Here is a 137,763-nt window from a genome sequence, read left to right as displayed (position 1 = left end):
ATATCTTTCTCTATCATCCTCCACTGTCTTTTGCTCCCCCTCTCCCACTGTAATTTTCCACAGTAGTGTGACTTGCCTGACATATCCAGTAAAACAGCTTTGAAGTCAAACAAATTGCTTCATACTTTTTAAACATGAATAAAGACAAATGAATGTTAATTTTTACTCTTTACTCTAATTTTCCCTTCTAGCTTTGTGTATATTCTCACTGTGTGACACTGACACATTCCACCACATGGAATGTATTTCCCAATACTTAGTCAATGGTAGAGGTTTGGTATAAGAAGAGTCATACAATATGAATGTTCCATGGATCCATGAAGGAATGGATAAAGGGCGGCAGGTAGCCTAGTGGTTAAGAGTGTCCCCGAGCCGAACTAAATGAAAAATGTGCCGATATGCCTTTGAGCAAGGCACTTAACCCTAATTGCTCCCGTAGGTCACTCTGCATAAGAGCACCTGCTAAATGACTAAAATGTAAATTAACAGATGTAGTGTTGACTGCTGGACTGACCATGAAAGAGATGAGCCAATAAACACTAAAACATGAACACTCAGCCTCTCTCTCAGTGAGCCACTCACAGGAAAACAACCTGAGATGCAAAATGTGCTAATTTCTCTAATTTGGGTTAATTTCTCTTTGAGCAGAATGTGTCCCTGGGTACATTCTGGTAAACAAGGTACACTAATCTCAGCCATAAGTGTGTCGTGATCATGGTTTCTGGCTGAGTTGATCGTAATAAACAATGGGTCAACATCATTTCAAACCTTGCTTACATTTGTAGACGATCACGTGTCTCTCTATTATGCGTGGGAATACTTGGGAACAGATTTCTTAAATTAAAATCACTTGGAGCTGATTTCCTCATGTTTTTAAAGTATTTTATGTCCAACAATGGAAAATAAATAAAACATGTTTTATTTATTTTTGCTCAGATAACTTGGGGGGCCAAATTAAACCTCAGACGAGCCAAATTCGGGGAACCCTAGTGTAGTGTTTCAGGCCTATTTAATTTCTTATGAATCCAAGCAGGAAATGTGGAATGGGACAATACACATGAACACTGCCTCGCTAATTAATGTAATGCTCCAGTGGTTCTGAAAGAGGACAGGTGAAAACATTTAACAGGAGCTCACTCAGTATCCCCATGTTGTTGTTAATAACCAAACCAAGCCACAACCTCATTTATGGCCTGTTCACATGGCAAACATGTTTTACAAATGGATGTGTGATACTCCTACAAGTCTCTATTTAGCTGTCCATGCATCAGCACTTCTGCTGTTGATAGTCTCAGTTAGACTAGTGAATGCCTGTAATTGGTTGACCAAAGCTGCCTGTTTCCTCTGAGTGTACAGTGAGGGAAAAAAGTATTTGATCCCCTGCTGATTTTGTACGTTTGCCCACTGACAAAGACATGATCAGTCTATAATTTTAATGGTAGGTTTATTTGAACAGTGAGAGACAGAATAACAAAAAAAAAATCCAGAAAAACAAATGTCAAAAAAGTTATAAATTGATTTGCATTTGAATGAGATAAGTATTTGACCCCTCTGCAAAACATGTCTTAGTACTTGGTGGCAAAACCCTTGTTGGCAATCACAGAGGTCAGACGTTTCTTGTAGTTGGCCACCAGGTTTGCACACATCTCAGGAGGGATTTTGTTCCACTCCTCTTTGCAGATCTTCTCCAAGTCATTAAGGTTTCGAGGCTGACGTTTGGCAACTCGAACCTTCAGCTCCCTCCACAGATTTTCTATGGGATTAAGGTTTTATAGATTAAGGCTACTCCAGGACCGTAATGTGCTTCTTCTTGAGCCACTCCTTTGTTGCCTTGGCCGTGTGTTTTGGGTGATTGTCATGCTGGAATACCCATCCACGACCCATTTTCAATGCCCTGAATGAGGGAAGGAGGTTCTCACCCAAGATTTGACGGTACATGGCCCCGTCCATCGTCCCTTTGATGCGGTGAAGTTGTCCTGTCCCCTTAGCAGAAAAACACCCCCAAAGCATAATGTTTCCACCTCCATGTTTGACGATGGGGATGGTGTTCTTGGGGTCATAAGCAGCATTCCTCCTCCTCCAAACACAGCGAGTTGAGTTGATGCCAAAGAGCTACATTTTGGTCTCATCTGACCACAACACTTTCACCCAGTTCTCCTCTGAATCATTCAGATGTTCATTGGCAAACTTCAGACGGGCCTGTACAGTAGGGAAAAAAAGTATTTAGTCAGCCACCAATTGTGCAAGTTCTCCCACTTAAAAAGATAAGAGATGCCTGTAATTTTCATCATAGGTACACGTCAACTATGACAGACAAATTGAGAAAAAAAATCCAGAAAATCACATTGTAGGATTTTTAATGAATTTATTTGCAAATTATGGTGGAAAATAAGTATTTGGTCACCTACAAACAAGCAAGATTTCTGGCTCTCACAGACCTGCAACTTCTTCTTTAAGAGGCTCCTCTGTCCTCCCCTCGTTTCCTGTATTAATGGCACCTGTTTGAACTTGTTATCAGTATAAAATACACCTGTCCACAACCTCAAACAGTCACACTCCAAACTCCACTATGGCCAAGACCAAAGAGCTGTCAAAGGACACCAGAAACAAAATTGTAGACCTGCACCAGGCTGGGAAGACTGAATCTGCAATAGGTAAGCAGCTTGGTTTGAAGAAATCGACTGTGGGAGCAATTATTAGGAAATGGAAGACATACAACACCACTGATAATCTCCCTCGATCTGGGGCTCCACGCAAGATCTCACCCCGTGGGGTCAAAATGATCACAAGCAAAAATCCCAGAACCACACGGGGGGACCTAGTGAATGACCTGCAGAGAGCTGGGACCAAAGTAACAAAGCCTACCATCAGTAACACACTACGCCGCCAGGGACTCAAATCCTGCTGTGTCCCCCTGCTTAAGCCAGTACATGTCCAGGCCCGTCTGAAGTTTGCTAGAGTGCATTTGGATGATCCAGAAGAGGATTGGGAGAATGTCATATGGTCAGATGAAACCAAAATATAACTTTTTGGTAAAAACTCAACTCGTCGTGTTTGGAGTACAAAGAATGCTGAGTTGCATCCAAAGAACACCATACCTACTGTGAAGCATGGGGGTGGAAACATCATGCTTTGGGGCTGTTTTTCTGCAAAGGGACCAGGACGACTGATCCGTGTAAAGGAAAGAATGAATGGGGCCATGTATCGTGAGATTTTGAGTGAAAACCTCCTTCCATCAGCAAGGGCATTGAAGATGAAACGTGGCTGGGTCTTTCAGCATGACAATGATCCCAAACACACCGCCCGGGCAACGAAGGAGTGGCTTCGTAAGAAGCATTTCAAGGTCCTGGAGTGGCCTAGCCAGTCTCCAGATCTCAACCCCATAGAAAATCTTTGGAGGGAGTTGAAAATCCGTGTTGCCCAGCGACAGCCCCAAAACATCACTGCTCTAGAGGAGATCTGCATGGAGGAATGGGCCAAAATACCAGCAACAGTGTGTGAAAACCTTGTGAAGACTTACAGAAAACGTTTGACCTGTGTCATTGCCAACAAAGGGTATATAACAAAGTATTGAGAAACTTTTTTGTTATTGACCAAATACTTATTTTCCACCATAATTTGCAAATAAATGCATTAAAAATCCTACAATGTGATTTTCTGGAATTTCTTTTCTCATTTTGTCTGTCATAGTTGATGTGTACCTATGATGAAAATTACAGGCCTCTCTCATCTTTTTAAGTGAGAGAACTTGCACAATTGGTGGCTGACTAAATACTTTTTTCCCCCACTGTATATGTGCTTTCTTGAGCAGGGGGACCTTGCGGGCGCTGCAGGATTTCAGTCCTTCACGGCGTAGTGTGTTACCAATAGTTCTTGGTGACTATGGTCCCAGCTGCCTTGAGATCATTGACAAGATCCTCCCATGTAGTTCTGGGCTGATTCCTCACCGTTCTCATGATCATTGCAACTCCACGAGGTAAGATCTTGCATGGAGCCCCAGGCCGAGGGAGATTGACAGTTCTTTTGTGTTTCTTCCATTTGCGAATAATCGCACCAACAGTTGTCACCTTCTCACCAAGCTGCTTGGCGATGGTCTTGTAGCCCATTCCAGCCTTGTGTAGGTCTACAATCTTGTCCGTGACATCCTTGGGAGCTCTTTGGTCTTGGCCATGGTGGAGAGTTTGGAATCTGATTGATTGATTGCTTCTGTGGACAGGTGTCTTTTATACAGGTAACAAACTGAGATTAGGAGCACTCCCTTTAAGAGTGTGCTCCTAATCTCAGCTCGTTACCTGTATAAGAGACACCTGGGAGCCAGAAATCTTTCTGATTGAGAGGGGGTCAAATACTTATTTCCCTCATTAAAATGCAAATCAATTTATAACATTTTTGACATGCGTTTTTCTGGATTTCTTTGTTGTTATTCTGTCTTTCACTGTTCAAATAAACCTACCATTACAATTATAGACTGATAATTTCTTTGTCAGTGGGCAAACGTACAAAATCAGCAGGGGATCAAATACTTTTTTTCCCTCACTGTACATATGCTGCCTGCAGGGTGGTATTTGACCCTCTGCTGCTGCTGTTGGGTCAATGGTGTCTCAGGCTCTCAGTCTCACATCCTCAAAGAGAGTGAAATCCACAGGGATCTAACAGTTCATCTCACTGGTTAGGATCAGTCATCTGCCACTCCACATCCCCAGCCGAAACCAATGATATCAACCTCCTCGGTGGAAAATTACAGGCAGTCAGACCACTCTTTGTTTATTGTTGTTTTGGGCCAAGATAATAAGAGCAACAGGACAAAGAACAAATACTATTGTAATAAAGTAGCCAATGTGTTATGATGAGTTCTCTGGTATCAAGGAATTCAGGATGCAAGAAGATAATTAAACAATTGCAGTGGAGAGTTGATACAATGTACAGTGAGGGAAAAAAGTATTTGATCCCCTGCTGATTTTGTACGTTTGCCCACTGACAAAGACATGATCAGACTATAATTTTAATGGTAGGTTTATTTGAACAGTGAGAGACAGAATAACAACAAAAAAATCCAGAAAGAACGCATGTCAAAAATGTTATAAATTGATTTGCATTTTAATGAGGGAAATAAGTATTTGACCCCTCTGCAAAACATGACTTAGTACTTGGTGGCAAAACCCTTGTTGGCAATCACAGAGGTCAGATGTTTCTTGTAGTTGGCCACAAGGTTTGCACACATCTCAGGAGGGATTTTGTCCCACTCCTCTTTGCAGATCTTCTCCAAGTCATTAAGGTTTTGAGGCTGACGTTTGGCAACTCGAACCTTCAGCTCCCTCCACAGATTTTCTATGGGATTAAGGTCTGGAGACTGGCTAGGCCACTCCAGGACTTTAATGTGCTTCTTCTTGAGCCACTCCTTTGTTGCCTTGGCCATGTGTTTTGGTCATTGTCATGCTGGAATTCCCATCCACGACCCATTTTCAATGCCCTGGCAGAGGGAAGGAGGTTCTCACCCAAGATTTGACGGTACATGGCCCCGTCCATCGTCCCTTTGATGCAGTGAAGTTGTCCTGTCCCCTTAGCAGAAAAACACCCCAAAAGCATAATGTTTCCACCTCCATGTTTGACGGTGGGGATGGTGTTCTTGGGTCATAGGCAGCATTCCTCCTCCTCCAAACACAGCGGGTTGAGTTGATGGCAAAGAGCTCCATTTTGGTCTCATCTGACCACAACACTTTCACCCAATTCTCCTCTGAATCATTCAGATGTTCATTGGCAAACTTCAGACGGGCCTGTATATGTGCTTTCTTGAGCAGGGGGACCTTGTGGGCGCTGCAGGATTTCAGTCCTTCACGGCGTAGTGTGCTACCAATTGTTTTCTTGGTGACTATGGTCCCAACTGCCTTGAGATCATTGACAAGATCCTCCCGTGTAGTTCTGGGCTGATTCCTCACCGTTCTCATGATCATTGCAACTCCACGAGGTGAGATCTTGCATGGAGCCCCAGGCCGAGGGAGATTGACAGTTATTTTGTATTTCTTCCATTTGCGAATAATCGCACCAACTGTTGTCACCTTCTCACCAAGCTGTTTGGCGATGGTCTTGTAGCCCATTCCAGCCTTGTGTAGGTCTACAATCTTGTCCCTGACATCCTTGGAGAGCTCTTTGGTCTTGGCCATGGTGGAGAGTTTGGAATCTGATTGATTGATTGCTTCTGTGGACAGGTGTCTTTTATACAGGTAACAAGCTGAGATTAGGAGCACTCCCTTTAAGAGTGTGCTCCTAATCTCAGCTTGTTACCAGTATAAAAGACACCTGGGAGCCAGAAATCTTTCTGATTGAGAGGGGGTCAAATACTTATTTCCCTCATTAAAATGCAAATCAATTTATAACATTTTTGACATGCGTTTTTCTGGATTTCTTTGTTGTTATTCTGTCTTTCACTGTTCAAATAAACCTACCATTAAAATTATAGACTGATCATTTCTTTGTCAGTGGGCAAACGTACAAAATCAGCAGGGGATCAAATACTTTTTTCCCCTCACTGTACATATGCTGCCTGCAGGGTGGTATTTGACCCTCTCTGCTGCTGTTGGGTCAATGGTGTCTCAGGCTCTCAGTCTCACATCCTCAAAGAGAGTGAAATCCACAGGGATCTAACAGTTCATCTCACTGGCTAGGATCAGTCATCTGCCACTCCACATCCCCAGCCGAAACCAATGATATCATCCTCCTCGGTGGAAAATTACAGGCAGTCAGACCACTCTCTGTTTATTGTTGTTTTGGGCCAAGATAACAAGAGCAACAGGACAAAGAACAAATACTATTGTAATAAAGTAGCCAATGTGTTATGATGAGTTCTCTGGTATCAAGGAATTCAGGATGCAAGAAGATAATTAAACAATTGCAGTGGAGAGTTGATACAATGTACAGTGAGGGAAAAAAGTATTTGATCCCCTGCTGATTTTGTACGTTTGCCCACTGACAAAGACATGATCAGACTATAATTTTAATGGTAGGTTTATTTGAACAGTGAGAGACAGAATAACAACAAAAAAATCCAGAAAGAACGCATGTCAAAAATGTTATAAATTGATTTGCATTTTAATGAGGGAAATAAGTATTTGACCCCTCTGCAAAACATGATTTAGTACTTGGTGGCAAAACCCTTGTGGGCAATCACAGAGGTCAGACGTTTCTTGTAGTTGGCCACCAGGTTTGCACACATCTCAGGAGGGATTTTGTCCCACTCCTCTTTGCAGATCTCCTCCAAGTCATTAAGGTTTTGAGGCTGACGTTTGGCATCTCGAACCTTCAGCTCCCTCCACAGATTTTCTATGGGATTAAGGTCTGGAGACTGGCTAGGCCACTCCAGGACTTTAATGTGCTTCTTCTTGAGCCACTCCTTTGTTGCCTTGGCCGTGTGTTTTGGTCATTGTCATGCTGGAAATCCCATCCACGACCCATTTTCAATGCCCTGGCAGAGGGAAGGAGGTTCTCACCCAAGATTTGACGGTACATGGCCCCGTCCATCGTCCCTTTGATGCAGTGAAGTTGTCCTGTCCCCTTAGCAGAAAAACACCCCAAAAGCATAATGTTTCCACCTCCATATTTGACGGTGGGGATGGTGTTCTTGGGGTCATAGGCAGCATTCCTCCTCCTCCAAACACAGCGAGTTGAGTTGATGGCAAAGAGCTCCATTTTGGTCTCATCTGACCACAACACTTTCACCCAATTCTCCTCTGAATCATTCAGATGTTCATTGGCAAACTTCAGACGGGCCTGTATATGTGCTTTCTTGAGCAGGGGGACCTTGTGGGCGCTGCAGGATTTCAGTCCTTCACGGCGTAGTGTGCTACCAATTGTTTTCTTGGTGACTATGGTCCCAGCTGCCTTGAGATCATTGACAAGATCCTCCCGTGTAGTTCTGGGCTGATTCCTCACCGTTCTCATGATCATTGCAACTTGCATGGAGCCCCAGGCCGAGGGAGATTGACAGTTCTTTTGTATTTCTTCCATTTGCGAATAATCGCACCAACTGTTGTCACCTTCTCACCAAGCTGTTTGGCGATGGTCTTGTAGCCCATTCCAGCCTTGTGTAGGTCTACAATCTTGTCCCTGACATCCTTGGAGAGCTCTTTGGTCTTGGCCATGGTGGAGAGTTTGGAATCTGATTGATTGATTGCTTCTGTGGACAGGTGTCTTTTATACAGGTAACAAACTGAGATTAGGAGCACTCCCTTTAAGAGTGTGCTCCTAATCTCAGCTCGTTACCTGTATAAAAGACACCTGGGAGCCAGAAATCTTTCTGATTGAGAGGGGGTCAAATACTTATTTCCCTCATTAAAATGCAAATCAATTTATAACATTTTTGACATGCGTTTTTCTGGATTTCTTTGTTGTTATTCTGTCTTTCACTGTTCAAATAAACCTACCATTAAAATTATAGACTGATCATTTCTTTGTCAGTGGGCAAATGTACAAAATCAGCAGGGGATCAAATACTTTTTTCCCTCACTGTATTTAATAATACGGTACCAGATTCAACATAACAAGCTGCACGTGAGTGGCCTCTTGCTATCTGAATGATAGACAAAGAAAATAGTCTATGTTACACAAGTCTTCAACAACATCTGATAACCATCAGTGGACACTCCCCACCCTGATGGTATCAGCTTGTACCCCAGGCAGAATATTCCATCTATCAATCATTCTAAGATAAACATCAGTGGGCTCCCTAGACCTCCTAGCATCCAGACTCTGTGGCACCAAGAGTGACCTATATTAATGGATTGACCTCATTCCTAAAACCCTGTAGAAACACGTAATATCACTATATTACAAATATATTACATATACAGTACACTGAGTACACGAAACATGAACACCTGCTCTTTCCATGACAGACTGAACAGGTGAATCCAGGTGAAAGCTATGATCCCTTATTGATGTCACTTGTTAAATCTACTTAAATCAGTGTAGATGAAGGGGAGGAGACAGGCTAAAGAAGGATTTTTAAGCCTTGAGACAATTGAGACATGGATTGTGTATGTGTGCCATTCAGAGGGTGAGTGGGCAAGACAAAAAATGTGCCTTTGAACAGGGTATGGTAGTAGGTGCCAGGCGCACTGGTCTGTGTCAAGAACTGCAACCTTGCTGGGTTTTTCACTCTCAACAGTTTCCTGTGTGTATCAAGAATGTTCCACCACCCAAAGGACATCCAGCCAAGTTGACACAACTGTGGGAAGCATTGGAGTCAACATGGGGGGGTGAAACTCAATATTAGGAAGGTGTTCCTAATGTTTGGTATACTCAGTGTATATTGAATATAAATACACTTTAAAATGTGTTTGATGTTTTTAACAAATTATTATGGTGTAATGAAGTCAATTAAGTTCTGTTCTGTCTCCAGGGAGATGCCCTTGAGAGAGTTGAGAAGAATCTCAATACACCAATCACGTCTCAGCAGGGCCAGACAGGGTTAAGAAAGCTCCTCTGAACTAGTCTAAATATCTTGTGTGAAGGTTAAGATAACTGAGGTTGTGCAGCTAGAACATTATGCTCGACAGGTTCTTACTAGATATCATTGTGTATCTAAGTTTCAAAGTGTGTTTGGAACCCCATGCCGGTTAATGGGGTAGAGTTTCAAACAGCCAACCTCCTCAATCTTCACTCACGTGTAAATTCACCTGTATTTACAATACCTGCAGGAGAGGGGGGAGGTGAAGGAAACGTTTTCAACCCCAGAGCCCATCAGAGCCCACTCTGGGAACATCACGCCAGCATCCTCACATCACACGTGGGAGTATGAATGTTTGCATCAGAGCCCATCAGAGTCAAATTCCCAATGAGAAGGAATTTCACTGGAACCATCACACCAGCATGCTCACATCACTTTGTTTGTGTGAGTGTGTGAAAATATGAAAAGTTATCATACATATTCAACACAAATGATAACAATCAACTGAATTTTTTAATGAATTATATATGCAGGACTCTGTACAGTCAATTGCCTTGTGTGGTTGAGAATATCCTACACAAGTGAGTGAGTCATTGACCAATGGTTTGTGAACGTAAACACTTAATTCCAAGGTATTCCTGCTCATGGGGGGTGACGGTCCGGAATCAAACATGGTGGGAATGTGGTCTGAGCATTAACTAACGCTGTGTAATATACCACAAACACAAACCAGACGCATTCCACTCATACCATATACTCCTGACCAAACTATGGGCGGCGTGTCTGGGATTCAGAAGATTACAGAATTAATCCACAGAAAAAAAGACCTCAATGGCAAAATGAAATATGTACCTCTCTTTGGAATCACAGTGTCAGATGAGCAGGCTATTTGGGGACATGGGAATCAGTGGACAGTCAATGAGGCTTATCATAAGCTCAGCTCACTTAGCTAGTAATTTTCCTCTCAATGTATTGTTAGGTTTAACATTCCACAGCCAATGACGTGTTAGCAATGCACATAGTTCCTCCTATATGTGCAACTTAATTGGTGGTTGTGAAATAGGTAGTCACGGGACAGAGACATAGGAGAACACACACACATCCACTGACATATGTACACAGATACAGGACACGCATAATTCCATGTGGGATTGTACAGTATAATCGTGACCTCTGACTCTCACAGACACTCACCCCCTATTCAACCCTCAAAGCTGTTGACTGTTTATGTATCATAATAATATAATCCAGGCATGACTTCACACACACAAACCCCACACATGCACATACACACACACACCAAGCACATTTAAAAAGGTTGACCCTATGCTTAATCACTACAGCACCCAAGTTGTTAATTGTGTGTGTTTGTGTACATGGGTCTTTGCATCCGTTTCAATGTCTGATTATGTAACATGAGTCTCTAACAGGAGGTCCATGACACATTGGTTCCTGTGATGCTGCTCTCATAAAGAAGTCCTTCCTCCAGGTCATTGTTATTCCGGTCAACTTCTGACCCTGCCTGTGCGTGTTCTGTTTTAAAATGTCCCTCAAGTCATCCTGCGGCGAGACATCAAATGACCTTCCAGTCATGTCTGGGTGTTGTTATGCCTCTAAATTCCCCCACCAATAGAGAGTGTTAGTTTCCAGTAACACCTCCCGTCTCCAATCTGCATGTTACATGTTGCAACATGCCCTCTTTTCAATAAATTAACTTTTGGGTGGTGGTTTCTTCACAAAACAAATACATAACAATATCTTACTTAGAAACAACTTGCTGCTAGTATTCATGGTTGAGTCCTGAATGACTGATAAACAAAAAACTATATCACTACATTTTGAGTGTTTTGTTTCTGCTGAGGACTCTTAAAATGAAAGGATTAGTTTGCAAACATCATCTGGATGAATGTTGACCTGAAAAAGAGAGGTGTACCACTGCAGATTATTGTTTTGTTGGACACACCGATATTAGACACCTGACCCTTTGATATGAAAAAATAACAAAAAAATTACAATATAAATTAAATAATAGAAAAAATAGAAAAAACATAACAAAAAAGGAATGGTTGTCCCACTGGCTATAAGGTGAATGCACCCATTTGTAAGTCGCTCTGGATAAGAGCGTCTGCTAAATGACTTAAATGTAAATGTAAAACCCAGAGAATAGAACACAATGTGAATGCACTTATTGTACTTTACATTAGCATATCTGTAGATATACATGCACATTTCATTTGCACATGGAAGATAGTGGTGGTGGTGAATGGTGAGAGAGCGCTAACTCTTCCATAAGTATTGTTATCAATCAATAATGACTGTCACGAATTCCGCCGAGACTGCTCCTCCTCCTTGTTCGGGCAGGCTTCGGCGTTCGTCGTCCCCGGAGTACTAGCTGCTACCGTTTGATGTTCTCTATGTTTGTTTGGTTTTGTCTGTTTGGTGCACCTGTGTCTTATCACTTATTGATTATGTCACCTATAAGTTTCCTTTGGTTTTGTTTGTAGTTGTGTGTTGTTGTCCGCCTGTCCGTTGGGGTTTTGGATTTTGCTCTGGTGTATTTAAGTGTATTGACGCACTGTTTGCGCATCGCTTATATTTCGTGTTTTACGCACTGTTTGCGTATCGCTCGCCTCCGTTGCTTGAGGCCCGTTCTTTTTGTATTGTCATATTTCTGACTAGTAAAGTCTGTTGGACTAAGCTTCTGTGTCCTGCGCCTGACTCCAACACCACATCCACTTCAAACACTGACAGAACAACACACCATCAATGGAGTCAGCAGGAGCAGCGGCGGCGACCGAGTCGCTGGAGGATCGGGTCAGCTGTCAGGACGCCAGGATCCAGCAACTCGGCTCCGCCATGCAGGAGGTCATGAACACCCTGCGCCGATGGGAAAGGGGAGGCGTGCCCACACCTCCTCCTACAGTACCACCACCATCGGCCAGTCCCACCAGACCGGTTCCGGAATCCAGTGGGATTCGGCTCTCGCTCCCGAGGGCGTATGATGGTACAGCAGCCGGGTGTCAGGGGTTCCTCCTTCAGGTGGAACTCTACCTTGTCACCATACACCCGGCGCCCTCGGGATACGAGAGCGTGTCCGCCCTCATCTCCTGTCTCTCCGGCAAGGCGTTGGAGTGGGCCAACGCCGAATGGAGGGGAATAGATGCCGCCACCATCAGCTACGCGGAGTTCTCCCGCCGCTTCAGGGCTGTTTTCGATCACCCTCCTGAGGGTAAAGCGGCGGGGGAGCGTCAGTTCCACCTCCGACAGGGGAAGAGGAGCGCACAGGATTTCGCCCTGGATTTCCGGACTCTAGCGGCGGCTGCGGGGTGGAATGAGAGGGCCCTCATCGACCATTATAGGTGTAGCCTGCGAGAGGACGTTCGTCGAGAGCTGGCCTGCAGGGACACCAATCTGTCCTTTGACCAGCTAGTGGACATGTCCATCCGTTTGGATACCCTGCTGGCCACCCGCGGACGTCCCGAGATGGGGCCGTCCATTCCATTCCCCAGCACCTCCGAGCCGAGCCCAATGGAGCTCGGGGGTGCTGGCGCTAGAGGGAGAAGGAGAGAGAATCCGAGGGGGGCCGTCCCCTGCACCAGCTGTGGCCGTGGAGGACACACTGCGGCTAGGTGCTGGGGAGGGTCTCCAGGGAATCGGGACAACAGGTCGCGCACTGGAGAGTCATTTCAGGTGAGTAGGCGCCCCACTCACCCAGAGCTCTCTGTTGTTCACTTTTGTATACCTGTAGTATTTCCTCAGGTTGCATCTCATTCCCAGCATAAGGCGCTAATCGATTCAGGCGCAGCTGGGAATTTTATTGATCGGAAATTTTGTTCTAGGTTAGGGATTCCCCTCCTGCCCGTTGATGCACCCTTTCCTGTCCATGCCCTAGATAGCCGCCCGTTGGGGTCTGGGTTGATTAGGGAAGTCACAGCGCCACTAAAGATGAAGACGCAGGGGGGTCATGAGGAGATTATTCAGTTGTACCTAATTGACTCTCCTGCGTATCCCGTGGTGCTGGGGCTTCCTTGGTTAGTCACCCATGACCCCACCATTTCGTGGCAACAGAGGGCTCTCAAGGAATGGTCTGGCCAGTGTGTTGGGCGATGTCTAGGTGTTTCCGTGGGGGCGACCACGGTGGAGAGTCCGAACCAAGTGCCCGCAATGCACATTCCCCCTGAGTATGAGGATTTGGCACTCGTGTTCAGCAAGACGAGGGCGACACGATTGCCACCTCATAGGCAGGGAGATTGTGCGATAAACCTCCAGACAGGTGCGGCACTTCCGCGGAGCCATGTGTATCCTCTGTCTCAAGAGGAGACGGCGGCTATGGAGACATACATAGCTGAGTCCCTGAAACAGGGATACATACGGCCCTCCACTTCCCCTGCGTCCTCGAGTTTCTTTTTTGTGAAGAAGAAAGATGGAGGTTTGCGCCCGTGTATTGATTATCGTAGTCTCAATCAGATCACTGTGAAATACAGTTACCCTCTTCCTCTGATTGCGAGTATGACTGAATCATTACGCGGGGCGTGGTTCTTCACAAAACTGGATCTCAGGAGCGCTTATAACGGTGCACCCGGAACCCGCTTTAGCGTTCCAGGTAGAGGTGGACGCGTCAGAGGCCGGTATTGGGGCAGTACTGTCGCAACGCTCAGGCACGCCACCTAAGCTCCGTCCCTGCGCTTTTTATTCTAAGAAGCTCAGCCCGGCGGAGCGTAATTATGACGTAGGGGACAGGGAGCTGTTAGCCGTGGTTCAAGCCCTAAAGGTGTGGAGGCATTGGCTTGAGGGGGCTCAACACCCTTTTCTCATTCTGACCGACCATCGTAACCTGGAGTACATCCGGGCAGCTAGGAGATTAAACCCTCGTCAGGCTAGGTGGAACATGTTCCTGACCTGGTTCGTTTTTAAGATCACGTACATCCCAGGGTCCCAGAACGGTAAGGCAGACGCCCTGTCCCGGCGGTATGACACAGAGGAGAGGTCCATTGAGCCCACTCCCATACTGCCGGAGTCTTGTCTGGTGGCACCGGTGGTATGGGAGGTCGATGCGGAAATTGAGCAGGCGTTACGCACCGACCCTACTCCCCCAGAGTGTCCAGTGGGTCGGACGTACGTGCCGCTCGAGGTCCGTGATCGGCTCATTTATTGGGCTCATATGTCACCCTCCTCTGGACATCCAGGTATTGGCCGGACAGTGCACTGCCTTTGTGTTAAATACTGGTGGCCAACATTGGCTAAGGACGTGAGGGTTTATGTCTCCTCCTGCTCGGTGTGCGCTCAGTGTAAGGCGCCTAGACACCTGCCCAGGGGGAAGTTACAACCCCTGCCCGTTCCACAATGGCCGTGGTCTCACCTCTCGGTGGACTTTGTCACGGACCTTCCCCCCTCCCAGGGGAATACCACTATTCTGGTCGTTGTGGATCGGTTCTCTAAGGCCTGTCGTCTCATTCCTATGCCGGGTCTCCCCACTGCCCTACAGACCGCTGAGGCTTTGTTCACCCACGGGGTTCCCGAGGATATAGTGTCTGATCGGGGTCCCCAGTTCACCTCTAGAGTCTGGAGGGCATTCATGGAACGCTTGGGGGTCTCGGTTAGCCTTACCTCGGGTTACCACCCGGAGAGTAATGGGCAGGTGGAGAGAGTAAACCAGGATGTGAGTAGGTTTCTGAGATCCTATTGCCAGGGCCGGCCGGAGGAGTGGTCGGGGTATATCCCCTGGGCAGAGATGGCTCAGAACTCTCTCCGCCACTCCTCAACTAACCTGACCCCTTTTCAGTGTGTGTTAGGTTATCAGCCGGTTCTGGCACCATGGCATCAGAGCCAGATCGAGGCTCCTGCGGTGGATGAGTGGTTTCGGCGCTCGGAGGAGACGTGGAACGCTGCCCACGTCCATCTGCAGCGGGCCATCCGCAGGCAGAAGGCGAGCGCCGACCTCCACCGCAGTGAGGGTCCAGTCTACGCCCCTGGAGATCGAGTCTGGCTCTCGACTCGAAACCTGCCCCTTCGTTTGTGGGGCCATTTAAAGTCCTGAGGAGATTGAATGAGGTGTGTTACAGGTTGCAACTGCCCAATGACTATCACATTAACCCCTCATTCCATGTGTCTCTCCGCAGGCCGGTGGTAGCTGGTCCACTCCAGGAGAGTGAGATAAGGGAGACCCCTCCGCCCCCACTGGACATCGAGGGGGCTCCGGTGTACTCAGTCCGGTCCATCGTGGATTTGAGACGTCGGATGGGGGGTCTACAATATCTCGTGGAGTGGGAGGGGTACGGTCCGGAGGAACGGTGCTGGTTGCCTCGGAGGGACATTTTAGTTCCATCCCTCCTGACTGAGTTCCATCGTAGTCATCCTACGCGCCCTGCTCCACGTCCTCCTGGCCGTCCCCGAGGCCGGGGTCGGCGCACGGCTGGAGCCGCACGTCAAGGGGGGGGTACTGTCACGAAATCCGCTGAGACTGCTCCTCCTCCTTGTTCGGGCAGGCTTTGGCGTTCGTTGTCCCCGGAGTACTAGCTGCTACCGTTTGATGTTCTCTATGTTTGTTTGGTTTTGTCTGTTTGGTGCACCTGTGTCTTATCACTTATTGATTATGTCACCTATAAGTTTCCTTTGGTTTTGTTTGTAGTTGTGTGTTGTTGTCCGCCTGTCCGTTGGGGTTTTGGATTTTGCTCTGGTGTATTTAAGTGTATTGACGCACTGTTTGCGCATCGCTTATATTTCGTGTTTTACGCACTGTTTGCGTATCGCTCGCCTCCGTTGCTTGAGGCCCGTTCTTTTTGTATTGTCATATTTCTGACTAGTAAAGTCTGTTGGACTAAGCTTCTGTGTCCTGCGCCTGACTCCAACACCACATCCACTTCAAACACTGACAATGACAAACCTCCTGGCATTGACAATTTAAATGGAAAGCAACTGAGGATGGCAGCTGACTCTATAGCCTCTCCTATCTGTCATATCTTTAATCTAAGCCTAGAGGAAAGTCTTTGTCCTCGGGCCTGGAGGGAAGCCAAAATCATTCCGCTACCCAAGAGTGGTAAGGCCACCTTTTGTCACGTCTCCTCCCGTTGCTCTTCTCCGGCACTCTGTGTCGCCGGTCTACTGAGCCACCGGTCTGAGCGCACCACCTTGGCAACACCGGAATGGAAACCCAACACACCCTAATCACCTCCAGCGCACCTGCACCTCATCATCTCATCACCACCCCTATTTAGCCCTGGACTGTTCTGTATGATGTTGTGTGTGATTGTTAAGCTTCGTGTTGTTTACTCTATCTTTGTTATTTCTCTTTCGCATAGATAAGTAAACCTTGACCTTGTTAATTCCTGCGTCTGCGTCCTGCCTCTTTGTAAACTCAGTACTTGTCACTCCTTTACTGGTTCTAACAGCCGACCTATCAGCTTGCTGCCAGCTCTTAGCAAACTGTTGACGTTTTTTGGGGACCAAATACAATAATATTTTTCTGTAAACAAATTAACAACAGACTTTCAGCATGCTTATAGAGAAGGGCAGTCAACATGTATTGCACTGACACAAATGACTGATGATTGGTTGAAAGAAATTGATAATAAGAACATTATGGGAGCTGTACTGTTAGACTTCAGTGCAGCCTTTGATATTATTGACTATGACCTGTTGTGAAAACGTATGTGTTATGGCTTTTCAACCTCTGCCATATCGTGGATTCAAAGCTATCTATCTAATAGAACTGAGGGTTTTCTTTAATGGAAGCTTCTCTGATGTTAAACTTGTAAAGTGTGGTGTAGCGCAGGGCAGCTCTCTAGGCCCTCTACTCTTTTCTATTTTTTACTAATGACCTACCACTGGCATTAAACAAAGCATGTGTGTCCATGTATGCTGATGATTCAACCATATACGCATCAGCAACCACAGCAAATGAAGTCACTGAAACCCTTAACAAAGAGTTGCAGTCTGTTTTGGAATGGGTGGCCAGTAATTAACTGGTCTCTAAAACTAAGACCATTGTATTTGGTACAAATCATTCCGTAAGTTCTAGACCTCAGTTGAATCTGGTAATGAATGGTGTGGCTGTTGAACAAGTTGAGGAGACAAACGTGTGTGTTCGCGTGTGTGTGTCTGTATGTGTTTGCTGGCTCTCAGCCACATTAAACAGTTAGTATATCAGGTTTATGTACCTGTCCTGTTCCAGGTCCTCCATCCAAGGGGAGTGGCAGCGGTGTGACCATGGAAAAGGTTCAGCAACTTTACTCAACGGTTTCACTTGGAGCCCTGTCTGATTATGTAATACAGTATAACTATCCTCAGGTGAACAACTTAATGCCTAACACAAATATGTGAGGAAAACCAGTGATTCAATTGAGCTGGAGCTACCCAGAGCCGGGCTCCTGCACCTTGGATCAAAGAGAGACCCAGGTAGAGCTAAGCTCCAGCACCTTAAGGGTCCAAAGAGGAGTAGAATAGAAAGTAGGATCAAATTCCTAACCCTAACCCTAGTTTAATGTCCACACCCCCATTCAATCCAAACACTAGTAATAACCCTAACCCTTACCCTAGCTTCATGTCGACACCCCGGTCCAACCCTAACCCTGGCCTTAACCTTAACCCTAATCCTTACCCTAACTTCATGTCCACACCCCAGTTCAACCCTAACACTAGCCCTAGCTTCATGTTCAACCGTAACCCATGCTTTGTCCCGCAACGAGACATTATTTACAGATGGCTTGTTGCGGAAGCTTCCTTAGCCTGGCATCCTTGATCAACCAAACCTAAAATATTTGGTTTACTAAACCCTAACCCCTCCAAATAGGGCTCCCTCACCTCCGAATTCCCAATTTAACCTGAGGTACACATGGTGACATTACACCAGAATAAGTTGTCTGTTATCTAGTGGCAAATGTGGGTACTGCTATGGAATTTCACAAGCGGGAACAATGTCAGTACTACAGACAATAATTGGCAGAGGGCAAGACAGTGGGGTAGGCTAAAGAAGAGCTCCACCAATAGCGTCAAATTATATATATACACTTTTGCAAAGACTATTACACTTAACACTATTGTCTTGAATGCTAGCATGTTTGTTGTGTCCTATTGCTCAGGGATAAGATTGTATCTAATTTTTGAGATCATGAACCTTGATACTGTGCATCGTGGTACTGCCTGCCCCCATGTGGACTTCTCAAGTATTAGAACACATTCCACAAATGATAGTAGTGCTGCTGTTTAAAATTAAAATGTAGGCTACAGTGTGTGTTTGCGAGTGGCAGGGTGAGAGTGACCCTCACCACTACTCCCCTTTCCATATCAGCTGAGCTTGATGCTTTTCTCAAGGTCATCAGGAACACACACGCATACTCTCTCTCTCTCACACACGCACGCACGCACGCACGCACGCACGCACGCACGCACGCACGCACGCACGCACGCACGCACGCACGCACGCACGCACGCACGCACGCACGCACGCACGCACGCACGCACGCACGCACGCACGCACGCACACACACACACACACACACACACACACACACACACACACACACACACACACACACACACACACACACACACCACAGGCAAACACTGTAAATAAAATATGAGTAGTGTTTCTTTTTGTAACTGGCTCTGTCCTAGGCTGAGGTTGACTGGTTAGTTGGTCGGTTGTGTGGTAGGATATTTGTCTCTTTCTCATCCTACTTCCCTCCTCCAGGACCCTGCCTCTATCTCGACGCCTGTGAATGTAACATCTCTTCAACCACCCTAGACTGATACTGGAAACCCTGAACAGGTCAGATTTTTTTTCTCACAACTGGACGGGATGAAGGTTCACCATTTGTCTGATTCTTTATATAATGTAATGTCTGTGTATGTGCTTGTTTTTGTTCTTATATGAAGATTCAATGCACAGATCATAGAAAGACAGTACAATGTCAATGTCTTCTCTTCTGCCATTGATCCAATTCGATCTCTGCTTACCCTGCCCACCAGGTGATCATGCTGCCTAATTGGTCAAATATGACCCTCCACATGGAGGACTCTCTAACCCGTGCCCTGGGCCGTTATCTTGACAACTGGAGCCGTAACTCCTCAAAGGCAGAACAGGCTCTGGACAACACTCTGGCAGAGGAGAACTTCAGGAACGTCGTTTGGTACCTGATAGTAATGATTGGAATGTTTGCCTTCATTGTCGTGGCGATCCTGGTGAGCACGGTGAAGTCAAAGCGGTGCGAGCATTCTGACGACCCCTACCACAAATACATCAAGGAGGACTGGACTGCCCAGCTCCAACAGCAGAGAGTCGTCATAAACAACCCCACAGCCAACTAATCTAATTTATATGCACACACTCCATGTACAAACACACACATATACCATGTACAAACACATAGGCACACACACACGCACGTACAGACACACAATGCTACTAAAGTCAAATAATCTTATAGTATTAGTAACAAAAGTGTTGTAGTGACTGTATAACTGATATGTTGATCATGGATAGTAATCAAAATAAAGAAGTGGTTCATTACTGATCTGGCCTCATTACTAGGAGTCTAATTGTCTGCATTAAAGAAGTAGGGACAAGTAATGGGGCTGTCAAACCACGAGTGCTCAGTAGAGGGCAGCACACACACACACTCCTACCAAAAATAGATTAGATAAGAGTCTAAACCATGTCTAAGCCGGGGGAGGGGGGCGGGGGTTTACTAAGATATATGGAATTATTTTAATATATATGGAATTGTTTTAAGAAGGTCATACCATGATCATTTTGCTATTTGATTTAGAATTTTAAGACCCTTGAAGTACTAAATATACAGTACCAGTCAAAATGTGGTGAGTGTGGTGAAAGGAGTCAGGCACAGGAGGGTAATTACATTTACATTTTAGTCAATCAGCAGACGCTCTTATCCAGAGCGACTTACAGTTAGTGAGTGCATAAATTTTTTCATACTGAATACAGAGTTTATTCCTTCGTTGACACATAAATGCGCTCCAATAGCGATCAATGAAACAGGCACAGGGGAAACCAACATCCCTGGCAATTACACTGTAACAGAATCCAATAATACATAGGCACAGGGGGGAAATCTACCCTGGTAACACAATGTTATGAGTAGCTCACCCGAGCTACATTACTCTCACAATTAACAATCACCCACAAGGACAAGGGGGCAGAGGGAACACTTATGCACAGACTAATTAGGGGATAGGAACCAGGTGTGTGTGATCGACAAGACAATTGTGATGATGATTGGGGCGGCAGTGGTTAGTACTCCGGTAATGACGAACGCCGAAGCCTGCCCGAATAAGGAGGGGAGGCAGCCTCGGCGCAGCTCCAGCAGCGTGCCGACCCCGGCCTCGGGGACGGCCAGGAGGACGCGGAGCAGGGCAAGCCGGATGGCGACGGTGGAAATCCTGCAACAGGGAGGGATAGAGGATATCCCTCACCGGGACCCAGCACCGTTCCTCCGGACCATACCCCTCCCACTCCACGAGGTACTGAAGGCCCCCCACCCGACGCCTCGAATCCAGGATGGCACGGACAGAGTACGCCGGGGCCCCCTCGATGTCCAGAGGAGGTGGAGGAACCTCCCGCACCTCAGACTCCTGGAGCGGACCAACCAGCACCGGCCTGAGGAGAGACACATGAAACGAGGGGTTAATATGGTAATCAGGGGGGAGTAACAACTTCTACGTAACCTTGTTGATTCTCCTCAGGACTTTGAACAGCCCCACAAACCGCGGGCTCAGCTTCCGGCAGGGCAGGCAGAGGGGCAGATTCCGTGTCGAGAGCCAGACCCTATCCCCCGGTACGAGGACCGGGGCCTCACTGTGGTGACGGTCAGCGTTGGCCTTCTGACGATGCACGGCGCGCTGGAGGTGAACGTGGGCAGTGTCCCATGTCTCCTCCGCACACCGAAACCAGTCATCCACCGCAGGCGCCTCGGTCTGGCTCTGGTGCCACGGTGCCAGAACCGGTTGGTAACCTAAAACACATTGAAATGGTGTTAGGTTAGTAGAGGAGTGGCGGAGAGAGTTCTGGGCATATTCTGCCCATGACAAGAACACCGACCACTCCCCCGGCCGGTCCTGGCAGTAGGACCGCAGGAACCTACCCACATCCTGATGTACTCGTTCCACCTGCCCATTTGACTCGGGGTGGAACCCAGAGGTCAGGCTGACCGAGACCCCAGACGTTCCATGAACGCCCTCCAAACCTTGGACGTGAACTGGGGACCTCGGTCGGACACTATATCCTCTCGCACCCCGTATTGCCAGAAGACGTGAGTGAACAGGGCCTCCGCAATCTGTAGGGCCGTGGGGAGACCGGGCAGAGGAAGGAGGCGGCAGGACTTGGAGAAACGGTCCACAACGACCAGGATGGTGGTGTTACCTTGGGAGAGGGGAAGATCAGTCAGAAAATCAATGCTAAGGTGAGACCATGGTCATTGTGGAACTGGTAACGGTTGTAGCTTACCCGCTGGGAGGTGCCTAGGTGCCTTACTCTGGGCGCACACTGAGCAGGAGGAGACGTACACCCTCACATCCTTAGCTAAGGTAGGCCACCAGTACTTTCCGCTCAAGCAGCACACTGTACGACCGATACCTGGGTGACCAGAGGAGGGTGACGTGTGTGCCCAGAAGATCAGACGATCACGGATAAGAGCTGGCACGTACCGCAGCCCAGCTGGACACTGCGGTGGAGATGGATCTGTGCGTAATGCTCTATATCCGCGTCCATCGCCCATACTACTGGCGCCACAATGCAGGAGTCCGGGAGTATGGGGGTATTGTCTCTGGGTATGTGTCATACAGCCGGGACAGTGCGTCTGCCTTCACGTTCTTCGTACCCGGAATGTATGATAGTGTAAAATCAAACCGGGTGAAGAATAGGGCCCAACTGGCCTGGCGAGGATTCAGTCTCCTCGCTGCCCGGATGTACTCCAGGTTACGGTGGTCCGTCCAGACGAGGAAAGGGTGTTTCGCCCCTTCGAGCCAATGCCTCCACATGGTCAAAGCTCGGACAACAGCCAACAGCTCCCGATCACCAACGTCGTAGTTCTGCTCCGCCGGGCTGAGCTTCTTCGAGAAGAAGGCACAGGGGCGGAGCTTGGATGGCGTCTCCGAGTGTTGGGACAGGACAGCGCCTATCCCTACCTCGGACGCATCCACCTCCACTACGAACGGTAGTGATGGATCGGGGTGGGCCAGTACCGGAGCTGAGGTAAACAGACCCCGCAGTCTCCTGAAGGCCAGATCCGCCTCAGCAGCCGGGACGGCCCACCCTTCAACAGGGATATGATGGGAGCTGCGACTTTGCCAAAGCCCCGGATAAACCTTCGGTAGTAGTTGGCAAAGCCAAGGAATCGCTGCACCTCCTTTACCGTGGTTGGAGTCGGCCAATTACGCACGGCTGAAATGCGATCTCCCTCCATCTCCACACCTGAGGTGGTAATGCGATATCCGAGGAAGGAGACGGACTGCTGGAAAATACACTTCTCTGCCTTGGCATAAAGGTCATTCTCCAACAGTCTGGCCAGCACTTTGCGAACCAGGGACACATGCTCAGCGCGAGTAACGGAATATACCAGGATGTCATCGATGTAGACCACTACACCGCGACCAAGCATGTCCCGAAACACCTCGTTCACAAAGGACTGGAAGACGGATGGAGCATTCATCAAACCGTAGGGCATCACCAGGTATTCATAATGCCCCGTGGTTGTGCTGAATGCTGTCTTCCACTCATCCCCCTCCCGAACACGCACCAGGTTGTACGCACTCCTGAGATCTAGCTTTGTGAAGAAGCACGCCCCATTCATTGACTCGATCACTGAAGAAATGAGGGGGAGAGGATAACTAAATCTAATCGTCTCCTTGTTCAGTGATCGATAATCAATGCACGGGCGCAGACCGCCGTCTTTCTTCTTCACAAAGAAGCAACTCGAGGAGGCGGGTGAAGTGGAGGGACATATGTACCCCTGGCCCAGGGACTCTGAGACGTATGTTTCCATAGCCTCCGTTTCAGCCTGCGACAGGGGATACACAAGACTCCTGGGAGGTACAGCGCCTACCCGAAGGTCTATCGCGCAATCCCTTGCCCGATGAGGTGGTAATTTAGTAGCACGCATCTTGGAAAACGCGTGCGCCAAATTGAGGTATTCGGGGGGAATGCGCATGGTGGAGGTACCGTCTGGACTTTCCACCGTGGTTGCACCAACGGAAACATCAAGACACCTACCCTGACATTCATGCGACCACCCCGTGAGAGCCCTCTGCGGCCATGAGAATGTGGGGTTGTGGAGTGCTAGCCAAGGGATACCTAATACCACAGGGAAAGCAGGAGATTCACTAATCGAAAAAATTACTTGCTCACAATGAGTCTCCTGGGTGATCATGGTGACCGGTATAGTGACTTCCGTAACAAACCCGGACCCTAATGGTCGACTATCGAGTGCTCTGATGGGGAGTGGAATGGAGAGGGGAACCAATGAAATGCCTTGACGGCGTGCGAATGCCCTGTCCATAAAGTTCCCAGCTGCGCCTGAATCGACTAGCGCCTTACACTGGGGAACTACCATGTGTTCGGGAAAGTGGATAGGTAGGGTACAGTGCACAACAGAGGGCTCTGAACAAGTGTGGGTGTTTGATACCTGGGGTGATGCGTGCTCCATTGGCTAGGGATCCGAGTAGTCTGGGGTGGAAACGGACAGACCCCTACCAGGACGTCCTCTGGCTGCCAGCAGGTTGTCCAAACTAATGGCCATGTCCACCAGTTTATCGAAGGACAACATGGTGTCCCGGCAGGCTAGCTCCCGTCGGACGTCCTCCCGCAGATGGCACTGGAAATGGTCGATCAAGGCCCGCTCGTTCCACCCGGACCCCGCTGCCAGCGTCCAAAACTCCAACGCGAAGTCCTGCACGGTCCTCGTCCCCTACCTCAGGTGGTCCAGCCGCTCACCTGCCTCTCGACCCTCGGGCGGGTGATCGAAGACTGCCCGAAAGAGGCGAACAAACTCCCTGTAGTCCTCCAATGTGGCTCCTCCCTCGTCCTACACCGCGTTGGCCCACTCCAGGGCAGAGGGAACACTTATACACAGACTAATTAGGGGATATGAACCAGGTGTGTGTGATTGACAAGACAATTGTGATGATGATTGGGTCGGCAGTGGTTTGGGTCGGCAGTGGTTAGTACTCTGGTGACGACGAACGCCGAAGCCTGCCCAAATAAGGAGGGGATGCAGCCTCGGCCGAAGCCGTGACACAAAAGTTCGGACACACCGACTCATTCCAGGGTTTTTCTTTATTTTTACTATTTTCTACATTGTAGAATAATAGTGAAGACAACAAAACTATGAAATAACACATATGGAATCATGTAGTAACCAAAAAAGTGTTAAACAAATCAAAATATATTTTATATTTGAGATTCTTCAAAGTAGCCACCCTTTGACTTGATGACAACTTTGCACACTCTTGGTTCACTCAACCAGCTTCATGAGGTAGTCACCTGGAATGCATTTCAATTAACAGGTGTGCCTTCTTAAAAGTTAATTTGTGGAATTTCTTTCCTTCTTAATGTGTTTGAGCCAATCAGTTGTGTTGTGACAAGGTAGGGGTGGTATACAGACGATAGCCCTATTTGGTAAAAGACCAAGTCCATATTATGGCAAGAACAGCTCAAATAACAAAGAGAAACGACAGTCCATCATTACTTTAAGACACCAGACCAGGGCGGGTGATATTGTGGGGGCCAGTGCAGGCTGTGAAGAGGGGAGCCAACAAGATGCTGTGGTAGATCCGGTGACGGCTGCCCCCTCTGCCTCAGGAGTACCTCAACGCTGAGGGCTTGTAAGACCACCAGGGGAGGAGCAGGAGTCATATTGACCCCTGGCATGGTGTCAGCTGAGGACACCAGGATGGAAGACCGCAGGGCCACAGCGGCAGAGCTCGATGAGGACCCTGGGACTGGATACTTAGGCAGCTGGAGCCACGAAGCAGCAATGGGAGGTGGCCACCAGACAGGCCGGACCCAGGCAGAGGGACCTGGTGAGGGCCCCAAATCAGGACGTTGGGCCTCAGCAGCAGAGCTCGATGATGGTCTCAGCAAGACAGGCGGTGGAGGTTCAGCCGCAGGTCTCGACGATGCTCTCAGGACTTGAGACCACAGATCTGCAGCAGCAGAGCTCGATGAGGGTCTCTGGGTTGCAGATGGCGAGGCCGCCCCATCGACAACAGGAGAGGTCACAGGGACAGGAGTTGGGGTCGGCTAGATCTCCACAGCAGCGATTGGCGGAGATCTCAGGACAATAGAAGGCCGGACCACCACGTCAGCGAAAGCAGAGGGCTCTGGGACCGGAGCTGAGATCAGCTGGATCCCCACAGCAGCAACAGGCGAAGATCTCAGGAGAGGAGACAGCTGCACAACTGAAAGAGAGAGAGAAAAAGACCCAAAGGCGGGCGAGCGCTGGACCCTGGTTCCAAGAGAAACTAAGTGAGTGCCCAGAGCTGTTGACTTGGGACCTGACAGAGCTAGTGACTTGGGGCTTGACTGGGCTGCAGACTGTGAGCTAGGGGATGTTAGATCTATCAGGACAGAAAGCTCGGAGTCTACTGGGATAGGAAACTGGGAACCCAGCTTAGCAGGAAACTGTGAAGCCACTAGGTGATCAGGGAACTGAGGGCTAAGATACTCTGGACCTACTGGGCTATAGATTGAGGACCTAGTAGGGCAGAAGGTGAGGTGTCTCCTACGACAGGACACTGAACACCTCGGTCAGGAGGGTCCCCCACGGGGACATCAGGAGGGTCTCCCAAGGCTGGAACTAGCGGGAAATAGTTTGGAGGGGCTAGCAAGAACCCCAGGGCTGAGACCGGCAGGTTCCACCAGGCAGGGACTGACAGGGCCTCGACAGCAGACATGGACCGAGACACTGCAGCAGAGACTGGAGGGGGCTCCCAGGGAGGAGCAGGGAGCCGTCTTTGGACAGCAGTAGGCTGGACATCGAAGGTAGGACTAGGCAGATCCCACCAGACAGGGACCGGAGAGGTCTGAGTGGCAAGCTGGACATGGCGCCTTCAGCAGCTACAGATAGGACTCCCGCATTATGGACCAACTGACATCCAGAGGTGTCAGCTGGAGTAGGAGTAGGGTTCTCCCTCAGGGTGAACTCTGGTATCTCCTCCATCCCTGAAAAAGGCTGTAGGTCTTCCTGCTCGCGAACAGGCAGGGAGGTAAGGATTAATCTTGGGTCCAGAACAGGGGTCGGCAGAACCTCTGTCACTGGAGATGGCACAACTGTGGGAACCAGTTTAGACTCTGTGACAGGAGCTGGTTGAAGTACAGCTGTGGGAGTGGTGAGCTGAAGCTCAATGGCAGGAGCCGGTGTAGTAGGCCCCACTACTAACTTGAGCTCCATTGTCGGAACAGCCTGGATCTGCACGGCTGGGGTTGGCTGGAGCACAGTGGAAGGGTGCTCTGGCAGGGTGAGCTCTGGTAGCTCCTCTGGCCCTGGAGAAAGCTGTGGGCACCGCTGTGAGGGACTCCACAGCAGGGGTCGGATCCGAGACCTGGACTAATGGTGAAGCTGATGTGAAATGGCGCTGTGTCTAGAGCATCTTCTGACATCTGGCGTCAATTAGCTGGTCGGGCTGGCGCCGCAGAACCTCATTCTGGCGCTTCTGGTGTAGTATCTGTCGCATGACAATCTCTGAGATGATGTCATCAACTTCTTGGGCAGCTTGGTGGCACAGGTCCCTGTTCTCCCCCTCTAATATGTTTTCCAGTTTTAAGAGGAAAGAACTGTTGAAGGACTGGCTGAGACGGTCAGGTGACAGCTGGCAGTGTCCATCAGGTAAGCACTGGCGACGGTGATCGGGTGGACTGTAGGAACCTTCCATCTTCCGGACTAATTCAATGAGCTCATCAAATCTCGTCACACTGGCTGTGTAAACGCAGCGAGACCTCTCCGGTTGTCACTGGCGATCCACGCTCAGGTCGACGCTGATCCCGGTAATCTCTAGTCGAGATTCGACGCTGATCCTGAGGATCTCTGGTCGAGGTTCGACGCTGATCTTGGCGATCTCTGGTCGAAGTTAGCATGAGGTGGGAACCTGGTGAATTTGCAACCAATGAAAAGGCTGAGGCTCTGTCCTCTATTCTGCTGATCAGCCTCAGTGGTGACTTGGACCGGTGATGAGTTGTTGAAGGGGAAGAAGGCCACTTTGACTGCAGTATATACCGTCTCAAGTGCTCAAGAAAACCCTCTAGCTGCTCTCCCTTGTAAGAGTGGTATGTGGATGTGTGTGGTAGTCTGTGCCTTGACTCATAGCCATCGCCGTAATTGTCGAGATATTGTGGCAGGTGAGCTGGTCGGCGTGGACGGACCACATCTTGTGGAGTATATTCTCTGTTAACTGGCATCCTTGGGCTGGATCCGGCTCGTAAGGACCATGAAACATAGGGGTAGGGTTGTAGAGAATCAAAGGACCATGAATATAATAAGAAACCTTAGGTGCTGGCTTAAGGCCGATAGCAACCACTACAGAATGTACGGTCAGAACAAGGATGAGGCGGATGTCCAGGTTAAGGGGAGTTTACTGGAAGATGTCCACACTCACTCACACACACATCACACACACATCTGACCGCTCATGGTTCAGATAACTGAGAATCATGTCCAGTGAGAACTGACATTAACTATGTGGTCCTGAAAGGAAAGAGGAGAAAGACAACTTAGGCTATAGCACTGCTATAATATGAATGACATGGCTTCCCGAGTGGTGCAGCAGTCTAAGGCCCTGCATTGCAGCGCTAGAGGAGTCACTACAGACCCGCCCGGGCTGTATCACAACCGTCCGTGAACGGGAGTCCCATAGGGTGGCGCACAATTAGCCCAGCATCGTCCTGGTTAGGAGAGGGTTTGGCCGGAGGGGCTTAACAGGTAGGCCGTCATTGTAAATAAGAATTTGTTCTTAACTAACTTGCCTAGTTAAATAAACGTTAAATAAATATAAGCTAGCACAGGTAAGTATATAACAGTTAGGGCTATACACTACAGCAGGCATAAGGCCTAGTCACATGGCAATAGACTAAACAGCCTATTGGACTTGTACACATGAAACTCAGGCAAATGTGCTCAAATAAACATTACATTAATGTTGAAATGTATACATAAAATAATTACAATGAGCATGAGTGATATACACTACCGTTCAAAAGTTTAGGTTCACTTTTTTTGTCCATTAAAAAAACATCAAATTGATCCGAATAAAGAGGCGTGAAGAGGCGACTCCGGGATGCTGACCTAGGCAGAGTTGCAAAGAAAAAGTCCAGTGTCTGTGTTCTTTTGCCCATCTTAATCTTTTATTTTTATTGGCCAGTCTGAGATATGGCTTTTTCTTTGCAACTCTGCCTAGAAGCTGCCAGTTGAGGACCTGTGAGGCGTCTGTTTCTCAAACTAGACACTCTAATGTATTTGTCCTCTTGCTCAGTTGTGCACTGGGGCCTCCCACTCCTCTTTCTATTCTGGTTAGAGCCAGTTTGCGCTGTTCTGTGAAGGGAGTAGTACATTTAAGTCATTTAGCAGACGCTCTTATCCAGAGCGACTTACAGGAGCAATTAGGGTTAAGTGCATTGCTTAAGGGCACATCGACAGATTTTTCACCTAGTCGGCTCGGGGATTAGAACCAGCGACCTTTCGGTTACTGGCACAACGCTCTTACCCACTAAGCTACCTAGTACACAGCGTTGTACGAGATCTTCAGTTTCTTGGCAATTTCTCGCATGGAATAGCCTTCATTTCTCAGAACAAGAATAGACTGATGAGTTTCAGAAGAAAGTTATTTGTTTCTGGCCATTTTGTAATGTAATCGAATCCACAATTGCTGATGCTCCAGATACTCAACTAGTCTCAAGAAGGCCAGTTTTATTGCTTCTTTAATTAGCACAACAGTTTTCAGCTATGCTAACATAATTGCAAAAGGGTTTTCTAATGATCAATTAGCCTTTTAAAATGATAAACTTGGATTAGCAAACACAATGTGCCATTGGAACACAGGACTGATGGCTGCTGATAATGGGCCTCTGTACGCCTATGTAGATATTCCATAAAAAATCTGCCGTTTCCAGCTACAATAGCCATATACAACATTAACAGTCTACACTGTATTTCTGATCAATTTGATGTTATTTTAATGTACAAAAAAATTGCTTTTCTTTCGAAAACAAGGACATTTCTAAGTGACCCCAAACGTTTGAATGGTAGTGTATATAGAATAGAAAATAGCCTAGCACCATAAATGAGCAATGCTAACAAACGGCTAATCGTTAACAGTCATGCTAAATGCTCATGCATTCCAATGCAAAATGCTAACGGTAGTGCTAACAAGCTCAACACACGGTAATTGTACACAATAAATGACACAGATCTAAGCTGCCCAACTAGAACTAACCAGAAGGGATGGCTAGTATCAGCTAACTGAAGCTGGCCGTTTTAACAGTTATTTTATTGTGTTATTTTTATTTTAAAAATATATTTAGTTTATTTAGTAAATATTTTCTGAACTCTAGTTCTTACATTTTAGTCATTTAGCAGACGCTCTTATCCAGAGCGACTTACAGGAGCAATTAGGGTTAAGTGCCTCGCTCAAGGGCACATCGACAGATTTTTCACCTAGTCGGCTCGGGGATTAGAACCAGCGACCTTTCGGTTACTGGCACAACGCTCTTCACCACTAAGTTACCTGCCGCCCATGCAGTTCTTGAACTGCATTGTTGGTTAAGGGCTTGTAAGTAAGCATTTCACGGTAAGGTCTACACCCGTTGTATTCGGCGCATGTGACAAATACAATTTGATTATGGGGTATTGATTAAGAAAAAAATGAATTTTATAAATTTTTGACTAAGGCTGTAACGTAACAAAATGTGGAAAAAGTCAAGGGGTCTGAATACTTTCCGAATGCACTATAAACAGGTTATTTGACATTTTTGCAAATGTATTACAAATAAAAAACTGAAATATCACATTTAAATATCTATTCAGACCCTTTACTCAGTACATTGTTGAAGCACCTTTGACAGCGATTACAGCCTTGAGTCTTCTTGGGTATGACGCTACAAGCTTGGCACACCTGTATTTGGGGAGTTTCTCCCATTCTTCTCTGCAGATGCTCTCAAGCTCTGTCAGGTTGGATGGGGAGCGTCACTGCATCTCCAGAGATGTACGATCGGGTTCAAGTCCGGGCTCTGGCTGGGCCACTCAAGGACATTTAGAGACATGTCCTGAAGCCACTGCTGCATTGTCTTGGCTGTGTGCTTAGGGTCGTTGTCCTGTTGGTAGGTGAACCTTCGCCCCCAGTCGGAGGTCCTGAGCAGTCTGGAGCAGGTTTTCATCAAGGATCTCTCTGTACTTTGCTCCGTTCATCTTTCCCTCGATCCTGACTAGTCTCCCATCCCCACAGCATGATGCTGCCACAACCATGCTTCACTGTAGGGATTGTACCAGGTTTCCTCTAGACGTGACGCTTGGCATTCAGGCCAAGGAATTCAATCTTGGTTTCTTCAGACCAGAGAATCTTGTTTCTCATGATCTGAGAGTCCTTTAGGTGTCTTTTGGCAAACTCCAAGCGGGCTGTCATGTGCCTTTTACCGAGGAGTAGCTTCAGTCTGGCCACTACCTTAAAGGCCTGATTGGTGGAGTGCTGCAGAGATGTTTGTCCTTCTGGAAGGTTCTCCCATCTCCACAGAGGAACTCTGGAGCTCTGTCAGAGTGACCATTGGGTTCTTGGTCACCTTCCTGACCAAGGCCCTTCTCCTCCGATTGCTCAGTTTGGCCAGGCGGCCAGCTCTAGAAAGAGTCTTGGTGGTTCCAAACTTCTTCCATTTAAGAATGATGGAGGCTACTGTGTTCTTGGGGACCTTCAATGCTGCAGAAATATTTTGGTACCCTTCCCCAGATCTGTGCCTCGACATAATCCTGTCTCTGAGCTCTACGGACAATTCCTTCGACCTCATTGCTTGGTTTTTGCTCTGACATGCACTGTCAACTGTGGGACCTTACATAGACAGGTTTGTGCCTTTCCAAATCATGTCCAATCAACTGAATTTACCACAGGTGGACTCCAATAAAGTTGTAGAAACATCTCAAGGATGATCAATGGAAACAGGATGCACCTGAGCTCAATTTCTAGTCTCACAGCAAAGGGTCTGAATACTTATGTAAATAAGGTATTTCGATTTTTTTTAATTTTTATAAAATTGCTAAAAAAAAATGTGTCATTGGGGTATTGTGTGTAGATTGATGAGGAACATTTTTAATTTAATCTATTTTAGAATAAGCCTGTAACTTAACAAAATGTGGAAAAAGTAAAGGGGTCTGAATACTTTCCGAATGCACTGCAGCTCTGTCTTCATGCATGGATAGCGTGACGCACACACAGAAAATAATGATATACAGTATTTGACTTTCACCTAATGTAACTCCAGTCCAACCCCAAAGCAAATTTAGAACCAACCACAGCTAAGTCTCTATTAGTGTAAAAGCCAAACAAAACTTGTAATGTAACAAAATGTGGGAAAAGTAAAGGGGTCTGAATACTTTCCGAATGCACTGTACTTCCATTAACTTTTTCATCTGGTACCGGGGGACCTTCAGATGAGTTTTGTGAGGCCTGTGGGCGTCCTAGAGCAAAACATGTAGGTGTTCGTGAGAGTCTCAACTTTCCACAGAGGGGTCACATTAGTGTATAGCCCAAACTGTTCGGACGCTACAGACAGAAGTTGGCAGATCGGCTGTACAGACTTCAGTCGTAGAGCAAAACGGAGAACAGCATCGTGTTCGTGAGAGTCTCATCTTTCCATAGAGGGGTCATAATAGTTCCTAAGCAAACTGTTCGGACACTACATATGATTTTTTGAGAAGACCGATTTTCGAATGTGGTGGATGAAGATGCTCCCAATGCAACCCCCCCCCCCCCCCCCCCCCAGATATCTCTGGCTTAAACTGACTGATTTGTATGGAGATTTTTGTATTATGCTAATTACATTTCCTCAGACATCGACCTCAGTGGGTTTTAAGGCCTATAAAAGACAAACTGAAAGCAGAGAGACAGCAAAGGGGTGACAGACAGAGGAAGAGAGAGAGAGAAAGAGAGCGAGAGAGAGAGAGAGATGAAGAGGACTTATAAGAGCAGCAAAAATAGAGGTGCAGCTGCTACTCCATGACACTTTTCCTGCTCTGACTGCCCTCATGAGACTGCATGGATGTGTGTGTGTGTGTGAGAGAGAGAGAGAGAGAGAGAGAGAGAGAGAGAGAGAGAGAGAGAGAGAGAGAGAGAGAGAGAGAGAGAGAGAGAGAGAGAGAGAGAGAGAGAGAGAGAGAGAGAGAGAGAGAGAGAGAGAGAGAGAGAGAGAGAGAGGGAGAGGGAGAGGGAGAGGGAGAGGGAGAGGGAGAGGGAGAGCGAGAGAGAGAGAGAGAGAGCATGGATGGTGAAGTCTGGAGTTGGCTCCGTGACAATCCCTGCAAGTGAACTCAACAAACACACAACCTTTCTTCTTTGCCAGTATAAACCTTAGCAATAGTAGGCCTAATCACTAATCACAGTGCATTGCAGTTGTCATAACACCAAGCACGGCTTGCTAGCAGGTTACTACTTCAACTGAGACTCTGAGAAATACAATGTACTATACACGCAGGCTGATCCATTTCAGCCCCAGTGACATTGATATCAGGTTACTTCCTCTGTCGGGCTAAAAACAAACCTAGACAGAAACGCCTCAGTGTAGAGGTCTAAGAGGGACTGATTTATTGATCCCACAGCTTGTCAACCCCCACCCGCCCACACCAGCTGGCTTTTTGTCCGACTCCTATCGGCTACCACAAGAACTGGACCGAACCCATCCCAGACCAGGCGCCAGAACGAATCAGTTGGACAGGCATTTGATTTCCATAGGCGGGCCCGTTTTTTCACCGGACCTATGTGTACACGCGCTTGCATGCATTTTTTAAATGGGTGTTATAGTAAAGACCATAGGCAGCTCGTGAGTTTCAAGTTTGGGGAAGCTTACAATTTGTCCTAACATTTTGACCGATCTGCGTGCCAGTTTTCGTGGAACAGTTTCATTTCAATAATAATGTTTTCATTTCTCAAAATCATTGTCACATGGTTAATCATAAAAATATGAAGTAAAATGATAAAAATCTAAAATCTAAAATTCAACTATGGCAAGAGCACTAGCCTCTGCCATATGGACACAATGATACACTGTGATCCATTGGAAATGAGAGCATATAACTCAGAGATAGCCAATGCAGCAGTAGGTCTATAACTTCCATCATGAACTAAGTCAAATACATAGGCCTAAAGCCGACAAATAAAAACAGTAGAACATATCCTGATGAAAAATCTGGTTCTTTCATCTCTCTTCTCCACCTGTCTGCCTCCCTTTCTATCTGTCTCAGTGCCGATTTTAGCATGTAAATCTTGGTGGAGCAAACTCCCTAAAACTTTTTTAGATGCATGCCAGCAAAGCCACAACACATCACTAAACAATACATTAATTGCACTATAATGGTGACAAACTGTTCCCAAAAACTGTTAGGGCCTACATAAAGCTGTCCCAACAGCAGAGCTTTCTTTTCAGCACCATGGAGTGAATCCTTACCACATCTACACCTGGCTATCAGCGGAGCCTTGTCTGGCAGCGAAACAGTTCATTCAGCCTCATTTACTTCCTTTTTAAAAAACATAGCTGATAAGGCTGACTTGCTTAAACAAATGTGGTTTCTACTGACAATTGAGATGTACAAACTATGGCATAAGGGAACGATGAGCAGATAAGAGGCAATCCGTAATTTCAATTAAGACATTAATTAACGTGCTAAAACGGATGTAGTTGTCACGGTTTCGGCCGAGGCTGCCTCTCTCCCTTGTTCGGGCAGGTTTCGGCGTTCGTCGTCTCCGGAATTCTAGCTGCCACCGCTATATGTTTCATGTTCGTTTGCTTTTGTCTGTTTGTTTCCACACCTGTTTCTGTTTTGGCGTAATTAGTGTCCTATAAGTTTCTCGTTGTGTTTGTCTAGTGTTGTGTGTAATTATTTCCGTCAGTATTGTGTTTTGCTCGGTTGAGCTTATTCTCCACTGTGCTGGAGCATTTTTGCACCTGTGTGTGCACAGTTACATTTTGTCGCACCTGTTTGTGCGCAATTACCTTTCGCCTTCGTGCGTGTTTTTTCGCTTTCGGGCTTAGTTGTCCTGTTGCCTTAGTTTGGCCAGTAATACAGCCTTTGGAACATTCAGTCTGAGTCCTGCGTTTGATTCCTACATTACACCTACAACACGCCCTGACAGTAGTCATAACTATTTGTTCAGCACTTTTGAAATGTACAGCGACAGAATTCAGAACATGGGCCGTTCTTAAAGTATTCTCCCTGTACACCAAGTCAGTTCTTACAGTATTCTCCCTGTACACCAAGTCAGAACCGTAGGATGAATAAAGGGGTCATATAAACAGACAATGAAAGCTCTTCCAATATTCGATGATGATCAGTACTTAATTTGAGCCGGAACAGGATCCGGCACCTCTCCGATTTGACTTTGTTTTTTTCCGGCACCTATTTGCCCAGATCCGGTACCTCTCGCGGAATGATATATTAATGATTTAATTATTAGCACTGTAGACATTCTAATAAAAGCGATCAGCATAAAATCAAGTTGCCTCCTCGTTATTTCTCCCTCCCCCCAGAAAGACCATCATGTAAAAGCGCTTTGATCCTTCTATGTAATCATCCTGCCACACTGATTCCAGACCTGCTCTCTTATTTGTACATAGAGGTTATGGGGAGGGCCACTGGGTAAGTAACTGATCTTGACACAGGTCTTGGTAGTGGTGGTCAGCTAGTGAAGAGGTCCCTACGTAATCACGTCACGTAGTCTAGTCTAGTCGTCTCCCTACTGAATTTGAATCGTGGGAAAGCCAAATAAAATATTGGTAAGAAAAGGCAATCGAGTTAAACAATTTTCAAGATAAAAAATCCAGAGAAAGGGGGTAAGAAGTGCTCGGAGAAGGTGCGATTTTCAGTTGAAGAACAAGCAAATGTATAACCCCTGGATTGTCATGCAGAATTCAAAGTTAGCTGTACTGTGGGGATCTAGATGTGATGCCTAGCTTAGAAAGAATGCATTAATGATTAAACATAATAGGTTTGTACTGTACAGATATAAATTGTTTCACATAACAAGCTGTGATTCATGTGAGGAATGTTAGGGAGTAGGGTGAGACAGACTTGTATTTCTCACAGACACATACACACTGCCTCTTTGTTAAACCGCGCTCAAGGACGTGTACTGCAAAAAGGTGCTGACTCTACAAGTTGTGATGATAACAACTTATGCCTGGCAACAGTGTGCAACAGTGAAGCGCCAAGGGACTGGGACCAGCCTGTGCGCCAACGATTGGCTGAGTAAGTCTAAACCACGCTCAGTCTCTACCCTGATAGGCCCAGCAAGGAGCGGGAACTATCTCTGTCAGAGTATTTGAAGAAGAACTTAGAACAATGGATCAGTTCTCTGAGTGCCCTGCGTGGTATTTCAGTGGACCCGTATATACGAACATCATATTTACCATTGAAGTGGTTTGCATTAATTAAAATACTAGTCTATTTTAGAAGACGTGTATTGACCTCTTTAACAATTGGTGACCCCGACGTGATCTGGTAGAAGGGACTTCGCTGGGTATTGTCCGGCCCATTGGACATCTCTGTCATTGAACGGTGTGTTTCACAAAGAGTCCGGACTACTAAAAACAGGTAAGCAGACCCTATTGTTATATAACTAAAGTTCTGCACATTGGCTTTATCCAAATTAATTTTGTGAAACACCTGTTTGATGTAAGTGAACTAAATTATGAAACTATTATGAGTAGATAAGCACCATATTGTGACATGCAAACTTGTGGTGAATGTGATGTTAAACCTTGGTACCATAGAGTATTGTTTCACCGGCACGTACCAGAAGGCTAGGTACAGCTAGGATCGGGGAAAAATACTGAAATCCCCAGGCTAGGACCACCAGGGGTGGGAACTGGGGGTACAGGGAATTATTGGCTTAAAAGTGTTGCGCTATTGACACGTATCAGAAGGCTAGATACGGCTAGGATCATAGGGGCACTTAAGTTTTAGTCGACTCCAGGCTAGGATCACAAGTGGTGAGAACTAGAGGCGTAGGGAATTATTGGCTTAAAAGTGTTGCGCTATTGACACGTATCAGAAGGCTAGATACGGCTAGGATCATAGGGGCACTTACATTTTAGTCGACTCCAGGCTAGGATCACAAGTGGTGAGAACTGGAGGCGTAAGGAATGATTGGTTAAAAGTGTTGCACTATTGACACGTATCAGAAGGCTAGATACGGCTAGGATCATAGGGACACTTACATTTTAGATAGTGTTGCACTACTGACACGTATCAGAGGGCTAGATACGGCTAGGATCAGAGGGGCACTTTAAAGTATAGGGTGTCGTATGCATGAGCGTCTGAATGATCCCAGTGTAATAAAATAGTGTTTGCAGACGAAATAAAAGAGGGAATGCGGGTTATTAAAATTAATAAACCTGTATACCTTGATAGAAAAATTAGGAATTAAAGACGTCTGTGGCTGTCCAAACTGTATAATTTGTGAATAACTGTTGGGTTTGTGGTTGCTTAAACCGTATAACCCGTTAATAACAATTGGGAACATAAAGGTAAAATAATGAATAACTAGTATGACTAAACTGAAACGTTTGAACTGATATAACTGAACTGTAACGTTTGATGTTTGACATAGCATAATACTGGTTTTAAATAATTATGTTGAAGCAATTTGGTTTAGTATTTGATTTAACGTTTAATGTTTAACATAGCATAATACTGGTTTTAAATAATTATGTTGAGGCAATTTGGTTTATTATTTGATTTAACGTTTGATGTTTGACCCTGCAAAATATTGGTTAAATAATTAGACTGAAATAATTTGGTTTATCGTTGAAATATAAATATGCACCGACTTTAACTATTAAGGTGGGAATAATTTGATTTAAATAAATAGACTAACGTACTTTAAATAATGGCAGAACATTGGAAACGCTAAAACGAAAAGCAGACAATGCCTGTTCCGACTGGACACAGGAGGGGAGGGGCTGGAGACAGCGAGAGTGTGGCTTTTGGAGAAGTCAGGAGAGACTGGGGGGCGCCACCACGGGGCGATTGTTTGAGAGGTACCTATACATTTCTAACGATATATACATATGAACTTGCTCACCCGAACGTAGACCTACATCATGGGTGAGAAAGTAGAGAATATTTACATTTGCATTTTTGGTCATTTGGCACATTGAGTGCCTTGCTCAGGGGCACATCGGCAGATTTTTCGCCTGGTCGGCTCGGGGATTGGAACCGGCGACCTCTCGGTTGTTGGCGCGGCGCTATTGGTCACTAAGCTGCCTGCCGCCCCATATGAGTTTAAGGTTGTGCCGTTGTTTGATCATGTGATAAGGTTTAATGAGTAATCGGACCATAACTAATGTGGGTATGGAAGTAATGTATAAACAGTGGAGAGCCAATAGGGGGCTCCATTGAACTATTATGTTTTGCTGGGCATTTCGGTGGCATGAGGTGAAATCTGTATGTATGAGGGGAATTCGATTATGTATTATTATAGTATTATGGACATTCCGTAATAAATAAACTGAACCAAACAAGACATTACTACAGCAATAGAGGATGGTTAATGTTGTTACGTTCGTTTTTAAACCCGATGATAGAGGTAAATGCAGAACGCTGTTAGAGAGTGTGTTTTATTTTTGCTACTAGGGTGTTTGAGATGAAAGGGCTGGCTAGTCGGGAGTGATGACGTGGCTGGTTGTGCGACATGGAAGTGGTTGTTTGGCGTACTTTGAAAGCATCGCGGAATGTGTGGGGTGACTGGCAATGTATGGAGAGGGTCCCTGGTTCGAACACAGGTAGGGATAGTGGGTAAAGCTTTCGCATTGGGGCTATAGACCTAGATTACTATGTGGATTGAGAAATGTGAAAGGTTGAATTAGATAGCTTAAGTAGAAGTATTCTAGAAAGGTCTATGAAAATATGTTACAAGGTCCCCGCGCCTTCCCCGTAGTTAAAAAATGATAGGGATATGAATTAAATGTGTGCTGGTAAATTATAGCAAGTATTTGTTTTATTAATTAGGGCCTAATCAGAGAGAACAGTTAAAGAAATTGAATAGCGAACTGAAATGGCGATAGAGCTGTGAAAATTGAGTTGAGGACAAAGGAGAGTAATTTATGGCTCTGGTTAGCGGCAGAAAATAAAAATAAAAATAATAGAGACAGTCAAGCGAGTTGGGTTGAGCTGTGGGATTTCAAGTGGAGGTCTGAATGCTTGACTGGAAGGCAGTGCTTTGATAAATTCTAATTGTTATTACTTTATTCGATAGGTTGCTTAACACCAGTGGTGTATACAAATAAGTTGGTAAATTGTAGAACGATAATTTATTTTCATTACGGGGACCAGGGGATGCAAGTGGCTTTGGCTCTTGTGCTGGGGGAATAGCGCCAGCCTGTGGTGGGTTCTGGATTTGTTAAATAAACAAACATATATTTTAAACTATAGTAATGCAATAGGCTACAATTATAACATTATCAGAAAAAGGTACCATTTAATGTGAAATAGTTATTACAATTATTATTAATAGTTATTACAGTTATTATCATTGATCCACTAATGATAGAAGGATAGTAGAGGAAAGGCAAGGGATTACATCTCATTTAGGGAAAAGAAGAAGAGTATGAAGATATATTAGGGAGAAAATACCATTAACTGAGGGATATAAAACGTTTAGCTGTAAAGAAAACAGGAATAATTTACCTTACACCCTAATATAGACATTGCATTACATTTGATGTAACCGTGATTGTATTGGCTAAAAAAATGAAGTGACATTTACAGGGGGGACAGGAACAATAGAAGGGGAGACAGATTTTCCTAGGGGGTTGAACAAATAATTGATAATGGATCATTTGAGATGAGATCACATGTGAATTTTGAGTGGTTTTATGGATTAGTTATGAGGAATTAGATTGATACAAACAATTATTGATGGGTTAGGACTGGGGATATCTGTATCATGTTTTGTGTGTACTACCATCTTTAGATTATAACCAGGAGAAAGAGAATTAGCTCATCTCATTGGAATGTTGCCCAGGGCTAGGGGGAGCAGTAGTGAAGTTAGGCAGTATTTAGGTCATAAAAGTGAGCTACCAAATCAAGTGAGGCCTGGCTATTTGTGGTTGTTGTTTTTCAAATTGGGTTTTTCAAACAAAAAACAACACACCTAGTATGATGTTTATAAAGCCTTGTTGTTTAAATTTTGGGGCGTTTTCAGCAGGTCAAGGGTGATAGGTCTTGGAGGAGCACGCACAGTGAATTTTATGGAGTTTTTCGGTTTTGGCTGAGTTTGGGGTATATATGATTTCTTATGAGAATGAATGTCATGAGGACTTAATGAACACTTGGGATAAGTAACATTTATGAAATATTTAGAATAATGGTAATGTTTGGTATACTATGGGATGGAACAGTTCGTTGAATAATTTCAATTGCCTCTGAACTCTGTTTTAACCTTCTGGTGTTAATTAATCATCCACACTAGTAAATTCTAAAGACATGAGAGGAGGAATTTAAGATAGTTTATTTTACTAAATTGAGGGTAATTTACAATACTGTGAAAAGTGTGAAGAAGATTATAATTTGGTAATAATATATATGATTTGAACCATAAAATAACAGAAGAGAGAGAGAGAGCTTTCCCTGAATGAGGGATACCTGTTGCTAGTCAATTGTACTAATATTGGATTACTTTTACGGGATAGAAGTAAATTGAGGTATTATCAAATGTTGTCATTTAAATTTCATTATTAGTTTGCTTTAATAAACAACAAGTTGGTATTTGAAACTACATTTTAATGCAATGAGCTGCAGTAATCAGAGGAAGGCACAATCTAATGCGAAACAGCTATAACCTAGATCATTTATTTAGTAATGAGATCAGGAAGGGAGGTGTCACGAATGTCAGTGAAATGCGGTGGAAGAAGTCAGGCGCAGGACACAGAACTCTCGGAAACGTACTTTACTCAGAATGCAAAGAACACGAAACAGAATACCTCCACACAGGGAGGAACTAACTCGCTCACCAACGACACACGTCACAAAGAAACAATCACACACAAAATCCAAATGAGAGACAGGGGTAAATATATGGCATACAATCAAACATAATGGGGAACAGGTGTAAACAATACAGACTAAACTAGACAAACACTGAAACATCGATCGGCAGCAGCTAGTACTCCGGGGACGACGAACGCCGAAGCCTGCCCGAGCAAGGAGGAGGAGCAGCCTCGGCAGAATCCTTGACAGTACCCCCCCCTTGACGCGCGGCCCCAGCCGTGCGCCGACCCCGGCCTCGGGGACGGCCAGGAGGACGCGGAGCAGGGCTACTCGGTATACTCAGGTGGAAATCCCTCAACAGTGAGGGATCTAGGATGTCCCTCCTAGGGACCCAGCACCGTTCCTCCGGACCGTACCCCTCCCACTCCACGAGATACTGCAGACCCCCCATCCGACGCCTCGAATCCACGATGGAACGGACTGAGTACGCCAGAGCCCCCTCGATGTCTAGTGGGAGCGGAGGAGCCTCTCGTATCTCATTCTCCTGGAGTGGACCAGCTACCACCGGCCTGAGGAGAGACACATGGAACGAGGGGTTAATGCGGTAATTAATGGGAAGTTGTAACCTATAACATACCTCGTTCAATCTCCTCAGGACTTTAAATGGCCCCACAAACCGCCGACCCAGCTTCCGGCAGGGCAGGTGAAAGGGCAGGTTTCGGGTCGAGAGCCAGACCCGATCTCCCGGTGCATAAACCGGACCCTCACTGCGGTGGCGATCGGCGCTCGCCTTTTGCCGTCTGATGGCCCGCTGCAGATGGACATGCGCAGCGTTCCATGTCTCCTCCGAGCGCCGAAACCACTCATCCACCGCAGGAGCTTCGATCTGGCTCTGATGCCAGGGTGCCAGAACCGGCTGATAACCCAACACACACTGAAAAGGCGTAAGATTAGTGGAGGAGTGTCGGAGTGAGTTTTGGGCTATCTCTGCGCAGGGGATATACCCCGACCACTCCTCCTGCCGGTCCTGGCAATAGGACCTCAGAAACCTACCCACATCCTGGTTTACTCTCTCCACCTGCCCATTACTCTCAGGGTGAAAACCCGAGGTAAGGCTAATCGAGACCCCAAATGTTCCATAAATGCCCTCCAAACTCTAGAGGTGAACTGGGGACCCCGATCAGACACTATATCCTCAGGCACCCCGTAGTGCCGGAAAACGTGAGTAAACAGGGCGTTGGCCGTTTGTAGGGCTGTAGGCAGACCTGGCATAGGAATGAGACGGCAGGCCTTAGAAAACCGATCCACAACAACCAAGATCGTGGTATTCCCCTGGGAGGGGGGAAGGTCCGTGACAAAATCCACCGACAGGTGAGACCACGGTCGTTGTGGAACGGGTAGAGGTTGTAACTTCCCTCTGGGCAGGTGTCTAGGTGCCTTACACTGGGCGCACACCGAGCAGGAAGAAACGTAAACCCTCACGTCCCTAGCTAAGGTGGGGCCACCAGTACTTCCCGCTAAGGCAGTGCACCGTCCGACCAATACCAGGATGACCAGAGGAGGGTGACGTGTGAGCCCAATATATCAGTCGATCACGTACCTCGAGCGGCACGTACCCCCGCCCCTCTGGACACTCTGGGGGAGTAGGGTCGGTACGTAACGCCCGCTCGATTTCCGCGTCGACCTCCCACACCACCGTGCCACTAGACAAGACTCCAGAAGTATGGGAGTGGGCTCAATGGACCTCTCCTCTGTGTCATATCGTCGGGACAGGGCGTCTGCCTTAACGTTCTGTGACCCTGGGATATAAGTGAGCTTAAATACAAACCGGGCAAGAAACATGGCCCACCTAGCCTGACGAGGGTTCAGTCTCCTCGCTGCCCGGATGTACTCCAGGTTACGATGGTCAGTCAGAATGAGAAAAGGGAGTTTAGCCCCCTTAAGCCAATGTCTCCACACCTTCAGGGCTTGAACCACCGCTAGCAGCTCCCTGTCCCCCACGTCATAATTGCGTTCCACCGGACTGAGCTTCTTAGAATAGAAAGCACAGGGGCAGAGTTTTGGAGGCGTGCCCGAGCGCTGAGACAGTATAGCACCGATCCCCGCCTCGGACGCATCCACCTCAACTTGGAACGCCAAAGAGGGATCCGGATGTGCCAGCACCGGAACCGAGGTGAACAGGTCCTTCAAATGTCTAAACGCCCTGTCCGCCTCAGCCGACCACTGCAAACGCACCGGGCCCCCCTTTAGCAGGGAGGTGATGGGAGCTGCTACCTGTCCAAAGCCCCGGATAAACCTCCGGTAGTAATTGGCAAAACCCAAAAAACGCTGCACCTCCTTAACCGTAGTGGGAGTCTGCCAATTACGCACGGCTGAAACGTGGTCAATCTCCATCTCCACCCCTGACACGGACAACCGATGTCCCAGGAAGGAGATGGACTCCTGGAAAAACAGACATTTCTCCGCCTTCACATACAGGTCATGCTCCAACAGTCTACCCAGCACCCGACGTACCAGGGAAACATGCTCGGTTCGTGTAGCGGAGTATATTAGAATGTCATCAATATACACCACTACCCCCTGTCCATGCAAATCCCGGAAAATCTTGTCCACAAATGATTGGAAGACTGAAGGAGCATTCATTAAACCGTATGGCATGACGAGGTACTCATAGTGACCCGAGGTGGTACTGAATGCTGTCTTCCACTCATCTCCCTCCCTAATGCGCACCAGGTTGTAAGCGCTCCTGAGATCCAATTTTGTGAAGAATCGCGCCCCGTGTAATGACTCCGTCATACTAGCAATCAGAGGGAGAGGATAGCTGTATTTAATTGTAATCTGATTGAGACCACGGTAATCAATACACGGGCGTAAACCCCCATCCTTCTTCTTCACAAAAAAGAAACTTGAGAACGCAGGGGAAGTGGACGGCCGTATGTATCCCTGTCTCAAGGATTTGGTGACGTATGTCTCCATATCTGCCGTCTCCTCCTGAGACAGAGGATACACATGACTATGAGGGAGCGCAGCGCCAACCTGGAGGTCTATCGCACAATCCCCCTGTCGATGAGGTGGTAATTGAGTCGCCTTATTCTTACAGAAGGCGAGTGCCAAATCGGCATACTCAGGAGGAATGTGCATTGTGGGCATTTGGTTCGGACTTTCCACCGTCGTTGCCCCTACGGAAACACCTACACACCGCCCCACACACTGATCAGACCATCCCTTGAGAGCCCTCTGTTGCCATGAAATGTTGGGGTCATGAGATGTTAACCAGGGAAGCCCCAACACCACAGGAAACGCAGGAGAGTCAATTAAATACAACTGTATAATCTCCTCATGGCCCTTCTGCGTCTTCATCTTAAGTGGCACTGTGACCTCCCTAATCAATCCCGACCCCAAAGGACGGCTATCTAGGGCATGGATGGGGAAGGGCACATCGACTGGTACAATAGGGATCCCTAACTTATATGTGAAATGGCGATCGATAAAATTCCCAGCTGCGCCTGAATCTACTAGCGCCTTATGCTGGGAGTGAGAAGAAACCTCTGGAAACACAACTTTAATACACATATGTACAACAGAGAGCTCTGGGTGAGTTGGGTGCTTACTCACCTGGAATGACTCATCAGTGCGTTGCCTACTGCCTCGATTCCTAGGAGACCCTCCCTAGCACCGAACCGCAGTGTGTCCTCTGCGGCCACAGTTGGTGCAGGGGACGGCCTCTCTCCTGGTCTCCCTCCTAGTCTCCCTAGCACCAGCACCCCCGAGCTCCATAGGGCTTGGCTCGGAAGTGCTGGGGGATGGAATGGACGGCCCCAGCTCCGGACGTCCGCGGGTAGCCAACAGGGTATCTAGGCGAATCGACATGTCCACCAGCTGATCGTAGCTTAGGTTGGTGTCCCTGCAGGCCAACTCTCGACGAACGTCCTCCCTTAAGCTGCACCTGTAGTGGTTGATGAGGGCCCTCTCATTCCATCCCGCATTGGCAGCCAGAGTCCGGAAGTCCAGTGCGAACTCCTGAGCGCTCCTCTTCCCCTGTCTGAGGTGGAACAGACTCTCACCCGCCGCCTTCCCCTCTGGGGGATGATCGAACACCGCCCTGAAGCGGCGGGTGAACTCCGCATAGTTCACTGTAGCGGCGTCTATTCCCCCCCACTCGGCGTTGGCCCACTCCAGTGCCTTGCCGGACAGACAGGAGATTAGGGCGGACACGCTCTCGTATCCCGAGGGCGCCGGGTGGATGGTTGCCAGGTAGAGTTCCACTTGGAGTAGGAAACCCTGACACCCGGCTGCGGTGCCATCATAAGCCCTCCGGAGCGAGCGCCGAATCCCACTGGACTCCTGATGTGAAACGATGGGTATGGCTGATGGTGGTGGTATCGTTGGAGGAGGTGTGGGCAAACCTCCTCTTTCCCATCGCCTCAAGGTGTTAATCACCCCTTCCATGGCGGTACCAAGATCCTGGAGCATAGCCGCCTGTTGTAAAATGCGCTCTTCCAGTGATCCCGTTGGCACCGCCGCTCCTGCTGACTCCATGTCGTGGTGTGTGATTCTGTCACGAATGTCAGTGAAATGCGGTGGAAGAAGTCAGGCGCAGGACACAGAACTCTCGGAAACGTACTTTACTCAGAATGCAAAGAACACGAAACAGAATACCTCCACACAGGGAGGAACTAACTCGCTCACCAACGACACACGTCACAAAGAAACAATCACACACAAAATCCAAATGAGAGACAGGGGTAAATATATGGCATACAATCAAACATAATGGGGAACAGGTGTAAACAATACAGACTAAACTAGACAATACAGACTAAACTAGACAAACACCGAAACATCGATCGGCAGCAGCTAATACTCCGGGGACGACGAACGCCGAAGCCTGCCCGAGCAAGGAGGAGGAGCAGCCTCGGCAGAATCTGTGACAGGAGGAGCAATAAAGAAGCAAGGGACAGTCTAAAAAAAAAAAATAAAAAAAAATAAGGGATGGCAATTGGATAATGAATTACCAATATTACCTAAGTGATTGTTTAAGTAGGTGGTAATATTGACACATGAGCAGAACATGTGTCAAAAGGGGGATGGTAGGATTAAATAATAAATATATACGAAGGAGAGGACAAAATACAAAAAAAAAAAAAAAAAAAGAATAGAAATTGAGAGCTGAACATGTATGTGTGAAGATAGTTTATTAACCACACCCGTATGTTAGAGGTTTTGTGCCCCACAGGTGAACTAAAGGAGAAGGTGACCCACTCTATCTAACCAGGTGACTGGTGAGCATCTAGTCCCTAAAGAAGAAAAACTGGAAGCAAGCCTGTTGGGAAGGGCCCTACCAAGTCCTATTGGTCACTGCCTTTGCCAGTAGAATAGCTGAGAGATCCACCTGGGTGCATGTCACACACTGCAAAAACGTAAACCCAGCTACACCTGATGAACAAACACAGAGTTAGGAGAAAGAACCGATCACCACTAGGCCTCGGGGGTTGGCTCCTTAACGAAGATTCCCTTACCCTGTCTGATCATCCCTGTGTGAGTTCGATAGAAGGTAAAATAATGGGTTGGCCTCCGGTGTCTGACATGTTCTCAGGGCGAGGGTGGGGATTCACAGGTCTCCTGATGGTAGGTAGCTGTCTGATTGTGGCGGCCATATTCCTAACACACTCAAACCCTCCTGATCCGCCAGAAGTAGTAGTTAACCTAACACAAGTTGATAAAATAATACCTGAGCACAGTCTACGAAGGCATAGGAGACAGCTAGACGTAGGGAAAGGGGAAGTACTAGGGACTGTAGGGAAGGACATCACCTTTTGAGGTCTTTGCGGACCAGTTGGGGAGTTGGGGACTACTGGCTGGTAGTATCGTAAAGGATGGGAGATATATATGTATGTCACCATGTACATCCTGGGACTATGTAGTTGCTCATACCGGGATATGTAAATCTCCATACACAGTTTAAGGACAGGTGTAGAATTGTGAAAGTAGGGAATTACCAGAAATGGCAGTGCGACCCATATAAGGGTAGGTACTGTCTGAAAGTCTGAATTACGCTAAAACAGGTTACAGACCTGACAAGTGAGATATCCTCTTCAACTGGGGCACCCTATAGAGTAAACCTCTCTGAGGGAGGTAGTGAGACCGGGGCTGTGGTGAAGATAGTGCAAACTATAGACCTGAAGGAAGTAGTACAGGTGGAGACGGGGTATAGAGATCCTAACCTGTGGTTGGAATGGATTCAGTATACGGCAAGAACTATGTCTAAAGAGGACTGTTATGCCTGTGGGACAGCCAAACCAAGGTTAACAACTACTCCGTTCCCCTTGACAGGCTTTAACTCTCCATCAGGTTTATCCTCCATGATTAAATTGTTCAAGCCACCTGGGAATGTGGTGAAGGAGTCTTGTAGTAACTTGCACTATCTGTATCCCCCGATAACAAAGTCACCCCGACCTAGGTTGCCTCCGTTTGAAGTCTCAGGGGATTCTTATTATTGTTTTTCTAGGACTAATAAGATAGGATACAGGGTAGGGCATCTTAGCTCCTGCTCCCACACAGAGAATGTCACAACTAAAGAGACCATGACTAATCTCTCCTCTTTGTTGCAGCCAGAGGATTTTAGGAGCCAAAACCAGGCCCGTGCTGACATCTGATGGTTGTGTGGTGATAACAGATTGTGAACTCACCTACATACGCAAACAATCAAACGTGTCAGAGATTGGTGAGTTGTCACGTAGAAAGTGGGACCTCCTCCCGGGATCCTTTGATGAAAGGATATATATTGATGGGATAGGAGTACCTCGAGGGGTTCCAGAAGAATTCAAAGCTAGGAATCAGATCGCAGCTGGGTTTGAATCAAGTCTTTTCTGGTGGTCAACAATTAATAAAAACGTAGATTGGATCAATTATATTTACTATAACCAGCAAAGATTTATAAACCACACTCGTGATGCAATAAAGGGATTGGCTGAGCAGACAGCGGCAACTAGCTTAATGGCATGGCAGAATAGAATAGCTTTAGATATGCTTTTGGCTGAGCGGGGCGGAGTTTGTGTTCTGTTTGGATCTATGTGCTGTACTTTCATCCCCAACAATACAGCACCGGACGGGTCCATGACCAAAGCGCTTCAGGGACTCACCACGCTGGCGAACGAACTGGCTGAGAACTCTGGTATTGATAGCTCCCTAAACGGTTGGTTTGATAACATATTTGGTAAATGGAAAACTATTGTTGTAACTATTCTGGGTGAAGTTATAGCTTCTATGGGTATACTTGTTCTTTGTGGATGTTGTCTTATTCCCTGTGTCCGAGGGTTGGTGAGAAAGGCGATGGAGAAGGCGGTTTCCCAACAGATGGTGAGATACGGCCCAATCCCGGACTCCGACCTAAGGAATGAAGGATATGACCTACCAGGCTTGGTGGAGTGACACCCTAGAGGGTGTCTAAAGGGGGCCAAAATGTACTTCCCTGTTTGTGTTTTATGTTTTAATAATCTTGTGTTTTGTGTTCTATTAATCCTGTGTTTTCTGCTTTATTAATCAAGTTAACCATTGTGAATGTTTGTCTTTCCTTATGTGAAGGTTTGAAGTTCCTGGGTGGCTGGTAGCCAACCTAGTACAAGTTAGGTGTAGATGGAAGGACCGAAGGCATTTTTATTATCATTATTGCCTATTAATAAAAGTGTGATTCTTTTTGTTTGTATTGTATTTTAATGAGTGACACCCTAGAGGGTGTCAATAGGGGGATTCCTGAATTTCCCTGAAATTTCTTATTTTGGGTTTTCTTGTTTTAGGTTCACACCCAGTGGGTGTGAAAAGGGGGATTGTGGGGATCTAGATGTGATGCCTAGCTTAGAAATAATGCATTAATGATTAAACATAATAGGTTTGTACTGTACTGATATAAATTGTTTCACATAACAAGCTGTGATTCATGTGAGGAATGTTAGGGAGTAGGGTGAGACAGACTTGTATTTCTCACAGACACATACACACTGCCTCTTTGTTAAACCGCGCTCAAGGACGTGTACTGCAAAAAGGTGCTGACTCTACAAGTTGTGATGATAACAACTTATGCCTGGCAACAGTGTGCAACAGTGAAGCGCCAAGGGGCTGGGACCAGCCTGTGCGCCAACGATTGGCTGAGTAAGTCTAAACCACGCTCAGTCTCTACCCTGATAGGCCCAGCAAGGAGCGGGAACTATCTCTGTCAGAGTATTTGAAGAAGAACTTAGAACAATGGATCAGTTCTCTGAGTGCCCTGCGTGGTATTTCAGTGGACCCGTATATACGAACATCATATTTACCATTGAAGTGGTTTGCATTAATTAAAATACTAGTCTATTTTAGAAGACGTGTATTGACCTCTTTTGGTCCTAATACCAGATTTGAATTGACACAACATAACAGTACAAAATGCAAAAAGGTAGAAAAAAGGTAAAATTGTTGCTGTACATTGATGTCTAAAAAATGAGGCTATAATAAATTCGGACTTGTGTAAGCCCCGCAGCTATATTCAAGTATACCACAGTGACGTCTAAAATGCTTTGAATTAATTAGCACCTTGGAGAGTGCTGACCGTTTCACCACCATTGATAGTAGGCTACTTGGCTGCTACGTTGTGTTTGACACTTATTTTCTCAATGTGTTTCGGTACCTCAGAGCCCCCAGGATACTTTGTCATCACTATGTGTTCCGGGACCTCCCGATTTACAAATTAAGCACTGATGATGACATTTCTCTAAAACAGGTTATAAGCTACATGTGCATGTCCAAGCCAGAACAGTATGCTAAGTTATGAGGGAGAAAGGGACCAAATGATTAGGGTGAAGCACATGGGCTACTAACATCTTACTACACAACATACACTTAGTATTACTTATTTAGCTACAGTATACATATCTCCCTGGCATATTACATCATTAATGCAGCAGCATACAATACGTTTTTTGGACTCACCTTGTTGTGCTGTGCTCACCTGAACAGGAAGGTGGCGCGGCGGTCCTTCTGTGGACACATTTTGTCATCAAACTTTGTCATCAAAGTCGGGCATTCTCTGGATTTATTGTGCTTTCAAGACAACTGGGAACTCGGAAAAAAAACAAGGTTGAATCGTGGCATCAGTGATCCTCAGGTCGGAGCTCTAGAAAGAGTTCCAAGTTCCCGACTTGGAATTCCGAGTTGGATGACCGTTCAAAACGTATTTTCCCAGTCAAAGCTAGATTGTCTTGAACTCACTGAAATCTGAGATTTCCCAGTTCCGAGTTTCCAGTTGTTTTGAACACGGCAGAAGTCATACTGGATTGACACCAATGTATTCAACATGGAAATCATACTTTCAAAATCCTAGCTAGCAAGCTAGACAAGCAGTCATCATCAATCGGTGCTCATCGGCCATTGGACATAAACATTACACAACAAGTTGGAAATCGCAAATTCAACAATGAGTGTTTTTTAAGAAATCAGTGGCTAATTGCAAGGGTTGCAAAGCAATCAATATTTTGCTTCCCCTGCCTGCTATTCGGTGGAGAGGGTGTGTGGTCCAAGTCTGGGTTTAAGGGTCTCATTTCCAAGATTAAAAGGATAAACATTCACACGCAACACCATGGTCCAGAAAAGGTTGAATACATTGGCCATACTGTCAATCCAGCATGACTTCAATGAGTTCAAGACAACTGGAAACAATGAAAAAAACTAGCTCCGACAGGGAAAATACGTTTTGAACTTCGAACTAGGAATTCCAAGTAGGGAACTCGGGCCTCTTTCTAGAGCTCCGACCTGAAGATCACTGACGTCATGATTCGACCTTGTTTTTTTCATTCTGAATTCCCAGTTGTCTTGAAAGCACCATAAATACAGAGAATGCCAGACTTTGATGAAAAAGTTTCATGACAAAATTTGCCCACAAGAAGGACCACCGCGCCAACTTCCTGTTCAAGTGAGAACAGCACAACGGTGAGTCCCAAAATGTATTGTATGCTACTGCATAAATGATGTAATATGCCAGGGAGATATGTATACTGTAGCTAAGAAAGTAATACTAAGTGTATGTTGTGTAGTAAGCTGTTAGTAGCCTATGTGCCTCACCCTAATAATTTGGTCCCTTTCCCCCTTATAACTTAGCCTACTGTTCTGACTTGGTGGTGCACTTAGCCTGTTTTAGAGAAATGTCATGATCGAATATTGTAAGAGCTTTCATTGTCTGCTTATATGCCCCCTTTATTTATCCTATGGTTCTGACTTGGTGTACAGGTAGAACACTGTAAGAACGGCCCATATTCTGAATTCTGTCGCAGTACATTTCAAAAGTGCTGAACAAATAGTTATATTGACTATGTCAATCTTAGCTCGCTCATTAATGTGTTAATCGAAATTAAGAGTTGCCTCTTATCCTCTCATCGTTTCCTTATGCCATAGTTTGTACATCTCAATTGTCAGTAGAAACTACATTTGTTTAAGCAAGTCAGCCATATCAGCTGTTTTTTAAAAAGGCAGTAAATGAGGCTGAATGACCTGTTTCGCTGCCAGATAAGGCTCCGCTGATAGCCAGGTGTAGATGTGGTAAGGATTCCCTCCATGATGCTGAAAAGAAAGCTCTGCTGTTGGGACAGCTTTATGTAGGCCCTAACAGTTTGTGGGCACCGTTTGCCACTGTTATAGTGCAATTAATGTATTGTTTAGTGTTATATTGTGTAGTGGCTTTGCTGGCATGCATAAAAAATGTTTTTTGGGAGCTTACCCCACCAAGATTTACATGCTAAAATCGCCACTGGCTAACACACATGCTTACACACACTTGTATACACAGCTGTTTCAGTGATTGTCAGCAAATGCACTATGACAGTGGTTCCCAAACTGTGGGTCGGGACCAACTTGTGGGTCACAGCAGGGGTCCAGGTGGGTGACATTGCCCTTAAAAATATACAACAACAAAAACATTTGGGATAGAAAAATGCTTTCAGTGTAGACTTAAACAACTCAAACCAAATAGAAAGTATGTAGAAAAGATCATGGACTTATAGATTTTTTAAATAATAGCCTATAATCTTTGAGAATTTACAATCAACAAAATAAAAGCAGTCAGGCCCCCATTGATATTGTTATAATAATTTAGCTAGCATAAGAACACATTAGCCATGTCAAAATGCGTAGAATTGTAGGAAATTAGTTTAAAGATGGCAACATTTTCTTTTAGCTCCATGGCAAAATACATAGAATTGCAGGAAATTGGCTTTAAAATTGCAACGTTTTCTTTCAGCTCCATAGCAGGATGTGTGGAATTGCAGGAGATTAGCTTGAAACTGCAGAGACAATATTTTTTACTTATTCTTTGGTCTGTGTATGTTTTTTCACCGCTCAACTCTTATGGTGGGTCACGACTCAAAAGACACCTCAATTGGTGGGTCACAAAGCAACATTTTGGGAACCCCTGCACTATGAGACCCCCCGGGGTCAAGGGTCAAGGGAAGAGTTTCAGTGTCATCACTTTTGGGGGTATCACCAGACACACAAACACATGTGTACACACACGTACACTACCAGTCAAAAGTTTGGACACACCTACTCATTCAAGGCTTTTTCTTTATCTTTACTATTTTCTACATTGTAGAATAATAGTGAACACATCAAAACTATGAAATAACACATATGGAATCATGTAGTAACCAAAAAAGTGTTAAACAAATCAAAATATATTTTATATTTGAGATTCTTCAAATAGCCACCCTTTGCCTTAATGACAGCTTTGCACACTCTTGGCATTCTCTCAACCAGCTTCATGAGGTAGTCACCTGGAATGCATTTCAATTAACAGGTGTGCCTTGTTAAAAGTTAATTTGTGGAATTTATTTCCTTCTTAATGCATTTGAGCCAGTCAGTTGTGTTGTGACAAGGTAGGGGGGGTATACAGAAGATAGCCCTATTTGGTAAAGACCAAGTCCATATTATGGCAAGAACAGCTTAAATAAGCAAAGAGAAACGACAGTACTTTAAGACATGAAGGTCAGTCAATACGGAACATTTCAAGAACTTTGAACGTTTCTTCAAGTGCAGTCGCAAAAACCATCAAGCACTATGATGAAACTGCCAGTCATGAGGACCGCCACAGGAATGGAAGACCCAGAGTTACCTCTGCTGCAGAGGATAAGTTCATTAGAGTTACCAGGCTCAGAAATTGCAGCCCAAATAAATGCTTCACAGAGTTCACGTCACAGACACATCTCAACATCAACTGTTCAGAGGGGACTGTGTGAATCAGGCCTTCATGGTCAAATTGCTGCAAAGAAACCAATACTAAAAGACACCAATAAGAAGAAGAGACCTGCTTGGGCCAAGAAACATGAGCAATGGACATCAGACCGGTGGAAATCTGTCCTTTGGTCTGGAGTCCAAATTGGAGATTTTTGGTTCCAACCGCTGTGTCTTTGTGAGACGCGGTGTGGGTGAACGGATGATCGCTGCATGTGTAGTTCCCACCGTAAAGTATAGAGGAGGAGGTGTTATGGTGTGGGGGTGCTTTGCTGGTGACACTGTCTGTGATTTATTTAGAATTCAAGGCACACTTAACCAGCATGGCTACCACAGCATTCTGCAGCAATACGCCATCCCATCTGGTTTGGGCTTAGTGGGACTATCATTTGCTTTTCAACAGGACAATGACCCAACACACCTCCAGGCTGTGTAAGGGCTATTTTACCAAGAAGGAGAGTGATGGAGTGCTGCATCAGATGACCTGGCCTCCACAATCCCCCGACCTCAACCCAATTGAGATGGTTTGGGATGATTCGGATGGCAGAGTGAAGGAAAAGCAGCCAACAAGTGCTCAGCATATGTGGGAACTCCTTCAAGACTGTTGGAAAAGCATTCCAGGTGAAGCTGGTTGAGAGAATGCCAAGAGTGTGCAAAGCTGTCATCAAGGCAAAGGGTGGCTACGTTGAAGAATCTCAAATATAAAATATATTTTGATTTGTTTAACACTTTTTTGGTTACTACATGTAGAAAATAGTAAAAATAAAGAAAAACCCTTGAATGAGTAGGTGTGTCCAAACTTTTGACTGGTACTGTACATGCACACACATACTCACACACATAATATCCCACTTACGTCTCTACACTATGACAATTAGAACTTTAGACATGCAGACCCCAGATTGCTATCACCCCCAAATCTCCTCAGCATATCTCTCTCTCATTCCTTCCAACATGCCAAACAGAGACATCATGGTGTGAGAGTGTGAGCAGAGAGCTGAGGCCCAGTGTAAAAACCCACTATCTCCCGTTGTCCTTTCTCTCTCTTTCGCTCTCTCACCTATTTATTTTTAGCACTTAAACAACTGGTCTCCTAAAAATGGGCATGTGTGTGGTGGGCAGGGGGAGAGGGGCGCTGCTATGTACGGTATCCAGCCACCCAGCGCGCTCCAGGCCTGTCAGGGCTGTTCTTTCCTTTTGTCTCGGCAGGAGAGAGGGAGCAAGGGAGCGAAACGGGGAGAGAGGGTCGCTGGCTCCTGAACAAACGTTAGACGTTGGACTATAGAGGACGGCTTGGAAGGAGTCTCAAGGAGATTTATACAATAACTGAAGGGCAACCTGTTATTCTACATCTGTCTTTCTATTGTTGTTTTAAAAATTATTTTTCAATTTTGGAGAGTTTGTTTTCTTTCCTAAGCCTATGCACTCTTGTGGAGGCCGTAACTAGTGATTAAAGGTTATTCTGTGATTCTCTGGGTGCCTGGTCGTTCCTAACTCGGACCATGCGTTCCCTTTGGCTGCTCCTGATCCCATGCCTGTCCCTGGCACCCCTCGTCCAGGCTGAGAAGGGCCTGGAGTTCCCTCGCTATGACGGAAACGACAGGGTCATCGACATCAATGACAAGAACTACAAGAAGGCCATGAAGAAGTACACCATTCTCTGTCTGCTGTACCACCAACCCATCCCTGATGGCAAGGAGCTGCAGAAACAACACCAGATGACTGAGATGGTGCTGGAGGTAAGCCTGAGGAGGAGGAGGAGGAGGAGGGGAGGAAAAGGGAGATGGTGGGGGAGGAGGGAGGTGGGGGAGGAGGAAGGAGTGGGGGGAGTAGGAATAGAAATAGGAGGAGGAGGTGGGGATAAAGGAGTAGGAGCGAGATGGTGAAGAGGAGATGATGAAGATACACTGGAGGAGGAAAGAGAGATGAGGAGGAGGAGGAGGAGGAGGAGGGGGAACACCTGGGCTGGACTGAGATGATTTAACAGTCAGCTAGACCTACAGTATTACTCCATAAATCATTTACAGTACCAAGACATTACAGTGTTCCATGGAGCCCAGAACTTACTGAGGGGGTTGCTGACTGGGGTTAAAAGAAAAATAAAGAGGTGTAATGGGGTTGCACTAAAAAATATGTTGCACAAAGCTTACTTCATTACACGCTAACTGTGAATGAAAAATGTAAAACATTGAATAAAGAAGTAAGCTTTATGCGACCTATTTTGGAGTGCGATGATGTTGGACTTTCAAGAAGCAAAGTGTCACTTGCCACATCATCATAATGATGCGTTTTGCATCATCCTGATGATGTGGCAAGTGACACTATTGCCGCGTTCACGTGCTAGTTGGAAGTAGGAAACTTTGAAATGTCTGACTTTCTAATTCGTTGAATGCGGCACGTGATTAACTACAACCAGTTAGCAAGTCGGACATTTCCTAGTTTCCTAGTTCTGACTAGCACATGAACGCGGCATTTTACTTCTTGAAAGTCCAATATCTTGAAAACTTAACTGCTGACATGCAAAACATTTTAGGACTCTATCAACAGTGGACTAATGGAAAAAAATCCCAAAAGATAGTTTTTGAGTGGAGTTTTCCTTTAATGTGTACACTGAGTATACAAAACATTATGAACACCTGCTCTTTCCATGACATAGACTGACCAGGTGAACCCAGGTGAAAGCTATGATCCCTTATTAGTGTCACTTGTTAAATCCACTTCAATCAGTGTAGAATGATTTTTAAGCCTTGAGACAATTAAGACACGGATTGTGTATGTGTGCCATTCAGAGGGTGAATGGGCAAGACAAAAGTGCCTTTGAACGGGGTATGGTAGTAGGTGCCAGTCACAACTCTGCTGGGTTTTTCACGCTCAACAGTTTCCCGTGTGTATCAAGAATGGTCCAGCACCCAAAGGACAACCCTGTGGGGAGGTGTTTTTAATGTTTTGTACACTCACTCAATGTACAGTGATGAAAAAAAGTATTTGATCCCCTGCTGATTTTGTACGTTTGCCCACTGACAAAGACATGATCAGTCTATAATTTTAATGGTAGGTTTATTTGAACAGTGAGAGACAGAATAACAACAAAAAAATCCAGAAAAACGCATGTCAAAAATGTTATAAATTGATTTGCATTTTAATGAGGGAAATAAGTATTTGACCCCTCTGCAAAACATGACTTAGTATTTGGTGGCAAAACCCTTGTTGGCAATCACAGAGGTCAGACGTTTCTTGTAGTTGGCCACCAGGTTTGCACACATCTCAGGAGGGATTTTGTCCCACTCATCTTTGGAGATCTTCTCCAAGTCATTAAGGTTTCGAGGCTGACGTTTGGCAACTCAAACCTTCAGCTCCCTCCACAGGTTGTCTATGGGATTAAGGTCTGGAGACTGGCTAGGCCACTCCAGGACCTTAATGTGCTTCTTCTTGAGCCACTCCTTTGTTGCCTTGGCCGTGTGTTTTGGGTCATTGTCATGCTGGAATACCCATCCACGACCCATTTTCAATGCCCTGGCTGAGGGAAGGAGGTTCTCACCCAAGATTTGACGGTACATGGCCCCGTCCATCGTGCCCTTTGATGCGGTGAAGTTGTCCTGTCCCCTTAGCAGAAAAACACCCCCAAAGCATAATGTTTCCAACTCCATGTTTGACGGTGGGGATGGTGTTCTTGGGGTCACAGGCAGCATTCCTCCTCCTCCAAACACGGCGGGTTGAGTTGATGTCAAACAGCTCAATTTTGGTCTCATCTGACCACAACACTTTCACCCAGTTCTCCTCTGAATGATTCAGATGTTCAAACTTCAGACGGCCCCGTATATGTGCTTTCTTCAGCAGGGGGACCTTGTGGCGCTGCAGGATTTCAGTCCTTCACGGCATAGTGTGTTACCAATTTTTTTCTTGGTGGCTATGGTCCCAGCTGCTTTGAGATCATTGACAAGATCCTCCCGTGTAGTTCTGGGCTGATTCCTCACCGTTCTCATGATCATTGCAACTCCACGAGGTGAGATCTTGCATGGAGCCCCAGGCCGAGGGAGAATGACAGTTATTTTGTGTTTCTTCCAATTGTGAATAATCGCACCAACTGTTGTCACCTTCTCACCAAGCTGCTTGGCGATGGACTTTTAGCCCATTCCAGCCTTGTGTAGGTCTATAATCTTGTCCCTGACATCCTTGGAGAGCTCTTTGGTCTTGGCCATGGTGGAGAGTTTGTAATCTGATTGATTGATTGCTTCTGTGGACAGGTGTCTTTTATACAGGTAACAAGCTGAGATTGGGAACACTCCTTTTAAGAATGTGCTCCTAATCTCAGTTCGTTACCTGTATAAAAGACACATGGGAGCCAGAAATCTTTCTCATTGAGAGGGGGTTAAATACTTATTTCCCTCATTAAAATGCAAATCAATTTATAACATTTTTGACATGCGTTTTTCTGGATTTTTTTGTTGTTATTCTGTCTCTCACTGTTCAAATAAACCTACCATTAAAATTATAGACTGATCCTTTCTTTGTCAGTGGGCAAACGTACAAAATCAGCAGGGGATCAAATACTTTTTTCCCTCACTGTATGTGCAGTGTGTGTTGCTCTCAAGGTCAGTGTGTGTGTGTGTGTGTGTGTGTGTGTGAGGCTTCACAGTTCTGTCCAGCGCTGTCAGTTAAGGTTATTTCTGTTAATTCATTCGCCACTTCACTCTCGTGGTAATGTATGTCATTCACCCCAGCTCTCTGCCACAGGCAGAAATAGGACCGGCACTCATGCTCTGTATGTTATTGAGCTATACATGTGAAGGGCATTGCAGTGTTTGTCTCTCTCCCTGTTTTGCTTTTAAATTTAAGATACTCAAGATACTATATCAATTACATTTGTATTGAATAGCTAGAGGGTTAGCTAATTGATTATAGAATTTCATAATGCCCTATGACTGCATCTACAGTCTAATGTGCTATGAATATGTTTATAATGTATCAGCACTTCATAAGAAGCTACTTCAAGTAAAGTGTCAGTGTAGTATCCTACTGTAACAGTGTGATATCTGAGCTGTGACAGTGGGCTACAGTGAGCTACTTTGGCCTAAGCTCCTCTCCATAGCTGCCCTGTGCTCCTCATGGCTTGTGTTTAGTTAGAGTGTGATGTGCCGCAGGTAATCTGAGACAAGTCTCCCACTCCTGATAATAGCCCCAGATATTTAACTCACCACAGGTGGGTAAAGTCAACTTACACACAGCATAGTCAACTTACACACAGCATTGACACACACACTTACCCCACAGACATGCCACAAGGGGTATTTTCACAGTCCCCAAATCCAGAACAAATTCAAGAAAACATACAGTATTATATAGAGCCATGATTGCATGGAACTCACTTCCAACTCAGATTGCTCAAATGAACAGCAAACCTGTTTTAAACCCCCCCCAGATAAAGCAATATCTCACCGCACAACGCATCTCCCTGATTTGACCTAGATATTTTGTGTGTATGTACTGATATGTAGGCTATGTGTGACATTTTACATGTATGCAGTTCTGACCTTGAGATGTTCTTGTCTATTAATGTTCTGTATTATTTAATGTTTCATGTTTTGTGTGGACCCCAGGAAGAGTAGCTGCTGCTAATGCAACAGCTAATGGGGATCCTAATAAAATACCCCAAAATACTGCACTAGGGTTAGGGTCCAGGGTAATCATAATTAACTGTACTTGCTCTTTTTCTTCACTAAAGGATATCTGTATAAGATTACCATATCTGGGTTCAAAACTATTTCAAGTATTCTGTTGTTGAAAACACAAATAGTTGAATATTGGCATGTATTTGAAAATACTCAAATACACAGTATTTATACAAATATTAAAATACTCCCATGCATTTGAACCAGGTCTGTTTGCTATTTGAAAATAATGCATTTGGAAATAAGTATTTGCAAATACTTTTAAAAAGTAGTCTATGTATAGAAAGTTATTTGAAAATACTTTCAAATACTTCCAATATACAGTGGGGGAAAAAAGTATTTAGTCAGCCACCAATTGTGCAAGTTCTCCCACTTAAAAAGATGAGCGAGGCCTGTAATTTTCATCATAGGTACACGTCAACCATGACAGACAAAATGAGAAAAAAAAATCCAGAAAATCACATTGTAGGATTTTTTATGAATTTATTTGCAAACTATGGTGGAAAATAAGTATTTGGTCAATAACAAAAGTTTCTCAATACTTTGTTATATACCCTTTGTTGGCAATGACACAGGACAAACATTTTCTGTAAGTCTTCACAAGGTTTTCACACACTGTTGCTGGTATTTTGGCCCATTCCTCCATGCAGATCTCCTCTAGAGCAGTGATGTTTTGGGGCTGTCGCTGGGCAACACAGACTTTCAACTCCCTCCAAAGATTTTCTATGGGGTTGAGATCTGGAGACTGGCTAGGCCACTCCAGGACCTTGAAATCCTTCTTACGAAGCCACTCCTTCGTTGCCCGGGCGGTGTGTTTGGGATCATTGTCATGCTGAAAGACCCAGCCACGTTTCATCTTCAATGCCCTTGCTGATGGAAGGAGATTTTCACTCAAAATCTCACGATACATGGCTCCATTCATTCTTTCCTTTACACGGATCAGTCGTCCTGGTCCCTTTGCAGAAAAACAGCCCCAAAGCATGATGTTTCCACCCCCATGCTTCACAGTAGGTATGGTGTTCTTTGGATGCAACTCAGCATTCTTTGTCCTCCAAACACGAAGAGTTGAGTTTTTACCAAAAAGTTCTATTTTGGTTTCATCTGACCATATGACATTCTCCCAATCCTCTTCTGGATCATCCAAATGCACTCTAGCAAACTTCAGACGGGCCTGGACATGTACTGGCTTAAGCAGGGGGACACGTCTGGCACTGCAGGATTTGAGTCCCTGGCGGCGTAGTGTGTTACTGATGGTAGGCTTTGTTACTTTGGTCCCAGCTCTCTGCAGGTCATTCACTAGGTCCCCCCGTGTGGTTCTGGGATTTTTGCTCACCGTTCTTGTGATCATTTTGACCCCACGGGGTGAGATCTTGCGTGGAGCCCCAGATCGAGGGAGATTATCAGTGGTCTTGTAGGTCTTCCATTTCCTAATAATTGCTCCCACAGTTGATTTCTTCAAACCAAGCTGCGTACCTATTGCAGATTCAGTCTTCCCAGCCTGGTGCAGGTCTACAATTTTGTTTCTGGTGTCCTTTGACAGCTCTTTGGTCTTGGCCATAGTGGAGTTTGGAGTGTGACTGTTTGAGGTTGTGGACATGTGTCTTTTATACTGATAACAAGTTCAAACAGGTGCCATTAATACAGGTAACGAGTGGAGGACAGAGGAGCCTCTTAAAGAAGAAGTTACATGTCTGTGAGAGCCAGAAATCTTGCTTGTTTGTAGGTGACCAAATATTTATTTTCCACCATAATTTGCAAATAAATTCATTAAAAATCCTACAATGTGATTTTCTGGATTTTTTTCCCTCAATTTGTCTGTCATAGTTGACGTGTACATATGATGAAAATTGCAGGCCTCTCTCATCTTTTTAAGTGGGAGAACTTGCACAATTGGTGGCTGACTAAATACTTTTTTTCCCCCACTGTAAGTAGTTGATTTGGGCCCCATTATTTCAAAATACTGAAATACATGGAAAATATCTACATAATAAATAATCAAGTACACATGTATTTGAACCCAGGTCTGAAGATTACATCCATGTTGCATTATTTAATAAGGAGCTTACAGAGTGAGATTTGTTTGAAGAGTCCACAGCCTATCTGATATTCCTTCATCACTCTGTCAATGTGTCATTGACATAATATATCTCATGCTTGGACAAAGGCTACTTGTTTCATGTTGCATTTACTCTACATTGTAGTTTTCTGTCTTTGTTCGTTGGTTTTGGTTTGCTATAGGTTGAGAGATGTACACTGTACAGCAAATCCCTTTTAAGGTGTGTACAGTTTTGCTGAGCTGGAAAAAACACAGCCCCAATTTGACCTAGGATCTGCCAGAGCTCAAGGCCTTGGCTGGCAGAGCCTCACCTAATTGAGACCACAATGGCTGCAGCATTCTGGCCTGCATGTACATGTAGAGCAGTGCAGTTTTAGTCATTCTATAACTGTCTCCCTCTGTGTGTGTGTGTGTGTGTGTCGCCTTGAGGCGTTTGATGTAGGATCTTAATTTGAACCAGTTTGCTACAGCAGGAAAATAATCATGCAGCAACAGGAAATGTGAATTATTATGTGGATTATAATTAATGGATATTTTTGGTAGGGGTTGATACATTTGAAAGTGGATATTATAAACTTTAGAAGCCTTTTTAAACCTTGAATACACTACAAGTTTGCATTGCCTGCTGTATAGGACATTTCTCAGCAACAAAAGAGTGATCAAATGAAGATCTTACATCTGTACCAATAAGGGCTCTATTTGACACTGTTCCAATTTTAGTGTTATGATGATGTTGAAATAACGTCACTAACTGTCTTGTCATCTCCAGCTGGCTGCCCAGGTTATGGAGGAAAAGGAGATTGGATTTGGAATGGTCGACTCCCACAAAGACGCCAAGGTTGCCAAGAAGCTGGGTAAGAAAACACATTAACACTTCAGCCTGCACTATAGTTGCCAAATAGTATGATACTGCATGACTATGAAGCACCAAAAGGCTTTTGTACAGCCTTTAGTGAATGGCTGTAAATAATGGTCTGTATTTGACCCCCTGAACCCTAAACTATGACCCCAGGCCTGGTGGAAGAGGGAAGTGTGTACATGTTCAAGGGAGACCGTGTGATTGAGTTTGATGGCCTGCTCTCTGCTGACACCCTGGTGGAGTTCCTACTAGACGTGAGTGGACTGGGAGTGCCTCATTGATACTAGGCACAGATCTAGGATCAGCTTACTGTTGTGTCCCTTTCCCTGTACAACAATCTCTCTCTACTCTCTCTAGCTGTTGGGGGAGCCCGTGGAGGTGATAGGAAATGCTCTGGAGCTGAGGGCCTTCGACAGGATGGAGGAAGACATCCGCCTTATTGGATACTTCAAGAACGAGGAATCAGAACGTGAGTGTGTGTTTCTGCCAGTCTGTGTGTTTCTGTATGATGGCAGTGGTTGGACTGCTATTGGATGATCCCCTGGGCTTGATAATAACCAGATGATTTTTAAACGCCCCATCACCATGGATATCATTTCTTTCAGTCATTTAGCAGACACTCTTATCCAGAGTGACTTACAGTAGTGAGTGCATACATTAAAATAATTTTTTCGTACTGGTTCGCCATGGGAATCGAACCCACAACCCTGCCATGCTCTACCAACTGACCTACACAAGCTACATGACCGCTGTGAGGGTCAAATGTTTTCCCATTTACCCTAAGACACAGTACATTTACATTACATTTACGTCATTTAGCAGACGCTCTTATCCAGAGCGACTTACAAAGCACCTCACTCATGATGAGCACAATGACGGCTGTCTCGCCCCTGACCAACTGTGGGAGCCTAGAACTAGGGGTCAACAGGGTTCAGTTATTTCAGTGCCTGAATGTGTCAACGGCATCTCCCTAAAGGCCAATGCTAGCCTAGCTAGCACACACAAGCTAACAGATGCTCTGTATCCGGCTATGCTAATTGATAGCACCAGTCGGGAATTAGACTTTAATGCTGAAGGTCTACCTCTCTTCACAATGGATAAGAAATGGTGTAGCAGGTGGTTATACAGTAGTACAGCAACTTCAAAATAAGTTAAGTGTCCTCTCTTCCATCCCTCACTCCTCCAATGCACTCCTTTCTCTTCTTCATAAATCTCTCGTCTCCTCCAGACTACCATGCATTCAAGGAGGCTGCAGAGCAGTTCCAACCCTACATCAGATTCTTCGCCACCTTTGAGAAATCTGTGAGTATACTGACATCCATAACTTGAAATCCTGTTGCCTTGGTCTGTGAGTAGGGGTCCTGTCAGGGCAGGGCATGGGGTCCTGATTGGTCTGTGAGTAGGGATCCTGTCAGGGCAGGGCATGGGGTCCTGATTGGTCTGTGAGTAGGGGTCCTGTCAGGGCAGGGCATGGGGTCCTGATTGGTCTGTGAGTAGGGGTCCTGTCAGGGCAGGGTATGGGGTCCTGATTGGTCTGTGAGTAGGGATCTTGTCAGGGCAGGGCATAGGGTCCTGATTGGTCTGTGAGTAGGGATCCTGTCAGGGCAGAGTATGGGGTCCTGATTGGTCTGTGAGTAGGGATCCTGTCAGAGCAGGGCATAGGGTCCTGATTGGTCTGTGAGTAGGGGTCCTGTCAGGGCAGGGCATGGGGTCCTGATTGGTCTGTGAGTAGGGATCCTGTCAGGGCAGGGCATGGGGTCCTGATTGGTCTGTGAGTAGGGATCCTGTCAGGGCAGGGCATAGGGTCCTGATTGGTCTGTGAGTAGGGATCATGTCAGGGCAGAGTATGGGGTCCTGATTGGTCTGTGAGTAGGGATCCTGTCAGGGCAGGGCATAGGGTCCTGATTGGTCTGTGAGTAGGGGTCCTGTCAGGGCAGGGCATGGGGTCCTGATTGGTCTGTGAGTAGGGGTCCTGTCAGGGCAGGGTATGGGGTCCTGATTGTCTGTGAGTAGGGATCTTGTCAGGGCAGGGCATAGGGTCCTGATTGGTCTGTGAGTAGGGATCCTGTCAGGGCAGAGTATGGGGTCCTGATTGGTCTGTGAGTAGGGATCCTGTCAGAGCAGGGCATAGGGTCCTGATTGGTCTGTGAGTAGGGGTCCTGTCAGGGCAGGGCATGGGGTCCTGATTGGTCTGTGAGTAGGGATCCTGTCAGGGCAGGGCATGGGGTCCTGATTGGTCTGTGAGTAGGGATCCTGTCAGGGCAGGGCATAGGGTCCTGATTGGTCTGTGAGTAGGGATCCTGTCAGGGCAGAGTATGGGGTCCTGATTGGTCTGTGAGTAGGGATCCTGTCAGGGCAGGGCATAGGGTCCTGATTGGTCTGTGAGTAGGGGTCCTGTCAGGGCAGGGCATGGGGTCCTGATTGGTCTGTGAGTAGGGGTCCTGTCAGGGCAGGGGGTCCTGATTGGTCTGTGAGTAGGGATCTTGTCAGGGCAGGGCATAGGGTCCTGATTGGTCTGTGAGTAGGGATCCTGTCAGGGCAGAGTATGGGGTCCTGATTGGTCTGTGAGTAGGGATCCTGTCAGAGCAGGGCATAGGGTCCTGATTGGTCTGTGAGCAGGGGTCCTGTCAGGGCAGGGCATGGGGTCCTGATTGGTCTGTGAGTAGGGATCCTGTCAGGGCAGGGCATGGGGTCCTGATTGGTCTGTGAGTAGGGATCCTGTCAGGGCAGGGCATAGGGTCCTGATTGGTCTGTGAGTAGGGATCCTGTCAGGGCAGAGTATGGGGTCCTGATTGGTCTTTGAGTAGGGATCCTGTCAGGGCAGGGCATAGGGTCCTGATTGGTCTGTGAGTAGGGGTCCTGTCAGGGCAGGGCATGGGGTCCTGATTGGTCTGTGAGTAGGGGTCCTGTCAGGGCAGGGGGTCCTGATTGGTCTGTGAGTAGGGGTCCTGTCAGGGCAGGGCATGGGGTCCTGATTGGTCTGTGAGTAGGGGTCCTGTCAGGGCAGGGCATAGGGTCCTGATTGGTCTGTGAGTAGGGGTCCTGTCAGGGCAGGGCATGGGGTCCTGATTGGTCTGTGAGTAGGGGTCCTGTCAAGTCAGGGGGTCCTGATTGGTCTGTGAGTAGGAGTCCTGTCAGGGCAGGGCATGGGGTCCTGATTCAAGGTGTTTGTGGTGTTTAAGGTGGCCAAGGAGCTGACCCTGAAGATGAACGAGGTGGATTTCTACGAGCCCTTCATGGAGGAGCCTGTCACTGTCCCTGACAGGCCCAACTCTGAGGAGGAGATCGTGGCCTTTGTCACTGAACACAGGAGGTAAGAAAGGGATCAGTATGGCTGTCAGAACACAGTCATTTCACTCTGATCAGTGTGATTAGTGACTCTGAACAGATAGGGTTGTGTAAGAGTGTTTGTCTTTGTTTTCAGACCAACACTGAGAAAACTGCGTGCTGAGGACATGTTTGAGACCTGGGTGAGAAGTTTTATTATTTTTCAGTTCAGTTCAAAGCCTCTGAATAGCGCATTACTCAATGTAACATACATATAAGTGTTTTGATGTGCATTCTTGTTTTACTCGCCTTAATCCTTCTCATGATGTTGTCTCTGTTATTCTCAGGAGGACGATGTGGAGGGGATCCATGTAGTGGCCTTTGCAGAGGAGGAGGACCCTGGTAAATGCCATTATATCAATATCATTACCCAATTTTAGCATTGAGCAAGGCAAACAGTATAAAAGCACAGCTCTGCGGTACAGGTTCCTGAGGAGAGGAACGTCACATAGCTTTTAAAAGAGCAACCTCATACACAGTGCTTTCAGAAAGTATTCAAACACCCTTGACTTTTTCCACATTTTGTTGTGTTACAAAGTGGGATTAGCTGGATTAAAATGGATTTAATTGTCATTTTTTGTCAACAATCTACAAAAAAATGCTAAAAATATATGTTTTATTAATGGAAAATAAAACACTAATATATTTTGATTAGACAAGTATTCAACCCCCCTGAGTCAATACATGTTAGAATCACCTTTGGCAGCGATGACAGCTGTGAGTCTTTCTGGGTAAATCGCTAAGAGCTTTGCAAACCTGGATTGTACAATATTGGCCCATTAAACTTTTTAGAATTCTTCGAGCTCTGTCAAGTTGGTTGTTGATCATTGCGAGACAGACATTTTCAAGTCTTGCCATAGATTTTCAAACCGATTTAAGTCAAAACTGTAACTAGGCCACTCAGGAACATTCAATGTCATCTTGGTAAGTAACTCCAGTGTATATTTGGACTTTAGTTGTAGGTTATTGTCCTGCTGAAAGGTGGATTTGTCTCCCAGTGTCTGTTGGAAAGCAGACTGAACCAGGTTTTCCTCTAGGACTTTGTCTGTGCTTAGCTCTATTCCTTTTCTTTTTATAAAAAAAAACTCCCTAGTCCTTGCTGATGACAAGCATACCCATAACATGATGCAGCCACCACCATGTTTGAAAATATGAAGAGTGGTACTCAGTGATGTGTTGTGTTTGCCCCAAACATAAAGCTTTGATTTCAAGCAAGTTCATTTCTTTGCCAACCTTTTTGCAGTATTACTTTAGTGCCTTATTGTAAACAGGATGCATGTTTTGGAATATTTTGTATTCTGTACAGGCTTCCTTGTCTTCACTCTGTCATTTAGGTTAGTATTGTGGAGTAAATACAATGTTGTTGATCCATCCTCAGTTTTCTCCTATCATAGCCATTTAACTCTGTAACTGGTTTAAAGTCACCATTGGCCTCATGATGAAATCCCTGAGCGGTTTCCTTCCTCTCAACTGAGTTAGGAAGGATGCCTGTATCTTTGTAGTGACTGGGTGTATTGATACACCATCGAAAGTGTAATTATTAACTTCACCATGCTCAAAGGGATATTCACTGTCTGCTTTTTTGTTTTTTTACCCATCTACCAATAGGTGCCCTTCTTTGTGAGGCATTGAAAAACCTCCCTGGTCTTTGTACACTGCTCAGAAAATAAAGGGAACACTAAAATAACACATCCTAGATCTGAATGAATGAAATAATCTTATTAAATACTTTTTTCTTTACATAGTTGAATGTGCTGACAACAAAATCACACAAAAATTATCAATGGAAATCAAATGTATCAACCCATGGAGGTCTGGATTTGGAGTCACCCTCAAAATTAAAGTGGAAAACCACACTACAGGCTGATCCAACTTTGATGTAATGTCCTTAAAACAAGTCAAAATGAGGCTTAGTAGTGTGTGTGGCCTCCATGTGCCTGTATGACCTCCCTACAACGCCTGGGCATGCTCCTGATGAGGTGGCGGATGGTCTCCTGAGGGATCTCCTCCCAGACCTGGACTAAAACATCCGCCAACTCCTGGACACTCTGTGGTGCAACGTGGCGTTGGTGGATGGAGCGAGACATGATGTCCCAGATGTGCTCAATTGGATTCAGGTCTGGGGAACGGGCGGGCCAGTCCATAGCATTAATGCCTTCCTCTTGCAGGAACTGCTGACACACTCCAGCCACATGAGGTCTAGCATTGTCTTGCATTAGGAGGAACCCAGGGCCAACCGCACCAGCATATGGTCTCACAAGGGGTCTGAGGATCTCATCTTGGTACCTAATGGCAGTCAGGCTACCTCTGGCGAGCACATGGAGGGCTGTGCGGCCCCACAAAGAAATGCCACCCCACACCATGACTGACCCACCGCCAAACCGGTCATGCTGGAGGATGTTGCAGGCAGCAGAACGTTCTCCACGGCGTCTCCAGACTCTGTCACGTCTGTCACGTGCTCAGTGTGAACCTGCTTTCATCTGTGAAGAGCACAGGGCGCCAGTGGCGAATTTGCCAATCTTGGTGTTCTCTGGTAAATGCCAAACGTCCTGCACGGTGTTGGGCTGTAAGCACAACCCCCACCTGTGGACGTCGGGCCCTCATACCACCCTCATGGAGTCTGTTTCTGACCGTTTGAGCAGACACATGCACATTTGTGGCCTGCTGGAGGTCATTTTGCAGGGCTCTGGCAGTGCTCCTCCTGCTCCTCCTTGCACAAAGGCGGAGGTAGCGGTCCTGCTGCTTGGTTCTTGCCCTCCTACGGCCTCCTCCACGTCTCCTGATGTACTGGCCTGTCTTCTGGTAGCGCCTCCATGCTCTGGACACTACGCTGACAGACACAGCAAACCTTCTTGCCACAGCTCGCATTGATGTGCCATCCTGGATGAGCTGCACTACCTGAGCCACTTTTGTGGGTTGTAGACTCTGTCTCATGCTACCACTAGAGTGAAAGCAACGCCAGCATTCAAAAGTGACCAAAACATCAGCCAGGAAGCATATGAACTGAGAAGTGGTCTGTGGTCACCACCTGCTAAACCAGTCCTTTATTGGGGGTGTCTTGCTAATTTCCTATAATTTCCACCTGTTGTCTATTCCATTTGCACAACAGCATGTGAACTGTATTGTCAATCAGTGTTGCTTCCTAAGTGGACAGTTTGATTTCACAGAAGTGTGATTGACTTGGAGTTACATTGTGTTGTTTAAGTGTTCCCTTTATTTTTTTGAGCAGTGTAGTTGAATCTGTGCTTGAAATTCACTGCTCGACTGATGGACCTTACAGATAATTGTATGTTTGGGGTACAGAGACGGGGTAGTCAATGAAAAATCATGTTAATTACCATTATTGCTTATTGTCTGACCTGTTAAGCACATTTTTACTCCTGAAGTTATTTAGGCTTGCCATAACAAAGGGGTTGAATAGTTATTGACTTAAGACATTTCAGCTTTTCATTTATAATTCATTTCATAAAATTTTTAAGAACATAAATCTACTTTGACATTGTGGGGTATTGTGTGTAGATGACTGACACAAAATTTAAATTTAATTTTAAATTCAGGCTGTAACACAACAAAATATGTAAAAGTCAAGGGGTGTGAATACTTTCTGTAGGCACTGTATCAGTCTTATCTGAACCTGAGAATCACTGAAATGGATCATAGCTTCCAGGAAATTCAACAAACTTCTCAGGGCGTGATGAAACACAGACTAACCTTCTTGATGCGTTGTTCAGATGGTTATGAGTTCCTGGAGCTGCTGAAGGAGGTGGCCAGAGACAACACCCACCACCCTGGTCTCAGCATCATCTGGATCGACCCTGATGACTTCCCCCTGGTGAGACAGACGGACAGACCGACAGAGACAGACAGGGCTAAAGGAACTCTTCTACAAGTCCGTACAGTTCTCAGGTCTCACAGTGTGTTCTCTCTCTCTCTCTCTCCTCAGCTGATCCCCTACTGGGAGAAGACCTTCCAGGTGGACCTGTTCAAGCCTCAGATCGGAGTGGTCAATGTTACTGATGTGAGTCCCCTAACAGCTCCAGTACAGCATAAGAAATTGGTGGCAACCTGTCCGGAATTGTGAAATTCAGATCTAACACGATGGCTTCTGACCTTTGACCTCTCTTTCTTTCTCCCTCCCTCTGGACAGGCTGACAGCATCTGGCTGGAGATGGACGAACAGGACCTGCCCACAGCCCAGGAGCTGGAGGATTGGATAGAGGACGTCCTGTCTGGCAAGGTCAACACCGAGGATGACGATGATGATGACAACGACGATGATAACGATGAGGACGACGAAGATGATGACGAAGACGATGACGAAGATGATGACGAAGATGATGACGAAGACGATGACGAAGATGACGACGAAGATGATGACGAAGATGACGACGAAGATGATGATGATGACGATGACGACGAAGATGATGATGACGAAGATGAATAAATCAAAAACTACAAATGTGTAATCTAAAATTCATAACATTGTTGTATAGTCTCTTTACTGTACTATCATCAAAGTGAACAAGTTCAGGGAGAGAGGAATAGACCTGAACGCTTTTAGAAAATATTTTGTACAATGTGTACATACATCATTGGCCAAACTCAACCTTTCTGCATTAGAAGAAAACCCCATCAACAGATTTTGTTTTTCAAGAATCTAATAAAAATACTGTAGATAAATGGAAATCTATTTGAAAGAGAGAAGTAACAATGTGTTGACCAACAGAGATACTTCAGAAAGCCCCAAACAGTACTTTCCATCCTTCCCTTAATGGCTGGCAACCACGACAAATACATCAATCTAACTTTTGTTTGCTCAATGAAGTGCTGCTGCACACTATCCTAAATATCACTGAAGTCAAACAAAAGGTTGGTATCTTTGTTTTTCTGTGCCCTTTATTATATGCTCTGTGTGTAGATAATTGCGTTTTAGGTTCTACTTCCTGGATTCAGTGCAAATACACACCTGTCTCACCCTTCCCAAGGGGCTATATCTTTCTTATTACTATTGACACTTTCCAATTTCCACAACACTATCTCTCCTTTCATCTCCTCCATCTCCGTATTCCTATGTGTTGTGTTTGAGTATGCAACAGCCGCAAAGTGAGATATCAGCATTACACACCCAGATGGGAGAGGAAAGCCTATTTAAATGCTAATTCTTCAAGTCTCAATTTCTCTCATTTATTCTCTCCCCATGTTTCGTTCTCTCTTTATCTTTGTCTCTTTCCCTCGACTCATCCCTTGTTCTTGCTCTCCCTCAGTGGGCTATTAGAAGAGATGTGTAGTGGCAGGAGAGAGTTCAGTGTTCCGTAGGACGCGGGCACAGTAGGGGGAAGGGGGCTTCAGATATTAACTCACCGTCTATACGCAACCTTCATATTACAACCACTAACTCTCGATCTCCTCACATACTGTATAGTACACAGACAAATACACTGCACCACACACGCACTTGCGTTCCAAAAATAAAGTCATACAGTATGAGAATGTTGAAAATGTTCATACAAATATTTATTTTACAAACGTGTATCTTGATACAGTTATTGTAATTCCATATCTGTGATCTTAAAAAAAGCAAACAGTGAAAACTTAAGACTGAATTTGTCAGTATGAAATTCAGGATGGCTTGCACGCACGCACACACACTATTGGACAAACATACTTGCATACAATAACACAAACAAGTTGAGCATACATCATGTGTGTTTCAAAACATAGGCACCTTTGTAGTGAAGGATACATAACAGGAGACCAAGGCCCCATTCCAATACTTCCTTTCTCCCTTCCTTGAAGTAGTCACATATCTGAATTGGTTGGATTAGGGAAAGCATTTGTTGGCAACCTGATCTATCCAAAACGTATGACTTGAAGAAAACCAAGAATAAAAGATGAATTCGAACAAGGCCAAAATTCACAGCCATGATTTCAACACTACAAAATCCTAAACATTTTAATTTTTAGTGACAACAATGATTGTACAATTGCCTATAATTATCATATAGTCTTGAAAAATATGCACATGTGATAGGGAAAATTTGGATACAAAAATGCAATATTAAAACAAATAAATACTGTATATAAGAGTCCACAGATTAGTATAAAAATCCCATAGCAGTGGTAGTACTACTAGTTGTGGCTAGATGGCACTACAGCTTCTGTTGTGAATGTAGACATCCCTCACTATCAGGAGACTGTTGTCTGCACATCAATACTGAGGAATATACCATATCCAACATCCAAACGTAAAAAAAATACATTAGAAATGTATCACTTGGGCCTATTGGAATCGGTTCCAGGATATTTAGATATGTGTATGTGACCAATACATTTTTTTGATTTTGATGAGTGGTATCAGATCAGTCAGTCATATCTGGAACACAATCCATTACTACAGCTACTTTTATGGTCTTCTCAAACTCTCCTAAGAGAGAGGATATTGTACCATCCTCCTTTTATCTGTTGTCTTCTCTAATATCTGAAGATGGAAAATGTTGAGCCTCAATCTGTTTCACTTAGCTTACAGGGTTAGGTTCTGTAGAAATGTAATAACAGCTTTATTTCATCTGGAGACAAGATAATATAATAATAATAATATGCCATTTAGCAGACGCTTTTATCCAAAGCGACTTACAGTCATGCGTGCATACATTTTTGTGTATGGGTGGTCCCGGGGATCGAACCCACTACCTTGGCGTTACAAGCGCCGTGCTCTACCAGCTGAGCTACAGAGGACCACACAAGACACAAATCTATTGCATATGTCTTATCATTAGATGCCAAAAGTATAGAATATGTCTGTATAAATGCTCTCCCCCCCTCTCCCTCCCTCCCAGCTTGTTTGTTTTCTCAACTGTGAGTTCATGGTTAGAGGAGACAGTATTTAGCAATAGTCCGCTTTGGGTTTGAGTAAAACAGATTCTGACACAACCTCTTACAGATATGTCTAGGAATCCTGGGTAGTACAATGACTGAACATAACCGTGGGCAGCCAGACAAGGTAGAAATGTATCAATTAAATGGAAAGAACCCACACTTTTCAATAAAAACACATACACAATTTATCAATTATATATACAAACACATGTACAATTAATTGGTCCTCTGTAGCTCATTTATTTATTTAAGACAAGCAGTTTTAGTTTGAGACAACTGAACCTGAACTGTTGGTGATTAGGTAGTATTTCATTCATAGTACGGCAGACGATATGAAAATCCATCCTGGTTCGAATCCAGGCTCTGTCGTAGCCGGCCGTGACCGGGAGACCCATGGGGCGGCGCACAATTGGCCCAGCGTCGTCCAGGGTAGGGGAGGGAATGGCCGGCAGGGATGTAGCTCAGTTGGTAGAGCATGGCGTTTGCAACGCCAGGGTTGTGGGTTCGATTCCCACGGGGGGCCAGTATGAAACAAATTAATAAATAAAAAATAATGTATGCACTCACTAACTGTAAGTCGCTCTGGATAAGAGCGTCTGCTAAATGACGTAAAATGCAAAAATGTAAAATACTCACTGTTGCTATAGCAACCCTAGGGAGGATCCAGAGACAGGTACATGTAGAGCAAGATTGTGTGTAGATACAGCTTGTATGTGTGTACACACACACACGCGCGTGTGTGCGCAGACCACACAGAGGGAGAACAAAAATGCTGCAGGGGTCATCTACAGTGCATAGAAAAAACCTTGACATAATTCAGTGTTCCAGTTAGCCTCAAGACAATAGAAACCAGAGCATATTTCCCATCTCTCTCCATCTTCACTGCAAAGGAGCTATAGGGCTGGGGATCCATAGTGTTGATCAACTTTGCTAACACTTCATCTTGGTACAATATCCCATATGCATCTGTTCATATAAAAACACAGTGCATTTGGAAAGTATTCAGACCCCTTGACTTTTTCCGCATTTTGTTACGTTACAGCCTTATTTTAAAATGGATTTTTTCCTCATCAATCTACACACAATATCCCATAATGAAAGCGAAAACAAGTTTAGACATTTTTGCACATTTATTAAAAATAAAAAACATAAATCCCTTATTTACCTTACTTAAGTATTCAGATCCTTTGCAATGAGACTCGAAATTGAGCTCAGGTGCATCCTGTTTCCATTGGAGATGTTTCTACAACTTGATTGGAGTCCACCTGTGGTAAATTCAATTGATTGGACATGATTTAGAACACCGGTCTATACAATGAGGGAAACAATTATTTGATCCCCTGCTGATTTTGTACATTTGCCCACTGACAAATACATGATCAGTCTATGATTTTAATGGTAGGTTTATTTTTACAGTGAGAGACAGAATAACAACAAAAAAATCCAGAAAAACGCATGTCAAAAATGTTATAAATTGATTAGCATTTTAATGAGGGAAATAAGTATTTGACCCCTCTGCAAAACATGACTTAGTATTTGGTGGCAAAACCCTTGTTGGCAATCACAGAGGTCAGACGTTTCTTGTAGTTGGCCACCAGGTTTGCACACATCTCAGGAGGGATTTTGTTCCACTCCTCTTTGAAGATCTTTTCCAAGTCATTAAGGTTTCGAGGCTGACGTTTGGCAACTCGAACCTTCAGCTCCCTCCACAGATTTTCTATGGTATTAAGGTCTTGAGACTGGCAAGGCCACTCCAGGACCTTAATGTGCTTCTTCTTGAGCCACTCCTTTGTTGCCTTAGCCGTGTATTTTGGGTCATTGTCATGCTAGAATACCCATCCACGACCCATTTTCAATTGCCTGGCTGAGGGAAGGAGGTTCTCACCCAAGATTTGACGGTACATGGCCCCGTCCATCGTCCCTTTGATGCGGTGAAGTTGTCCTGTCCCCTTAGCAGAAAAACACCCCCAAAGCATAATGTTTCCACCTCCATGTTTGACGGTGGGGATGGTGTTCTTGGGGTCATAGGCAGCATTCCTCCTCCTCCAAACACGGCGAGTTGAGGCCAAAGAGCTCAATTTTGGTCTCATCTGAACACAACACTTTCACCCAGTTCTCTTCTGAATCATTCATATGTTCATTGGCAAACTTTAGACGGTCCTGTATATGTGCTTTCTTGAGCAGGGGGACCTTGCGGGCGCTGCAGGATTTCAGTCCTTCACGGCATAGTGTGTTACCAATTGTTTTCTTGGTGACTATGGTCCTAGCTGCCTTGAGATCATTGACAAGATCCTCCCGTGTAGTTCTGGGCTGATTCCTCACCGTTCTCATAATCATTGCAACTCCACAAGGTGAGATCTTAAATGGAGCCCCAGGCCGAGGGAGATTGACAGGTCTTTTGTGTTTCTTCCATTTGCGAATAATCGCACCATCTGTTGTCAACTTCTCACCAAGCTGCTTGACGATGGTCTTGTAGCCCATTCCAGCCTTGTGTAGGTCTACAATCTTGTCCCTGACATCCTTGGAGAGCTCTTTGGTCTTGGCCATGGTGGAGAGTTTGGAATCTGATTGATTGCTTCTGTGGACAGGTGTCTTTTATACAGGTAACATGCTGAGATTAGGAGCACTCCCTTTAAGAGTGTGCTCCTAATCTCAGCTCGTTACCTGTATAAAAGACACTTGGGAGCCAAAAATCTTTCTGATTGAGAGGGGGTCAAATACTTATTTCCCTCATTAAAATGCAAATCAATTTATAAAATTTTTGACATGCGTCTTTCTGGATTTCTTTGTTGTTATTCTGTATCTCACTGTTCAAATAAACCTACCATTAAAATTATAGACTGATCATTTCTTTGTCAGTGGGTAAACGTACAAAATCAGCAGGGGATCAAATACTTTTTTCCCTCACTGTATAAGGTCCCACAGTTGACAGTGCATTTCAGAGCAAAAATCAAGCCATGAGGTCGAAGGAATTGTCCGTAGAGCTCTGAGACAGGATTGTGTCGAGGCACAGATCTGGGGAAGGGTACCAAAAAATTTCTGCAGCATTGAAGGTCCCCAAGAACACAGTGGCCTCCATCATTCCTAAATTTAAGAAGTTTGAACCACCAAGACTGTTCCTAGAGCTGGCCGCTCGGCCAAACTGAGCAATCGGGGAGAAGGGCCTTGGTCAGGGAGGTGACCAAGAACCCGATGGTCACTCTGACAGAGCTCCAGAGTTCCTCTGTGGTGATGGGAGAACCTTCCAGAAGGACAACCATCTCTGTAGCACTCCACCAATCAGGCCTTTATGGTAGAGTGGCCAGACGGAAGCCACTCCTCAGTAAAAGGCACATGACAGCCCGCTTGGAGTTTGCCAAAAGGCACCTAAAGGACTGACCATGAGAAACCAGATTCTCTGGTCTGATAAAACCAAGATTGAACTCTTTGGCCTGAATGCCAAGCGTCACGTGTGGAGGAAATCTTGTACTATCCATGCAGTGAAGCATGGTGGTGGCAGCATCATCATGTTGTGGGGATGTTTTTCAGCGGCAGGGACTGGGAGACTAGTCAGGATCAAGGGAAAGATGAACGGAGCAAAGTACAGAGAGATCCTTGATGAAAACCTGCTCCAGAGTACTCAGGACCTCAGACTGGGGCGAAGGTTCACCTTCCAACAGGACAATGACCGTAAGCACACAGCCAAGACAACACAGGAGTGGCTTCGGGACAAGTCTCTGAATGTCCTTGAGTGGCCCAGCCAGAGCCCGGACTTGAATCCGATCGAACATCTCTGGAGAGACCCGAAAATAGCTGTGCAGCAACGCTCCCCATCCAACCTGACAGAGCCTGAAAGGATCTGAATACTTATGTAAATTAGATATATTTTATTTATTATAAAAACCTGTTTTTGCGTTGCCATTATAGGTATTGTGTTTAGATTGATGAGGGAAAAAAACTATTTAATACATTTTAGAATAAGGCTGTAACATAACAAAATGTGGAAAAAGTCAAGGGGTCTGAATACTTTCCGAATGCACTGTCAATACAATAAAAAATCTCAAAGTAGCCAAATATAATCTTTATAAATACCAGTAATATAAATAATTGAAGAGACTCAAAATACAACAATAAGAGCATAAAGTAAAAAAGGGTTTAAGAAACAGAACAGAAAAACATACCAAAATGGTAAGATACTGTAATTCTAGAATAGCCACGGTCCTTCGTGTCTGTTAGACTGATGTTTCAGATTGGAGACACAGGGTAAACTTGTGTGACTTGGGGTCGACGTACTCCTCGGTCATTTGAATGTAGGGGATGGACTTGACCGCGACCGCTAGGCTGAAGTCTAGACACCTAAGTGAGAAGACCATGCCCTCCTTTAGACCGCTGGTGACCGCAGCCTCGCTGACCAGAGTCCACTGACCGGCCATCCAGCGCTCTTGACCGTACTGCAGCGTAGGACCAGGGGACAGGTAGGCCTCCAGGAATGCCTGAACACACACACAGACACACACAACACATTTCAGAATAGCTGACACAGTTGTAAGGACATAATATAAGTAGCTTGTGGACATGCCTCCAATGCTGGTCATACTTGCCCAGTTCCAAATCAATCCCTATCCATTTTTCTTTTAGGAAGCTCAACTGAGGGGTCATCATGAAGAGTATTGTGTTAGGCCGGGGATGGGGACTGACTTGACACTAGAGCAGGGATAATGGGTTGAGAGGTTGATTCTTGCTTACCTTGGGGCTCATGTTGTGTTTGAGGCAGAAGGCCAGGTGTCTCTGGATGCTGTTCATGCTGTGGCAGTGCTGCCTCTTGGTGGTTCGGAGGTATTTCTGCAGGGCGCGGGCCATGGAGGGGAAGATGGCCAGGGCCGCCTCCCGTACGTCCATCACATCCCCGGGGGACGCTTCCTGCTCCTCCTGCTGCATCCGCCTCACATGCATGAAGGCCTCCTCCACAGCCACCACCAGCCTAACGTTACAGCAATGTACACACAGACACAACATTCAGTATACTGTACATTCATCTTTTCTTACACCCTAACATTACTATCCTAACGTTGGGTCAGTAACCGAAAGGACGTTGGTTTGAATATCTGAGACGACAAGGTGAGAAATCTACCGATGTGACCATGAGCAAGGCACTTAACCCTAATTTTCTCTAGGCCCCTAATTTTCTCTAGGGCCGCCGTCCTACTATGGCTAACCCTGTAAAACAACATTTCTCTGCACCTATCCGGTGTATGACAATAAAACATCTATTACAGCAATGTACACACAACATTCAGTATACTACTGTACATTCATCTGTTCTTACATCCTACAGGTTATAAAAACACACATGACAAGTCCATCTATGTATACCCTCATCTCTATTTTAAACCCTTGCATTAAGCATCATACAGCGCTTTCAGAAAGTGTTCACACCCCTTTACTTTTTCCACATTTTGTTGTGTTACAGCCTGAATTTAAAATTGATTAAATTGAAAATGTCACTGGCCTACACACAATACCCCATAATGTCAAAGTGGAATTATGTTTTTACAATTTTTTACAAATTTAATTAAATGAAAAGCTGAAAAGTCTTGAGTCAATAAGTATTCAACCCCTTTGTTATGGCAAGCCTAAATAAGTTCAGTAGTAAAAATGTGTTTAAAAAGTCACATAATAAGTTGCATGGACTCACTCTGTGTGCAATAATACTGTTTAACATGATTGTTGAATGACTACCTCATCTCTGTACCCAACACATACAATTATCTGTAAGGTCCCTCAGTCAAGCAGTGAATTTCAACCACAAAGACCAGGGAGGTTTTCCAATGCCTCACAAAGAAGGGCACCTATTGGTAGATGGGTAAAAAAAAGCAGACATTTAATATCCCTTTGAGCATGGTGAAGTCATTAATTACACTTTGGATGGTGTATCAATACACCCAGTCACTATAAAGATAAAGGCGTCTTTCCTAACTCAGTTGCCAGAGAGGAAGGAAATCGCTCAGGGATTTCACCATGAGGCCAATGGTGACTTTAAACCAGTTACAGAGTTTAATGGCTATTATAGAAGAAAACTAAGGATGGATCAACAACATTATAGTTACTCCACAATACTAACCTAAATGACACAGAGTGAAAAGAAGGAAGCATGTACAGAATACAAATATTCCAAAACATACATCCTGTTTGAAACAACGTACTAAAGTAAAACTGCAAAAAAAATATGCAAATAATTGGATTTTATGTCCTGAACACAAAACGTTGTTTGGGGAAAATCCAACACAACACATTACTGAGTACCACTCTTCATATCTTCAAGCATGGTGGTGGCTGCATCATGTTATGGGTATGCTTGTCATCGGCAAGGACTAGGGAGTGTTTTAGGACAAAAACAAACATAATAGAGCTAAGCACAGGCAAAATCCTAGAGAAAAACTTGGTTCAGTCTGCTTTCCAACAGACACTGGGAGACAAATTCACCTTTCAGCAGGACAATAACCTCAAACGCAAGGCCAAATATACACTGGAGTGGCTTACCAAGACGACATTGAATGACTGGCCTAGTTACAATTTTGACTTAAATTGGCTTGAAAATCTATGGCAATGATCAACAACCAACTTGACAGAGCTTGAAGAATATAAAAATAAATGTACAAATATTGTACAATCCAGGTGTACAAAGCTCCTAAAAACGTACCCAGAAAGACTCACAGCTGAAACATGTATTGACTCAGGGGTGTCAAAACGTATCTAAATGAGATATTGCTGTTTTCATTTTCAATACATTTGCTATGATTTCTAAAAACATGTTTTCACTTTGTTGTTATGGGGTATTGTGTGTAGATGGGTGAAAAAAAATGATTTAATCCATTTTGAATTCAGGTAACAACAATGTGGAATTAGTCAAGGGGTATGAATACTTTCTGAAGGCACTGTACCTATGTATCTTTCATCCTTCTTTCTTGCACTCTCTTTCTCTCACCTGGCTCTGCGTTTGCGGACCCGTCGGTCATAGTCTGCCTCTTCGTAGTAAAGCTCGTTGTGAGTGGTGTCTCTGTGCCTGGCTGCTGCAGAGATCATGGCCCGAGACTTACCTCCCACCTGCAGTCCCCCCGACCCCTCTGCCGGCCCCGCCGGGTTCCCTGGGCCTACGAACAGGAAGCACAGAGGCATAATCGGAAGGTCACTGTGTGGCCCAATCAGCATATCAACCCGGGGGAAACACAGATCTCAGTGAGGATTCTAAATCTAAAAATCTCATCAGGCAGTTTTACAGTTCAAATCCTTTCACTGTGAGACTGATGAAATATTCAGCTTGGTAGTCACAGCTGATTATATGGTTTAGCCATCTGCCAAATAACAACAGAGTTAGCTAAAGCAGAAACTAACACATCTGGCTACCAGGCTAGTACATATTCATCAAATAAAATACAATAATACCAGTTTGATTATATAATTCACATCTCTCTATGGTGAATACCAATAACTAACCCAGAAGTAGTAAAAGCATAAATAAGGGTTCCTGGGATATATGAATATGGAGTAGTGGAATCTGGTCCATATTCATGAGCGATATGTGGGTATGAGGGGAGATCAGTACAGTAACCCCGGCAGATACAGGTCAAGAGAGATGAATCAATTAATCATTAACACCAAGGTGTGTATGTGTGTGTGTGTGCGTGCATGTGTATGTGTGTAAGGGTGAACGAAGCACACGCTTGTTTAGCACAGCCTGTTTCCGTTTGAAAAATACATGTTTTATGAAATGTTCTGCATTCCTATTCTTTCTAAATCGCCCAAAATAAATATGGGTGAGTTCCATTAGGGCAGATCTGGAGTGGAAAGATGTGGGCTGTTTAAAAACACTAGCAGCCCTAAAGACCCACTTTGCTTGCCTACAGAAACACTTCAACTTCTGACTTGACTGGAGAACACACTCAGAGAAGGAGAGAGCGAGAGAGCGCGAGACAGACAGAGACAGAGACAGAGAGAGAGAAAGAGAGACAGACGGAGAGAGAGAGACAGACAGAGAGGAGAGAGGAGAAAGTGATAAAGATAGGTAGAGAGGTAGGGTAGAGAAAGAGAGATGAGAGAGAGAGGAGAGTGAAAGTGATAAAGATACAGTGGGGGAAAAAAGTATTTAGTCAGCCACCAATTGTGCAAGTTCTCCCACTAAAAAAGATGAGAGAGGCCTGTAATTTTCATCATAGGTACACGTCAACTATGACAGACTAATTGAGGAAAAAAAATCCAGAAAATCACATTGTAGGATTTTTAATGAATTTATTTGCAAATTATGGTGGAAAATAAGTATTTGGTCACCTACAAACAAGCAAGATTTCTGGCTCTCACAGACCTGTAACTTCTTCTTTAAGAGGCTCCTCTGTCCTCCACTCGTTACCTGTATTAATGGCACCTGTTTGAACTTGTTATCAGTATAAAAGACACCTGTCCACAACCTCAAACAGTCACACTCCAAACTCCACTATGGCCAAGACCAAAGAGCTGTCAAAGGACACCAGAAACAAAATTGTAGACCTGCACCAGGCTGGGAAGACTGAATCTGCAATAGGTACGCAGCTTGGTTTGAAGAAATCAACTGTGGGAGCAATTATTAGGAAATGGAAGACATACAAGACCACTGATAATCTCCCTCGATCTGGGGCTCCACGCAAGATCTCACCCCGTGGGGTCAAAATGATCACAAGAACAGTGAGCAAAAATCCCAGAACCACACGGGGGGACCTAGTGAATGACCTGCAGAGAGCTGGGACCAAAGTAACAAAGCCTACCATCAGTAACACACTACGCCGCCAGGGACTCAAATCCTGCAGTGCCAGACGTGTCCCCCTGCTTAAGCCAGTACATGTCCAGGCCCGTCTGAAGTTTGCTAGAGTGCATTTGGATGATCCAGAAGAGGATTGGGAGAATGTCATATGGTCAGATGAAACCAAAATAGAACTTTTTGGTAGAAACTCAACTCGTCGTGTTTGGAGGACAAAGAATGCTGAGTTGCATCCTAAGAACACCATACCTACTGTGAAGCATGGGGTTGGAAACATCATGCTTTGTGGCTGTTTTTCTGCAAAGGGACCAGGACGACTGATCCTTGTAAAGGAAAGAATGAATGGGGCCATGTATCGTGAGATTTTGAGTGAAAACCTCCTTCCATCAGCAAGGGCATTGAATATGAAACGTGGCTGGGTCTTTCAGCATGACAATGATCCCAAACACACCGCCCGGGCAACGAAGGAGTGGCTTCGTAAGAAGCATTTCAAGGTCATGGAGTGGCCTAGCCAGTCTCCAGATCTCAACCCCATAGAAAATCTTTGGAGGGAGTTGAAAGTCCGTGTTGTCCAGCGACAGCCCCAAAACATCACTGCTCTAGAGGAGATCTGCATGGAGGAATAGGCCAAAATACCAGCAACAGTGTGTGAAAACCTTGTGAAGACTTACAGAAAACGTTTGACCTGTGTCATTGCCAACAAAGGGTATATAACAAAGTATTGAGAAACTTTTGTTATTGACCAAATACTTATTTTCCACCATAATTTGCAAATAAATTCATAAAAAAATCCTACAATGTGATTTTCTGGAATTTTTTTCTCATTTTGTCTGTCATAGTTGACGTGTACCTATGATGAAAATTACAGGCCTCTCTCATCTTTTTAAGTGGGAGAACTTGCACAATTGGTGGCTGACTAAATACTTTTTTTCCCCACTGTAGATAGGGTGAGTGAAAGAGAGAGAGGTAGGGTAGAGAAAGAGAGAGGTAGGGTAGAGAAAGAGAGGTCGGGTAGAGAATGAGAGAGGTAGGGTAGAGAAAGAGAGGTCGGGTAGAGAAAGAGAGGTAGGGTAGAGAAAGAGAGGTACGGTAGAGAAAGAGAGGTAGGGTAGAGAATGAGAGGTAGGGTAGAGAAAGAGAGGTCGGGTAGAGAATGAGAGGTAGGGTAGAGAAAGAGAGGTAGGGTAGAGAATTAGAGGTAGGGTAGAGAAAGAGAGGTAGGGTAGAGAAAGAGAGGTAGGGTAGAGAAAGAGAGGTCGGGTAGAGAATGAGAGAGGTAGGGTAGAGAATGAGAGAGGTAGGGTAGAGAATTAGAGAGGAAGGGTAGAGGAAGGGTAGAGAAAGAGGTAGGGTAGAGAATGAGAGCGGTAGGGTAGAGAATGAGAGAGGTAGGGTAGAGAAAGATAGGTAGGGTAGAGAATGAGAGAGGTAGGGTAGAGAATGAGAGAGGTAGGGTAGAGAAAGAGAGGTAGGGTAGAGAATGAGAGAGGTAGGGTAGAGAATTAGAGAGGTAGGGTAGAGAATTAGAGGTAGGGTAGAGAAAGAGAGGTAGGGTAGAGAAAGAGAGGTAGGGTAGAGAAAGAGAGGTAGGGTAGAGAATGAGAGGTAGGGTAGAGAATGAGAGAGGTAGGGTAGAGAATGAGAGAGGAAGGGTAGAGGAAGGGTAGAGAAAGAGAGAGGTAGGGTAGAGAATGAGAGAGGTAGGGTAGAGAAAGATAGGTAGGGTAGAGAAAGAGAGGTAGGGTAGAGAATGAGAGAGGTAGGGTAGAGAAAGAGAGAGGTAGGGTAGAGAATTAGAGAGCAAGAGGGGTAGGGTAGAGAAAGATAGGTAGGGTAGAGAATGAGAGAGGTAGGGTAGAGAAAGATAGGTAGGGTAGAGAATGAGAGAGGTAGGGTAGAGAATGAGAGAGGTAGGGTAGAGAAAGAGAGGTAGGGTAGAGAATGAGAGAGGTAGGGTAGAGAATTAGAGAGGTAGGGTAGAGAATTAGAGGTAGGGTAGAGAAAGAGAGGTAGGGTAGAGAAAGAGAGGTAGGGTAGAGAAAGAGAGGTAGGGTAGAGAATGAGAGGTAGGGTAGAGAATGAGAGAGGTAGGGTAGAGAATGAGAGAGGAAGGGTAGAGGAAGGGTAGAGAAAGAGAGAGGTAGGGTAGAGAATGAGAGAGGTAGGGTAGAGAAAGATAGGTAGGGTAGAGAAAGAGAGGTAGGGTAGAGAATGAGAGAGGTAGGGTAGAGAAAGAGAGAGGTAGGGTAGAGAATTAGAGAGCAAGAGGGGTAGGGTAGAGAAAGAGAGAGAGGGTAGAGAGAGAGAGAGAAAGAAAGAGAGAGATTGCAGGGGAATGTGCAGAGTAAGTTACTGTGATGAATTATTGAAAGGCTGAAATGCCAAACCCTCTGAAGCCCTCCCTCCCCATCCCCTCACCCATCCCATACTTTGACAAGGGGAGGGTGGGAGGGTTCTGTGAGGACACCGTACCAGCATACTCCTCTACCAAACTCCACAACAAAGACCATAGAGAAGAACCATAAAAGTGGTCTCGCACTGAGTTGGGAACACCCAAGGCCTCCAGGGGCAGTCGGTGCCTGTGTGTGTGTGTGTGTGTGTGTGTGTAGCATATCTGGTGAATGAAAGAAGTGGTTAGATTGGTATGTATCTGTGTGTGCATGCATAGAAGCAGTGCAAACATTGTGGGTGAGGGAAGGGAAGTGATGAGTGAGGTTAGTAGTGTACACTAGGTTAGTAGTGTACACTAGTGAAAAGTGTGAGGACACACAGAATAATCTTTACCCAGCTTTACTTACTGTCATATTCCAAAAGGTAAGCTCTCAGTTTAGCTTTAAACATTGCTTAGGGTGGCATGGGAGAGTAGATAGAGAGATAGCATCACAACGAAGCACATACAGTGGGGAAAAAAAGTATTTAGTCAGCCACCAATTGTGCAAGTTCTCCCACTTAAAAAGATGAGAGAGGCCTGTAATTTTCATCATAGGTACACGTCAACTATGACAATCAAATTGAGAAAAAAAAATCCAGAAAATCCCATTGTAGGATTTTTAATGAATTTATTTGCAAATTATGGTGGAAAATAAGTATTTGGTCACCTACAAACAAGCAAGATTTCTGGCTCTCACAGACCTGTAACTTCTTCTTTAAGAGGCTCCTCTGTCCTCCACTCGTTACCTATATTAATGGCACCTGTTTGAACTTATTATCAGTATAAAAGACACCTGTCCACAACCTCAAACAGTCACACTCCAAACTTCACAATGGCCAAGACCAAAGAGCTGTCAAAGGACACCAAAAACAAAATTGTAGACCTGCACCAGGCTGGGAAGACTGAATCTGCAATAGGTAAGCAGCTTGGTTTGAAGAAATCAACTGTGGGAGCAATTATTAGGAAATGGAAGACATACAAGACCACTGATAATCTCCCTCGATCTGGGGCTCCACGCAAGATCTCACCCCGTGGGGTCAAAATGATCACAAGAACGGTGAGCAAAAATCCCAGAACCACACGGGGGGACCTAGTGAATGACCTGCAGAGAGCTGGGACCAAAGTAACAAAGCCAACCATCAGTAACACACTACGCCGCCAGGGACTCAAATCCTGCAGTGCGAGACGTGTCCCCCTGCTTAAGCCAGTACATGTCCAGGCCCGTCTGAAGTGCATTTGGATGATCCAGAAGAGGATTGGGAGAATGTCATATGGTCAGATGAAACCAAAATATAACTTTTTGGTAAAAACTCAACTCGTCATGTTTGGAGGACAAAGAATGCTGAGTTGCATCCAAAGAACACCATACCTACTGTGAAGCATGGGGTTGGAAACATCATGCTTTGGGGCTGTTTTTCTGCAAAGGGACCAGGACGACTGATCCGTGTAAAGGAAAGAATGAATGGGGCCATGTATCGTGAGATTTTGAGTGAAACCCTCCTTCCATCAGCAAGGGCATTGAAGATGAAACGTGGCTGGGTCTTTCAGCATGACAATGATCCCAAACACACTGCCCGGGCAACGAAGGAGTGGCTTCGTAAGAAGCATTTCAAGGTCCTGGAGTGGCCTAGCCAGTCTCCAGATCTCAACCCCATAGAAAATCTTTGGAGGGAGTTGAAAGTCTGTGTTGCCCAGCGACAGCCCCAAAACATCACTGCTCTAGAGGAGATCTGCATGGAGGAATAGGCCAAAATACCAGCAACAGTGTGTGAAAACCTTGTGAAGACTTACAGAAAACGTTTGACCTGTGTCATTGCCAACAAAGGGTATATAACAAAGTATTGAGAAACTTTTGTTATTGACCAAATACTTATTTTCCACCATAATTTGCAAATAAATTCATAAAAAAATCCTACAATGTGATTTTCTGGAATTTTTTTCTCATTTTGTCTGTCATAGTTGACGTGTACCTATGATGAAAATTACAGGCCTCTCTCATCTTTTTAAGTGGGAGAACTTGCACAATTGGTGGCTGACTAAATACTTTTTTTCCCCACTGTACATAGACAAATACGGTGGACAGACAGCTGAGAGAATGGAGAGACAGGTAGAGCGAGAAAGAGAAAGAATGAAAGAGACAGAGTTGCACTTTAAGATGCAATTACAAAGAGGAAAAGAGAGATGATTGGAAGTTGGATGACACATACAGGGACACAAATCAAACGTAACCATTGAAGAAAACCATTGAAGAAACACAGAATCTGTAGCTGTACTAACCATCCACGATGTAGACCTTGAGGCCGGCCAGATGCTTGGCGGCACGGTGCTTGGAGGCGGAGAGAAGGGCGGGGTTATGAAGAGAGAAGTCTCTGTAGTAGAACTCTAGCAGAGACAGAGCTGCCCTCTGAACACTGAGACAGACAGAGACAGAGACAGAGACAGAGAGAGCGAGAGCGAGAGCGAGAGAGCGAGAGCGAAAAGGCCATAAAGGGGTAGGAGGGGAGAGAAAACAGATAGATCTATTATAAAAGAAGGTCAGAAAATAAGTCCATTATTGTCCCTGCTAATTTGATTCACCTGATAAATAGCTCTTACTGAGCAGCATGCCTCATATCTACACTACTCCCCCAGACCAGACTACTGCAGACCAGGGCTACGTTATACAGCGTTCCCTGCTTTCAACTGTCCTCCAGTCTCAGGCCTTTCTACAGGAGATCAGTCAGTATCAGACAGAGAGGCTAGAGGTGAGGCAGCATAGAGAGATAGAACCACACATATACTGTATCAATGCCTGGTCAAATCTATGTACACTTAGCTAACCTTTCTGCTAGGGATCAGCACGGTTATTCAAATATCTGACGGACGTTAGTATTCAAATACTTGTGTGAGTATTCATTCAAATGATTAATTTCATAAAACAACAAGGTGCACAGAGCGCCCCATAAATAGACCGGTAGCCTTCATGTGTGTAGCTTTTTGTTGATGTTGGCCAATCAAAGCGACAAAGAGGCTCAATGTGTAGTGGAGTGAGAGTTCACTTATGCAATGCAAAATTGAATAAAATTAAAGAATTAAAAGTTAGCGAAATGAGAAGGAGTAGGCTACAATGACCAACCAACAGGTAGGCTATTTTATCTGAATGGGGTTGGGGAGAAAGCGAAGCATGTGGCCTCAATTAGCCTGGCTAGCTATAGCTGGCTAGCTTAGCTTGTTAGCTTCTCTAGACCACTCCAGTCAAGACAGACACTGTTATATGGGATGATAAATAACGTTGTGGCTGCTACAAGTTGGCTAGTCTTGGCTGTAGCCGAGTTGCCTTGGCGTCCCTCACGCTGTCTGCTCGCTCCCATCTCACACACTGCCCCCTCCGCAGCTGCAGCAATAGAGTGCCAGCCTCTCTTTTAAAAAAGTTTTAAAGTATAAAAAAACTAAATGTTTTTTGAATATCTGACAAAAATTCATGATATCATTGAAATAGTGATTTTTTTTCAAACCCCCATCCCTAATTTCTGCAGCAGTGTCTAATACTTCAGAAGTACTGTTGAGAATATTTAATGTCCAATGCAGCCGTTTTTATCTCAATATCAAATCATTTCTGGGTAACAATTAAGAGCAATTTCACCATGGAAGGCCCAAAGGGCATTCTCATAATTTTCACAATTTAACAGTATTATTCCAACCTCATAGTGTGGAAATATATATAAAACACAGGAAAATCATGTTTTTGATTGCACTGGGCCTTTAAACCATATGCTTTTGATAAGAGAGACAGCTCTGGGTAGAAGTTGTCCTAAGGCACAGATTGGACTGGACTGGAGCATTCTGGGTGATTTAGTAAGTAAATTACTGCCACGCTTCCCCCTGAACATGAGTCTCCAATTACCCACAGTTCAACAGGGCAGTCGTGTGTGTGTGTGTATGCGTGTGTGTACTGTGTGTGAGCTTGTACTGTATGTGTGTGTGTGGGGGGGAGGGGGGGGGGGCATTCTAAAGGCATTCTCTAATAGTCTGATTGTCTGTAAATGTTTCTGCTATCTGATTGATCAGCTGACTGGCTTCTGCTTAGTGGCATCAGGGGACACAACAAGGTTTCTCAATTCATCAGGGCCACACCATTCAGTTCCCTCCTTGTTGTATACAGACAGACTGAGTTCAAGTGGAAGTAACATTTCGGTTGGACCTTAATGTGAATAAAGTGATCTTAATCTTCATATTGCTGGTAGAAGAATGACGTCGCTACGGTTAGCAGCACCATTTTAGCAAGAGATTGTTGTGTGCTTGTGTGTGTGTATTACCTGAGCTGTCCCAGGTTGTAGCAGCGTGTCTCTCCGTCAGTGGAGCGTACAACACACAGGCTGTAGCAGGGCTGGAGATGTCTGATCTCCAGCAGTACGATGGCCAGGTAGTGGACAAACAGCAGAGAGTCCACCAGAGACACAGCAAACTGGACGATACCTTGGTAGTCCTCATCCTGGAGAATACACAACACAGGATTAACACACACACACACACACACACACACACACACACACACACACGCACGCACGCGCACAATTATGAATCATACACACCTGTGAGTCGAGGATGCGGACCCCATAGAACAACCAGTAGGAGAGTGTGAGTAGTAGTGTGAGCGTGGCCAGGAGAGCACGGTACACACACACTCTGGGCAGGCTGGCACTGGCCTGGCGCAGGAAGATAGCCCAAACAGCAAGCAGAAGAATGAGGAGTTTACAGGACACAGAGAGGAAGAGGCCCTCACAGGCAGAGCCACAGGCCTGCAGCCTAGCCGGCCACAGCACTGCCGGGAGGACCAGGAATGCCAGGGGGGTGGCCAGGACCAGTAGCCCCACACAGAAGCCCAGAACCAGGGGAGTGTAGCTCCGACATCCCTGCCCCTGACCGTCCTCCGGTCCCTTCCACAGACCAACCACCTCCTCCTGGGATAGACTGAGCTCTGAGGTGCCGGTTACCGCCGTGGTGGTCTCCCCCCAGTTATCATCCTGAGAAAGAGAAAGAGAGAGAGAGAGAAGGGAGGGAGGGAAAGAGAGGAAAGATGGAGAAAGGAGCGGGAGATGAGAGAAAAAGAGAGAGAGAAGAGAGGACAGAGGGAGAGAGGAGATGGAAAGATATTAAAACTTAGCATATTGTTGATAATCTCTGACTGATAGCACGGACACATCCAGAAAAGAGAGGTTGAGAAAGAGAGAGGTGAAAATAGTAAGATAGAAAAGGACAGAAATACTCTGTGGAGGGATGGTATGAGAGAGACAAGCCAAAGTGACAAACACACACTGGTAGATACACATTCTGGTGTGATTCCAGTCTATGTCCCTTGCATATACAAAGCCAGACAGACTGGAGACACACTGACTAAATCCCTTGAGATTTATTGCAAACATCTCATCCATCATTCTATTAAAGGAGGCCTTTGGTTTTACTGGAGTTCTGTGTTACCGTGACAGGCTTTCAGCTCCCCACTGATCCACACAGTCAGACTGCTCATCATGACCAGGTAGGGATGACACACACACACGGCTGATGTTATGCAGGCCTATCATTGCAAATTAGAGTCAAATCTCATCTCCCAGCTCAGGATGCAGTTTATCATAAATGTGCCTGAGGAGCAAAGAGCACAGCAAGACACTGATTAAAATACCTGTCTGCTGAAGAGAGCATTTCTTTTACTTTCAATTATTCAGCTATTTATTTCTCTGTTAATTCTTTCCCTTTCTCGCTCTCTCTGTCAGGTAAGGAGCTGGGAACAGAGAGTGTGTGTGCGTGGATTGGAATACCACAGCCCCTCTTCTTGTGTCAGCCCACACAAGCATGCATACACTTACATAGCAAACACTAACCCACACGACACCCCTAAAACTTCATCCCTTGACAGATGGACACACCACCTGACATGCCATTAGGAAATTACACTGGGAGAGAGACGTAGAGAAATAAGGGGAGAGAGAAATCCTCATTGTGATTGCTGAGTAAAAGCAGCTTTATAACCCTCTGTGGTTTGATGTTAAATGGTGGTGAGGCAACACGATCTGATAGTTTCCCTCCGGAATTTGACGTTTTATGGATGAACATTATTTTTGATACAATCATTCTGTGTGGTTACAGGGTTAAAACAGAAGCAACTCAAATGTTAACAGTTAATGCATTAACTCCAAGTGGTTAAGGTTAGGGCAATGGTTTGGGGAAGGCTTAAAACTAAATAATTAAAAAACGACGCGCTATTACCATCAAGTATTCTCACGGCTTGCTAGAGCATTGTGAACTGTGGTGGCGCAGTGGTCTGAGCAGGGCACTTCGGCTCTGAGCATCCCGAGTTTGCGCCCAGTGCTGGGCAGTAATTTTTCAATTTTTTCCTGAGCGCTGAGGAAGGCCTACAGTGCATTTCGGAAAGTATTCAGACCCCTTCCCTTTTTCCACGTTTTGTTATGTTACAGTCTTATTCTAAAATTGCTTAAATGTATTTTTTTCCTCATCAAATCTACACACAATACCCCATAATGACAAAGTGAAAACAGGTTTTTAGAAATGTTTGCAAATGTATAAAAAATAAACATGTATTCAGAACATTTGCTATGAGACTTGAAATTGAGCTCAGGTGCATCCTGTTTCCATTGATCATCCTTGAGCTGTTTCTACAACTTGATTGGAGTCCACCTGTGGTAAATTCAATTGATTGGACATGATTTGGAAAGGCACACTCACACACATGTCTATATAAGGTCCCACAGTTGACAGTGCATGTCAGAGCAAAAACCAAGCCATGAGGTCGAAGGAATTGTCCGTAGAGCTCCAAGACAGGATTGTGTCGAGGCACAGATCTCGGGAAGGGTATCAATAAATGTCTGCAGCATTGAAGGTCCCCAAGAACACAGTGGCCTCAATCATTCTTAAATGGAAGAAGTTTGGAACCACCAAGATAGCTGGCCGCCTGGCCAAACTGAGAAATCGGGGGAGAAGGACCTTGGTCAGGGAGGTGACCAAGAACCCAATGGTCACTCTGAAAGAGCTCCAGCGTTTCTCTGTGGAGATGGGACAACCTTCCAGAAGGACAACCATCTCTGCAGCACGCCACCAATCAGGCCTTTAAGGTAGTGGCCAGACTGAAGCCACTCCTCAGTAAAAGGCACATGACAGCCCACTTGGAGTTTACCTAAAGGACTCTCAGACCATGATAAACAAGTTATTCTGGTCTGATGAAAACAATATTGAACTCTTTGGCCTGAACTTCAAGCGTCACGTCTGGAGGAAACCTGGCACCATCCCTATGTTGAAGCATGGTGGTGGCAGCATCATGCTGTGGGGAGGTTTTTCAGCGGCAGGGACTGGTCGACCAGTCAGGATCGAGGGAAAGATGAACGAAGTAAAGTACAGAGAGATCCTTGATGAAAACATGCTCCAGAGCGCTCAGGACCTCAGACTGGGGCAAAGGTTCACCTTCTAACAGGACAACGACCCTAAGCACACAGCCAAGACAACGCATTAGTGGCTTCGGGACAAGTCTCTGAATGTCTTTGAGTGGCCCAGCCAGAGGCCGGACTTGAACCCGATCTCTGGAGAGACCTGACAATAGCTGTGCAGCGACGCTCCCCATCCAACCTGACAGAGCTTGAGAGGTTCTGCAGAGAACAATGGGAGAAACTCCCCAAATACAGGTGTGCCAAGCTTGTAGCGTCATACCCAAGAAGACTCGAGGCTGTAATCGCTGCCAGTTCCTTAAACAAAGTACTGAGTAAAGGGTCTGAATACTTAGAAAAAAATAAAAACGGAAATATCACATTTACATAAATTTGCACAAATGTATGAAAGAACGTTTTGATTCGACATTATGGGGTATTGTGTGTAGATTGATGAGGGAAAAAAACAATTTAATCAAGTTTAGAATAAGGCTGTAACGTTACAAAATGTGGAAAAAGTCAAAAGGGTCTGAATACTTTCTGAATGCACTGTATATCGACGTTCTCAGGACCTTTTCAAACGTCCGAAATAAAAGTATATTTCTAGTGATCAGGATGGGTGAGGAGAGTCACTTGGTGGTGGTGACCGTCTCTAATGGCTGTATTTGACCTCACATCCACATTGTGCTCTCCAATAGGTGGCAATCAGGCAACTAGTCACATTGGTCCAAACTGCACTACTAATGTGTGTGTGTGTGCGCGCAGTGGCGTACCGCAGTTTCGTGCACTGTAATTTTATAACTAATTGCTATTCTACACATTTAGCAATGAGGCTAAATGGAATTCCCCTCGACCACGCACACAAATTGGGGAAAACAAACATTCTTTAAAAGAGCCAACTTCGTTGTTGATTTTTTGTTATACAGAAATAACAAAACATGCCAAAAAGCTGCTGTGTTGTTCAATGTACATTTAACCAGGTGAAAAATCTCCACCTACGGTTCGCATTGCTCCCACATAGGGAAATGGAGCCTGTGAGAAGAGTCCTGTGGCTTCAGGCTATTCAGTGTGGGAGAGTGGGTAATGCTGGGACCCGGTATCATCACAGGTAAGACATTTAACTTGTTTAGTACAGTCCGTTTGTAACTACACTCACTACTTGTAGCTGTATAGTCTGTTTGTTTTGTGTTGTTGGTCTTGGCTAGCTTAATGTTCCGGTTGGTAGCTAGCTAACACTCAATCACGTGGCTGCTAGCATCGTCATGAAAAGGGGAAAGAGGGAAGCCCTGCAATATTACGTTTTCTTTTCTAATGCTAGGGAACAGGCAATGTTGAAAAGTAATCTTTAGACATGTTGTACTTTTCTTAAAATGTAGTTTTGTAATTGACTAAAACAAGCAGACAAGAAAATTGCATTTGAAAAAGGTAAAGTTTTTGTGAAAGGTGATAAACCCTGTCTGCTGATGGTCCCAAAGAAAGTCCCAAGTCTTGGAGAGACTGAAGGGTATATCACCAATGGGTTATATATGCTACTGGTTTACTGTTATAATTGGTTGTAGGACTACAAAAATACTGTTGAAAGTAACAATGCATAGACCTAGAACATGCATGGCGAACCTTGCTCCAAGAGATCAAGCTACTGGGTGTGCAGGTTTCTGTTCCAGCCCAGCCCTGACATTCTGCTTATCATTTGTATTAGACACTATTCATTTAATTATTCACTCATCTCTTGTTTTGGAGTAAGATGAATGTCTATACCCACTAACCATTTAAATAGGCATTCTTTGTATGATATTAAATAGTGTTGATTCTTTGAATTATATATAGTGCATTTTTTGGTCACTGAACATTCCCTGTTTGTCTGTTTTATTTGGCTGTCACTCACTCTCATTTTGTCTGATGATATTGCACAGATTTGCAGCTGCAGTCCTTGATCATTGGTGTGGGTGTAACAATCCCTGTATGGATGCAACCCCTGTCCACAACAGCACTTCATTTCCAAAAAGCAGCAGCCATTATCATACCAAAACCATGATCTTGGTTGGGCTAGGATAACAGTACTTCAGGTCTCAGGGTGGGTGACATCACCACACGATGGCTACACTCACTGACCACCACCTTCTCCACATCAACCTCAGCAGCCAGCAGAGCAGACTGTGTGAATTGAGTCAATCTAGCACCCACAAAATACATTTTGTGGGTATTTATTCTGCTACATTGACTCGGACCACACAGTCGGCGGCTGAGTTATACTGTGATGAAAGGGGTGTGACTGTGGCAGAGGTGAGATGCAGCCGAGTTCTAGTAGCCACTATGATGTGATGTCATCCCCCCTGAGACTTGAAGTTGTGTCTCCTCCTGTCTATCATGAATGTATCTGTATTTTAATACTGTAAGCATCTCGGCTGCGGGAGTATCTCCTCCTGCAATTTTGTGCCGATTTGCTTCATTCTGCTACACTCACTGTCCTCCTTCTCCAGTGGTTGGCATGCTAGCTACACATGTAATTTGATTAGGGTTTGTGTCCCGGTCAGCCATACAGGGATAGAACTCGTACATTACATGGCTACTTTGCAGCCCATGTAAAAGTTACCCTTCACTGTGGTCACTCTCCAGGGTATTTTTCTCTTGCCTCTACTATCCATGCTCTACCCTTTTGGTTACAGTGTATGTGAGATTATTTATGGCATGCATGCCCAATGCAGACATGATGGGATTAGCACTGGCCTCGTGGGCATGTCCAATGCACTTGTCCAATGTGGCTTGTCATTTCTATACTGAAACAGGATTTGCAAATCCTCACACATTGTTTACATTTTGCTGAGATGTTTTCTCCATTTGAAATGATACTATTAGAAATAGGAAAAGCCCTCACATCTGAGATAACTTGTGTGTGTTAATAATTTGCTAATTACTTTAAAAATAAACTGCTGATTAATAATGGCAAGATCAGTGTGTGGGTTTTTCTTTTTCAGTTGACAATGAAAGTGGCTAACCAATCTGGACCCCTACAAATCAGCTGGGCTAGACAATCTGGACCCTTTCTTTCTAAAACTAGCCGCCGAAATTGTCGCAACCCCTATTACTAGTCTGTTCAACCTTTCTTTCATAACGTCTGAGATCCCCAGAGATTGGAAAGCTGCCGCGGTCATCCCCCTCTTCAATGGGGGTGACACTCTAGATCCAAACTGCTACAGACCTATATCCATCCTGCCCTGCCTTTCGAAAGTATTTGAAAGCCAAGTTAACAAACAGATCACCGACCATTTCGAATACCACCGTACCTTCTCCGCTATGCAATCTGGTTTCCGAGCTGGTCACGGGTGCACTTCAGCCACGCTCAAGGTCCTAAACGATATTATAGTTGATAATAGACAGTACTGTGCAGCCGTCTTCATCGACCTGGCCAAGGCTTTCGACTCTGTCAACCACCGCATTCTTATTGGCAGACTAAATAGCCTTGGTTTCTCAAATGACTGCCTCGCCTGGTTCACCAACTACTTCTCAGATAGAGTACAGTGTGTCAAATCGGAGGGCCTGTTGTCTGGACCTATGGCAGTCTCTATGGGGGTGCCACAGGGTTCAATTATTGGGCCGACACTTTTCTCCGTGTATATCAATGATGTCGCTCTTGCTGCTGGTGACTCTCAGATCCACCTCTACGCAGACGACACCATTTTGTATACATCTGGCCCTTCATTGGACACTGTGTTAACAAGCCTCCAAACGAGCTTCAATGCCATACAACAATCCTTCAGTAGCCTCCAACTGCTCTTAAACACTAGTAAAACTAAATGCATGCTTTTCAATCGAACGCTGCTGGCACCCGCCCACCCGACTAGAATCACCACTCTCGACGGGTCTGACCTAGAGTATGTGGACAACTACAAATACCTAGGTGTCTGGTTAGACTGTAAACTCAACTTCCAGACTCACATAAAGAATCTCCAATCCAAAGTTAAATCTAGAATCGGCTTCCTATTTCGCAACAAAGCCTCCTTCACTCATGCTGCCAAACATGCCCTCGTAAAACTGACTATCCTACCGATCCTTGACTTCGGCGATGTCATTTACAAAATAGCCTCCAACACTCTACTCAGCAAATTGGATGTAGTCTATCACAGTGCCATCCGTTTTGTCTCCAAAGCCCCATACACTACCCACCACTGTGACCTGTACGCTCTTGTTGGCTGGTCCTCACTACATGTTCGTCGTCAAACCCACTGGCTCCAGGCCATCTATAAATCACTGCTAGGCAAATCCCCGCCTTATCTTAGCTCATTGGTCACCATAGCAGCACCCACCCGTAGTCTGCGCTCCAGCAGGTATATCTCACTGGTCATTCCTAAAGCCAACACCTCCTTTGGCCGCCATTCCTTCCAGTTCTCTGCTCCAATGACTGGAACGAATTGCAAAAATCTCTGAAGCTGGAGACTCTTATCTCCCTCAATAACTTTAAGCATCAGTTGTCAGAGCACCTTACCGATCACTGCACCTGTACACAGCCCATCTGAAATTAGCCCACCCAACTACCTCATCCCTATATTGTTATTTATTTTGCTCTTTTGCACCCCAGTATCTCTATTTGCACATAATCTCTTGCACATCTAGCATTCCAGTGTTAATACTATTGTAATTATTCTGCACTATAGCCTATTTATTGCCTTACCTCCATAACTTGCTACATTTGCACACACTGTATATATATTTTCTGTTGTATTTTTGACTTTATGTTTTTTACCCCATATGTAACTCTGTGTTGTTTTTATTGCACTGCTTTGCTTTATCTTGGCCAGGTCGCAGTTGTAAATGAGAACCTGTTCTCAACTGGCTTACCTGGTTAAATAAAGGTTAAATAAAAAATAAATAAAAATAAAAAAGTATACTAGATTTGACTTTGACATGCTCTACATGCCATCATTACATTTACATTTTAGTCATTTAGCAGACACTCTTATCCAGTTAGTGAGTGCATACATAATTTTTTTTTTTTTTTCATACCCCCACGTGGGAATCGAACCCACAACCCTGGCGTTGCAAATGCCATGCTCTACCAACTGAGCTACATCCCTGCCGGCCATTCCATCCCCTACCCTGGATGACGCTGGGCCAATTGTGCGCCGCCCCATGGGTCTCCCGGTCGCGGCCGGCTACAACAGAGCCTGGATTTGAACCAGGATCTCTAGTGGCACAGCTAGCACTGTGACCACTGCGCCACTCGGGAGGCCATGAAATGGATTAGCGCAAGCCCTACCATTGTCATGAAGGTAGGCCTTAATAAGGATGACATGGTCAGGAGAGACATTATTAGCAAATAGGGTGGGCAGAAAGGAATATTTCAAGGTTCATTTGATTTAATTTCAAAATAAATGTCCAATTTGTTTGCTTCATGTAATGTATCATCCTGGTGTAATGAATATGCAGTTCAACATTATCACCACACGGTGTCAGCGCTAGCATTTGTATTATAAGCTTTACTACATGTAAACAAACCATTAGCTTGGTCTCGTAACTTGAGGTCGATAATACATGCCTAGCACAAGCTAGAGGTTCATTAAAACTGCAGTATGTTTATTAATTGAAACTAAGTGGGCGATACACCAATGTAAAATATAGTTGCGTTTTGGAGGAACTGGAAGCAGACGAAGAGGTAGGAGTGACATATTAGTGAGGGGGAGAGAGAGGTTGATAGTGGGGTAATAACTGCTGCTAGCTAACGTTTGATGTAAACAATGTGGCAGTCAAACATTGAACTCGTACATTTAGTTTAGTTATATTGTTGGTTGTCGTGAGAGAGATTCTATCTAGCTGGCTAACAAGGTAAACTGATCTTTCTCGCTTCACATAACGCTAGCTCTGATAAAATGTTGTGCTAGCCAAATGTAACACCACCAAAGTAAACAGATAATAAACGGGAAATAAACATTGTCTGATGATTTTGTTTAGTGGATCTGGTACCTACAAGTAAATGTGTGTATATAATTCATTTGTTCAATCTTTTGGTTAGATCAAGAAATATGAGCTAATCATTTTGTGCTAGCTAGCCAACTAACTTGCTAGTTAGCAATTATGGCATGCTGCAGCACTGGATGTTTACTGGGGTACCTCTTGATGCGCTTGCAAATAGAACAAGTTAGTTTTGACAGTTGAAAAGGTCTATAGAAATCATATTAAATTACTAGAGGGACTATGTCATGAACCCTCAAAGTTCCAGAATGGGGTGAAAATGGCAGCCATATTGGTCAGGGAGAAATCCAAACCAGTCTAATTGGAATTAATGGCAGTAGAGGCATAATCCTGATTTTACTTATGCAGGAAAAAATAACAAAGGCATGTGAAAAATCAGAAATTGGGTAATATAATTAAGCAATAAGGCTCTGCGTTGCGTCGTGCCTAAGAACAGCCCTTAGCCGTGGTATATTGGCCATATACCACAAACCCCCGAGGTGCCTTATTGCTATTATAAATTGGCTACCAACGTAATTAGAACAGTAAAAATAAATTATTTGTCATGCCCGTGGTATACGGTATGATACAGTGGGGGAAAAAAGTATTTAGTCAGCCACCAATTGTGCAAGTTCTCCCACTTAAAAAGATGAGAGAGGCCTGTAATTTTCATCTTAGGTACACGTCAACTATGACAGACAAATTGAGGAAAATCACATTGTAGGATTTTTTATGAATTTATTTGCAAATTGTGGTGGAAAATAAGTATTTGGTCACCTACAAACAAGCAAGATTTCTGGCTCTCACAGACCTGTAACTTCTTCTTTAAGAGGCTCCTCTGTCCTCCACTCGTTACCTGTATTAATGGCACCTGTTTGAACTTGTTATCAGTATAAAAGACACCTGTCCACAACCTCAAACAGTCACACTCCAAACTCCACTATGGCCAAGACCAAAGAGCTGTCAAAGGACACCAGAAACAAAATTGTAGACCTGCACCAGGCTGGGACGACTCAATCTGCAATAGGTAAGCAGCTTGGTTTGAAGAAATCAACTGTGGGAGCAATTATTAGGAAATGGAAGACATACAAGACCACTGATAATCTCCCTCGATCTGGGGCTCCACGCAAGATCTCACCCCGTGGGGTCAAAATGATCACAAGAACGGTGAGCAAAAATCCCAGAACCACACGGGGGGGACCTAGTGAATGACCTGCAGAGAGCTGGGACCAAAGTAACAAAGCCTACCATCAGTAACACACTACGCCGCCAGGGACTCAAATCCTGCAGTGCCAGACGTGTCCCCCTGCTTAAGCCAGTACATGTCCAGGCCCGTCTGAAGTTTGCTAGAGTGCATTTGGATGGTCCAGAAGAGGATTGGGAGAATGTCATATGGTCAGATGAAACCAAAATATAACTTTTTGGTAAAAACTCAACTCGTCGTGTTTGGAGGACAAAGAATGCTGAGTTGCATCCAAAGAACACCATACCTACTGTGAAGCATGGGGGTGGAAACATCATGCTTTGGGGCTGTTTTTCTACAAAGGGACCAGGACGACTGATCTGTGTAAAGGAAAGAATGAATGGGCCCATGTATCGTGAGATTTTGAGTGAAAACCTCCTTCCATCAGCAAGGGCATTGAAGATGAAACGTGGCTGGGTCTTTCAGCATGACAATGATCCCAAACACACCGCCCGGGCAACGAAGGAGTGGCTTCGTAAGAAGCATTTCAAGGTCCTGGAGTGGCCTAGCCAGTCTCCAGATCTCAACCCCATAGAAAATCTTTGGAGGGAGTTGAAAGTCCGTGTTGCCCAGCGACAGCCCCAAAACATCAATGCTCTAGAGGAGATCTGCATGGAGGAATGGGCCAAAATACCAGCAACAGTGTGTGAAAATCTTGTGAAGACTTACAGAAAACATTTGACCTGTGTCATTGCCAACAAAGGGTATATAACAAAGTATTGAGAAACTTTTGTTATTGACCAAATACTTATTTTCCACCATCATTTGCAAATAAATTCATAAAAAATCCTACAATGTGATTTTCTGGAAAAAAATGTCCCATTTTGTCTGTCATAGTTGACGTGTACCTATGATGAAAATTACAGGCCTCTCTCATCTTTTTAAGTGGGAGAACTTGCACAATTGGTGGCTGACTAAATACTTTTTTTCCCCACTGTATAAGGTCCCACAGTTGACAGTGCATGATCCCCAAGAACACAGTGGCCTCCATCATTCTTACATAGTGGGGATGAAAATAACTTAATTTAGGCTGTAATGACCTCAAATTTGACATATTATGTCGTCACACCGTTGATATAGCAACGGACCCTAATAAGTTATCGAATCCCATTGTGACGCGGGGGGGGACACTATTTGGCATGACAGGCCCCTAACTTTCCCATTGTTATGTACATCTTAATGTGCTCTCACTCTTCTCAATGTCAAAGATCAGGGATCATCAACTAGATTTAGCCGCGGGCCGATTGTTTTCTTGAGCAGATGGTCGGTGGGCCAGAACATAACTACAAATAATTTATAGACTGCAAATTGACCGCAAGAAGGCCAAACATAAATAATATTTGACTTAAACATAATCATTTCAAACTTTGCTTACATTGTAAACGATCACATCTCTCTATTATGTATGGGAATACTTGGGAACAGATTTCCACAACTAAAATCAGTTGGAGCTGATTTCCAGTAAAACATTTTACAGTCTTTTTGTCCAACAATGACAATGAAAAGAAATACAAATAAAAACGATATACATTTTTTTTTTTATGGTCTGGTGCCAAATAAAAATACCCGTGGGCCAAATTCGGCCCCCAGGTCGTCAGTTGGGGAACCTTGCTATATATAATCTAACATCCCCTTAAAGCATGGTAAATACAACTAATGAGTCTCTGTGTAGTAATGGTAGAACAAATGCAGGCTAAACCCTCTCCATTTACACTGACTGACTCTGTGGCTTAATCCCACAGATGAACTCAACACTAATCAGAGTTTACCCTGGCATACAGACAAAGGCAAAGAGACGGAGAGAAGAGGGGACAGAGAAGGACAGAGACACAGAGAGAAAGTGAGACAGACATAGGTGACAGAGAGAGACAGAGTCAGAGAAAGCAGTAGCGGTGCGTGGGTAAAATCATTTGGCAAGCCAGAAAAAAAAAATCATATTACAACCTACGTGTTGTGATAATTGCATTGTTTGCTCTATAACCTGTTAGTTCATACGCCTTGCCACTGTGATATATAGGCTTAAAGGCCGAGACAATAAGAAGACCCAGTGTCAGAATAAATCCAAACTGGCTTCCCTTGACACTTTCTTTTAGAGTGCCAGGACCATTCACAGTTGAACTCACTCAGTTTAGCGCAACGCTGATTGTCTATTATTTCATAATTTTCTTTATCAAGGGAGGCCAAATGCTCGCTGGCTTCCCTTTCCTACAATGCTACGGGCAGCAACAATGTCATACTCTTTGGACCAGACAGCATCAGATAGATGGCCTACACATATAGAGGTGTGCTGTTTCGCTCACTCGGACGCTTTCTCCAGTGAGATACATTCAGCCTCTTGCGAATTGAAGGAAAAATATGAAAAACACAGAGAGATGAAAGATACATGTTGTTTTTTTGGGGGGGGGGGGAGTCTGGCTTCCCTTGGCACCCATGAATACACTCCACTGAGAGAAACAGAGAAGGAAATGAGAGAGAGAGAGAGAGAGAGAGAGAGAGAGAGAGAGAGAGAGAGAGAGAGAGAGAGAGAGAGAGAGAGAGAGAGAGAGAGAGAGAGAGAGAGAGAGAGAGGAGAGAGAGAGACCTGCTTGGCAGCCCTCTTTTCTGGCAGACGGTGAATATAGATTATTCAGAGCCCTGGTTAGGCCTGTTACACACTATAACAAAGCACAACAACACACACTAACACTGACTGACTAACAGGCTTCACTTCGCTCACAGACACAGTAATCTACTAACCCAACACACAAAGGAGCCTCACTGGTATGATTGGAGGTCATTCTGACATCTGTGTCACATGGGAATACTGGAAAAAAGAGCAATGACATTCACTGGAACACAAAGGAACCTCACTGGTATGGCTAGAGGTTTTTCTGAAATGTGTAATATATGTGTATCAAAGGGGGCAAAAGCACAAAAGAGCAAAGACATTCCCATCACCTTGCACTACTTCCAAAAGCCTCAGTCCTGCATCATGTGACACACTGCCAGTGAAGAACAGCAGCCAAAGCCAACCTCATAGTCTCCAGGTACAACACAACAGTGCCATGCCACAGAACACCCAGACATATGACATTCTTCGCACACCTCTGGCATCCATTGTTGGCAACCTCTATGAATCACACACACAGAGACACTCCACACTTCAGACACGCACGCAAGCTCATGCGCACAGCCACACACACGCACACAGACAGTCACACAGACACGAACACACATACATCCTTACATCATAGGCATGCATGTAAAAGCTGAAGATGATCTATATCAGCTTTCCTCAGAGTTTTATTTTTTGCTGCATGCTAAGGCTAATCTCAGCCTATGTGAATTCCTCTGTGCCAGAGCGTATTAGCATTAGCCGTTGCCATTTGAAAGAGCAGTGCTCTTAAGTAGCAGTGGCAGGGATGGGTGGCTGTCATTTGGAATCATTGCACTGCTCTGTAATGTAATATGACTAGTTAGTAGACAGTGGCTGAACTACACTGCAGACAATATTATTATTATTACAATAGGTGTGTAAGCCACAAGCTTAAAATCACAGCACGTCACAATGGAATGTTAGCATCACGCTAGTCCAGGGTTTCCCAAACTCGGTCCTCGGGACCCCAAGGGGTGCATGTTTTGGTTTTTGCCCTAACACTACACAGCTGATTCAAATAATCAACTAATCCTCAAGCTTTGATCATTTGAATCAGTGGTGTAGTGCTAGAGCAAAAAACTAAAACGTGCACCCCTTGGGGTCCCGAGGACCGAGTTTGGGAAACGCTGCGCTAGGCTGATACAAACATCCCAATAAATACACATGGAATGAGACAAGTGGATGGACGGACAGCCAAACACTGTTTGCAGATGTATACAAATGTAAGCTATGCTTCGGTAATGCAGCTGAGATGTAGCTGGTACTGCACTACATGCTACAGACCATTCATGCACGTGCAAGCTCATAAATGCTCTATGCATCCACACACACACTTAGATTTTATGTAGGACCTTCCACAGAGAGGTCAGAGTCTGTGAATGGAGCCCAAGGCAAGACAGAGTAACAGCTATCCTAACACACTATAACCTTCCTCCTATCTCTCCCTCCATCCATCTCTCCCTCACCTGATCCTTCTCCCTCTAGCCAGTCTGTCTGCTGACTTTAGCTCCGATAGCACAGAGCTAAATCACCACCCCATTGTCAGAGCAGTTATATCATAGCCTTGCTTCCAGAGATAATAACCTTATGTGGTTTTAAGATCATTTACTGCAAATAAAGCCACATTCTGATTCACACACAGAACGGCTCCATATAGAATGACATTACTAAACACACACAGCACAGAAACACACATACACACGCGGTAACAAAGCACGGGAAGTGTATTTCGCAAAGCCCAAAGGGAGAGATGCAAATCCTCTGACCTATTTGGCCTCTGATCACCATGGCGATTATGACCCTGTCACCATGGCAATTGTGATGGGCCCAGCTTTTGAGTTTATAGCAGCATGGTGCAGGACTCACAGCTGGGTCCCTGTAGAGCTTCTGCTTGACTTAGAGAATGACATTGGTTGACTGATGATTGCTTGTGTATAGGGTTCCTGTAAGCAGGTTCTGTATTGTACAGTATAGCTGTGCAGGGCTTTTTGAACCTCTCAACCAAGGTTTGTGTGACTTTTGATGTGTTGGGTTGGAGCTTACCTGGAGGCTTGGCGCCTCGTCTCCAGCCACAGAGGTAGGAACTTTCAGCAGGGGCTCGCTGTTGTGGGTGGGGAAAGCCTGAGTGGGCCCGTCGGGGGTGTTGATGATGACAGACCTCTCTGACCGGCTACTGTCCTTACTGCTGAGCTTACGACGCTCACGCCGACTCTGCTCGCTACAGAACACACACACACACACACACAGAGGGGGGGCAAACACACCGACAGTAAGTATATGGCAACTGACAAGCGGATGAGGGTTGGGATGAGAGAGGAAAGCCAATTTCCTCTTAATAGTCTCTCTCACACCCCCTCTCTCATTTCCAGAACAAGTCAGAGTGAATCAGTGAAATAGGTTGAAGGCAGTGACGACCATAACCCATGAGCTTTACCCATCTCTCTCCCTCTCTCGCTTTTATTTCAGGTTTTTTTCTGGAAAAGAAAAGGGGCTTAGTTGGTGGGCGTGGCAGGGGATGCGATAGGGGGAGTGGCAGGGGGCGTGGCAATGAGCACAATCTGCAAGGCTACATTTTAGAAGCCAATTTCCTGCAATTCTATACATTTCTCCATGGAGCCGAGAGAGAAGTTTGCAGCTTTAAAGCTAATTTCCTGAGATTCTACATACAGTTGAAGTCGGAAGATTACTTGTGCATGACACAAGTAATCTTTCCAACAATTGTTTACAGGCAGATTATTTCACTTATAATTCACTGTATCACAATTGCAGTAGGTCAGAAGTTTACATACACTAAGTTTTTCATAATCCAAGATGACATAGCAGTGCGGTCGTGTATTATGTTGTGTCATCGTGTAAATAGCCTGTTTTTTTGTTTTTTTCCGTATATATTTCTCTCTCTCACTTTCCATCCTTAACTAAATATACTTTCCTGCAACCCGCCTCACCCAATGTGGAAAAAAGAGCAATGACATTCACTGGAACACAAAGGAACCTCACTGGTATGGCTAGAGGTTTTTCTGAAATGTGTAATGTATGTGTATCAAAGGGGGCAAAAGCACAAAAGAGCAACCTTTTATCAAGAACCCACGGCTGAAACTAGCCAGCTAGCCAGCTAACTAGCTACTTGCTATTGCTATTAGCCACCGTTAGCGGTCTTCACCACTGTCTGTGGCCTGCACTACCTACCAGCCATCAAAAGCCTGGACAATTATCGGCCAGTCTGAACAGCGTGCTATCGACCCAGAGCATTTTGGATTTTCTGCCGTATGGATGTTGTTGGCTAATCACCACCTATCACCACTTGTCCCAAAGCTAGCACCAGTTAGCCTTGAGCTAGCCTCGAGCCAGGCCCATCTCCCGGCTATCCACCTCTCTGTCATCCGGACGGGACCTCCTAGTGTCGACACGGAGCCCCGCCGATCCATCACGACTGGTCTGTCGACGTAATCGTCTGATGTGGTTTCAACAGGCTTCCCGTTGCGACGACCACGAAGATCCATCTGCTAGCACCGGCCCGCTAGCACACGCAATCAACAGCCGTGCCTCCTGCTCGCCTGTGCTGTAGCAGCCTACGAACTGCTCCCGGACTTACCTATTGCTGTTCACTGGACCTTATGATCACTCAGCTACACATCTGATGCCCGCTGGACTGTTCCTTTACACGGTACCCCATCCTGTTTATCTGTTTAGCTTCAGCCCAAACTTTCGTCGACATTACCAGTTGTTGTCTTAGCCCTTTCGAATAACACCTGTGGTTGCATTATGCCTCTCTCCCATGTCAATATGCCTAGCCTATTGCTGTTTGGGTTAATTGTTAATGTACTATTTCACTGTAAAGCCCCCAGTCCCGCTCAACCTGCCTCAGATAGCTTCTTTATCCCACCCCCCATACATGCAGAGACCGGTTCAATCAGTACCTCCAGTGATGCTATCTCTTTCATCGTTACCCAATGCTTAGGTGTACCTCCACTGTACTCATATCCTTCCATATCCTTGTCTGTACATAATGCCCTGTGTCTATTCTATAATGCCCGGAAATCTGCCCCTTTATTCTCTGTACCCAACGCACTAGAAGACCAGTTCTTAAAGCCTTTAGCCATATACTTATTCTATTCCTCCTCTGTTTCTCTGGTGATGTAGAGGTTAACCCAGGCCCTGTAGCCCCCAGTATCACTCCTACTCCCCAGGCGCTATCATTTGTTGACTTCTGTAACCGTAAAAGCCTTGGTTTCTTGCATGTTAACATCAGAAGCCTCCTCCCCAAGTTTGAGTTATTCACTGCGTTAGCACACTCTGCCAACCCTGATGTTCTAGCAGTGTCTGAATCCTGGCTTAGGAAGGCCACCAAAAATTCAGAAATGTCCATCCCGAACTACAACATTTTCCGTCTAGATAGAACTGCCAAAGGGGGCGGAGTTGCAATCTACTATAGAGATAGCCTGCAGAGCTCTATCATACTATCCAGGTCTGTGCCCAAACAGTTTGAGCTTCTACTTCTAAAAATCCACCTTTCCAGAAATAAGTCTCTCACTCTTGCCGCTTGCTACAGACCCCCCTCAGCCCCCAGTTGTGCCCTGGACACCATATGTGAATTGCTTGCCCCCCCGCTTCTCCGTCACCCAAATTCAGATAGCTGATGTCCTGAAAGAGCTGGAAAATCTGGACCCCTACAAATCAGTTGGGCTAGACAATCTGGACACTTTCTTTCTAAAATTAGCCGCCGAAATTGTCGCAACCCCTATTACTAGCCTGTTCAACCTCTCTTTCGTATCGTCTGAGATCCCCAGAGATTGGAAAGCTGCCGCGGTCATCCCCCTCTTCAAAGGGGGTGACACTCTAGATCCAAACTGTTACAGACCTATATCCATCCTACCCTGCCTTTCGAAAGTATTTGAAGGCCAAGTTAACAAACAGATCACCAACCACTTCGAATCCCACCGTACCTTCTCCGCTATGCAATCTGGTTTCCGAGCTGGTCATGGGTGCACCTCAGCCACGCTCAAGGTCCTAAATGATATAATAACCGTGATTTATAAAAGACAGTACTGTGCAGCCATCTTCATCGACCTGGCCAAGGCTTTTGACTCTGTCAATCACTGCATTCTTATTGGCAGACTAAATAGCCTTGGTTTCTCAACTGACTTCCTCGCATGGTTCACCAACTACTTTTCAGATAGAGTTCAATGTGTCAAATCGGAGGGCCTGTTGTCTGGACCTCTGGCAGTCTCTGGGGGTGCCACAGGGTTCAATTCTCGGGCCGACTCTATTCTCTGTGTATATCAATGATGTCGCTCTTGCTGCTGGTGACTCTCAGATCCACCTCTACGCAGACATATACATCTGGCCCTTCATTGGACACTGTGTTAACAATCCTCAAAACGAGCTTCAATGCCATACAACACTCCTTCCGTAGCCTCCAATTGCTTTTAAACACTAGTAAAAAATAAATGCATGCTCTTCAATCGAACGCTGCTTGCACCCACCCGCCCGACTAGAATCACTACTCTCGGCGGGTCTGACTTAGAATATGTGGACAACTACAAATACCTAGGTGTCTGGTTAGACTGTAAACTCTCCTTCCAGACTCACATTAAGCATCTCCAATCCAAAGTTAATTCTAGAATCGGCTTCCTATTTCGCAACAAAGCCTCCTTCACTCATGCTGCTAAACATGCCCTCGTAAAACTGACTATCCTAACAATCCTTGACTTCGGCGACGTCATTTACAAAATAGCTTCCAGCAAATTGGATGTAGTCTATCACAGTGCCATCTGTTTTGTCACCAAAGGCCCATATACTACCCACCATTGTGACCTGTACGCTCTCGTTGGCTGGCCCTCACTACATATTCATCGTCAAACCCACTGGCTCAAGGTCATCTATATATCACTTCTAGGCAAATCCCCGCCTTATCTTAGCTCATTGGTCACCATAGCAACACCCACCTGTAGTATGCGCTCCAGCAGGTATATCTCACTGGTCATCCCCAAAGCCAACACCTCCTTTGGCCGCCATTCCTTCCAGTTCTCTGCTGCAAATGACTGGAACGAACTACAAAAATCTCTGAAGATGGAGACAATTATCTCCCTCATTAACTTTAAGCATCAGTTGTCAGAGCAGCTTACCGATCACTGTACCTGTACACAGCCCATCTGTAATTAGCCCACCCAACTACCTCATCCCCATATTGTTATTTACATTGTTATTTATTTTGCTCATTTGCACCCCAGTATCTCTATTTGTACATCATCTTCTGCACATCTATCACTCCAGTGTTAATACTAAATTGTAATTATTTTGCACAATGGCCTATTTATTGCCTTACCTCCATAACTTACTACATTTGCACACACTGTATATAGATTTTCTATTTTCTATTGTGTTATTGACTGTATGTTTTTGTTTATTCCATATGTAACTCTGTGTTGTTGTTTTTATCGCACTGCTTTGCTTTATCTTGGCCAAGTCGCAGTTGTAAATGAGAACTTGTTCTCAACTGGCTTACCTGGATAAATAAAATGTCAAATAAAATAAAATAAATAAAAACGTTTTCTGTGCCTTTAAACAGCTTGGAAAATTCCAGAAAATGATGTAATGGCTTTAGAAGCTTCTGATAGGCTAATTGACATCATGTGAGTCAATTGGAGGTGTACCTGTGGATGTATTTCAAGGCCTACCTTCAAACTCAGTGCCTCTTTGCTTGACATCATGGGAAAATCAAAAGAAATCAGCCAGGACTTCAGAAAAAAATTGTAGACCTCCACAAGTCTGGTTCATCCTTGGGAGCAATTTCCAAATGCCTGAAGGTACCACGTTCGTCTGTACAAACAATAGTACGCAAGTATAAACACCATGGGACCACGCAGCCGTCATACCGCTCAGGAAGGAGACGCGTTCTGTCTCCTAGAGATGAACGTACTTTGGTGCGAAAAGTGCAAATCAATCCCAGAACAACAGAAAAGGACATTGGGAAGATGCTGGAGGAAACAGGTACAAAAGTATTTATATCCACAGTAAAACAAGTCCTATATCGACATAACCTGAAAGGCCGCTCAGGAAGGAAGAAGCCAATGCTCCAAAACCGCCATAAAAAAGCCAGACTACAGTTTGCAACTGCACATGGGGACAAAGATCATACTTCTTGGAGAAATGTCCTCTGGTCTGATGAAACAAAAATAGAACTGTTTGGCCATAATGACCTTCGTTATGTTTGGAGGAAAAAAGGGGTAACTTTCAAGCCGAAGAACACCATCCCAACCGTGAAACACAGGGGTGGCAGCATCATGCTGTGGGGGTGCTTTGCTGCAGGAGGGACTGGTGCACTTCACAAAATAGATGGCATCATGAGGAAGGAAAATTATGTGGATATAGTGAAGCAACATCTCAAGACATCAGTCAGGAAGGTAAAGCTTGGTTGCAAATACTAACTGAGTGTATGTAAACTTCTGACCCACTGGGAATGTGATGAAAGAAATAAAAGCTGAAATAAATCACTCTCTACTATTATTCTGACATTTCACATTCTTAAAATAAAGTGGCGATCCTAACTGACATAAGACAGGGAATTTTTACTAGGATTAAATGTCAGGAATTGTGAAAAACTGAGTTTAAATGTATTTGGCTGAGGTGTATGTAAACCTCCGACTTCAACTGTACAGTATTATGGCATGGAGCTGAGAGAAATAAATTGTTTTAAAGCTAGTTTCCTGCAATTCTATGCAATTTGCCATAGACAATGCTGTGTTCTTTTGCTCAAACTTCATAACAAAATGAATACTGCTAAATTCATAGTTTTGGGAAAATTCAATTCTCCCCGTCTAGCTTTTATTTTGGTGATTGTTAGCTAGTTTTCAAAGACTATATTATAAAAAAAAAACTATAATTTCATAATCTTTTCTACATACTTAAATTCACATTTAAAAGCATTTTTCCATTCCGAAAATGAATAAATATGTATGAATGCATGAATTCAGAAAGTACTCAGACCCCTTCCCCTTTTCCACATTACAGCCTTATTCTAAAATTGATTAAATTATTTGTTTTTGCTCATCAATCTACACGCAATACACCATACTAACAAAGCGAAAACAGGTTTAGACATTTTTGCAAATGTATTAAAACTACAAAACAGAAATACCTTATTTACATAAGTATTCAGACCCCTGGCTATGAGACTCGAAATTGAGCTCAGGTGCATCCTGTTTCCATTGATCTTTGAGATCTTTCTACAACTTGATTGGAATCCACCTGTGGTAAATTCAATTGATTGGACATGATTTGGAAAGGCACACACCAGTCTATATAAGCTCCCACAGTTGCCAAAAACAGCATTGAAGGTCCCCAAGAACAGTGGCTCCATCATTCTTAAATTGAAGAAGTTTGGAACCACCAAGACTCTTCCTAGAGCTGGCCGCCCAGCGAAATTGAGCAATTGGAGGAGAAGGGCCTTGGTCAGGGAGGTGACCAAGAACCTGATGGTCACTCTGACAGAGCTCCAGAGTTCCTCTGTGGTGATGGGAGAACCTTCCAGAAGGACAACAATCTTTGCAACACTCCACCAAATCAGGCCTTTATAGTAGAGTGGCCAGATGGAAGCCACTCCTCAGTAAAAGGCACACAACAGCCCGCTTGGAGTTTGTCAAAAGGCACCTAAAGGACTCTCAGACCATGAGAAACAAGATGATCTGATCTAATGAAACCAAGATCGAACTCTTTGGCCTGAATGCCAAGCGTCACGTCTGGAGGAAACCTGGCACTATCCCGACGGTGAAGCATGGTGGTGGCAGCATCATGCTGTGGGGACATTTTTCAGCGGCAGGGACTGGGAGACTAGTCAGGATCGAGGGAAAGCTGAACGGAGGAAAGTACAGAGAGATCCTTGATGAAAGCCTGCTCCAGAGCGCTCAGGCCCTCAGACTGGGGCGAAGGTTCACCTTCCAACAGGACAATGACCCTAAGCACACAGCCAAGATAACACAGAAGTGGCTTTGCGACAAGTATCTGAATGTCTTTGAGTGGCCCAGCCAGAGCCTGGACTTGAACCCGATTTAACATCTCTGGAGAGACCTGAAAATAGTTGTGCAGCGACGCTCCCCATCCAACCTGACAGAGCTTGAGAGGATCTGCAGAGAAGAATGGGAGGAACTCCCCAAATACAGGTGTTCCAAGATAGTAGCATCATACCCAAGAAGACTTGAGGCTGTAATCACTGCCAAAGGTGCTTCAACAAAGTACTGAGTAAAGGGTCTGAATACTTATGTAAATGTGATTTCATTTTTTTATATACATTTGCAAACATTTCTAAAAACCTAATTTTGCTTTGTCATTATGGGGTAGTGTGTGTAGATTGATGAGGGAAAAAACTGAAATGTTACAAAATACGGAAAAAGTCAAGGGGTCTGAATACTTTCCGAATGCACTGTACATATTCACACACACTGAACAAAAATAAATACGCAACATGCAACAATTTCAAAGATTTTACTGAGTTAAAGTTCATATAAGGAAATCAGTCAATTTAAATAAATTCATTAGGCCCTAATCTATGGATTTCACATGACTGGGCAGGGGGGCAGCCATGAGTCGGCATAGGACCACCCACTTGGCAGCCAGGCCCATCCACTGGGGGGCCAGGCCCAGCCAATCAGAATGAGTTTTTCCCCACAAAAGGTCTTTATTACAGACAGAAATACTCCTCAGCACCCCAGTGTATATTATATATATATATATATTTTTTTTTTACATTGTTTGGACTTAGGCGACCCGAAAAAAACCGCTTAGGCAGCCTGCCCAAGGATTACAATGGCAGAAAAATTCCTGTTATTTGTTTTACAACAACCAACATGTAGCTAGGCTTAAATGACAAACAAATACACAGTGGGTACAACCAGCATCCAGTTGCTCTGCAGCAGATCAAGACATAAGCCTCTCCCTGATGGCGAGTGTGTGTGTGAGAGTGCGAGAGAGGCGAAATCAGGAAAGAAATCAGGTCTTACCCATGTCTGTTGGATATGTTGGAGTGGCTGGAGTAGCCAGAGTGGATAGACTCAGTGTCCATGGCAACGCTGTTCAGAGCCAGCGATTGGCCAGGTGTCTGAGGAGGGTCTCAGGGTGTGGTGCAGCAGGGTGATGGTGGTCTGATCCAGGAAGAGATGGGTTAACTAACTAAACAGACTGGCAGCAGACTGAAAACATCAGGGATCTATGTTGACAAACCTGTAGACGTCCTTTAGTAGACATATTGACCTGTGAGAAACAGAGACAGAAAGAGAGACAGAGAGAGAGATCTGTTATCAATTAAAAATACAGCTCAGTTCTGCACTTGCTACCAGAGGCCTATTCACAGAGTACACTGCAGGTAAAGCTAAAAGCAAGGCAAACTAAAGAGTTACGTGCCAGCCCGTACCTGTTGGGACTTAGAGGCGAGTGTGTTACAGTGATAGACTGCCAGGGAGACAGAATATTTAGTGAAGTATTCTCCATTTCATTATTATTCAAGATACAGTAGGTGATCTGAGGATTATGGTAAAGGTGGACACAGATGATTTGAAGCCCAATCCCATCAAAGAAGGTACATCAGGTCCTCACATCATAGACCAGACAGCTTGATCCTCTGTGATGAAACATACACACAGACACACATATAGATATAGGATCTTAATTTGATCACCCTGTTGCAGGATAACTTTCATTTGAGGTTTAAAAAGGCTTCTGAAGTTTGTAATTTCAGACTTGATTTTCCTTACGTAAAATGTATCAACCCCTACAAAAATATGCATTAATTATAATCTACATAATAATTTAAAATGTCCTGTTGCTGCAGGATTATTTTCCTGCTGTAGCAAACTCGTTCAAATTAAGATCCTACATCAGTGTACAGTGCATGAGAACATGATTGCGTGCAGATGGGCTGTGTACAGGTGCAGTGATCGGTAAGCTGCTCTGACAACTGATGCTTAAAGTTAGTGAGGGATATAAGTGTCTCCAGCTTCAGAGAGTTTTGCAGTTCGTTCCAGTCATTGGCAGCAGAGAACTGGAAGGAATGGCGGCCAAAGGAGGTGTTGTCTTTGGGGATGACCAGTGAGATATACCTGCTGGAACGCATACTACGGGTGGGTGTTGCTATGGTGACCAATGATCTAAGATAAGGCAGGGATTTGCCTAGAAGTGATTTATAGATGACTTGGAGCCAGTGGGTTTGGCGACGAATATGTAGTGAGGGCCAGCCAACGAGAGCGTACAGGTCACAATGGTGCGTAGTATATGGGGCTTTGGTGACAAAACGGATGGCACTGTGATAGACTACATCCAATTTGCTGAGTAGAGAGAGGCTATTTTGTAAATGACATCGCCGAAGTCAAGGATCGGTAGGATAGTCAGTTTTACGAGGGCATGTTTGGCAGCATGAGTGAAGGAGGCTTTGTTGCGAAATAGGAAGCCGATTCTAGATTTAACTTTGGATTGGAGATGCTTAATGTGAGTCTGGAAGGAGAGTTTACGGTCTAACCAGACACCTAGGTATGTGTTGAGTGTGAGTCACTGAGCATGTCTTGCTACTTCTTCTCACCCCCCAAAACTGGAGGCAGCCAGCCAGCCACATACTGTAACCCTCCAACCCCCTTCCCCCAGCTCTGGTGTGATCCATGCTCCAGACAGGGGTCATTATGCCTCGGTCAGACCGACAGCGTCATTGCGGTTTGGTACACCAGAAGTACATTCATTTCCAATGGAACGCTGAGTTTGCCGTGCAGCATTGCGTTGCAGAGGCAGTTGCAGTGCATTCTGTGTGGTGCATACGTTGGATTGTACAGTCGTGGTCAAATGTTCTGAGAATGACACAAATACTAATTTTCACAAAGTCTGCTGCCTCAGTTTTGATGATGGCAATTTGCATATACTCCAGAATGTCATGAAGAGTGATCAGATGAATTGCAATTAATCGCAAAGTCCCTCTTTGCCATGAAAATGAACTTAATCCCCAAAAAACATTTCCACTGCATTTCAGCCCTGCCACAAAAGGACCAGCTGCTATCATGTCAGTGATTCTCTCGTTAACACAGGTGAGAGTGTTGACGAGGACAAGGCTGGAGATCACTCTGTCATGCTGATTGAGTTAGAATAACAGACTGGAAGCTTTAAAAGGAGGGTGGTGCTTGAAATCATTGTTCTTCTTCTGTTAACCATGGTTACCTGCAAGGAAACACATGCCATCATCATTGCTTTGCACAAAAAGGGCTTCACAGGCAAGGATATTGCTGCTAGTAAGATTGCACCTAAATCAACAATTTTTCGGATCTTCAAGGAGAGAGGTTCAATTGTTGTGAAGAAGGCGTCAGGGTGCCCAAGAAAGTCCAGCAAGGAGAAGACAAGGTGAGCGCTACCATCAGTCCTGTGTCATGCCAACAGTAAAGCCTCCTGAGACCATTCATATGTGGGGTTGCTTCTCAGCCAAGGGAGTGGGTTCACTCACAATTTTGCCTAAGAACACAGCCATGAATAAAGAATGGTACCAACACATCCTCCGAGAGCAACTTCTCCCAACCATCCAAGAACAGTTTGGTGACGGCCAATGCCTTTTCCAGCATGATGGAGCATCTTGCCATAAGGCAAAAGTGATAACTAAGTGGCTCGGGGAACAAAACATCAACATTTTGGGTCCATGGCCAGGAAACTCCCCAGACCTTAATCCCATTGAGTACTTGTGGTCGATCCTCAAGAGGCGGGTGGACAAACAAAAACCCACAAATTCTGACAAACTCCAAGCATTGATTATGCAAGAATGGGCTGCCATCAGTCAGGATGTGGCCCAGAAGTTAATTGACAGCATGCCAGGGCAGACTGCAGAGGTCTTGAAAAAGAAGGGTCAACACTGCAAATATTGACTCTTTGCATAAACGTAATGTAATTGTCAATAAAAGCCTTTGACACTTATGGAATGCTTGTAATTATACTTCGGTATACCATAGTAACATCTGACAAAAATATCTCATAACATTGAAGCAGCGAACTTTGTGAAGACCAATACTTGTCATTCTCAAAACTTTTGACCACGACTGTATGCGTAGACTTGATAGAAATCGTAAGCAAAAGGTGAATGTTGCACTTTTGTTGCACACATATCCACTAAAATGTTGGATTACATAATGAAAAAAGTTTCAATTCAGAATTGATTACGCAGTATTGATGCAATGACACCTTGGTCTGATCGAGGCGTTACACCCAGTCATGCCTGACTCTGGTGTGATTGGTGCTCCAGACAGGAGTCTTTACACCCCGTCATGCCTGACTCTTCATTTAGCTACTGGATCCATTTGTCCCCATGCAGTTGCCCCGACAACCCCCTGCCAATCACCACTCCCTCATCTCAGGATTATGCAAATATCACTTATAAATTATCTCCCTGACCCATGGGACACAAACACCCAAATAGCACACTAAGCAAATGTGCATGCAAATCTAAAGTGTTTATGGTGATTCCTCTGTGTGTGAATATCTGGTCTTGGTTCTTTGAGTATAACAGTGATCATGATATTATATCATGACTACTGTATGGGTTGCAATGCCAAGCACACTGCCCAGCTCAATAAATCATTTTGAAGCATATAGTGTTACCTGTATGTTTTTAGCATGTGGCTAGCTGAGGAATGTAAGGACTCCAGATATATGATACAACGACTGCAGCTGAAAGCATCTGCAGTATCTGTCTGTAACCCAAGAACCGTGAGGGTTTCTAAATAAAAACACAAGCATACCAGGAATTCTCTGAAAAATACATGAACGTGTCAAAAAGGGGAGGAACGACACATACACCTTCTAGGGCTAACATTACTCCAGTATCACATTCTAACCCTGGTGAGAAGGAGAAAGAGCAAGCAGAATTAAAGCGTCTACTGTTGCCTTGGTAACAACAGTCCTTGTGTGTGTGAGTGAGAGAGAGGAAGGCACATTGGCACTGTGAGTGAAGTGAATCATAGGCTTAAGAGTACCTGTGCACTCCCTTCTCATATTCATCACTCTCACATAGTCCCCTTTCTCTCTCTCACACACACACACACACACACACACACACACCAAATGCAAGGCTTTAACCCCTGGAGTGCTGATGTCTCCACATGTGTTTGCAGTGGTATGTGGGGCAGCCATCTCCCTTAGAGAAGTCAGCCAGTCATCCGAGAGTCAACATAAAGAGGTATAGCCAACCGGGTCATGTGGAAAATCATAACCTATAGGCAAGACAAACTATCAGTTACAAACCAACACATTAAACACTAAACATGAATACAGCCTACTGAAATAACAATGAGTGTGACAGCTGTCTGTCTTTATATGCATCCCTAGCTTCAGTAACGCGTCTTGAAATGTATGTAGGGTATGTACTGTAAGTACTTATAGTGGGGAGAACAAGTATTTGATACACTGCCAATTTTGCAGGTTTTCCTACTTACAAAGCATGTAGAGGTCTTTAATTTTTATCATAGCTACACTTCAACTGTGAGAGACGGAATCTAAAACAAAAATCCAGAAAATCACATTGTATGATTTTTAAGTAATTAATTTGCATTTTATTGCATGACATAAGTATTTGATACATCAGAAAAGCAGAACTTAATATTTGGTACATAAACCTTTGTTTGCAATTACAGAGATCATACGTTTCCTGTAGGTCTTGACCAGGTTTGCACACACTGCAGCAGGGATTTTGGCCCACCCATACAGACCTTCTCCAGATCCTTCAGGTTTCGGGGCTGTCGCTGGGCAATACGGACTTTCAGCTCCCTCCAAAGATTTTCTATTGGGTTCAGGTCTGGAGACTGGCTAGGCCACTCCAGGACCTTGAGATGCTTCTTACGGAGCCACTCCTTAGTTTCCCTGGCTGTGTGTTTCGGGTCGTTGTCATGCTGGAAGACCCAGCCACGACCCATCTTCAATGCTCTTACTGAGGGAAGGAGGTTGTTGGCCAAGATACATGGCCCCATCCATCCTCCCCTCAATACGGTGCAGTCGTCCTGTCCCCTTTGCAGAAAAGCATCCCCAAAGAATGATGTTTTCACCTCCATGCTTCACGTTTGGGATGGTGTTCTTGGGGTTGTACTCATCCTTCTTCTTCCTCCAAATACGGCGAGTGGAGTTTAGACCAAAAAGCTCTATTTTTGTCTCATCAGACCACATGACCTTCTCCCATTCCTCCTCTGGATCATCCAGATGGTCATTGGCAAACTTCAGACGGGCCTGGACATGCGCTGGCTTGAGCAGGGGGACCTTGCGTGCGCTGCAGGATTTTAATCCATGATGGCGTAGTGTGTTACTAATGGTTTTCTTTGAGACTGTGGTCCCAGCTCTCTTCAGGTCATTGACCAGGTCCTGCCGTGTAGTTCAGGGCTGATCCCTCACCTTCCTCATGATCATTGATGCCCCACGAGGTGAGATCTTGCATGGAGCCCCAGACCGAGGGTGATTGACTGTCATCTTGAACTTCTTCCATTTTCTAACAATTGCGCCAACAGTTGTTGCCTTCTCACCAAGCTGCTTGCCTATTGTCCGGTAGCCCATCCCAGCCTTGTGCAGGTCTACAATTTGATCCCTAATGTCCTTACACAGCTCTCTGGTCTTGGCCATTGTGGAGAGGTTGGAGTCTGTTTCATTGAGTGTGTGGACAGGTGTCTTTTATACAGATAACGAGTTCAAACAGGTGCAGTTAATACAGGTAATGAGTGGAGAACAGGAGGGCTTCTTAAAGAAAACTAGCAGGTCTGTGAGAGACGGAATTCTTACTGGTTGGTAGGTGATCAAATACTTATGTCATTTAATAAAATGCAAATTAATTACTTAAAAATCATACAATGTGATTTTCTTGATTTTTGTTTTAGATTCCGTCTCTCACAGTTGAAGTGTAGCTATGATAAAAATTACAGACCTCTACATGCTTTGTAAGTAGGAAAACCTGCAAAATTGTCAGTGTATCAAATACTTGTTCTCCCCACTGTATGTGTGAAATACACCATATATGCATAAATATATTTTCTATAATGACATTTCTGTATGCCATTGTGGTTCAGTGGAATGGGGAGATCAGAAAGTGAAACTAATGTAACATAAACACTCATTAGGCTGTTTATCTAGGATGTGAACAGAGACTCAGGTCAGGGAGCCAGTCAAGCCAAGAGTATAGGCATGCTTATTATAGCATCCTCAGAGATGCATACTTCCATACTAATAACATTAAAAGCATTACTGTGTCTTAAAGAGAAGTCTATGGAAGAATTACAGTCATGAGAGAGACAGACAGTATGAAAGGTCAGTTAGGCATAACATTTTCCCTACAGATCACTCTCGTCTCATGCCATCAGCTACACAGCCAAAGAATGATGTGCTATGTGTGTGTGCCTGCGTGGACTTTGAAATGTGTGTGTGTGTGTGCATACTGCACTCTCTCTCTCTCTCTCTTTGTACTCATTTGCCCCAGCTGTAGTCATTTGGCCCATAGACAGGGCAGAGGGGAAGGGCGTTGTGTGATCAGCGATGCCAACACATTCAGTTGTATGCAGCCTGCCAGCATCCTGTGTGGCACAGATTAACCTAGCCTGCAGGGATCCCTGGTTACCATGGCGTTCCACATTGTGCCCTCCCTTCCCTATTAGCCCCCCCCCCCCCTCTCTCTCTCTGAATGCCCTGCCCTGATGGTGGCAAAATGCCACGCTATGCCAGGGATTTAGCATGTGTTATGGTATTTTTGTTTGTTTATTTAGCAGTTTAACACATATGCCTACCCACCACCCCAAACAAAGATATGTACTATATTCACATGGGCGACAAACAAGGTAAATGATGAAAGACGACGGAAACACAAAGCCACAGTTATAAACAACAAATAACAGACAGACACAAAGGCAGAGATGAGCCAGATACAGGAACACACAGATACTGTAGATAGAATGTGTCAAGTAAGCTGAGGTTTAAGTCTGTTGGAAATTAAATAAAATGGTGACAGAGAACCTCAGCAGTGCTATTTATAAAGAGAGCAAACTGCGCATTGACTAGAGATAACCCTAGAACAGCTGTTGATTAACACAATACTGCAACACACCCACACTACACACAAATAGCACGCACGCATGTAGGCACACACAGAGGGGCCTTTGGGCGGTATGGGGACCCAGTAAAAGTTCACATTATTTATGAGGTGACCCTGCAGCTTGTGTTGTGAACTCTGCCTGGTAAAGCCAGACATGTCTGACAGTGTGGGTTAATTAACAGTGAGAGTCAAATGATGCCACTCAGGGCAGAACGTAAGCTTTACACAAATACAGCTTAGATAGAGGCTGTACAGCTGAGACTCTAAATGGTAACATGTGACATATGCATATGGTATGTGTGTGTTCCTCCAATAATTATTGAGCCATTCATTGATCTGGTTAAGATACCATAATGCATGATGACTAATAAATCATTACATTTTAGTCATCTTATCCAGAGTGACTTACAGTTATTGCATTCATCTTAAAGGGATAATCCAGCCCCAGAAATACAAATCATGAAACTCCTGTCAATTTGGTGAAAGCCTATGCTCTGTCAGTGGGTAAAATAAAAAAATGACCCATGATTTAACTTCTGTGGTCTGTCTGTGAAATTCAGGAAATCGTGTAGGAACGCGTCATAGCTACATAATTCTCCTCACTGGAGAAAGAGATAGCACACCATCACATTTCATAACGCTTTTAAAACAATTACCTGCACTCCAGATCAGCCAATAGATGGAATGGGCATACTTGTCTAGAACACGTCCATCCGCTTATATCGTCATGACAAAGTATATATTTTGCTTAGATGTGCTCAATCTGAACAGTGTACCAAATTATTCAAGTACCATGTCGAAATGTGCCCTGTGTCTGTGGGAAACAGAAAGGAGGAAATATGAATCTCATTGGGCAATGAATGGAGAAACACCGGACCCAACTGACTGTCGAACCATCGCGTTCACGTTGTCATGCTGCGTCACGCGGATGCTAAGCTAATCGTCACACAATCCCTTCTCAAAGTCAGTGTTGAGAAGCCTGCCTATTTTCCTTAAACGTACGCAATGTCACGATTCCAAAGCTATACGATATTACAGAGAACAAGTTAATTATCTCACATCTTGGAAAATATTTGCAACTTTGTACTTCTTGTTCAAACGTCATGCTAATGTTTGGTTTTTTGACTCCCATTCAAATCAAATCAAATGTTATTGGTCACATGCGCCGAATACAACAGGTGCAGACATTACAGTGAAATGCTTACTTACAGCCCTTAACCAACAGTGCATTTATTTTAAACAAAAAAAGTAAAAATAAAACAACAACAAAAAAAGTGTTGAGAAAGAAAAGAGCAGAAGTAAAATAAAGTGACAGTAGGGAGGCTATATATACAGGGGGGTACCGTTGCAGAGTCAATGTGCGGGGGCACCGGCTAGTTGAGGTAGTTGAGGTAATATGTACATGTGGGTAGAGTTAAAGTGACTATGCATAAATACTTAACAGAGTAGCAGCAGCGTAAAAAGGATGGGGTGGGGGGGCAGTGCAAATAGTCCGGGTAGCCATGATTAGCTGTTCAGGAGTCTTATGGCTTGGGGGTAGAAGCTGTTGAGAAGTCTTTTGGACCTAGACTTGGCACTCCGGTACCGCTTGCCGTGCGGTAGCAGAGAGAACAGTCTATGACTAGGGTGGCTGGAGTCTTTGACAATTTTGAGGGCCTTCCTCTGACACCGCCTGGTATAGAGGTCCTGGATGGCAGGAAGCTTTGCCCCAGTGATGTACTGGGCCGTACGCACTACCCTCTGTAGTGCCTTGCGGTCGGAGGCCAAGCAGTTGCCATACCAGGCGGTGATGCAACCAGTCAGGATGCTCTCGATGGTGCAGCTGTAGAATTTTTTGAGGATCTGAGGACCCATGCCAAATCTTTTTAGTCTCCTGAGGGGGAATAGGCTTTGTCGTGCCCTCTTCACGACTGTCTTGGTGTGTTTGGACCATGATAGTTCGTTGGTGATGTGGACACCAAAGAACTTGAAGCTCTCAACCTGTTCCACTACAGCCCCGTCGATGAGAATGGGGGCGTACTCAGTCCTCCTTTTTTTCCTGTAGTCCACAATCATCTCCTTTGTCTTGGTCACGTTGAGGGAGAGGTTGTTGTCCTGGCACCTTCATTTCTTGAAGGAGAGCTCTCCTTGTCCCAGAATCACACAGAATGCACTGCGCGGCCCATTGACGACTTATGGGCAACGTACACAATGGGCGTTAATACGATTCTAATGGAGTTTCCCCATCTCCTCAAAAGTATCTCTGTGGGAAAGCAACATTACTCCGCACTCACTCTGGGCAGACACACTGTTAATAGCTCAGTGGCAGAGACGGACTACACGTTGAACTCTGTGAGTAAGACTCTTAAATTGATGCAGTTTGTTTAGGCAATTTTACAGCTAGCTAGCTAGCTAGCTAGCTACTTCACATGCTGATATTGACTTTGGTATTATTGTGTGTAGCTATGTTTTCTAGCAGGCTACCTAGCTAGCCAGTCAGCCCAGAGAGGGAGAGCATTGCATAGTCTTTTAATTTTTTATTATTGGACTTGGGCTGCAACAGATTTCAAAAAAAATATTTTCACATGTTTCTAAATTTTTTATCTTCACATAATAGTGTTTTTTAACACTGTTAATCATAGGAATTAGTGGTTTGGCATGGATTATCCCTTTAAGATAGCAGCGCCTTCAGAAAGTATTCATACCCCTTGACTTATTCCACATTTTGTTGTGTTACCGCCTGAATTCAAAACGGATTAAATAAATGTATTTTCTCACCAATCTACACACAATAATCAAAAAGTGAAAACATGTTTTTTGAATTTTTTTGCACATTTATTTAAAATGAAATACAGAAATAGCTCAATTACATACAGTACCAGTCTTGAAGGAGTTCCCACATATGATGTCTTCACTATTATTCTACAATGTAAAAAAAAAATACAAATAAAGAAAAACCCTTCAATGAGTAGGTGTTCTAAAACTTTTGACTGGTAGTGTAAGTATTCACACCCCTTTGCTATGACACTCCAAATTGAGCTCAATTTAATCCATTTTTATTTCAGGCTGTAACAACAAAATGTGGAATAAGTCTAGGGGTATGAATACTTTCTGAAGGCACTGTAGGTGGGACAACCACATATCTCAGTCATAGTAAGTACATTTTTCCTTAATAAAGTAGCTTTCACCAAAGTCTGTGCTAGTAAGGGAGGAAAAAAGTGAAGTGCGAGTGTTAGTTCACAAAATGCTTATTTTTTAAGGGGGGGGGGGGGGGGGGGATGTGTGTTCAAGTACAAACAAAAATACCTACATTCACATAAGATATTATCATCCAGGGTCAGCTAGTTGGAGAAAAAAATACATTAAAACAAAGACAAACATACAGGGTTCTACTGCACACAACAGAAGAGCGTTAACATTGGTCAAACATTCACACTCAACAGTAAAAAAAGAGAAGCGAGCTGACACACTTCTCTGGTATGCAATCCAACCTCCCTGGTTCCAAACCCATTCATGTGGATGAAATAATAGCCCAAGTACAGTGATCATGATTCAAAATAGGCCGGCAGGAGAGAGGAAGGAAGGAGGAGGAGGAGGAGGACTTGAGCAATAACACTAACAGGGTAACAGACTTGGGATATGCCTACTATAATGGGTATTACTGTTGCACAGACATAGGACACCTGCCTCCCAAAACAGCACACAGGTGTAGTAAGCCAGTTATTCCAACCTTTTTTGGTTACTGTACCACCAAATGAATTTCGCTCTGCCCGGAGTACCCCTGAAATACCCCCTCATGTGCATTTTACCAGTAAGCCTATGGTCTCACGAGTGGATGGGCCAAGTACCCCCAGAGGTCCTACTACCCCTGGTTGGGAACCACTGTAGTAAGCTACCTCATCCACTGATATACCCATAGGAGAGTGCTTGGAAGCTGACAGGCACCTACAAACTCCATATCCTGCATTCAAATGCGCTATAGCAGGCTATTCCAGGTGTGCACTGAGGTGACCTACTAGAGTGGGGAGAACGGTGAACCTAGCCCAGTGAACATCGCATCCGATCGATCCATTTACGAGTTCAAAGAAAGGAGCCGACCTTTGAGATATAGTGACCCCGGTTAACAACCCACGAAAGCTATAAAACGAGCCAAATGGCTATTACACCGGGTAGCCATAGCCGTGGGAAGATGTTTGGGGTTTTCTTTTTGACTACACAGCTAAATCTCTTAAAATCTCATAAGAAATAGAGGTGGTGTTTTTGGTGTAACAGTAAAGTTATACTATTATATTTGGTTATGTTATGTAGAATACTAATTAATCATGATGTGATCTTCCAAGACATTGATTCAGCTTTGATCTAACTTTAGTAAACGAGCACCACTGTGAGAAGTGGCTGAGTGAAGCTCCGTGTGCTCCGGACCACTGCGGTCCGCTGTGCACCTACCCAACTCGTTTTGCCTCAGCTAAATTTGGTGATGCAGAAATGAGAGACCACATGTGGCCTTTTTATGAAAATCTGGGAATATTTGGCAAAGGAAACATTTCTGGTTGATCTCAGGGAATGTAAAACAGTTAGGAAGGGAAACTGTTAAAACGGGATTGAGTTAAATCGCAGCAAATATGTTGAATGAGCAACTAATAAGCATGGAGAGCCTCACAAGTTTGACGAAATTACCCAATATCTTTCAGTCTAATACTGCCATTCAATTACTTTTGTAGAGCTTCATCACAACACATTTCACTGCACCTATTTGGTGACAATAAAACATGTATATTTTTTAAACACGGTTTGTGTAAGTTGTTAGGCCTACGGTCCTCTTCAAGTTCAGCTGGAGCAAAGATTATGGATATACTGACAAGATACATGTCTCTCCGCCCTAACGATGTAGCCTGCTGCGCTTGCAGAGGGCTATATCTGTCTGCTAATACAGGGTTTCCAAAACTCGGTCTCCCCTCCCCTCCCCTCCCCAAAGCACTAAACAGCTGACTCAAATAATCAAAGCTTGATGATGAGTTGGTTATTTGAATCAGCGGGGGGCACCAGGACCGAGTTTGTGAAACACTGTGCTAATACAGGACTAGTAAAGGCCCAGTGCACTACTTTTGTGAAGAAAAAACAACAACATTACAACATAAAATTATATTTGTATTATTGTTTTTTTAAATTCAGATTTTTCAGAGGACCCTCAGCACCAATACTATCACTGTAGCCTATCTAGTTTGTAGTGGATCATGAATGAGTTGCCAGCTGAGTAGGCTAATTTAAAACGTTATGCAGTTGTATTGCGACAAATATAATCAACATCAAAACATCATAGCAGTGAGAAATATCAACCAAGTCAATGTAATGCGACGCCGGCGAACCATCACTCGATTCGCGGCGGCACTGAACTTCACTCTGATCATGGTCTCGTGCTTCGAGCTCCCGTTGTTGAGCCACCGAATAGTGCTGAATTCCGATATGAATCACAAATGAATTGGATACAATATATTTACAATGCGCACACAACTCACCTTTTCACGGGGGCGGCATTCCTTCACCTGCGTTTGGGCGTGAAATACAGCCTGCTATACTTGCAGCATGGCACACCTAGGCTGTAAATTGAACTGATCCACAGGCGGTGTTGCTGCTTCTCCATGGGAGTAGTACAGTTGTGGACTGACAGTGAAGGGATTCTGGGCGATGAGAGGTGTACGCTAGGGGGCATCGCTGTGTAGGCAGTTATCAGCGTCTCCCAAATGTAGAATCTATTAATTTATTTATTAGCAATTCAATCAGTGAAATGTAGTCTTTCCTATGTATAATTATAAGTGCAGTACCATAGGAACACACACACACAGGGAATGGGTCAAAGGCAGTCAGCTGTGACAACCCTAATCCTTGACACTGTAGCCTGGGCTATACTTTGCTGTACAATAGATTAGGAACCACGTAAACGTTGTTTAATTTCTGTCCTTAACCACTTCATCTAATTAGACCTTATGGTGTTAGCATATGTGAAGGACTGAATGAATTATATGATGACTCCACCACCCTCCTAACATCTGCCATGGCCTGCTTTTACCTGTACAATTCTCTCAGATCTGTCAATATTGAAGGGGTAGCTGTGGCTAGAGATTTGCATTGAGCATTTGCCAGACTCTCCTTAGTCAGTTTGTTTGTGTATGTTCCCATCTTTAAAAAATGCACTCACATTTGAAGAGCTGCTGATCATTGACATGCGGGTGCTGGCTGAACATGTAGTTTTATAAACCAACAGAGGGCAGCCTTGCACCACAAAACTCACCCATTTGCAACGATTCTCTCTCTCTCTCTCTCTCTCTCTCTCTCTCTCTCTCTCTCTCTCTCTCTCTCTCTCTCTCTCTCTGTGAGACAATTCCATTGTTAGTAAAGAAAAACATGTCTGACGTGTCCAGCTGTCAGGGTTCTCACAAAAATGACCAGTGAGGTGGGGAGGGGCAAGGATAGAGAGAGAGATGGGCGTTACACAGTGCATTCGAAAGTATTCAGACCCCTTGACTTTTTCAACATTTTCTTACATTACAGCCTTATTATAAAATTGATTTTTTTTATGTATCTCATCAATCTACACACAATACCCCATAATGACAAAGTGAAAACAGGTTTTTAGAAATGTTTGCAAATTTATTACAAATAAGTATTCAGACCCTTTGCTGTGAGACTCAAAATTGAGCTAGGTGCATCCTGTTTCCATTGATCATCCTTGGGATGTTTCTACAACTTGATTGAAGTCCACCTGTGGTCAATTCAATTGATTGGACTTGATTTGGAAAGGCACACACCTGTCTATGTAAGGTCCTACAGTTGACAGTGCATGTCAGAGCAAAAACCAAGCCATGAGGTCGAAGGAATTGTCCGTAGAGATCCGAGACAGGATTGTGTCGAGGCACAGATCTGGGGAAGGGTACAAAAACATTTCTGCAGCATTGAAGGTCACCAAGAACACAGTGGCCTCCATCGTTCTTAAATGGAAGAAGTTTGGAACCACCAAGACTCTTCCTGAGCAATCGGTGAAGAAGGGCCTTGGTCAGGGAAGTGACCAAGAACCTGATGGTCACTCTGACAGAGCTTCAGAGTTCCTCTGTGGAGATGGGAGAACCTTCCAGAAGGACAATTATCTCTGCAGCATGCCACCAATCAGGCCTTTATGGTAGAGTGGCCAGACGGAAATCACTCCTCAGTAAAAGGCACATGACAGCCCGCTTGGAGTTTGTCAAAAGGCACCTAAAGACTCTCAGACCATGAGAAACAAGATTCTCTGGTCTGATGAAACCAAGATTGAACTCTTTGGCTTGAATGCCAAGTGTCACGTCTGGAAGAAACCTGGCACCATCCCTACGGTGAAGCATGGTGGTGGCAGTATCATGTTTTGGGGATGTTTTTCAGCAGCAGGGACTGGGAGACTAGTCAGGATCGAGGGAAAGATGAACAGAGAAAAGTACAGAGCGCTCAGGACCTGAGACTGGGGCGAAGGTTCACCTTCCAACAGGACAACAACCCTAAGCACACAGCCAAGACAATGCAGGAGTGGCTTTGGTACAAGTCTCTGAATGTCCTTGAGTGGCCCAGCCAGAGCCCGGACTGGAACCTGATCGAACATCTCTGGAGAGACCTGAAAATAACTGTGCAGTGACGCTCCCTATCCAACCTGACAGAGCTTGAGAGGATCTGTAGAGAAGAATGGGAGGAATTCCCCAAAAACAGGTGTGTCAAGCTTGTAGCGTCATACCCAAGAAGACTTGAGGCTGTAATCGCTGCCAAAGGTGCTTCAACAAAGTACTGAGTAAAGGGTCTGAATACTTATGTAAATGTTATATTTCCTTTTTTTTCTAAAAATTAATTTGCTAACATTTATTTGTTTAAACTATTTTTGCTTTGTCAATATGGGGTATTGTGTGTAGATTGATGAGGGAAAAATCGATTTAATCAATTTTAGAATAAGGCTGTAATGTAACAAAATGTAGACAAAGTCAAGTGGTCTGAACACTTTCCGAATGCACTGTATATATAAGGAACAGCCAAACCTGGAGGTGGTCCCCCACCTCCAGTTGTGTGGGACTCCTAGGCCCATCTGTATGTGGATAAAAAGGTTCTATAAGCCAGCTCAGACCCAGTGCTGGCCCAAGCCTAGGCCCCTGCTGCTGGAGTAGGCACAGATAATACCCCATCCCTTCCCTGGGGCCACATTACACCACAGCAGAGAGAGAGAGAGACAGAGAGAGACAGAGAGCGAGAGAGAGAGACAGAGAGCACACAATCAGATATTGTTTATAATGGATAGATGACAAGAATGTGAAATCGAATGAAAATAAAATAAAAATATGAAAGGATGGAATCACCCTTTATGATATGTGTAATTAACATTTTGTGGTCTGTGGAAAATATAAAGAAATGCTATTGTTTGACTATAGATGAAATGGACTTCATATAGAATACAATGCATTACATGACTCTGATTCAGAGGTTGGGTTAAATGCGGTAGACACATTTCGGTTCAATGCATTCAGTTGTGCAACTGACAAGGTATCCCGTTTCACTTCCCTTTCACATATGTAGGCTATGTGATATTTCATTTGATTATCTTCTTCTTATAACTTGGCTTTGTGGCATTTAGTTGATGCAAGCTCTCTAGCTATCCGACTTTACTTGATGTAGCCTATAGCCTATATACATTTTTTTATTTAGTTGTAATGAATTACCTGGAACAAAGTAGCAGTCTGTTTCAATAGTTTTTGTTGTCTTACGAATTAGAACCACAACATGCTTATTCTGCATTCACAAAACTGGCATGAATTTCCATGTAGAAAATCGTGTTTGTTTATAAATATTGTATGTTTTTAAAGTAGGATTTTCTGTGCTCCTTTTAGGTCAAATTATTTACCAAAGTGTTTTCCAATATTCAAATAATAAACGGTAGGCTATATAATTATTGTTAGGCCTATAGCCTACAATTATTGTCGTTTTTATTTCTTCCAAGAATAAGCTCTTTGTCCAGCCAATATGCTTTTTTTCTCTTGTCAGTAATTCCCAAGTCACCTCTCCCTAAATGTGTGCGTGCGTGCGTTAGTGCTTGTGTCCCGCGGGACGTGGCAGACGGATGGGCCGTAATGTGGTTGTCTCGGCTCGTCTGGACGAACACCTGCCCTGTCCGTGGGGAGAGAGTCTGTCCACCGACTACAGAGCGACGAAGCCCCGGCTCGGACACTGGCCCAGGGCCCCAGACCTCGCCTCTCCAAACTGAAGAAAATGTTAAATACCCTTGCGTCACCGAAATCTTTAGCATACTTTTTTTTCACCGGAACGTCTGTCTATCCAGAATGTCCATACAACACCAAACATTTAATAATATTTTAACTTAAAAAGCTGTTTATTTGATTTAACAAATGCTGTTTCAATGTTTCATATCCATGGGTTACTACAAAAGGACACCCTGAAATGTTAAGCAATCTTTGGAAAGCAGGTATTGGCTACAGTAAACTATGGAGTTTTTGCCACCTAACACATTTTAGTCTAAAAAAGCTGAACATGAAACCAACAAACTTCTGGACAATCGAAAAATCTAACAATTAAATTGTCGGCCTAAAGCTGAAACTGTCTCACCCTACTAAACGAAATATTGCAATTTCCCTTGCAATCTTTGAATTTAACAGGGATTTCAAAGACAATTTTGGAAATGTTAAACAGATAAAACCCGATAGAAACTGCAATTAAAGAGCAACAATATCCGTTCTGTTGTCAGAGTATAAATTAGTGTTGTATAATTCAAATAGATATGCATGTGCAAACACCAGACATAAGAAATGACACAATGTAAACATTAATTGACAAATAAATAACTTACTAGGACTAATGCACAAATCAACAACGAATACAGCATAAAACATCTAATTTCTGTAAATAAGTGCCCAGTTATATTCTACTTTGATCTTCAGCGCTGATTTCAGCACATCTCTGCAGCTATAGGTCCTATAAATCAGCCCTGTCCATGGAGATAAGTTTGGCCCTAGCAGTCATAGGCTATAAGATAGCAGTACTATAGCTTTTCAATATTAGACTACTAGGCCTATAAGAAGTAGGACGACCCGATATTATTGCGTTTTCTGACACAACACATTTGGGATTGAGGTGACTCAGCAGCAGCACTGAATAAGTCTGTGGGCAAGTCTAGTCGGGCAGCAGTTTCTCTCTGTCACAGCACTGAGAAAGAGGTCCTGTTTTATTATGTGAACCTGGCCTAGTGGCACCACACCAGGGGACTTTGGCAGACACCACAGGCACGACAGGGCTCCCAGGCCAGATATGTGGCAACATTGTCCATCAAGCATTCTTATGCAGTTCACCCTTCCTGGTCTCCATGGAAAGATCTCAATTACATACCCCTCGCATCCTCTCTCCTCTCACCTTGTCTCCTTTTCAAAACCCATTGGAGGAGAAGGTCAGAGAGGCGGGACCTTTGGCTTTCTCATCCAATTCGTTTTGAGAAGGAGAAGAGGAGAGAGGACGCGAGGAGTATGCAATTGAGATTTTCCCCATGTTCAGTCTTCTCTCCTTCACTGACAGGTGTCCATCCCTAACGCGTGCCCTACGCGTCCAGCACATGATTGAGGTAAGTGATGTAGCAGATTGCAAGCCGGAGGATCTCGATCTTGGACAGCTTCTTGTCTGGCGGAAGTGTCGGGAGAAGTTTCCTCAGCTCGGCGAACCCAACGTTGAAGGCCTCTACGCGGATCCGCTCTCTCGTGGCGTGTGCGGACCGGTACTTGTCTGTGGCACGCCGCCGCCTCCTCTTCTCCTCCCTGCTGAGGGAAGGCATGGACAGAGATCGCGCCTTGCCCTCGCCCTCTGCGGGCTCCGCGGGCAGGGGGGCGCACTCCATCTTGATGCCGTTCAGCAGGGTCTCTGTGTCGGCGTCTGGCTGGTCTGGACTCAGCATCATCTTCAGGCAGTCTGTTCTGTGGTCAGTTTTCAGATCAAAGGTTCAACAACCCCTGTGTGAGAGATATGGGTTTAGTCTTATAACAGAGGCGCGATCAGGGGTGACAATATGTTAAGTTTCTGAGGACAATTCGATTTTTAAAAGTGAGAGAATATTTTGGTGAGACGGATGTTCGTACATCACTGTCTAGGCCTATTAGTCTGTGTCTACACAGACAGCCCAATTCTGATCTTTTTTTCACTAAGTGGTCTTTTGACCAATCAGATCAGCTCTGAAAAAAAAAAATCTGATATGAAAAGATCTGATGTGATTGGTCAAAAGACCAATTAGTGGAAAAAATATCAGAAGTGGGATACCTGTGTAAACACAGCCATACTGTCTGATGCATGTGCTTCTTTCCCTGTTGATACCATATGGATTGTCTTATCTGGATTTTTTAAAAGCCCTATGTCGGGTCTATCGAAATAGCCTATTATCCTACTACTCATAAAGTTGAGCAATTCTGGCTAGTCTGCCCATTTTAAAACTGTCTCGTCTGTCCATTTTATGGGAACAAATTTCCACAGGCTGCATTCGATTAAATCCAATAGCTGCGAACATACATCACATAACACAGCAGACATCAAATCATCAGCTGACTTAATTGAAATTAATTATTGGGAGAGCTCTGAATTCACGTGAGCAGCTGACCATCTGTCTCTCAGACGATTCACGTGCTGTATAGGCTATGATTGGATGACGCGCGTCTGAAATACGCTGATACACAAACGAGCTATCCTTTATGTGCGTCATATAAAGGCACAATATTTATCATGTTACTTTTAGAGTTTAGAGGGGATAACATAAATAATCATATAACACTTGAATTATTTCCATACCAAAATAAACATAATAACTGTAAAATGGAAACAGATATGCCTATAAAACGTTCTTATGTTCTTCCAAAATGTTTGTTTCAATTGTAGGAATGTTTAAATTCACCTTATACATTTGTTGAACTTTATCCAAGAAGGGTGTACCGCTGAGAAGTTATTTCCACGGTAAAAACTGTGACTCTAGTTGGTTTCTCTCACGGTCAAACATCTCCAACACTTCTCATCAACATTTCATGTTCGAGAAAAACTAAATTTAAAGGTGATGCCATCAAAGGTCTTCAAATGAGATGTTTGACTATTCAAAACTATATACGCGCCCAGTAACTAGGCTATAACCAGGTGTTTCTGTTTTCTTTCACTTTTTCGGAGCATCACTTGATTGCATCACTTGATTGTCTGAGGATAAAGACCTTCAGAAGTGTTGCCTCTTGACCTCCGCAATAGGAAAACAAAGAAAGTTGTCGTCAGGACAGGGTGCGCTCGTGGAGAGAATGACTCCTTCTGTAGTCCGTCTTGTTTTTTCGTGATATTATGATAATATCAGATGCACTATAATAAACTGCATGCCAGGGGCCATTCTTCTGTGAGGGGAACGATTACAGGGAATAATTTTGCCTCCTCTAGACTTGTCTCTCCTCCGCACGTGCCGACCCTCTTGCGCGTGCCAGATCATGTGAGAGATAAGACGAGCCGACCCCTTAATAAAGCCTCCCGCGGAGTGACGGCACAAGAAGGAATACATGTGGAATTGTATTGTCTGCTTTTTTCTTCGTACACCCTCCCTCCCCCTCTCCCTCCTCCCTCCTTCTTTCCCCTGCAGGGATATATGGACACCAATGGTGACATATGGTAGTGTGTATTGGACAGATCCCGGTACTGGACACACATTTTAACCATTTGACTAAATGTGTTCCTGAGATGATCATGATGTCCATAAGTGACAGGACACCATATTGCTTAATCCATTTTATTGATGTAATGCAACTATTCCGGTAATGATTTTCATCTGTTTCTGTGCCTGGTGTGGGATAAAAGTATGGGTATGTGTGTGCTTAATTTGTATCTATATGTTATCTCCAAAACACATCAACTCCATTACTGAATCAACCTGAAACAGCTGCTATCTTACTCCCCCATCCAGTCACACATAGCTGACCACCACAGTCAAAGCAGATAGCCACCAGCCTGTTTTAGGAGCACCTTTAGTATTGAATAAGTAACAAGGTCTATGGGTCCCAGGCAGCCCAGCCATAGTCACGGTGATGAGAAATGCAGGTTTAACAGCTCAAAAAGCACATAGATGGTCTGGGAGCAGTAAAGGAGGAGAGAAGATAGGGCTTTGCCATCTCATATGCTGTAAAACTACAGCATAACACCTGCTCTGCTATCACTGTCACTTTAATAGGCCTGGGGAGCTAATAGAGCTACTCTACAAGGTTGGTAGGGTGAGGTGGAGGAGGGATGGAGGACATATTGGAAGTCACATGTTTCACTGTATAACCAATGAGAGACATAAACAGATCAACAGCAAGCTCAATAAACATTATTCTATTACTTGGACCAGTTTCCCCAAATATCATTATACACTGCTCAAAAAAATAAAGGGAACACTTAAACAACACAATGTAACTCCAAGTCAATCACACTTCTGTGAAATCAAACTGTCCACTTAGGAAGCAACACTGATTGACAATACATTTCACATGCTGTTGTGCAAATGGGATAGACAACTGGTGGAAGTTATAGGCAATTAGCAAGACACCCCCAATAAAGGACTGGTTTTGCAGGTGGTGACCACAGACCACTTCTCAGTTCCTATGCTTCCTGGCTGATGTTTTGGTCACTTTTGAATGCTGGCGGTGCTTTCACTCTAGTGGTAGTATGAGACCGAGTCTACAACCCACACAAGTGGCTCAGGTAGTGCAGCTCATCCAGGATGGCACATCAATGCGAGCTGTGGCAAGAAGGTTTGCTGTGTCTGTCAGCGTAGTGTCCAGAGCATGGAGGCGCTACCAGGAGACAGGCCAGTACATCAGGAGACGTGGAGGAGGCCGTAGGAGGGCAACAACCCAGCAGCAGGACTGCTACCTCCACCTTTGTGCAAGGAGGAGCAGGAGGAGCACTGCCAGAGCCCTGCAAAATGACCTCCAGCAGGCCACAAATGTGCATGTGTCTGCTCAAACGGTCAGAAACAGACTCCATGAGGGTGGTATGAGGGCCCGACGTCCACAGGTGGGGGTTGTGCTTACAGCCCAACACCGTGCAGGACGTTTGGTATTTGCCAGAGAACACCAACATTGGCAAATTCGCCACTGGCGCCCTGTGCTCTTCACAGATGAAAGCAGGTTCACACTGAGCACGTGACAGACGTGACAGAGTCTGGAGACGCCGTGGAGAACGTTCTGCTGCCTGCAACATCCTCCAGCATGACCGGTTTGGCGGTGGGTCAGTCATGGTGTGGGGTGGCATTTCTTTGGGGGCCGCACAGCCCTCCATGTGCTCGCCAGAGGTAGCCTGACTGCCATTAGGTACCGAGATGAGATCCTCAGACCCCTTGTGAGACCATATGCTGGTGCGGTTGGCCCTGGGTTTCTCCTAATGCAAGACAATGCTAGACCTCATGTGGTTGGAGTGTGTCAGCAGTTCCTGCAAGAGGAAGGCATTGATGCTATGGACTGGCCCGCCTGTTCCCCAGACCTGAATCCAATTGAGCACATCTGGGACATCATGTCTCGCTCCATCCACCAATGCCATGTTGCACCACAGACTGTCCAGGAGTTGGCGGATGCTTTAGTCCAGGTCTGGGAGGAGATCCCTCAGGAGACCATCCGCCACCTCATCAGGAGCATGCCCAGGCGTTGTAGGGAGGTCATACAGGCACGTGGAGGCCACACACACTACTGAACCTCATTTTGACTTGTTTTAAGGACATTACATTAAAGTTGGATCAGCCTGTAGTGTGGTTTTCCACTTTAATTTTGAGGGTGACTCCAAATCCAGACCTCCATGGGTTGATAAATTTGATTTGCATTGATAATTTTTGTGTGATTTTGTTGTCAGCACATTCAACTATGTAAAGAAAAAAGTATTTAATAAGATTATTTCATTCATTCAGATCTAGGATGTGTTATTTTAGTGTTCCCTTAATTTTTTTGAGCAGTGTGTTTAGCTCATGCTACCACCAGTCAGAGTGTGTAGGGGTGTCATGGTAATAAGAAGGTCATACTGCTAGAATGAACACACACTGTCACAGGGGAGGGGTGTGTGTGTGTGGTGTGTGTGTGTGTGTGTATATGGGTGTTGGTCAGAAAAAAGTGTGTGTGTGTGTATAGTGTGTGTGTGTGGTGTGTGTGTATAGTGTGTGTTCCACAGTAAAACAGCTGTTTACAGTAATTGGACCTTACAGAGGGTGGACTGCTGCACCCCTCACCTTGGCTCAGAGGCCAGGGGAGAAGGAGAACAGGACCGAGCCAGACTGAGGGGTGTCATACAAGGTCAGGGGTGGGGGGTGGGGATGCTCAGTGCTATCATGTAATTAGGCTGTTTCTCTGTCAAACCAACTTCCCCCCCACACACACAGACCCTGTCACCACTCATCACAGATTCACATATAAACTCACTGTTTCCCTGTAAATCTTCAATGCATAATACAACAATGGTACCACATGAAAACTAACTAATGAAGTACTTTGCTTTTAATGCTTGAAAAAGTGTGCAGATTAAGAAAAATACCTGCATAACAAAGCCCAGTGGTTAGGGTTAGGGGAGAGTCATGTTGTGTACTATGAAAAGGAAGCGTCTCAGTTCCATGTTGTCATCATGTTGCGGTGCTTTAATCGTGCAACAGCATATTCAGCTGCCTGTCACCCAGACGGGAAGGATAGATCACACCTATTGATTTTCTGTGGCACCTTTTGACAGGATGATGGATTGGGAATCCTTTCAACAGCTTAATTCACCTTAAACACTGAATCAATGGGGATCGATTCTACCAACTTGTGCTCTCTCCAGCGTACTGTAGCCTACCAACCAGATAGCCACCCAAACAATGGGCCCTTATGGGAAGCACTCATTGTACAGTACAACAGTAACAATATGGCAACTTCGCTTTCAAGTACATTTCTGTGTAGTTAAATCAAATGAAGACTCTCCCCCTTCTCTTCTTCTGCTCCACTCTCATTCTCTCTCACTCTCCCTCTCTCTCTTCTGGGTGTACCCCTAGTCTGCTCTAGCCTGGACACCATCTGTTCCATCATGTAAAAGGATGGAGGGAGCCCCAAACCTTATCTCTCATCTGTCTGTGTGTGTGGAACCAAGTCAATCTGTGACCCTTAAAATATGGGTCCTTCCTTGTATGTGTAGGGACATTTTATGAGAGTTGTTATTTTCTGTTTCACTGTTGGTTAGTTAAAAAAAGTGTGGAATCAGTTGTTTGGAATGGTAATTTTTATTGAGTATTTAACTAGAAACCACCTTGCTGCTTTGTGATTGGTGGAATGTGAGTTAATTTAAAGAGAGAACAGGAAGTAGCTGAGTTCTTGCATGACTGTATCTGTGTGCAGTTGATGATTCAATCTACAAAATAGTAATCAGTCTCCATCCAGTTTATGTTCTTTGTAGAGTCATCCATCCACCATTGAAAGAACCCTTAAACTACATATGTGTCATTGTGGATCCAAATAAAATATTCAAGTGTGTGGGCGTGCGTGAGTGTGTGGTCTCCCTGTCTCCCTTGAGTCCAGGGTGTTTGAGGACCATCTGTTTCTTTGTATTAAGCTTTCTTTTTCCTTCCTTTCACCATTCCCTCTGTTTCAGGTCTGTATCGGCAAGGTTTTGAAGCCATCCCATTTCTTTCACTCATATTCTGACTGTTTGCTTGTCTCTGTATCTTTCATTGTTTGAGTGGAGACTCTCATCCACTGTAGATGGTGAAGTACCGTGATTGACCAACATGCAGAGTGAAACTCAGTTCATTTCTCTGTTCTCTGTTTTCTCTCTCTCTGTCTGTCTGGTTGCCATCTGCTGTCATCTTTTGTTTCTGCTGGTCTGGAATCAGATGGCATCTAATCGATCACCTTTGTAACCATGGCTACTGTGCCGACAGGAGAGGGAGGACATGAGGAGTAAGGGAGGGAATGAAGGAAAAAACGAGGGATGGAGTGAGAATTCCGTTGCTTCACAAACACACAAGTCTGTGCGCAAAAAAACAAAACATTTAATAGATAAAGAAAATAATAATAAATCCCCTTTGCTGCATGTGTGCTGAAAATTATTTGGGTAATAATTCATCCCCTGCTTTTTGGTTCATGCTAAGACAGACTGAGCTCAGGAAAGGTACCTGCAGAAATCAATACAAATTATTCCAAGGTTTTCCAAGTTATATTGCTCCGATTCGGAATGTAGTTTTACAGGCAGAGGTATTTTATTTATGGAATAATACTAGCCCAACTGTATGGCTGCTAGATCTCACAGACATAGACACATTGTGTGTGTGTGTGTGTCCCCATTTCCCTTCAGTCATCTCCTCTCACCTGAAGCAACATTCCCCACCCCTCTGATGAAGACTGACAGGAATACAATAGAATAGAGAAAATAGTAGAATACAATAGAATACTGTACAGTAGTCTATTCATTCCATGTTAGCTTTTAATCCACTCCAGTTTTTCACCCAAGCTTCCTTCCACTTAATTCCCACACTGAACAGTGATTAAAATACAAGCAAGACAAAACAAAACAATATAAAGCAGCAGAAAAACAAATGCTTAGCAAATGTGTAATTGGTTCGGAGAAGCGTGAATGGAAAAGGAAAGGAGATGCATTCGCTGTGGGCAGAACACACACCTGAGACTGAGAGCATCACTGCGGAGCATCCCCATGTATGTATGACTGTTGGTGAAATGCTAATGTTAGCTTCCCCATTAAAAAATCCATCCACTTCAATTAGAGATGCACGCTAAGCAGCTAAATGCTACGTAAATCTCAGTGATATAATGAAATAGGCATCAGACAGGACACCTGTTTCTGGTTTACAGGGTGGTCAGGAGGGAACTGGATAGGTATGTCAATGTCACACTGGTTCCTCTGAAGTGAGACCTGTAATCCACAGAAATTGAGAAATCAAGAGAGAGGAGAGAGAGAGAGGTTAAAGAGAGAGATTACCATTTGCCTCTACCCTACCATAGAGACCCATAGTGTCCCAAGGAGTGATTCTGAACAACATATGTCAGGATCAATTAACTAGTATATGGTTTATCTGTAACATGCTATGGTAATGTACAGACCCACACAAGAGGCTTTCAACAGAATGTCTATTATAAACTCCCTCTGTGTCGGGGCTCTCTCTGTTATGAGTGAACATCACTTCAGCCCCCTCGCCCTGAGGGAGTACGGGTAAAGAAAACAGAAAACATCCAAAGATGGGTGCCCAATCATCCTTGAGAGGAGAAGAGAGAGGGAGAGAGGAGTGAAAGGAGAGGTAGGGAAGAGAGAGGAGAGGAGTGAATAGGAGAGGAGTAAAGCAGAGGACAGGAGATAAGGAGAGGAGAGTAACACACCCTTGGAGGATGTGAGTGACCTTCCCACTATACAACTATGCAGTAAACTCAGGGTCTAATACATATATTCAAGCCTGACTGTGACACACTGTGCTCGGAAGGTTTTCACCCAGCTCAGTACAATCTATACAGGCTGGAGATCACTTATGAGTGCTGCACTGGGACATGCAGAACGTGGGAATGTGTCTATGTATGTGTGTGTGTGTGCCTGTTTGCTCGCTTCCACAGATGTGTGTTTGCCTGTAGGCTCTGAGTGAGTCTGATAACAGTCTGTTGTATGTCTCCATCTCCATCTCTCTCTCTCTAGGGATCTATCCAATTTTCCTGACACAGATTAAGCCTAGTTTAGGACTAAAGCATTGCCAATGGAGATTCTCCATTGAAAGAGCTTTTTAGTCCAGAACTTCACTGAACCAAAATGGTTCCATATAGAACCCTGCATGGTACCATTTATGAATTATGGCTACTACTATGAAATAGTAATATTTTGAGCTAAGAATGTAATTTAATAAAAAATTAAATAATGGAAAAAATAATACCAGCATAGTTTTTAGAATGTATTGTCATTATATGTGCTGGTGGCCAGGGAGCAATCTCTTTGTTTGAATGATGGCCCACGTCAACTCCGGCTCACTTCTTTACAATACATTACAATATATGTTGTCCATTAGTTACAGTGAACAACAAAAATGTGTCTTCTGCTCAGTTCTCAACCCCCCCAACAGCAGACCTCACACATACAGTTAAGATGATCACAGGTTCAAGCTGCATTAAGCACACCTGGATGGGGAGCACGTTGTGGAGTTAAGGGCCTTTCTCAAGGCCTAACGGTAGGGGAATGTTTTGAGGATGTGAACCCAGCAGCCCTCCAGTTGTCAGATCAAATCCACCCATTTTTGTCCAGCGCCCGGCCCAGGATTCGAACTGGCCACCTTTCGGCCACAGGTCCAACTCCTTAGCCACTGGGCTACCTGCTTGACTGGTTCCAGAGAAGAAGAAAAAATTAAGAAAAACACGAGTTAATCTCCAAAAATAAACACGAGTTAATCTCCAGAAATAAACATGACTTAATCTCCAGAAATAAACATGAGTTAATCTCCAGAAATAAACATGAGTTAATCTCCAGAAATAAACATGAGTTAATCTCCAAAAATAAACACGAGTTAATCTCCAGAAATAAACATGAGTTAATCTCCAGAAATAAACATGAGTTAATCTCCAAAAATAAACACGAGTTAATCTCCAAAAATAAACACGAGTTAATCTCCAAAAATAAACACGAGTTAATCTCCAAAAATAAACACGAGTTAATCTCCAGAAATAAACACGAGTTAATCTCCAGAAATAAACATGAGTTAATCTCCAGAAATAAACATGAATTAATCTCCAGAAATAAACATGAGTTAATCTCCAGAAATAAACATGAGTTAATCTCCAGAAATAAACATGAGTTAATCTCCAGAGATAAACACGAGTTAATCTGCCAAAATATACAAAATCCTATACAGACATAATTATTATAATGTAGAAGAACAACTTACATGTATTTGTTGTCAGCACCAGTCAAAAGAGATATCTGCCTCTGATAGTTCTGAGTTACTGCCAGGTTGAGGAAAATATACTGTGTTAAAAGTCATGTAATGATTAAATAGGCTAGTTATACATAATATATTACAAATAATTTATACATACCTCCTCTCAGTCAGCAGGTAAACAGCAGATACACTTTATTTATCTAGCCTATAGTTTATCCTATGACTTTGGCTTCATATATTTGAATTAAAAAATCAACTTTGCTTACCTTAATACATTGAAAAATAACTTGCTTATTGGTAGGCTACTTGCAAGTTGGTTCAACCACCATCCTCTTGCCTCATCAAGCTGGAATGGATTGGCCGTTGTTTTTTTAATCCAATGGCATTGGCAGTTACATTTGGAATTGACTGATCCAAACGGTTCTATATAGCAGGTGTTCCCAAACTCGGTCCTGCCGTGTCAGACGTCTGCTAGCCATTTTTCTGACCAGGCGAAATCATGCAGCAGCATCATTAATATGGATACAAATGTCAACGGAAAACAGTTAAAACAAATTAAAAGGTTATTTTAGCTGGAATTTCAGAGTTTGATGTGACTGTTAGCTTTTGTTAGCTGTTGATTTCTAAAATCCCCATTATGCTCTGGGGTAGGGATAGAACCCCTCAAAGTTATTTGCCTTCACTGGGTAT

The 137,763-nt window shown here is 44.6% G+C and overlaps 3 protein-coding genes across 3 annotated transcripts; 1 reads left to right on the top strand and 2 right to left on the bottom strand.

The window, feature by feature from the left end:
• Nucleotides 1-54,380: 54,380 nt before the first annotated feature.
• LOC311143456 (calsequestrin-1-like) lies at nt 54,381-69,233 on the top strand (the record flags this gene model as incomplete). The annotated part of the gene is made up of 11 exons (XM_084179273.1): nt 54,381-54,617; nt 61,373-61,457; nt 61,616-61,716; nt 61,820-61,931; nt 62,691-62,764; nt 64,645-64,775; nt 64,887-64,932; nt 65,077-65,131; nt 68,521-68,621; nt 68,733-68,807; nt 68,937-69,233. The coding sequence occupies 11 exons, from the start codon at nt 54,381-54,383 to the stop codon at nt 69,231-69,233; spliced, it is 1,314 nt and encodes a 437-aa protein (XP_084035399.1).
• Nucleotides 69,234-75,876: 6,643 nt separating this feature from the next.
• Nucleotides 75,877-110,156, bottom strand: LOC311143288 (vang-like protein 1; the record flags this gene model as incomplete). The annotated part of the gene is made up of 9 exons (XM_084179117.1): nt 75,877-76,137; nt 76,391-76,625; nt 78,630-78,795; nt 83,231-83,275; nt 85,141-85,274; nt 87,159-87,334; nt 87,435-87,866; nt 102,143-102,317; nt 110,095-110,156. 9 exons carry the CDS (start codon nt 110,154-110,156, stop codon nt 75,877-75,879), a joined length of 1,686 nt encoding a protein of 561 aa, XP_084035243.1.
• Nucleotides 110,157-127,755: 17,599 nt separating this feature from the next.
• Nucleotides 127,756-128,109, bottom strand: LOC311143354 (helix-loop-helix protein 2-like; the record flags this gene model as incomplete). The annotated part of the gene is made up of 1 exon (XM_084179196.1): nt 127,756-128,109. The coding sequence occupies one exon, from the start codon at nt 128,107-128,109 to the stop codon at nt 127,756-127,758; it is 354 nt and encodes a 117-aa protein (XP_084035322.1).
• Between the last annotated feature and the right edge of the window lie 9,654 nt (nt 128,110-137,763).

This window comes from Coregonus lavaretus, assembly GCF_964263955.1.
Source record: "Coregonus lavaretus genome assembly, chromosome: 16".
Taxonomy (NCBI): Eukaryota; Metazoa; Chordata; class Actinopteri; order Salmoniformes; family Salmonidae; genus Coregonus; species Coregonus lavaretus.
The sequence above is the reverse complement of the archived record's forward strand: the minus strand, read 5'-3'. Positions and strand labels throughout refer to the sequence as shown.